Source organism: Nyctereutes procyonoides, unplaced genomic scaffold, assembly GCF_905146905.1.
Source record: "Nyctereutes procyonoides isolate TBG_1078 unplaced genomic scaffold, NYPRO_anot_genome, whole genome shotgun sequence".
NCBI lineage: Eukaryota > Metazoa > Chordata > Mammalia > Carnivora > Canidae > Nyctereutes > Nyctereutes procyonoides.
The window spans coordinates 50,436,284-50,539,227 of NW_026575049.1; the positions used below are offsets into that span (position 1 = coordinate 50,436,284).

At 41.3% G+C, this 102,944-nt stretch overlaps 1 protein-coding gene across 1 annotated transcript; it reads left to right on the forward strand.

The window, feature by feature from the left end:
* The first annotated feature begins 227 nt into the window (after positions 1–227).
* MSH2 (mutS homolog 2) lies at positions 228–75,934 on the forward strand. The gene is made up of 16 exons (XM_055329180.1): positions 228–498; positions 10,707–10,861; positions 15,365–15,643; positions 16,695–16,841; positions 18,258–18,407; positions 19,418–19,551; positions 32,366–32,565; positions 47,065–47,174; positions 57,830–57,953; positions 60,408–60,558; positions 64,835–64,932; positions 68,251–68,496; positions 69,544–69,748; positions 71,156–71,403; positions 73,544–73,719; positions 75,489–75,934. The coding sequence occupies exons 1-16, from the start codon at positions 288–290 to the stop codon at positions 75,657–75,659; spliced, it is 2,805 nt and encodes a 934-aa protein (XP_055185155.1). The 5' UTR covers positions 228–287; the 3' UTR covers positions 75,660–75,934.
* Positions 75,935–102,944: the final 27,010 nt, after the last annotated feature.

The following is a 102,944-nucleotide window of genomic DNA, read 5'->3' on the forward strand; positions in this document are numbered from 1 at the left end:
AATCCTCAGGAGGCTGGCAGGCGGCCAGGGTCGGCGCGCGACCTAGGCTCACGCGTGCGCAGTAGCCAGGGCTGCCGGCGTGCGCGGGAAGCTGGGCCGCGTCCGCTTCTGATTGGCTGCCGCGGCGGGCTCCCGCCCACCTCCGCGCAGCACTGGGTGCTGATTGGGCGTCCCCGCAAAGGCCGACGCCGCACGGGAGGGAGGGAGGGAGGGAAGGGAGGCGGGAAACAGCCTAGCGGGTGCGGGGTCGCGCGGCTCCTTCTGGCGGGCGGCGCGGACGCTCCGAAATGGCGGTGCAGCCGAAGGAGACGCTGCAGCTGGAGAGCGCGGCCGAGGTCGGCTTCGTGCGCTTCTTCCAGGCCATGCCGGAGAAGCCGACCACCACGGTGCGCCTCTTCGACCGGGGCGACTTCTACACGGCGCACCACGAGGACGCGCTGCTGGCCGCCCGAGAAGTGTTCAAGACGCAGGGGGTGATCAAGTACCTCGGGCCGGCAGGTGAGGGCGGGGACGGCGCGGGCTCCCCGGGCGGCGGGCGGCGGGCGGGCGGGCGGGCGGCGGGGCCCGGGGGCGGGGACGGGGACGGCGCTCGCCCCGGCCGCTGCCCCGCCAGGTGGGGCGCCGCCCGGCCCTGCCCGCGCCCTGCCCCTGCCCCTGCCCCAGCCCCTTTGCAGCGGCCCCCGTGCCGGGCGCTTTATTTAATGCATCGCTCTTTTTAATTGTCCAGCGGTCGCCTGCGTGTCTGCCAGCGGCCCGCCTGGCCCGTCCATCTCCTCGCAAGCCGCCCGCAGTGAGATTTAAAATAGCAGGGGGTTGGGGAGACCTTGTCACATCACCGCACTCCACTTGGGGCTCTGGTTCAGAATCTGGAACGGGTTACTGTTGGTGGGCAGCATCGCCCAGTGGTCAGGACCTCGGACTTGGAGCCAGGTTACTTGGAATCCACTTGCTAGCTGTGTGACTTCGGGCCAGTCACGAATGCCTTGGCCTCGGCTCGGCCTTGCGCGCCCTCCGTGATCCGGCCCCACCCCTCCCGCATCAGCTCTCCCTGTAAGGCCACACGCTTCTCACCCAATGTGAGCTACGTGCTGTTGTTTTTAATTTTATTTACTTATTGATGAGAGACACAGGCAGAGGGAGAAGCAGGCCCCATGCAGGGAGCCCGACGCGGGACTCGATCCCAGGTCTCCAGGATCACGCCCTGGGCCGAAGGCAGGCGCTAAACCGCTGGGCCACCCGAGGTGCCCGAGCTAGGTGTTTTAGATGTTTTATGGTGATGGTTTTACTGCCTGGCTCCGTTGTGATGATGGAAAGAGCATTCTGGGGAGTCGTGGGTTCTGGTCCTACCTTTGCCACATGCAGATGGGATGTTACTGAGGAAAGAATGTTTCATTCATCAAGACAAAATTGAGTGTTGCTGTGTCTGGCAGAGTTATGGACACTAGGACAGACATTTAGTATTCCTCCCTTCACAGAGCTCACTCTAGTGGAGAGCAAGGCAGAAGTAAATAATTGAAGGTGAAGAACTGTGTAGATGTGCTCCATAGCAAGTTGTTGAAGAGGCATAAAAGCAGGGATGGCAAAGATTGAAGACCTCAGAAGAAGCATTGCATGAGAAGCTAAATTTCATTTGAGTCTTGAAGGACTAGGCATTGGCTGGGTTGAGGCCTGAAAGGCAGATTGGTGTCGCTGGGGCAGGAATCCGGGGGGAGGGTGGTCCGGGTGGATGGAGTCAGAGGATGGAAGGCTTTTTTTTTTTTTTTTTTTTGGACCGAGTTGTTGAAAATTTTTTTTTGTAAGCCCGGAGACTGGGTGGCTTTTTTTTTTTAATTTTATTTATTTGTTTTAAATTTTTTAAAATTTTTTATTTATTCAGAGGCAGAGAGAGAGGCAGGCAGAGACATAGGCAGAGGAAGAAGCAGGCTCCATACAGAGAGCCCGATGCGGGACTTGATCCCAGGTCTCCAGAATTACACCCCAGGCTGCAGGCGGCGCTAAACCACTGCGCCACCGGGGCTGCCCTGGGTGGCTTAAGTAAAGGTGAAGTGGTATGTTGGATCTTTGGCTGTAGGATGGGGAATGGGTTAGAAGGGGCAAGAGGAGAGGTATTACAATTAATGGAGACCAGCCAGAGATGGATAGGGATGGCTTCATAGTTAATGATGGTCTAGATTGCTTTCCAGTTTTAAAGTTATTCAAGGCTAGTGCACTTAGCTCTCTGAGGCTTGTATTACACAGTTTAGAATAGCTTAAGCATTTAAAATGATGTAAAAAGTTCTAAATGTACTTGTATGTGTAAATTGAATCACTGGTTTTTCGAAACACCTGTTAATGATTCTAATACTTTCATTTTTCTTTTTCTTTAAGATCTTATTTATTTATGAGAGATAGAGAGAAGCAGAGACACAGGCAGAGGGAGAAGCAGGCTCCATGCAGGGAGCTCGACGTGGTACTCAATCCCGGGACTCCAGGATCACCCCCTGGGCCGAAGGCAGATGCTAGATGCTAAACCGCTGAGCCACCCAGGGATCCCCATCATTTTTCTAATATAGATTAATAATATGAAAGGAATAATGGATGCTAACATCACACCCATTTATTGGGAAGGAAATTTAGTATGAATATGCAGGAATCTTATGTACTGAAGTGTAGACTTTAATAAAAAATATATATATATTTTTTATTACTCTTGAAGGTTAAAGTGTGTTTAGTGGGCACATTTCTAAGAATAGAGTAACCTAGACAGTCGCCTTCTATTCTATTGAGAATGACGTTAAAAGTGAATTTAACTTTTCAGAGATCAGCAAATAAGTGAATTATTCCTAAGGATCTAGTTCTAAGACTAGAGATGTCAAATGCACATTTTAGGTAAAAGATTGTCCTATATATGCTTAGGTAGGATAATAACAGTTACAAAAAGATTGATCATTTGTTACTAGAAATTGGGTGAAATAACTCCAAAGAGGGAGGGACTCAAAAACAAAAATGTCCCAGACATCACCAAAGCAAGTATCTTGCAGTTTTCACTGTGCAGGTTGCATTGTAACTGAGCATCTTTTTAAATAATACATGTTACTGTAAGGCTGCCAAAACTTGTTTCTTGGGAGGAGTTTTCCTTTGTTTTAATATTATGCCATATAGGTAAAGGTTTAACAAAATCCTTTCCTTTGCTTCTCTGTCCCACCCGGAAACCTTGATCAGGTTAAGAAGGTTAGTTATGTCTCTAGGCAGCATTGGTTATTGCAGAAATGACCCTAGATTGGTAAATTATATCTGGACTGTAATGCCAGATGAACTATGAAGATTTCATGCATTTGCACTTAAGGCAAATCTTGGAGCCTGTGACCTTTTCCCACATTCTTTAGCAGTTGAACTTGTCTCTGACTATAGAAAAGAGAAATGGTTAGAAAACTTCCTCAATTTCCTGCCCTCAGATCTATATTATTATTATTATTATTATTATTTTATTTATTTATTTTAAAGATTTATTTATTCATGAGAGACACAGATTGAGACAGAGACACAGGCAGAGGGAGGAGCAGGCTCCACACAGGGATCCCAAAGAGGGACTCAATCCCGGGGCCCTAGGATCACACCCCAGGCCAAAGGCAGGTGCTAATCCGCTGAGGGATCCCCTGTACTTTTTTTAATATAACAGATTTGTTGAGATTATTCACATATAGTATGATTCACACATTTATTTTTTGATTGACACATGTATACTATTCAGTGTTTTGTTTTATAATTCTGTAGCTTTTAGTATATTCACAAAGTTAAGCAACATCGTAGTACATCATTTTTTTTTTTTTTTTTTTGGAAGTAGGCTCCATGCCCAGCTTGGAGCCCAACAGCCCAACATGGGGCTTGAACTCATGACCCTGAGATCAAGACCTGAGCTAAGATCAAGAGTTGGATACTCAACCTGCTGAGTCGCCCAGGAGCCCACCACAGTGCATTTTATTTATTTTTATTTATTTTTTTAAGTAATCTCTTCACCCAAAATGGGGCTCGACCTCAAGACCCTGAGATCAAGAGTCAGATAATCTACTGAGCCAGGCAGGCCCCACAGTAAATTTTTTTTTAAATTTTTATTTATTTATGATAAGTCACACAGAGAGAGAGGCAGGCTCCATGCACTGGGAGCCCGACGTGGGATTCGATCCCGGGTCTCCAGGATCGTGCCCTGGGCCAAAGGCAGGCGCCAAACCGCTGCGCCACCCAGGGATCCCCCCACAGTAAATTTTTAAAACATTTTTGTCAGTCCCCAAAAGAAACCCTGTACCCATTAGCAGTCGTCCTCCTGCCCCACCCCCAGTTCTCCCAACCCTAGGCAACTGCTAACGTGCCTTTTCTTTTGCTTATTCTGGACATTTCATCATAAGAGTAGAATCACAAAATGTGATCTTTCATGACTTTTTTTTCACTTAATATTTTCAGGATTCATCTCTGCTATTAGTACTTCCTTTTTTTTTTTTTTTTTTAAAGATTTTATTTATTCATAAGAGACACAGAGAGGTAGAGACACAAGCAGAGGGAGAAGCAGGCTCCATGCAGGGAGCCTGATGTGGGACTCCATTCTGGGATCATGACCTGAGGCAAAGGCAGTCATTCAACTGCTGAGCCACCCAGGCATACCGAGAGAGTTTCAAGAGGACTCCATGCAGAACCCACGGTGGGGCTCCATTTCACAACCCTGAGATCATGTCCTCAGCCAAAGCCAACAGATGCTTAATCAGCTGAGCCACCTACGTGTCATTTAACCCATCTCTCATCTACCTCCTCTCCAGCAACCCCCAGTTTGTTCTTTTTTTTTTTTTTAAGAGTTAATTTATTTATTCATGAGAGAGAGAGAGAGAGGCAGAGACAGACACAGGCTCCCTGCATGGAGCCTGCTGTGAGACTCAATCCCGACTCTCCAGGATCACGCCCCGGGCTGAAGGCGGCGCTAAACCGTGGAGCCACCCAGGCTGTCCCCCCCCCCCTGCTTTTTTTTAAGATTTTATTTACTTATTCATGGGGGACACAGAGAGAGGAAGACAGGAGAAGCAGGCTCCATGCAAGGAGCCCGATATGGGACTTGATCCTGGGACTCTAGGATCACACCCTGAGTCAAAGGGGCAGACGCCCAACTGCTGAACCACCCAACCGCTGAGCCACCCAGGCATCCCTCAGAGGTAACTTTCTATTTCCTCTCTGTCTGGTTCCTTTTATTGGCATTTAGACTTATTCACATCTTTTTAGCTACTTTTACCCTTCAACATCTAGTGCCCACATTATTATAAATAAAGACCTGTGAGATAGTAGCTATATCCAATTTATAGATAAGGAATTTGAGTCACTGAAAAAAAAAGTTACTTTTTCCCCGCTTTTGCTGTCAGAACTCAGCTTAGAAAATATCTCCTTTTGGAAGCCTTTCTTGATTCCCACGTTAAGACTGTCTGGGGGACGCCTGGGTGGCTCTGGCTGAGTGCCTGCCTTCAGCTCAGTGCGTTATCCTAGGGTCCCGGGATTGAGTCCCACATATGGCTCCCTGCGTGGAGCCTACTTCTTCTTCCTCTCTCTGTGTCTCTCATGAATAAATAAATAAAATCTTAAAAAAAAAAAAAAAAGACTGGTTAGCTGTCTCTCTTAGGCATTCCCTGCCCTTGTTCTCCTTACCCTAGACACAGCTTTGAGTCTACCTATTGCCTGTCTATCCCAATAGCCTGAAAGCTCCCAGAGAGCAGGAACTGTGTTTTAACCAATGTCTACCTCTGAACCCTAGCACCTGGCCCAGTGCCTTCATGTAGCAGACACATGGTAATTGTCAGCTGAATGAGGTTGGGGGGGCTCCAAAGTATTACTATTTTTTTAAAGATTTATATATTCATGAAAGACACGGAAAGAGAGACAGGGGCAGGCTCCCTGTGGGAAGCCTGATACCGGACTCAATCCCTGGGATCAAACCCTGAGCTAGAGGCAGATGCCTGACCACAGAGCCACCCAGGTGCCCTGGCTCCAGATTATTCTTGAAGAGAAAAATCTTGTACAAAACCAAGGCTATTCCTTCTGCTGTACCCCAGGTGGAGTCTGGGTAGGTTTCTGTTCCTCTTTCCCACATTTCACACCAGGAGGTCAGTTTTGCTCCCCAGCTGGTTAAAGCATACAATGCCAGCTGCACTTATAAGACTTAAAATGCACTCCCACCCAGTATGTCACAAAACCTCCTCTGCGAGAAATAGTACCTTTGGAGGATAACCTTGGCAGTTGGGCAGCCTGGCAGTATGTTAGCAATGGAGATAGAGGAGGCCATGGGGGGGGGGGTGGGAATCACCTCATTTGCCTCTTCACCCCACCCACTTTTAAGAAATTACTGTTGTGAACCTGTGTTCCTGTTGAATGTAATGTGTCAGTAGAAAGATTTGACCAGATTGCTCTGGATCCTTCTATCCAGAGCGAAGTAGATAACATTGATATGCAAAGTAGTTAGGTGTAATAGAGAGTGGTGGAGCTTGTGGATCTGAGAGCGCTTATTCATCCTGTGATAGCATTTAATTTTAGATACTTTAAAAACCCTGTGCTGGCCAGACAATTCTACTGGCACATCCTAGTGGTTTGATGATTTAAGAGCTGTTTTAGAATTTTTCGTATTTTTTTTTTCCCCATCTCAGGATTTATTTTTGCTGACTTTTCATTTTGCCTTTTAATTTAAAGGATGATATGAAAAACAGTGTTTTGGAAACTCGTATTTACTGGAAGTTGCTGGTAATACTCAGTGGTGTTTATCAGTGCCTTTGAGAAATTCTTTTTTTTAAATATTTATTCATGAGAGACAGAGGCAGAGACACAGGCAGAGGGAGAAGCAGGCTCCATGCAGGGAGCCTGATGCAGGACTGGGATTCCGGAATCACGCCCTGAGCCAAAGGCAGACGCCCAACTGCTGAGCCACCCAGGCATCCCTTTTTTTTTTTTTCCTTTGAGAAACTCTTATCTGCTTTTGTATTAAGTCTAATTTGCTTCTTAAGAAAAAAAGATTTAGGGGATCCCTGGGTGGCGCAGCGGTTTAGCGCCTGCCTTTGGCCCAGGGCACGATCCTGGAGACCCGGGATCGAATCCCACGTCGGGCTCCTGGTGCATGGAGCCTGCTTCTCCCTCTGCCTGTGTCTCTGCCTCTCTCTCTCTCTCACTGTGTGCCTATCATAAATAAATAAAAATTAAAAAAAAAAAAAGATTTAGAGAGCCTGCACTAACGGGGAGGGGCAGAAGGAGAGAGAATTTTTTTTCTTTTTTTTTAAGATTTTATGTATTTATTTATGAGAGAGACACAGAGGGAGAGGCAGAGACACAAACAGAGGGAGAAGCAGGCTCCATGCAGGGAGCCTGATGTGGGACTGGATCCTGGGACCCTGGGATCATGACCTGAGGCAAAGGCAGATGTTCAACTGCTCAACTGCTGAGCCACCCAGGCGTCCCAAGAGAGAATTTCAAGTGGACTCCATGCAGAACCCACCGTGGGGGCTCCATTTCACAACCATGAGATCATGTCCTCAGCCAAAGCCAACAGTCAGACGCTTAATCAGCTGAGCCACCTAAGTGTCTCTGCTGCTTTTCTTGAGCAAGTTTTTTTTTTTCTCCTTATTTTTATGATGTTTCATCATAGGAATAACATTCTTATGTGGAATTCAACTGGATAGGTTGATAAGGTGACCAGTCTTTCTGATTTGCTTGTGACTGAGGGGGCTCCTGGAACATCGGACTTCCAGTATTAAAACTGGAAGCGTCTTGAGCAAAATGGAATGAGTGCTAGGCAAAACTAGGGAATAATTTCCATAGGGTCCACAGTTGCACTCTGGTTCTGATCTTGAGTGAGTGTTAGTTGGGAGATGTGAGTCTGTTACAGACTGGAGGCCTCCCCGTCTCACACATGGCTTGTTGAATGGGATTCTAGAGTAAACATAACTTTCATGGAGCTTGCTTTGTAAATGCAAGCTACAGAAACAGCAATCTATTCAAATCTGTAAGAAAATATGACTGTTAAACTTACTGAGTTGAGGGCAGCCCCGGTGGCTTAGAGGTTTAGCACCGCCTTCAGCCCAGGGCGTGATCCCAGAGAGACCTGGGATCCAGTCCCATGTCAGGCTCCCTGCATGGAGCCTGCTTCTCCCTCTGTGTCTCTGTCTCTCTCTCTCTTTCTCTCTCTCTCTGCCCCCCTCTCTCCCCCTCTCCTCTGTGTCTCTCATGAATAAATAAATAAAATCTTAAAAAAAAAAAACAAAACTGAAGGATCTACTTGCATATTGGGACTCCTGGGTGGCTTAGTGGTTGGGCACCTGCCTTCGGCCCAGGGCGTGATCCTGGAGTCCTGGGATCGAGTCCCACGTTGGGCTCCCTGCATGGAGCCTGCTTCTCTCTCTGCCTATGTCTTTGCCTCTCTCTCTCTGTGTGTCTCTCATGAATAAATAAATAAATAAACTCTTTAAAAAAAATAAACTTACTGAGTTGAAAACTGGTGGCCTAAATAGTGTTTTGCTCTAAGTTTGAACTGATTGCCTATTTTTTAAAGATTGTAAGATTTCAGGGAAAGATTCATATTTTGAGCTGCTTTTGAAAAATCTGCACAGTTGAAAATTCTGGGTGTAAATATCCCTGCAGTTCAGCAGTGGATTTGGAGCTGAGTGGCTACTCTCTCTGACATTCCTCCTTTATCATGATGTACTTTCCTGTTTTTGTCACTGTTCCAACCCACCTTTTGAAGCCGCTTGTCATGTCAGCTCTATTGTTACTCTTCTTTGGGTTTCCTTTGCTCATTTGATACCTTCCTATACCTACCTGGTCCCTGTTTGTTTGCTAGTCCTGGATGAGGTAATGAGGAAGGAATGTTCTTGGAAAGAACCTTAGGCAAGATTTGAGCCCTTTTTCAGGGTGTCTGACAGGACTTCTTGACAGTACTTGTAACTAATGAAAGGAAAGTATCAGCTGTGCTTTGCTGTACAAGACAATTGCCTTAAGTCATTTAATTAATCTGTATCCTTGTTTATATTTCATATTTGTAATTGGCATGATCTATTATTAAATTTAGGTTAAGTCTTTAATAAGATCCAGAATTGTCAGAATAATCTACACATAATTACCTTTAAGTGAATAATTGGTATTACCTCTACTGTTTGAAAATTGAATTTTTATTCCATTTAATGATGTGGGTGATTTTATTAATTTTGTAAGAAATTGATAATTGCAAATCATAACTAGGATGAGATACTGTTTTTTATCTAATGTTAGTTCTTGATCTTGGGACTATTGACTTTTTTGGATTGAATAATTTGTTGTTTTGAGGGGCTGTCCTGTACATGTTTAACAGCATCACTGCCTTACCCATCAATTCCATTAGTACTCCCCTTTCTTCTCTCCCCCAGTTCCTGACAAGCCACATGTTCGCAGACATTAGCAAATGTCTGCTAGAGAAGCAAAACCGTCCTGGTTGAGAACCAGTGATCTAAGATAAAGACCAGAAAGCTTGAAAACTCTGTGTTGATTGGATAGGGGAAATAGATAAACTCCTACTTTATGGATGATAATGAGAATCATCTGGCAATATTTATCAAAATCCCTCAACATTCTTTGATAAAATCCAGTTTGGGGGCTTTGTGTTAACAGATGTACTAACATATTTGGTGAGTGAAGCGTGTACAAGATGGTTTATGCAGCATTGTTGTAACAGCAGAGACTGGAAAAAACCGATATGTCCCTTAATAAGAGACTAATTATAGAATATCCTCAAAGTCCTTGGAATGTTTGCATCTGTAAACAGAAAAGAAGCTGATTGTACTGATGGAACAATCTTCCAAAATATATTAAAATTAAGAAAAAGCCAAGATACAGAAGAGTGTTTGTAGTATGCACTTACTGATGTAAGAGAGGAACAAAGTACTTGTGTATGCAGCTTATTTTGGAAATATATTTTATAAACTAACAGCGATTGGCTGGGGAATTGGATGTAGGGGAGCAGTGGTGAAAGGGAAGTCTCCTTTTTTGCTATACTTTTTGAACCTTTGAATTTTTATCTGTGTTACCTAGAAGATTTTGCAATGAATAATGGCATTCATTTTTATGGAACTTTTGGGAAAAGTTTAATTCCATACAAATACTATATAGTTATATATAGCTATATATAGTTATATATAGTTGTATATAGTTATAAGACTTTTTTTTAAATTTTTTATTTATTTATGATAGTCACACACAGAGAGAGAGGCAGAGACATAGGCAGAGGGAGAAGCAGGCTCCATGCACTGGGATTCGATCCCGGGTCTCCAGGATTGCGCCCTGGGCCAAAGGCAGGCGCTAAACCGCTGCGCCACCCAGGGATCCCTAGTTATAAGACTTTTATTCAGACTTCTGAGAAACTAATTATAAGAAAGGACAAGTAACTTTAGCTTTATATATATTTACTCCTTGTTTTATCTTTGTATCTTCTTAATTTTTTATTTTGATGCATAGGTTCCACAGAAGGAGACGGGATGAGGCACTACATCTATTCACCTTTTTATACCCTTCAACTTCCAAAGTCCCTGGGATGAGTAATAGTGCTTGATAAACAGTTTTTTACTGAAGGAATGAATTAATGAGAGAAGAATGTAGGTTGGGGAATCCATTGTGTTAGGTACTTGAACACTTACTACTTTAAATCCTCAAATCTGTGTAACATGTTTTTTAATATTTTTCTTTAGGAACAAAGACCCTGGAGAGTGTTGTGCTTAGTAAAATGAATTTTGAGTCTTTTGTTAAAGATCTTCTTCTAATTCGACAGTATAGAGTTGAAGTTTACAAGAATAGAGCTGGAAGTAAGGCCTCCAAGGAGAACGATTGGTATTTGGCATATAAGGTAATTATCTTTAAATTGGTTATTATTTTTAAGAGTAGAAAGAATAAAAATGTGAGGGAATTCTATTGTGTGCTTTAATATTTTAACCAGGTTCTGATAACAAAATGCTTTGAAAAATATTCCTTAGTGTGTGGTTTTTAAGATCATGGTTTAATAGCAATTTAAAAATTCAGTAAATCTTTATTATTTACTGAATACTCTGTATAAATACTCTGAGCTGTGTCAATATCCCTGAAATGTAAATAATAAAATAAACTTTACATAAAATTGAATGCCAGCATGAAACAAAGATTTGATTTTACAGTTTTTAAGGTACTATCACACAGATTTACTGTATCCCAAATTATCTCATTTATACACTTTTTTTGAGATTTTAAAAATATTTTTGAAGATTTTATTTATTTGAGAGAGAGAAACAGCATGATAGAGGCAGAGGGAGAGAATCTCAAGCTGACTCTATGGTGAGCGCAGAGCCCCAAGACCAGCTCATGACCTAGAGATCATGACCTGGAAATCAAGAGTGGCATTTTATTGGATAAGCCACCCAGGCACCCCCTCCCTTTTTTTTTTTTTTTCAAATTTTTATTATTTTTTTAAAGATTGATTCATTCATTCATTCCTGAGAGAGAGAGACAGACAGGCAGAGGCAGAGGGAGAAGCAGGCTCCATGCAGGGAGCCTGATGTGGGACTTGATCCCGGGACTCCAGGATCATGCCCTGGGCCGAAGGCGGCGCTAAACCGCTGAGCCACCCAGGGATCTCTTTTTCAAATTTTTAAAAAATTTTTTTAAGCTTTATTTAAAGTAATCTCTGTATACTCAACATGTGGCTTGAATTTACAATCGGGAGATTGAGTCACATGCCAACCAGGGGCCCCTTGTTTGTACATATTTGAGTCACATGCCAACCAGGGGCCCCTTGTTTGTACATATCTTTGTATGTGTCTTTCTCTTCCATGAAGTTTATAATTTCTTGTATGTCAGGGGCTTTGTTAAATGGTGATCATATTCATTGGTGTCCCTTAGAAAGGCTTATTGACCTTCATGCTTCTATGGCTTAATGGAGATTGGAGACAATAGTACTGTTTTGTTTTATGTAATGACTGTCTTCGTTGTTAGTCTGTAAGGTCCTGTGTTTGGTTGTTCAAATGCAGTGTCTGCAGAGTAGGTTCTCAATAAATGCTGGAATAAATCAATGGTTAGAATGTTGTTGGGGAAGTGAGATTTATTCTTGAAAGGGAATACATGCATGATAAGGCTATGGGCTTATAGTTAGTGTCTATATGTAGCCTTTCTTTTCTCCTCTCTCTGGTTGTCCTTGGCAAATTTTCCAATCCCTTCTCCTGTATCTGTTTCTCCATAAACAGTAAAATTGGAAGGTTTTTTTTTTTTTAATGTTCTCCAACTTGAAAGTCCTGTGATTTTTTTGTTTTTGTTTTTGTTTTTTCTTCTTGTGAGATTTACTAGAATATTTAAACATTTGATCTTGGTACTACCCCAGATACAATCTTCTTTGGTCTCTGTTCCATATTGTGTCCTCCTCCCCCAGCCTGCCTTTGTAAATGTAGACATTTACTGAAGATTGTATCTGCGAGAATTTAGCATTCTACATTATGGAGTTTCCTGGGGATTTTCATTGGTGTTTTCCTGATAACGGGGTGTGGGGTGGGGGTGGGGGGGCTTTTACTTAGAGTTGTAGCCTATGTCTTGAAAGATTTTAATAGATAATTGAGGGTACCACAAAGTGATTTTTCTGTCTCATTCTTCATAGAACTCAATTAGTTAACACCACCAAAATGTGGAATCCTGTTTAAGAGATTACCATGTATATCAGCCCATCACACCTCACTCCTCTATGTCATACCAGAATCCTTCAAGATGTATTCTCTTCAAGATGAATAGACATTTAGGTCAGGGGGAAATTTTTTCAAATATGTATCTTTATCAAATTAGAAGTGGTATCTTCATCCTGACATTTTAAGTTCAAATCTAAAACTGCAAAAATTGGGCAGCCTGGGTGGCTCAGTGGTTTAGCGCCGCCTTCGGCGCAGGGCCTGATCCTGGAGACGTGGGATCAAGTCCCATGTCAGGCTCCTTTCGTTGGAGCCTGCTTCTCCCTCTGCCTGTGTCTCTGCCTCTCTATGTCTCTCATGAATAAATAAATAAAATCTTTAAAAAAAAATGCAAAAACTGATTTGTCTTTACATTTTTTAGCTTATTGATTCTACAGTAAACTATTAGTGATATTTAAGATAGTTGATCTCTCTGATTGATTTCTTTCCCATGTTCTCAGTGGTATGTTCAGAGCAGGAAAAGACTTTGGATACCATCTAATTCACAGATTACCAGTCTTATCATTTTCAAGAACCCAATTTTGTTAGCTACTGGTTCTCTTTTGAGGGTTTTTTGTATTTTTTTTATTTTTTATTTTTTTTTTGAGAGTTTTTTTTTTAAAGGTGTGCTTCATAGTCTGCAAATCCAAAGTATGGAAGTAAAAGTACTATGTTTACATTTGTGATCGAAACAGTCTTTTATTTTTTTATTTTATTTTTAAATTATTTTTTAAAAACATAAACCTCAAATGGGAATTTTGACTTTTTTTTTTTAAAGATTTATTTATTTATTCATGAGAGACGCAGAGAGGCAGAGACACAGGCAGAGGGAGAAGCAGGCTCCCTGCAGGGAGCCCGATGTGGGACTTGATCCCAGATCCTGGAATTACGCCCTGAGCCACAGGCAGACGCTCTACCGCTGAGCCACCCAGGCGTCCCATGTGTCAGTGCTTTTAAAATTTGAATGCAAGAATGCTTTTGCCAGGCAGCCCCAGTGGCCCAGCAGTTTGGCGCCGCCTTCAGCCCAGGGCCTGATTCTGGAGACCTGGGATCAAGTCCCATGTTGGGCTTCCTACATGGAACCTGCTTCTCCCTCTGCCTGTGTCTTTGCCTCTCTCTCTCTCTGTCTGTGTCTGTCATGAATAAATAAATAAAATCTTTTTTTTTTAAATGCTTTTGCCATTTCATTTTTTTAAAAATTTTTTTAAAAGAATGCCTAGCTGGTTCAGTGATAGAGCCTGTGACTCCTGATCTCAGGATCATGAATTCACATCTCATGTTGGGCATGGAGCCTACTTTAAAAAATAATATTAAATAAAATAATTTTTTTGAAGATTTTGAGTAATCTCTCCAGTGTGGGACTCAAACTCACGACCCTTATATCAAGACTGTCATGCTCTTCTAACTGAGCCAGCCTAGTGCTCCCTCCATTTTATTTTTGATTCAGATTTTTTTTTTTATAAGATTGTATTTACTTATTCATGAGAGACACAGAGAGGCAGAGACAGGAGGAGCAGGCTCCATGCCAGAAGCCCAGTATGGGACTTGATCCCGGGACTCTGGGATCATGCCCTGAACCCAAGGCAGATGCTCAACCACTGAGCCACCCAGGTGTCCCTTGATTCAGGTTTTAATCAATAATCCATAGTTATAAGTTACTTAGAATCCTATTATAAAAAAATAAATGATTATCATGATTATGATGCTTCAAGAACTATTGATGGCTATTGGTTGCTTAAATTTGGCTGTTACCATGGTCATTTGGATGATTTGTGACTGTCTCCTGTTTCATACCATGGATCATCATTTGCCCCAGAAAATGCCGCAGGCTAAAAGTTTCCTATCAGCTTTTTTTTTTTTTTTTTTTAAGATTTTATTTATTGATTCATGAGAGACACAGAGAGAGAGGCAGAGACATAGGCAGATGGAGACATAGGCTCCCCATAGGGAGCCTGATGTAGGACTCAATCCCAGGACTCTGGGATCACGCCCTGAGCCACCCAGGTGTCCCCATCCTATCAGCTTCTGATCAGTTTGAAATATAGATAGTGTTAACCTTCTGACTTGAGACAGGTCCTGCCAGAAGCAAAGAAGCTTGACCCTTTAGTTGACTTGTGTAGTCTTAAAGAGGGATTTCTGATCTTTTTGAAATATTGAAAATAGGTCTAGACCCTTTATCTGAAAATCACTAATATAGAACCATCTTTGCATTTTACTGATAAGATAGAGAATTGACTTTCCAAGGTCAGTATTTTTAGCTAATATTACTGCTCTTCTGTGTGATATAGTTAGTGAAAATACTGGTATGTGCAATTAATAAGTAGATACTTTCATAGGATATAGAAATTTAAGCATACCATTAATAGGATTATCACTTGGATACTTTAATGATTGTGTATAAATCCAGCTGCCAAATTTCAAAGTCTCTTTTGAAAATCTCTTTTGATGCGTTTATTTTTACATATGCCCAAGTGTCCTGAAAATAATTGGAAAAATAGGGAGGATTCTTGATAGAAAATTAGATAATAATAATTGGAATATATTGTTATAAGCAATTTTTTGTAAGAGAACACTTTGTTAATAAAATTCATCAATAGGTTGAGTAATGCTTGTTTGCTAATAAAATTTTAAAGTACATTCAACAGTTCTTAAAATTTTTTATTTTTGTTAAGGCTTCTCCAGGTAATCTTTCTCAGTTTGAAGACATTCTCTTTGGTAACAATGATATGTCAACCTCCATTGGTGTCGTGGGTGTTAAAATGTCTACAGTTGATGGCCAAAGACAGGTCGGAGTTGGGTATGTTGACTCCATACAGAGGAAGCTAGGACTTTGTGAGTTCCCCGATAATGATCAGTTCTCCAATTTGGAGGCTCTCCTGATTCAGATTGGACCAAAGGAATGTGTTTTACCAGGAGGAGAGACTGGTGGAGACATGGGAAAACTGAGGCAGGTAAGGGAATCAAGGTAGGGATGAAGGAGAATCTAAGCCTAGGAAAGACTAACATGATAGATACTGTTTTACTTAAAAAGCATAATTCAAAAGTCAATTTTTTGTATCTAATTACAGTCTTGTTATATTTCAAGGGTAATCTTGTTTGTCAGAAACTTTATGAGGACTTTAGAACAAGCTATTTCTTGTTAAGGCTTGTTAGATCAGATCATTTCCCTTTTTCCTGCCTTCCTCCTTCCTTCCTTCCTAAAAGAGTAACAGAATATCATAAAGGGATCACAACTGATAAAGAAGAATGCCTTCAGAGTTATGGGGGGGGGGATGATTTAGGTTCATTAAAAAAAAACAATATTACTGTATTTAGCATGGATTTATCAAATAAATACAGATCTTTAAAAAAAATTTATTTATCTGAGACATACACAGCATGAACAAGGGGAAGGGCAGAGGGAGAGGGAGAAGCAGGCTCCCCACTGAGCAGCTAGCCCAGCCCAGGGCTCATCCCATGACCCAGGGATCATGACTTGAGCCCAAAGCATAAGATGCCAGTCTTCAGGGTTATTATTTTGATAGTTCAGATGGGACTTTTAGCCTTTTATTTCACTGAGTCTTTTATAAAATTCTGATTATACTATTTGTGTGCTTTATTTAGGTATTTAAGGGATGTTGTATCCCCTGAAGATTGTTTTCTTTTTGTGGGCCTCAAATACCATAATAATTGCTCGGGAAAGAGTAAATCTGTGATGGCCATTGTTAGCATAGATAATATCTAAGCAACTTTCCACAAGTATTATTCTGTTAAGAGTTTTTACTACTGGGACTAATCTTTGAAAGCTTTATGTGAACATAATTTTAAATTTCCATGAAAACTTACTTAGATATTTAAAATACCTGTCATTATGTATATGTTACCAGTGTCTTGCAGATTCTATAAAAATTTAATGTGGGTTGGTTTGTTACGCTGTTGTTACCATACTTGTTAGTGGTATAGTTTTTTTGTCATTTATTTTTTCATTCCTTTTCTTGAAGTCCTTTATTTTTTACAAAATAGGTTATTCAGAGAGGAGGAATTCTGATCACAGAAAGAAAAAGAGCTGATTTTTTTACAAAAGATATTTATCAGGACCTGAATCGGTTATTGAAAGGCAAAAAGGGAGAACAGGTGAATAGTGCTGTCTTGCCAGAAATGGAGAATCAGGTATGTGGATTACAATATAAATTTATTCTTAAATTATAATCTTGACTTTTAAAAGACTACTTGTTTCACCTCAAAATCTAAACTGTGGATCACTGATACAAGTTAATTCTTACTGTGATGAAGCTTGTGAAAAAAGGAAATGACTAGAAAAGTTTAAATATAACCTTAAAGGGCAGCCCAGGTGGCTCAGTGGCACTGCCTTCAGCCCAGGGCGTGATCCTGGAGACCCGGGATCGAGTCCCACGTCGGGCTCCCTGCATGGAGCCTGCTTCTCTCTCTGCCTATGTCTCTGCCTCTCTCTCCCTGTGTCTCTCATGAATAAATAAATAAAATGTTTAAAATATATAACCTTAAATATAATTACATTATATTTATATAATAAATTATATATTATACATAATATATATAATAAACATATATGTAATATATATATAAACATTATAATTATATAAAGAATATATCAACATATATTCTTGAGGTAAGAAGGAGTTTTGAATTTCACAGGAAAGAGATTAAGTGGATGAGATAGCATAGTGATTGTAGGGGAAAAGAAAACCCATCACCACATTATAATGTATAGGTTGTGGAGTCTTTAATAAATTACCTCACTTTTTTGAGAGGCACTTTCTTTTTTTAAGCTGCTTTTTGGGATGCCTGCATGGCTTAGGGTTCGAGCGTCTGCCTATGGCTCATGGCATGATCCAGGATCTGGGATTGAGTCCGACATTGGGCTCCCTGCGAGGAACCTGCTTCTCCCTCTGCCTGTGTCTCTGCCTGTCTCTCTCTCTGTCTGTCATGAATAAATAAATTTACTGTAATAGAAGCACTATTTATAATAGTCAAAAGTGGAAATGACTCAAATGCCTACCAAGTTTGGTGTGTTCGGCCCTATAGAATACTGCACAGTGCACACACAAAAAATATTAGCACCAACAATCCAGTGCCACACAACAATGTGAATGAATCTCACAAACCTAATACTGAACAAAAGAAACCAGGCACAAAAGACTATAAACTATATGATTGCATTAATATAAACTACATACAAAAAGAGGCCAAATTAATCTATGCTGTCAGAGCTAAGAACAAGGGTTACACCTGGTGGAGTAATGACTGGAAGAGAGCATTAAAAAAACGTCTTTAGGAAAGTACATAATACATCATAAGGTATAACTGAGTTTTCATAAATTGCAAATACCCAAATAATCAGCATCCATGAAATAAGATGGTACCAGCATCTCAAAGACAGGGATCCTGCTTCTCCCTCAGCCTATGTCTCTGCCTCTCTTTCTGTATCTCTCATGAATAAATAAATAAAATCTCAAAAAAAAATTTTATTGCCATTTTGCTATTTGTTTTGTTAAAATCTCTAGGATTCTAGTGATAGAATCTTTTCTTTTAAATTCCTAATCTTAGGTTGCAGCTTCAGCACTGTCTGCAGTAATCAAGTTTTTAGAACTTTTATCAGATGATTCAAACTTTGGACAGTTTGAACTCACTACTTTTGACTTCAGCCAGTATATGAAGTTGGATATTGCAGCGGTCCGAGCCCTTAACCTTTTCCAGGTAAAAAAAAAAAAAAATACATGGGTTAAAAATATTGAATGATGACAAAATGTTTCCTTTGTTATATACTGAAGAATACAATTAAGAAGCGTAAATATTTTGAAATGTTATTATACTTAGAATAGATAAGCAGTTTTAAATTACTGTATTTTTCTGGTTGCAGGCTATATAAATAGTATTTGTCATGGCTTAATGAATATTTTATTATTAACAGCAGTTTTTAAGAAATTATGTTTTAAGAAGTTTTATGCCTAAAACTTTAGTAATTAATTATAAAGTGATTTTGGTTTGGTGAAAAATGCACTGCAGATTAATAGGTTGAAAGTTTGATTTTAGGAAGAGGAGGGGTTTTTTTAAGGAAAAAATTTTATTTCTTTATACACAGTTTGCTTTAATAGTCACCAGAAAGACTGTATCATTTCCTCTAGTGGACACTAACAGTTCTGTTGGCCTTCAACATATGGCCATAGCAGCACATATAAATATCTATCGCACATTAACATACACATAGACACATTCTAAATCCCCGTGAGCCATAGGCTAGGCTTTCATGGAACTGGGGACCTCTCACATGCCATGTACAAATGATCACTAGTTAGCTTTACCCAAGACTTTCAATGAGCTTGGTTTGGCCATTAGTCCTAATTCCCCAGAGAGGAGTTAGGATGATATAATGGGACAGTATTCAGAGTGGGGTCATCACACTTTGAGGATCATAAAAGAATGGAAATAGGAGATGCCATGCTAAACATGAGATAACATTTAGGAAGCCACAACTTTCACTGTGTGGATTCAAAATACTGAAGTGTGCTGCAGTGTAGACTGACACTCAGCCTGACAGTAAAACCCACCCCCCCCCAACTGAGGAAAAGAAACTTTGGTGCAAATTTCTCATTTTATTTGAAGAATATTAAGTATTGTTTCTAAAATTATTTAATTATTTTTCATGGCACAATAAGGTTTTCACTAATGAGCATGCCATTCTTCCTATTTTGTTTTTTGTTTGGTAGGGTTCTGTTGAAGATACTACTGGCTCTCAGTCTCTGGCTGCATTGCTGAATAAATGCAAAACCCCTCAAGGACAAAGACTGGTTAACCAGTGGATTAAGCAGCCTCTCATGGATAAGAACAGAATAGAAGAGAGGTATATTTCTAATGTATAATTTCTATAAGCTTTGAGTAACTTCTGATTACTCTAGGATTATGCCACTTGATCAAATATGCAAGTTTTCTCCTATATTTTGGCATTTGACTGTACAGAGAGTTACCTACATAGTAATAGTAATAAAGTAGTAATGACTTAGTTTATAGCAGAGTAACTTAGTTTATTATTGTTTTTTTCACCTTAAAAATCTAAGATTTTATTATGAAAATGGATGGATAACCCAGACTATGAACCTGAATACCTTGGTTCAAATTATGGCTCTGCCACTTAGTAGCTGTATTATCTTGGGCGAGTTACGTAACCTCAATGTTGTAGTTTCTTTTTAAAATGACAATAATAACCTACTTTGTAAAGTTGTTATGAAGGCTAGATGATTTAATATATATAAACTACTTTAAAGAAGGTCTGGTACATAGGAAACACTCTTAATTATTTTAGAAAGGATTTAAGGGCAGCCTAAACATATAGTTCAGAAAAATCTCTAAAATTGAGGAAATGAAAGAAAAAGTTTTATAATCCTGCTACCCGAATATGATTAGCATTTGGGTCTATTTTATTTTAATTTTTCTGCTTTATATATGAGTTTTAAGGCTTTTCAATGAAGTATAACATCCATAAGAGCACAAATCCTAAGTGTGCAGGTTGGTGGATTTTTCACAAAGTGAGCATATTGGTGTTAAAAAGTCAAATCAAGAAACAACATGACTAGTATTCCTAGTAACTACCCTGATTTTCCTGCTGGTTATTACCCCCTTTCACTTCAAAAGTAATCACTGTTCTTCTAACACGATAGAGTAATTAGTTTTGCTTGTTTTTGAACTTTATTTTTAAGATTTTATTTATTTTTAGAAAGCGAGAGAGAGAGCGCCAGAGAGAGTGAGAGAGACAGCCAGCCTGTGGGTGTAGGGAAGGGCAGAGGGGGAAGGGAAAAAGTATCCCAAGCTGACTGCACTCAGCAGCTGGACACTGGGCTCCATCTCATGACCTTAGCCAACACTAAGAGTTGGATGCTTAACCAGCTGAGCCACCCAGGTGCCCCATGAATTTTATATAAATGGAGTCATTTTACATGGTGCACTTATATTAGTCCTGTTTTAAAACTCCTAGTTATAAAAAAAAAAAAAAAATCAGGGCAGCCTCAGTGGCCCAGGCGTTTAGCGCTGCCTTCAGCCCGGGGTGTGATCCTGGAGACCTGGGATCGAGTCCCGCATCGGGCTCCCTGCATGGGGCCTGCTTCTCCCTCTGCCTGTATCTCTGCCTCTCTCTCTCTGTGTCTGTCATGAATAAATAAATAAAATCTTTTTAAAAAATCATAATCGTAGACTCTTGATTTTGGCTCAGGTCATGATCTCATGGGTTGTGGGAATAAGCCCTCTTTGGGGTTTGGCGCTGGCTCCCCACTCAGTAGGGAATCTGCTTTAGGATTCTCTCCCTCTACTCCTACCTCCACTTGGGTGTAAAATGAATACATCTTTAAAAAAAACAAAAACGTTGTAAATCCTAGTATAGTTCTGTGCCCCAGTTTTTTCACCACTTACACTTATTATCATAAACATTTTTTTCGCATTGCTGTTTTTTTTTTTTTTTTGCATTGCTGTTTTATCTTCACATTCAACGTTTTAAATTTCTAATAAGTGCATACTATTTTATTCCCTAGATGTACTTTATTTTACCTTCCTCAATAATTAGGCTATTTCTCACGGCCTTATTTTGTACCCAATGTTTTCCATTTGGCAAAATAAGTTACCTTGCCTGAATTGGTAAAAGATTCAGTATTTTATGGCTATGATGTCAAATCATTCAATAATTTATTGAATACCTACTGAATACTGATGATACAGAAAAGCATAATCTCTTCAGTATTGGAATGTTGCCAGGCAAACATAAAGTAGTTGGTCAGTATTGTAAGACACCGTGCACATAATTACTAAGCTGAGTGTTAATTCTGTGGATTCTTAAGAGCCTTACAATAAAATAACCCAGGAGGTTAGTGATTTATGGGCATACTGGTATTTTATTGAAAATGCAGAAGTTGAGATGCTAAGGTGACTTTGTGAAATCAGGTTTGCTGGAGAAAAGTGGGATTTAGTAATTTAAAATAGAAAGGATTAGATATTTGCAAGTAAAACAGTTTATAATTTTTAATTTTAAGTGTGTATAGGTAATAACATTTTATGTGTCAAAATTCAAAGAACAGGGACACCTGGGTGGCTCAGTGGTTGAGCATCTGCCTTTGGCCCAGGGTGTGATCCCGGGGTCCTGGGATCGAGTCCCTTGTTGGGCTCCCTGCATGGACCCTGCTTCTCCCTCTACCTGTGTCTCTGCCTCTCTCTCTCTCTCTCTCTCTCTCTCTCTCTGTCTCATGAATAAATAAATAAAATCTTTAAAAAAAAATTCACACAACAGAGGGACACACAGTGATAATCCTCCTATTCTTGTTCCCCAGTTTCCTGGGATCTCTTCCTTGAGGCCTCTGTTGTACAGCTCCAGGGACACCCCCCCCCTTTTTTTTAAAGATTTATTTATCTGAGAGAGCACCAATCCTAGCATGAGCAGAGGAGGGGTGGGTGGGGGGAGAGGAAGAAGCTGATTCCCTGCTGAGCAGGAAGCCCAACACAAGACTGGATCTCAGGACCCCATGACCTGAGTCAAAGTCACAGGTCAGACACCCAACCACTTGAGCCACCCATGCACCCCTCCCAGGGACACATTTCTTTCTCTACTCTTTGTGAATTGCCACCACTGCCCTAGGAGCAACCAGTCATTTTTTTTCTTTTTTTTTTTTTTAAGTAAGAAAAAATTAGGTAGTTTAACTCTCAAGGTCTAGGTCATGGTTATATTTTTATTTTAACCTTGGTCTTGTGGGAAGAGAGCAAGTGTCAGTGGTCCCCTTCTGGCTTAACAACTAGAACACATGGAGTTAGACTGTTCTGAAACCTGGGGTATCAGTTTTATATTATTTACCAGAATAACAAGTTACTTCAAAGATAAGATAGCAAAATTCTATTCTATTCTATTCTATTCTATTTGTTTATTTATTTATTTGGTAAATGGTTTTTTTCCACAGGACATAGCAATAATTTCCAAAAATCTGATCTAGTTAATTAGAAATAACACTTGGGAGGATAGCGTTATGAATCAGAATATGATCTGGTTTCCTGCACCTGTATAAGATGAGAAGATAGAGTTTCTTTCTCCTCTTGGTCAGAATTTTTTTGTCAGTAAATAGGAAGGCTAAAAAAAAAAAAAAAGAAAGTAGGAAGGCCGTTGGTTTTATTTTATTTTTCTAAAGATCCCATTTATTCATTCATGAGAGACAGAGAGACATAGGCAGAGGGGGAGAAGCAGGCTCCCTCCAGTGAGCCCAGTATGGGAAATCGATCCCAACACCCTGGGATCAGGACCTGAGCTGAAGGCAGACGCTCAACCACTGAGCACCCAGGTGTCCGAGGCCTTTGGTTTTAAAGACCAAGTGCTGAAATTCCAGAGTAGGGAAAGTTATACCCTTATACAGGTTCTTGTTTGGATAGTCTCCTTGTTTTATCTCCCTTTCTCAGTTTGCCTGCTGTGATAGTCCTGCTTTGTAGTTTACATCTTCCAGTTGCCTCAGGGGAATCTCTTCTTTCCCTCTCTGAGCATTGAGGATTGATCTTTCTTCAGGGTAACAGTCAAATCAGGTTTTCTGTTTCTTACTGTCTTAATTGTTTAGATTTCCAGAATAGTAAGTAGTGGAAATCTGTAAGTGAAGAGTTAATTTAAATTTTTAAGTACACACTACACCCAACTTGGGGCTTGAACTCATGACCTTGAGATCAAGAGTCACATACTCTACTGCCTGAGCCAGCCAGGCACCCCAAGAGTTAATTTTAAATTACGTTGCTGGGGAAAAAAATAAATAAATAAATTATGTTGCTGAAAAAATAAATTATGTTGCTGTTGGGTGAATTCTGTTACAGAAAGCAAAGATTTCTCTTTTTCTTCCTTTTTCATTAGAGCAGAGGTAGGTGCAGATGTGACTAGATCTTTTGAGTTTGGTGTTTACGTCTTATAAAAGACAATAGCCCAGTTGATAGGTTCAGGAATAATGATGAAAATGGGATTACTTAAAAAATGGGATTATTTTTAGATTATTGTCAAGCTATTAGGAGGAGGAGGGTGATAAGACTGGTATCTACTTTGTGCCTGGCACTTTGCTAAGCATCTCCCATTCATCAGCTGTAATGTGGTGGAGACTGGATTTAAAGCCAGTCTGGCCTGGCAACAGAGCCTGGTTTTTTTTGTTTGTTTTTACAGAGCCTATTGCTGTACTGTATTTATTACTTCTATCAGTGGTATTTATTTTTTTTAAGTGGTATTTAATTTGATCCAAATTGGACTTTAACACCTTAAATGGAACGTATTATTTTGGTTTTTATTTAAGTTATATCCATAGAATCACCTTATCTGTTGTCATTCTCATGTTACCATTCACTAAAACCTATTTGCACTAAGACTTCAGATAGTTTTTATTCTTAGCTAATGGCTTAAATACTTTAATCTTCATGAGAATGAGAAGTTGTTACCTTTGAGGAACTAATAATCTAAGTATTTCTTTTTTGTACTTCATCTAACAAATTAGAAATTATAATAAGAACTCTACCTTTTGCTTTGTTACATCCAAGAGAGGAAGATGGGTGACTTTCCTGGAGTCATCTAAAAGAAAATTGGCTGGGGGCCCCTGGCTGGCAACTCTAGATCTCAGGGTCATGAGTTCAAGCCCCATGTTGAAGGTAGAGTTTACTTTCAAAAAGAAAAAAAAAAAGAAAATTCAGACAGGATTTTTGTCCTTGCCTCATGGGCATAAACTGGCATGATCTGATCCAGAAATAGGGTCTCAAAACAAAAGAAATACAGCTTCAATATGTGTCGCTAGTGTTTCTGTCAGCATGTGAATGATATGGGCTCCATTAAATTGGATTAAGTGAACTTCGTTGAATGGGTCATCTAAGAGTCCTGTTTTACTGCAGATGTCCAAGATATCTACCCTAATGCTAGCTCTTTGTACATAAAGTAAATACTTGAATTTTTTTAAAGGAACTTTTTTCATATTACTGTTTTCTGGACTGTTGCTTTTAACTTCAAGGTTTTTGTTTTTTGTCTTTCCATAGATTCATATGAAGCCTTGCTAATTTTAAAGTTAGAATTCTCTAAAGAACCTTGAATATATGGTAGTATATGAAATAGTTCATTTTTATGAAGTCGCTGATGAAATAATTTATGTATGCTGAATTTGGTATTCTTACTACTTTCTAGTTTATTTTTTTAATTTATTTTTTTTTAAAGATTTTACCTATTTATTCATGAGAGGCAGAGACGGAGGCAGAGGGAGAAGCAGGCTCCATGCAGCAAGCCCGATGTGGGACTTGATCCCGGGTCTCCAGGATCACACCCTGGGCGGAAGGCAGATGCTCTAACTGCTGAGCCACCCAGGCATCCCTTTCTAGTTTAAAATTGAATCACTGCTGTTTGTATAGAATGTACAAGTAATGTAGCATTCTTCTTTTAAAAGATTTTATTTGAGAGAATGTGAGCAGGAGGAGGGGCAGAGGGAGAGAAAGAATATCAAGTACACTCTGCGGAGCTATGGAGCCTGACACAGGATTCCATCTCATGACCTTGAAATCATGACCTTAGCCAAAATCAAGAGTCAGGCACTTAACCTACTGAGCCACCTAGGTACGCCTAATGTACAGTCTTAAAAGAAACATGTTAAGTCTCTAAATAAAAAAGTATGGCTCCATAAATTTTTAGATAAATAGTGATGGTGCTTATGTGATAGTATACCATGGTTTTTGAGGCATTGGGGTACTCCTAGAGTCCCTAGACTTCTTTCTAGGTTATATAATCCTTTTGTGCAAGGATGTCTTTAGTAATAGTTCATATTTTGTGGAAACAGTGGTCTGGAGGTCATACAGTGAATGTAGTTTCTTTAATAACAGTGAAGCATTGCTCTAACCTCTGAGGAAGAACAGGAGGGCTTGCACTCCACTGCTTCCCACCATTTTCTCTGCTTCTAAATCAAGTTTAGTGGCAACCCTTTATTCTGATCTCTGGACTGATCTGCTCAGCCATTTGAAGTTCATTTGCCTTCCTGTCCGGCCTGCACCATAAAGGCAACTGCTTTTCCAGTGCTTTCATGGGAACCATAGAATTTCTTGTGCTCCATTAGCCCTTTGTCATACTGGCCTTTCTCCTTAGCTGTCTTTTTCAGTTAAAAGTTGCTGGCTTTCATTGCTATCTGGGTTTGTTTGTTTTTTTTCTCCTCTCCGACCAGACTTATTAAATGTAACAATATTCTGTGTACAATGTGACTTGGACCTGCTGCTTCAAAACATGATCCTTTCTCACTAATATTTTTTGTGAAAGATTCTATTTATTTGAGAGAGAGTGTGAGAGAAAGCATGAGATGTAGAGGAGGAGAGGCAAGCTCCCTGCTAAGCAGGCAGCCCAATGACTTGATCCCAGGACCCCAGGATCATGACCTGAGCCAAAAGCAAGATGCTTAACTGATGGAGCCATCCAGGCACCTGTTTTCTTACTATTATTTTGTTAAGTCCATTGAGTATCAAAAAGCAGCTTATTCTAAAATTAGTAGAAAAGTGTCCATTGCACACTAAATAAATGGCCTAATTACCGGAACTGTAATAGTTCTGCAAGATAATTAACATAGGTAGGACTGAGCCTCTATGACAGGCTACTGGAGAACTGATGATAAATGTTAGAAGACCAGGGGCACCGGGGTGGCTCAGTGGTTGAGTATTTACCTTTGGCTCGGGTCGTGGTTCCAGGGTCCTGGGATTGAGTCCTGCATCGGATCCCTGTGAGGAGCTCACTTCTCCCCCTATCTATGTCTCTGCCTCTCTCTCTGCATCTCTCATGAATAATAAAAAAAAAAAAGTTAGACCATTTTGTGCACTGTCATTGTGATGACCATTGTGGTTCTGGTTCATAATGTTCCATTATCTGATTCTAGACACACCATAGGAATGGGGTCTACAGTTAGCTTTGCTGCTTGTCGGGCTAGAACAGATAGCATGCCAGCATGTTCATCTGACAGGGCCCCACAGCAGCCCTGATTAAGCCCTTGTGAATCTGTACACAGGACTCTGATCAGTGGATCAATGGATCAGTTCTTCATTGTGTCTTCCAAGTACTGCTCCGAGGTTGTGTCCGTCCTACCTACAGTCTGCACAGCCAGGGTCCTGCAGCATCTTGCATCCTTCTCTGCCTCAGGCCTGAAACGTATCTCCTCTTATTTTTATTACATGATAGATTACAGTGACCAATCCAGATGTTTATCTATCTATCTATTCACTTTTCTTGAAAGCCTTCAGCTACCTCCTGCCTCTAAGCAGATCATCTCCTTCTTAATTCTTCTAATCTCAAAATGTATCTGTATTTTGAGTCTTTTACTCCCTGGCTCTTTCTCAGAGGAAGAAATAGTACTTTTTCCTTTCCAAAGCCAACTTTTCCATTTACCTTTGGATATAGCTTTTTCTTCTTCCTTCTCTGCATCAGCTTTCTGGTGTATCCTGTACTTTTCTCCCTTCAAGTTTCTCCTGTGGTCTCCCATCCCTAGTCCTATCCCAAGTCTCCCCCAAGTCCTATCTCTATAAATCCCAAGTGTTCAAGATACAGGCAAATAAAATACCCCAAAGTGAAGTTTTCTAGCTCCCCTAGGAATCCTTGCTCTTATCCATATCACATTTTATTGCATTTTGTGTCTCTCTTGTTACTCAGCACTATTTGTAAGATGGAACATTTCCTTCTCCACTAGATTGAATATTCCTTAAAAGCATTCTCTCTTTATATCCTTGCCATACTCTTTTTCTTTTTTAATCTGCTCAGGCCTAGCAGAATACACATCAAATGAGTAGTTCTGACTGCATTTAACCATGCGAGAACAGATAAAGAAGAGACTCAGAAATGTATGATGTAGTTCTTTAGGGACTACATTTGTTCTTAGCTGTATAAATATGCTGCCATGAAACTCTAGCCAACTGTTCTTACAGTGAGAGACCAGAAATGCTAGTTTAAAAAAAAGTTTGGTGTTTTTTTTTTTTTTTTAACTCTATTTGAGAGAGGAGGAGAGGGAGAGGGAGAGTGCCAGTGTGGGGAGGGGCAGAGGGAAAGAATCTTTCAAGCAGAGTCCATGCTGAGCACAGAGCCCCATGGGGCCTGGTCCCACAACCCATGAGATCTGACCTGAGCTGAAACCAAGAGTTGGATGCTTAACTGCCTGAGCTACCCAGGTGCCCCCAGAAATGCTAGTTTTAAAGAAAAGATAGAATGTGGATTTTATTATTTTTAAAAGATTTTATTTGTTTATTCATGAGAGAGAGAGAGGCCCGAGACATAAGGGAGAAGCAGGCTCCCTTTGGGGAGCCTGATGTGGGACTCAATCTCAGGACCCTGGGGTCATGCCCTTGAGCTGAAGGCAGATGCTCAACCACTGAGCCACCCAGGTGTCCCCAGAGTGTGGATTTTAAAACAACAAAATTTCATGATTAATTTCATGATTTTTCTGTTCAAATTTTAGAGATGAACTGACCCTAAAAAATTCTTTTATTCCAGTCAATTTGCAAATTGATGTCTCAAATTGGGTACAACTGAGTAATTTTATTGAGTAGGATTGACTTGTATACTGTGTTATGCCAGCAGTAACTTTGGAGTTTCTAAAATTGTGATTTAAGAGTGGCATTGTCATAGAAACAGTTAGCAGAGCAATCTTTTTTAAAAACTTTGTTAGCCAGTACATAAACTGACACTGTAATTATTTCTGAAATGGCATACTGAAGAGATTTGTGAAACTAGCAATTTATTGGGCTTTTAATGATACCTGGACCAAAGATTGAGGGGGTGTAGATTACCTTGTACTGTATGTTTTAGAAGCTGTTTCATTTCCCTGCTATTTTACTCTTTATACTCCTACTAGAACTTTATGCTCTTAAATAGTGTTGAGTATTTTTTAGGGACACAAAGTTTGCTTTAAATATCTCTTTGGGGACGCCTGGGTGGCTCAGTGTTTGAGTGCCTGCCTTCAGCCCAGGGCATGATCCCGGGGTCCTGGGATTGAGTTCCGCATTGGGCTCCCTGTGCGGAGCCTGCTTCTCCCTCTGCCTGTGTCTCTGCCTCTCTCTTTGTGTCTCATGAATAAATAAATAAAATCTTTAAAATAAATAAATAGCTCACTCACTCACTCTTTGGATGAGGGGACACCATATTTCTCAACTAAGAAACATTTTTACATTCCAGAGTTTTTTGTTTTTTTGTTTTTTTTTTAAATGTCTGTCATGCCATAAATCCTTAGGGAATGGATTCCAGCTGCTCAGGCTCTTTTCCATTAGTTACTACAAAGTGTGTTTCTCTGCATGGACCATGCTGGTGCTTCACTTGGACCCAGGCACCTTTCTCTTGGCTTCCTTTTCTCTGATCATTTTCCTTCAAGGTTCGGGTAGCTAACTGCTTAATATTAAGGCTTAGTACATACACTAATTCTCTTGGCAAGATTCTTGCCTGTAACTTGTTTACAGCAATGCTAACAGCATGCTGGATAACATTTGTAGGGTGTGACTATTTAAATAGTGCTAATCCCTCGATTTCTATATAGTATTGTCATCGTCTTTCAGGTAGATATGCTTGTATGTGGCCAAAGGACCAACTGTATTCTCTAAAAGGCCTGGAGAACAGAGTGGGTGCCCCTCTTTCCTTTTGTGTTGGTCATTTTGGCAGATGATAGGGCCAAAAGATGGTGTTGATGACTTAGGACCTATTCCCTGGTCAATTTGAGAGGAAACAGTGATAAAATAGATGGAGTAGGGAAGAAGCCTGAGAAGATTCTTTTTTTTTTTTTTTTTTTTTAGATTATTATTTATTAGAGTATGTGTGGGTGGGGGAGGGGCAGAGGGAGAGAGACAATCTCAGGCAGACTCCTCACTGAGCATGGAGCCCCACACAGGGCTTCATATACTACCTGAGATCATGACCTGAGCTGAAACCAAGAGTTAAACAGTTAACCACTTGAGCCACCTGGGCACCCCTGGAATATTCTTGATTGGAAATATCTTCTTTGCGGATTATTTACCTGAGAGTGGCCTAAGGATACAAGAGTCAAACTGTTGGTGCCTGAGAAGCTTATAGAAATTTCACAGCTGAGCCTCACTGCCCAGGAATACTGTACTGTCCACCTCCAAGTCACTTCCATACTGGTGATCTTGGAGCAAACTTGGAGATGCCTGTTAGAGCAAGAGGCTTAGGTACGAAGGCCCAGATTTGTCTTACTGGTTTATGGGACTTGACTGCATCTGTCTGCTCAAAGTCTGTCTTGTCTTTTAAATCTAGAGTACAAGCCATAGAAGTCTTTTCTGGAGCGATAAATGCCTGAAGTATTCTGGAAGTTTGTTTATAGCCTTAGGGACTGGTACACAGTACAATACCAGCTTGGTAGCAGATCCCCCCCCCCCATTTGACATTTGCCACAATGCGTATATCTGCTGCCAGCTGCCTACCTATTATCTTGATATTCCGTAGCACTTTATTTTTCTTTTAATTTTCATCTTAAAGGTGAATTTTTTTTTAAAGATTTTATTTATTTGCAAGAGAGAGAGTGAGAGCACGAGAGTATAAGCAGGAGGAGAGGGAGTAGACTACCCACGTTGTGGGGCTCCATCTCAGGGTCCTGGGATGTGACCTGAACTGAAGGCAGACGCTTTACCGACTAAGCCACCCAGACATCCCTAAAAAGTTTTATTCAAGTTTCTTTAAACTGATGGTTCTCACCCTGGGGCAAGAGGACATGTGTTAGTGTCTGCAGACATTTTGGGTCTGTAAACAGAAACTATGCTTACATACTGTTAAAGAGCTCAAGAAGAGCCCCAAACAAGGACTTGTCTAGCCTAAATGTCAATAATTGTCGGTTCAGAAATCTTGCTTATGTGTTTACTCTGGAAGCAGTATAATTTTCCCCTCATATAATAAATATGCTGGATGAACATTTTGATGGTGGAGGAATTGTAAATGCTGATGGAGAGATCAGTAATTAGTTAAGAAACTTAGAAAACTGTTTCTTTTCTCTGTCCTTGTGTAATTTGAGGGTTAATTTACAACTCTTCTAATTTACAAATGTAAGGAAATGGTTGCTCATTTGTAGCCTTCTGAACCTAGGACCATTTGCTCTGCCCATAGCAATTTTCCTTCCTTCTTTATTTATTTATTTAAATGTGGCTCATGTGATTCAAATTCAGGAGCCCAAGATCAAGAGTTGTGTGCTTTACCAACTGAGGCAGTCAGGTGCCCCATCCCTATCTTTGATTTTAAAAATTTACCTTTCAGCAATATATATAAATGGTACTGCAGTAATATCTACAATGTAGCTTTTCACACTGCAAGTTGTGACCCAGGAGTGAGTTAATGAAATATAGTGTAGTGGGTGAAAACTAGCATTTTTGACAAGCTAAATATGAGAGAAAAATAACAGTATATTACATATAGTAAGAATAGTAAATATTGTTTGTGAAACCTATTTTAATTATATATTGCAGGGAAGAAAATTTTCTTTTTTCCTATTACCCTCCTAGATTCTCTGGCTTGGGGCCCTATAAATTATATTGACAGAAGATAGATCAGCTAGAGAAAAACAAACTGAAGTTTATGCTTATACATGGGAGCACTCAGAAATGAGTAACTCCAGGGTTGATGAGAACTTGGGCATATATAGCATCTTAGCAAAGGAACAATACATTTTCAGAGAAGAGATAAGACAAAGGGGAAGGGTTTTGAGTTCCTAAGGGATGTAAATTATGGGAAGCTAATGGTAGATAAAGGCTAAAATTTGTTATCTAAGTTCCTCCAGTACCATTTCCAGGCTGATAAGGGTCTAAACTTGTGGTTAACTTTTGTCTTCTGGTAAGGAGAGAAGGGAGAGGACATCTGTAAGTTTATGTCCTGCTTTTGGGCACATAGGGAGAAGGCAGCTTTCCTTTTTTGCTTCTTAATTGTCAGCTCAAAATAGTCCTTAGGGACTCTAAAGTGGTATGTTCTGACGTGGCATATTATGCCTCCTACGATATCTATGCATGCTTGTGCTGGGTCATGATGTAAAATCATTTTTTCCATTCCCTCCCACCCCAAACATTTCTTATTGTTAGTTACAAGGAAGAAAACAGAAAGCTGTGGATTCCAATAAATTGCAAAAGCAATATGAGCTGCGTGTTTTCTAATTCTTAGAACAGGCCAAGATTTTATTTATTGATTTCGGGGAAGGAGTAAACTTATCTCAGTTTTTTAATTAGAAATTTTTGGCTTTGTCATAAGATAATTTTAGAATGCATTCTGAAAATTTAGAAGACCTTCTGATAGAATAAGTATTGGATTTGGCAACATTCTTGAATTGTTATTGTTTTATTGAAGATCATTGTTTACATGTGCACTAATGTATCAGTAACAGTAATGTCCCAATAATGAAATTCTGTTTAAGAAATGGCAATTTGATGAAAGGCAAACGAAATTGGGTATGTATTAGTATTTTCTGATACTACTTACTAAACGTTAATTTGGTTGTTAAGTAATCAGAAAGTGCTTACGTGACAAGATTATGGAGCTTTCCATCATCTCCAAGAAGCTTATGTTTCAGGATAGATTCAAGCTTCCTTCATGGAATTTTTGTGTTCATTTAGTTGATTCTTAGGTACCTAGTAGGCAGATTTTAATTTTACACCAGAATATTTAAGATTAATCCCAGTGCAATTTATTTCAGACTGAATTTAGTGGAAGCTTTTGTAGAAGATGCAGAATTGAGGCAGAGTTTACAAGAAGATTTACTTCGTCGATTCCCAGATCTTAACCGACTTGCCAAGAAATTTCAGAGACAAGCAGCAAACTTACAAGATTGTTACCGACTCTATCAGGGTATAAATCAACTCCCTAATGTTATTCGGGCTCTGGAGAAATATGAAGGTAACAGTGATTTTTGTTTCTCTTTTCCTTCACTCTCAATATACTTAGCAAATGTGCTGTCCTTATAAAGTTGGGTCTGGTAACTCATGCTTATAATAGGTTTGTTTTGACTTATATTTACATTGCAGAAGTTAAGAATCATGAGACAACTTAGAATTTTTGCTTTTAGAAGCAAATGTTAGGGTAACTGGGTTTATTGCCTTAGTGGTGGCAGTTGAACAGGATTCAGTTGCCAAAACCTCACAGGACCCAAAATGATACTGCTTTCAAATCTATAGTTTATTAAAGGAAAGGGATACAGCCTAGTTAGCAGCACCAAAGGAAGGGTAAGGGATCGCCACGAAAGTTTCACAGCAGGGAGCCAGGGAGGTCAGGTGCAGACTCCTATTGTCCTTCCTTTTGAAAGGTCCTTGGTGAGGTGCACTTGCTCTCACTTCAGGGACCACCAGTGTGTGCAGAACACCTTGGAACTAGGGAGCTTAAAATGGAGTCTTGCTGGACTTTTTAAAATTTTGCTTGTCCTGTGGGCATATTCCTGTTCTGTAACCAGCCTTTAGGAGAACCCTCTGGCACTAGGAGGCCTCACTAAGACCAGGTGCAAATCATCAGTCACAAACAATGCTGACAAGCTGAGCAAACCACCCTGAATATCCTCAGATCCATGATTACAAAACAGTGTGCCTTGAATTGCCATAAAGGAACTTTAAGAAGACAGTTCAGGTTAATTCTGGGCCTGCTGGAGTGAACCTTTCTAGCACACCTATAAATGAAACTTTAAAGCAAAGGGTCTTGATGGTCTCTAACAGTTGATGTCCAGAGTGAAGTTAACAGAATGAAGTGTGCCAAGTCACATTATTTAATCAGTATAGTATTGGTGGATAAAATCAACTTGCTCTTACAAGCATAGTTTTTATTTTTTAAATAATAATTAATTAATTTTTTACAAGCATAGTTTTTTTTTAATAAATTAATTTTTATTGGTGTTCAATTTACCACATACAGAATAACACCCAGTGCTCATCCCGTCAAGTGTCCCCCTCAGTGCCCGTCACCCATTCACCCCCACCCCCCGCCCTCCTCCCCTTCCACCACCCCTAGTTCATTTCCCAGAGTTAGGAGTCTTTATGTTCTGTCTCCCTTTCTGATATTTCCCACACATTTCTTCTCCCTTCCCTTATATTCCCTTTCACTATTATTTATATTCCCCAAATGAATGAGAACATATAATGTTTGTCCTTCTCCGATTGACTTACTTCACTCAGCACAATACCCTCCAGTTCCGTCCACGTTGAAGCAAATGGTGGGTATTTGTCGTTTCTAATGGCTGAGGAATATTCCATTGTATACATAAACCACATCTTCTTTATCCATTCATCTTTCGATGGACACCGAGGCTCCTTCCACAGTTTGGCTATTGTGGACATGGCTGCTAGAAACATCGGGGGTGCAGGTGTCCTGGCGTTTCATTGCATCTGAATCTTTGGGGTAAATCCCTAACAGTGCAGTTGCTGGGTCGTAGGGCAGGTCTATTTTTAACTCTTTGAGGAACCTCCACACAGTTTTCCAGAGTGGCTGCACCAGTTCACATTCCCACCAACAGTGTAAGAGGGTTCCCCTTTTTCCACATCCTCTCCAGCATTTGTTGTTTCCTGCCTTGTTAATTTTCCCCATTCTCACTGGGGTGAGGTGGTATCTCATTGTGGTTTTGATTTGTATTTCCCTGATGGCAAGTGATGCAGAGCATTTTCTCATATGCATGTTGGCCATGTCTATGTCTTCCTCTGTGAGATTTCTCTTCATGTCCTTTGCCCAGTTCATGATTGGATTGTTTGTTTCTTTGCTGTTGAGTTTAATAAGTTCTTTATAGATTTTGGAAACTAGCCCTTTATCTGATATGTTATTTGCAAATATCTTCTTCCATTCTGTAGGTTGTCTTTTAGTTTTGTTGACTGTATCCTTTGCTGTGCAAAAGCTTCTTATCTTGATGAAGTCCCAATAGTTTATTTACAAGCATAGTTTTTAAGTGAATATAATTACTTAACTGTTGCAGAAACTTAGGAAGTTATAGATCCAATATGTAAAACATTTTAAGTTTCAAGTTAAAAGTCACCATCCCTTAGAACTGTTAAACCTTTCAGTATTATGAGAAAGCTTTTTCTGTAGACAGACTTTAAAAAACTCACCTCTCTGATGACAGGATATAAAATAAGCATAGGTTTAATTTTAATTTTATGGTAGCCTCTTCCCTTAATTATCTAGCAAAGTGTGAAAGACATCTTTAGCGCTTATCTTAAAGAACCACTCTGTATAAAGAGTATTCCCCTTCTAACCAAGGCTCTTCTTGAGGCTGATGACACTTAAAAGCCCTTGCATTTGTTCTACTAAAGTGGTATTAAAGAAAATGGGTCTTAAATCTTTCCTGTGCCCATATTTCTTTAGTGTGGCTTAGGCAGCCATTTACCCTCCCTGTGCTTCCATTTCCTTATCCAATAAAAGAAGATCTTTCACTGCTGCACTTTTCTGATTCCATATATCCTCTGGCCCTATTCTAGTAGGATCAACTGGGAGCACAAGGTGATTGACCAGTATTAGGAGTATAATAATCAGATTATCATGGAAGTAGGCTTTCAAAACAATTAATTCACTCTTATCCACTTACATCAGCTGTTTTAAACTTTTTCTCTCCTACATCTCTTCCTTCCCATAGTGAAAAAAAAGAAAGAAAAGCATCCTTGGCCCTGTGTCCTCTTGTACCTGCACCTCTTTTTCACTATCCGTTCCCAGCCAAATTTCTGAAAGCCTACATTTCCATCTCCTGTTTGCTCAGCTGCCTTCCAGCCCTGACCACAACACTGAAATGGCATTTGCTGAGTTACTTATTGTTGCTAAATCCAACAAGCACATTCTAGTCATTATATTCTCAGCTTTCACTGCTGAGTTAGATTTTTTTTTTTTTTAAGATTTTATTTATTTATTCATGAGAGACAGAGAGAGGCAGAGAGAGAGGCAGAGACACAGGCAGAGGGAGAAGCAGGCTCCATGCAGGGAGCCCGACGTGGCACTTGATCCTGGGTCTCCAAGGATCACGCCCTGGGCCGAAGGCGGTGCTAAACCGCTGAGCCACCTGGGCTTGCCCTTCCTTCCAGTTTTATGGAGCTATAACTAACATATAACATTGTATAGCTCTAGGTGTGCAACATTGTGATTTGAAAGATGTATGTATTGGAAGTAATTACAGTTGACTCAGTTAACACCTGTCAACTCACATATTTTTTTTTCTTATGTTGAGAACTTTTAAGATCTAATCTCTTAAGAGCTTTCAAATATACAATACAGTAATTTTAACTATAGGTCACCCTGCTGTACATTACATCCTCAGAACTTAAATCTTAGAACTGAGAGTTTTTACCTTTTGACCACCTTCCCCATTTGCCAACTCCCAGCTGCTGACAACCACCATTTTTTTTCTATTTTGTTGAGATTAGTTTTATTAGACTCTACATATAAGGAGACCATAAGTGACTTTCTCTGCCTGACTTCTTTTACTTAGCATAATGCCTTCATGGTCTAACAGGTTGTCACAAATGGCAGGATTTCCTTTTTTATGACTAATATTCCTCTGTGTGTGTCTGTGTGTGTGTGTGTGTTTGTATCACATTTTCTTTATTCATTTATTAGCCAGGGGACACTTAGGTTGTTTCCATGTCTTGGCAATTACAAGTATAGGCAGTGAATAAGGGAGTACAGATCTCTTTGAGATAATGATTTTGTTTCTTTTAGATATATACCCAGAAGTAGAATTGCTGAATCTTTCTATATTTTGCTTTCACATTAAGAGTCTTCCACCCCAGTTCTGTTTTGGCCCTTTTTTCATTCAGTACCAGTAACTTTAAAGCTGGGAATTTTTTTTTTTTTTTTAAAGCTGGGATTTTTTATACAAGATTTTGTGTGTTTGTATTTTTACTGGGAGAAGATCTGTAACTTTCATCAGATATTCAACAGCATATGTAAACCCTCCTCCCCCCACGAGAAAGGGTAAAAAATACTGATGTGCATATTCTTTGGAGACTCTTTCTTATTCTCTGGAATAAACACAGAAGTTAGGAATTGGGCTTAAGAGTAGCTTGGCTTTCTTCCTTCTGCATATGTGTGTGGCTCAGTGTACTTGAGAATTTTACAATAAATCAATAATTTCCTACTTTTTTGGGGTTATAGTTAATATATACCCGTGAGAGAACATAACATTATCTAAATCAAAAGCTTCACATTATCATTTTGGCAACTGATGTTTGCTTTATGGAATTTGTAGTCACCCAGCCTAGAGAATATTAGAGGAGGAAGACTGTTCCCAGACGTTATGGTGCTAAGAGCTAGGTTATTTTCTTTCTACAAGAAATGTTGAAGGGGGCACCTGGGTGGGAGGCTCAATCGGTTGTCTGCCTTCAGCTCAGGGTCATGGTCCTACAGTTCAGGGATGGAGCCCAAAAGAAAAAAAACATTGGAGACTCCAAGTGTGCCGTAGTCATTAGGAACCTAACCTGAATTTTTTCTTAAAAATGAACAAAATGGAGTCTCCTGGCTGGCTCAGTGGAGCATGCAACTCTTGATTTTGGGGTTGTGAGTTTGTGCCCCAGATTGGGTGTAGAGATTGCTTAAAAATAAAAATTTTTAAAGATGTATTTATTTGTTGAAAATTTTTATTTATTTGAGAAAGAACGAGAGAGACCATGAGCAAGGGAAGGGCAGAGGAGAGGGAGAAGCAGAAGCAGAAGATCATGACCTGAGCCGAAGGTACACAAACTGAGCTACCCGGGCAGCCCTAAAAATAAAATCTTTAAAAAGGGGGGAGGGGCATTTGGCTGAGTTCAGCATAGCTCTTTAGCCTACTGATTCCATGGACAAAGCTAAAACCGAGGCTAAATTCTGAGGGAAATAAACCAAATATACTGTTCTTAAAAGCAGAATCATGATTTTAAAAAATTCTTTTTAGGGGAGACTGGGTGATTCAGTTGGTTAAACATCAAACTCTTGGTTTTCGGCGCAGGTCATCATGATCTCAGGGTTGTGAGATTAAGCTCCAAGCCAGCTATGTGCTGGGTGTGGAGCCTGTTTGAGAGTTTCCTCTCCCTCTCCACCTCTCCCCTCCCCATGCCCACATACACTGTCTCTCAAAAATTCTTAAATTTTAGCGTATTAGTATATTGCTAGAAATTGAGTATATTCTTACTGTGTTTTGGGGTTTTGATTAAGTCTAGGTTTGAAGTTATATTAACATTATTCCTGAAAAAAATTAAAATAAGTTCAGAGACAGCAGAGGGCAGCAACAGTCTAGAAAGCAGATTTGCATTGAGTACTAGAAGCTCTACTCTAAATCATTTCTTATAAGAAATATTATTTTTTAAAGATTTTATTTATTTTTCATGAGAGACACAGAGAGAGGCAGAGACACAGGCAGAGGAAGAAGCAGGCTCCATGTAGGGAGCCCGACGCAGGACTTGATCCTGGGTCCCCAGGATCACACCCTGGACCGAAGGTGGCGCTAAACTGCTGAGCCACCCAGGCGTCCCAAGAAATAGTTACTTGAAAAATATATTTGGCTTCCCTTATTCCTTGTAGCTTTTAAAATTAAAAAGTTGAGGCAAAACCTCAAATAATGGTATTTTTTTTTAATTTTATTTATTTATTCATGAGAGACACACACAGAGAGAGAGGCAGAGACACAGGCAGAGGGAGAAGCAGGCTCCATGCAAGGAGCCCGATGTGGGACTCGATCCCGGGTCTCCAGGATCACACCCTGGGCTGCAGGCAGCGCTAAACCGCTGCGCAACCCGGGCTGCCCCAAATAATGGTATTATATTATATGCATTTAGGGCAAATTTCTGATAGTTCTTGAAACAACTCCTCTATATTTTATTTTATTTTATTGATAAATTTTATTTTAATGGCCATCATTCTGAGGCACATAACTTTTCCCTCTTCCCATATCCAATTAACCAGGTTTCTGTTTAATTATTTCTTAAAAGCCTCACATTTGCTAGTTTCCTCTTATGATTTATACCTCCTCCTCAGGGAACCCATAGTAATGTTTCCTAGCTCATCTGATCATATCATTTCTTCCCCTTCGGTTCAGAACGCATTAATTGCTTCCACTGACCTGTAGAATCAGAGTGGTCTGCTCTGCATTTTAATAGCAAATGATTGTTTATTGACAAGTTATTTTCCAAGAAGGTTGTACTTGTTTTTAGTTCCAGTCACAAGATTTATAAGAAAATTTCTTTCTATCCTCACCAACACAATTTGCTTTTTATTATGGTGATTAGTTGGTATGTTTTAGTGGTTGGTATATCTTGTTGGGAATATTTAGTGGGATCTGGGTGTGAGATTATTTGGATGGAAGGACAGAGATGTAGATTATTGGCCCAAGAATGTATACCAAAAGATAAAATGAGGAAATTGCTATAATAACTGATGGGTGAGAGAAAGGAAAAATAATCGTACGAAGTTGGGACAGTAAAGGAAAACTCAGTTTTATTCCTGTCTTTTCCTCCTGTGAATTTTTTTCCTGTGTTTCCGGTTTGCTCTCACACAGAACGCTATACTTCTATCACCACATGTGTAGAGCTTTTCCCTTTGCTTCAATTTTCTGAGACATCAGCTGGGTATCCTACAATGTAACTAACTCAGCTCTGACATTATCTATCTGGAAATTGTAGCAGATTCCACAGGTTAAGGGCTAGTCTCACAAGAAGCCTTTTGCGAGCAGGGGTTATCACCTGTGCTTCTGACCACTTGCCTATGGATTGAAGGTTCCTGTGATACCCACTCCTTGGATTTGATTGATTTGCTAGAGCAGCTCACAGAACTCAGGCAAACACATTTATTACCAGTTTCATCAAAGGTGACAGATGAATAGCCAGATGCAGAGACACATAGGACCAGGTCTGGGAGGGTCAGGAGTCTGTCTTTGATTTGGGTTGCATTTACTCAACTTGGAACCTCTGTGAACTCCCTGTTATTAGAATTTTATGAAGGCTTCTTCATGTAGGCATGATTAGCTACATTTCTAGCCCTCTCCTATCTCTGGAGGATGAAGGGATGGACCTAAAAATTCCAAGCTTACAGTCATGGTTTGGTCTTTCTGGTGACCATCCCTCATCCAAGGAGCCCACTTAGAAGTCACTCTTTTTTTTTTATTTTAGGTAAACTCTACCCCAACTTCGGGCCCAAATTCACAACCCCGCGATTAAGAGTTGTATGCTTTACCTACTGAGCCAGTCAGGCACCTCTAGCGTCAAACGAGTTGCTCCTAATACTCTTCACATTGAAGAAATTACAAGGGTTATAGAAACTCTGTGCCAGGAACTGGGGGCAGAGACCAGTGTGTTTTCTTTTCTTTTTTCTTTTTCTACCAGTGTGTTTTCTATTATCTCATAGGGACTGCTAGCACAATTGTAAAATGATACTCATAAATAATCAGTGGAATCAGGAGAAAAAGTCATTATAGGGGAAAAAATGTAGAATTTTGTCAAAATGACAGTAGTAATAAAGGAAAATGAGAGGTGGCATCAAAGAAGGTATTGCTTGCAAAAATGGGGGGGCTGAGACAAGTGACTGTCCCCAGTAAAAGGAATGATGTGGCTGGAGAAACAGACGAGAGGATGAGTGAAGGATGAGAGGCCCATGCTCCAGAGTGGCTGACAGTAGTGAAGGAAGAGCAGAGATGGCCTTGTGCCCAAGGTCATCATTCGCAGCCTTTTAATCATTTAGACATTTTACCATGATTTACCTGCACTTCTACTTCTGTTGGCTTCTTTGTTTAATTTTGGAATTTTTTGGCTCCGGTCTCATATTTTGTGAATACTTAAACTTTCATTAGCAGTATCTTGCCGTCATTGTTTCCACTTACGTGGACTTTTATGTTTTTACTTTATTTTTTTATTACGTGGACTTTATTTTTTTTTATTTATGATAGTCAGAGAGAGAGAGAGAGAGAGAGAGAGGGAGGGAGGCAGAGACACAGGCAGAGGGAGAAGCAGGCTCCATGTACTGGGAGCCCGATGTGGGATTCAATCCCGGGTCTCCAGGATTGCGCCCTGGTCCAAAGGCAGGTGCCAAACCGCTGCGCCACCCAGGGATCCCTTACGTGGACGTTTAAATCCATTTCATAAATTCATTAAAGAAGTCAGGTAAAGTTTAATGATGCTTAATAAAACTTTGAGATTGAAATTAATACAAAGAATTTATGTAAAATTAGTCAAGGGAATGGAGATATAGAATAAATTGTTTAAATCTTTGTTAATTGAAACTCATGTCTTTGGATTACTGTTTACCGTTTATCTATTAATACTTAATAGAATAAAATGTTAATGTCAACTTTATAATTAAATTTTTTTTTAAAATTTTTATTTATTTATGATAGTCACACAGAATGAGAGAGAGAGGCAGAGACACAGGCAGAGGGAGAAGCAGGCTCCATGCACTGGGAGCCCGACGTGGGATTCGATCCCAGGTCTCCAGGATCGTGCCCTGGGCCAAAGGCAGGCGCTAAACCGCTGCGCCACCCAAGGATCCCTCAACTTTATAATTAATTTAGACTTCAGGTTGATTTTCTCAGTCATGGTCTATTTGAATAGCCTGATTTAGCAGACTTGTGAGTAGTGCCAGACTTTGGATCTAAGGTCAGTGTCAGGAGGGCATGTAGAAGGAGGCCCCTCATATCTCTTGTCCAGAACTGTCCTGTAGTTTATTTTGACTTTAGTGTTACTTGCTCATTGAACTTAGTCTCATAGTTGTTTTCTTTTAATTTAAAAATGTTTTATTTGAGTACGGTTGACATACAGTGATCCAGGAGTTTCAGGTGTACGGATAGTAATTCAGCACTCTGTTATGCTGTGCTCACCACAAGTGTAGCTCCCATCTGTCACCATAAACACTATTAAACAGTAACATTGACTGTAATTCCCTGTGCTGTATATTTCATTCCACAGCTGGACACCTCTGTATCCTACTCCCTTTAACCCATTTTACCCATCACCCCACTCCCTACCCCTCTGGCAACCATCAGTTCTCTGTATTTGTGAGTCTGTTTCTGCTTTTTGCTTGTTTATTCATTTGTTTTTTTTTAGATTCCACATATAAGTGAAGTTGTATGGTATTTGTTTTTCTCAGTCTGACTTATTTCACTTAGCATAATACTCTCTAGGTCCATCCATGTTGTTACAAATAGCACGATATTATCCCTTTTTTTTTTTATGACTGAGTGATAATGCTGTGTGTGTACCACATCTTTATTCATTCACCTGTCAATGGACACTTGGGTTGCATCCATATCTTGGCTATTGTGAATGATGCAGTAAACATAGAGGTGCATGTATCTTTTCACATTAGTGTTTTTGTTTTCTTTGGGTAAAAAAAATACCCAGTAGTGGAATTACTGGATCAAAGAATATTTTTATTTTTAATTTTTTGAGGAGCCTCCATACTGTTTTCCACAGTGGCTGCACTAGTTTACATTCCCACCAACAGTGTGTAATGGTTCCTTTTTCTCCACATCCTCACTAACATTATTGCTTGTCTTATTTATTCTAGCCATTCAGCAGGTATAAGATGATATTGTGCTTTTGGTTTGTGTGATGATTAATGATATTAAGCATCTTTTCATGTGTCTGTTGGCCATTTGTATGTCGTCGTTTGGGAAAATGTCTATTTGGGTCCTCTGCCCATTTTTCAATTAATTAATTAATTAATTATACCACAGTGTTTTTATTGTTAGGCAAAGTCCTTCTCTTTCCAGGTCTTGGGTGTCTATACTTTTCAGGACAAGTTCCCTTACCCAGCTCTAGCAAAGGAAACATTTCAAAGTCCCCAAGAAGCATTCTTAAAGCTCCTGAGAGAATAATAACAACTCTTCCAAATGCATCCTATGAAGTCTAGAATCCCTACCAAAAATGCTCACAGATGCAGACTGACTCCTGAACCCAGATGTGGGACCCATCTCACTTGTTGCACATCAGCAGCACTTCAAGTTCCTTGATGTTGTAGAGTAGGAACTTCTGGAAGCCACTGGGCAGTATGTGCTTTGTTTTCTTGTTGCTCCTGTAACCAATGTTGGGTATCGAGATCTGGCCCTTAAAATCTTCTGCGTACCCTATTGTCAGTGCCTTTGGGTTTCCGCCAGTTGCACTTAATTTTGACATATCAGTCTGACTGGTGCCGGATGAACTTCTTGGTCCTCTTTTTAACGATCTTGGGCCTCACCAGAGGTCTGAGGACAGCCATGATGCTCAGCAATAGATGGCTGCCACCTCTGCAGGCAGTGCCGAGGAAGAGAGGGGCCCTCTGCCCATTTTTAATTGAATTGTTTGGTTTTTTGGTCTTGAGTAGTATATGTTCTTCTTACATATTTTGGATATTAACCCCTGAATGGATATATCGTTTGCAAATATCTTTTCCCATTCAGTAGGTTGCCATTTTATTTTGCTGATGGTTTCTTCACTGCAAAAGCTTTTTATTTTGTGTAGTCCCAATGGTTGATTTTTTGCTTTTGTTTCCCTGACTTTAAGAGACCTTTCTAGAAAAATGTTGCTATAGCCAATGTCAAAGAAATTACTGCCTGTGTTTTCTTCTAGGAGTTTTATGGTTTCATGTTTTAGTTAGGTCTTTAATCCATTCCAACTTTATTTTTGTGTATGCTGTAAGCAACTTAAGTTATAATCTTTTAGTGGCTGGCAATGAATCTGAAGTTCCTACAGAAATTATTTAATTATTTGATTACTTGATATTTCACATTTTGATGCACTTAAGAAGCTAGCAATTAATTCCTTGTGTCATCTTTGGTATGCTTGCTAGATGAGTGTTGTGTGTATCAAAACTAGTGACCAGCAATTGATTGTATCACTAGTCCCTTCTTTCCTTCAACAAGTCATTCATTCTACAGATAGTTAATTTGTTCCAGGCATTGTTCTAGAAGGTACAACATAGATGTGACAGATAAATGTTCCTGTTCTTATGGAGGGTCAGTGATAGTGGAAGGATAGAGGGAGACAGACAATAAGCAAATCAATAAACAAGAATTTCAAGTAGTAATAAGTACAATAAAGAAAATATGTTGCTACGATAGAGTAACTTGGCTGGGGCCAGGGAGACACTAGATCTGTTGGTCAAGGATGGTTTCCCTGGATTGCTATCTCAGTTCCGCAACTTGAATGACAAGAAGGAACCAGCTGTTAAGATCTGAGGGGAGGCCAGTGGACCAGCTAGTGCAAGTGCCTAAGGCTTGATTTGCTGATGGAGTGAGGGAAAGCTAGAGTGGTCAAGCATGAGATAGAGAATAAGGGCCATGTTAGGAGTAGAGGCCAGAGAGGTGAGGCCTGTTTGAAGTTTTTAACTTTGTTCTGTGGACCCTAAATAAAGCCTATGAACCCCAATCCAAAATAGTGGTTTTAAATGCATAAAACAGAGTTGCAGAAAAACCAATTATATTGAAACACACATCAAAATATAAAACAAACTCTTGATAAAGAAATAAATCCCGGGCAGCTCCGGTGGCTCAGCGGTTTAGCGCTGCCTTCAGCCTAGAGCATGATCCTGGAGACCCGGGATCGAGTCCCACGTCAGGCTCCCTGCATGGAGCCTGCTTCTCTCTCTGCCTGTGTCTCCACCTCTCTCTCTCATGAATAAATAAAATTAAAAAATCCTTTTATTAGTGCATTAAATAACATGAGTGAAGTTCTAAGGTCTTAAGTTTTGAACTTAATAAGTTTAAATGATACTTAAAATTATCTCAAAACTATAATATGATATGAAAATAGATCTGGGATTTTGATGAGAAAGACCTAGGTACTGGGAGTCCTACTGTGGTTTATTGTGCACATTAATAATGGAAGGAAATGTCAGATTCCAGTTAGAGGTGGAGAAGGTAGAGAAAAGAAGGTGGAATTTATTTCTTTTCCGTGTTTATGTAGTACTTTGAACTTAAACCTCTGTAGTCCTTGCGTTAAGACCCTGGAATAGATTGTGTAGGGCTTTCTAGGCAGTGATAGTGAAATATGGAGTTTACAAAAGAAAAAAATTGATGTTCATCACTTGATGAATGGATAAATAGAATGTATCTATATCTAAATAATGCAACGTATTTGTCAATAAAAAGGAATGAAGTACTGATGCATGGTGCCACATGGATGAACCTTGAAAACATTATGCTATGGGACGCCTGGGTGGCTCAGTGGTTGAGCGTATGCCTTGGGCTCAGGTCATGATCCTGGGGTCCCAGGATCGAGTCCCACATGGGGCTCCCCGCGGGGAGCCTGCTTCTTCCTCTGTGTGTCTCATGAATTCATAAATAAAACCTTTAAAAAAGAAAAAAAAACATGCAAAGTGAAAAAAGCAGTGACAATATCCTATGATCCATTTATGTGAACTATAGGCAAATCTATAGATAGAGTGAGTGGATTGGAGGTTGCCTGGATTTGGAGGAGTGGGAGGAGGTTGGAGGATGGTGGTAGGTTACTGTTAATGGGTATAGGGTTCCCTTTGAGGGCAGCGATAGTGTTTGAAAATTTATTGTGGTGGTGGTCACACAAATCTGTAAATAAACTGAAAACAATTGGATTGTACATTTTTTTTAAAGATTTTATTTGTTTATTCATGAGAGACACATAGAAAGAGAGAGGCAGAGACACAGGCAGAGGGAGAAGCAGGCTTCATTATCCAGGATCATGCCCTGGGCCGAAGACAGGCGCTAACCTGCTGAGCCACCCAGGGATCCCCGGACTGTACATTTTAAAATGGAGTGTTGTTTGGTATATGAATTATATTTCAGTAAAGCTATTATTTTTAATTTAAAAAACCATAACCATTTTTGGAGAAGAAAAACCTAGTTGGAAATTGGCAGCTGGGGCTCAGTATAAGTTATAGTTACGGGAAAGAATTCAAAATGTTAAAGTTTGCAGGATAGGGAACAGGTGAGCTCAGAAGGGGCTTATTGAGTCTTGAGCTGCAGCAAGGTTGCATGCAGCTTTCAAGTCTAGGATTCTTGTTCCTCCTTTGAGATTCCCTGTGAGAGTATTTGTTTCTAACAAAGGTCATTTCATAAAAGTTAAACATTTGAACTGGGATACAGAATTTAGTTTAAAAAAAAATTCTTTTAAACACCAGCAAATGTTTTTGTACTTTTCATCTATACCCTGCTTTTCTGTTTTTCTTAGCATAGTGGTAGATAAGTACACTGGCCATTAAGCCAACTACTCTGAGGTCTTCATATAGTGCTAAGTTTACTCTTGACTATGCAAAAGTTTGCCCTTAATCACTTCAAAACATTAATGGGCTAGGAAAAAGTCATTTGTGAATCAGTGCCACCTCTGTGCTTTGCTTCCATCATTCCCCTATTTGCCAATAGCATTTGAGCTAGCTAATTCAGAATAAAGAACCAGGCGTTGAAGCACAACAGACATTATGTGGGCAAAGTGTTGTTTATAGACTGTCTAAATAATGTTTCACACATACGTACTATTTTTTAAATATGTGTAGATGCTGTTGTGATTAATAAAACATGAATTCTTACAATAATTTTGCTGACTTCATAGTAGCTTTTCATCGTTTTCTCAATTAAGAGCTAATATTATTTCTAGAAAAGATTGGGAACTATTGCTTTGGAGCAAAATGCAGTAGGGTAGAGATCACTTGCACAATTCTTATAAAAGAATAATTAGGTATCAGGAAAAGAAATCCTTGCAATGTAACCAATAACAATACATAGTAACTATAGCTGAGCTGTTAAATGTCAAGCAGTATATTAAGTGTTATGTGAGTTATCTCACTTATTCCTCTTCTGGGTAGCTGATGTCATTACTCCTGATGACATGGGAAAGGGGCTCAGAGTAACATGCTCCAGATCACAGAGCAGTAGGTAGCAGAGTTGGGGTTGGCACCCAGGTCTGTAGTCAGGCATTTCACACTATAGACTCCATTGCTTCACTTACTCCTTCTCATATAATTGCTCAGCATGTGCTCTTAAATAGCATCAAAGTAAATTGCCAGTGTAAATACTAGGCTTGATTAAACCTCTGTTAATTGGAATACTGTATTATTAATGCAAATTAGGGATATAAGGTAAGTTAGAGGCATTTTATTTTAATGACTTTGACTTTGGGGTATTAAATCCTTTTGGAGGGGTATTAAATCTATGAAGAAATACAATTCATTTAATTGTAATTAATATCATGTTTCTGCATCTCTAATGCTTTGTATGAAGGAGATTACAGACGGGGAGGGGCAGTGTTTGTTAGTACAAAGCTTTGAGTGACAGATGATCTCCTTTTCTATAAAATAAATACTAAACACATTTGAATTAAAATATGGGAATAAATAGTAACTTTGGAGACTTGCTGTGCTATTTGTGTTTTTTTGGATCAAATACTGTTATCTCAGATGAATTTTTATGATGTGTGGCCTTGTATTTTTTAAAATAGAACTATTTTATTATTTTTTGCTTTCTTTTAGGAAAACACCAAGGTTTATTGTTGGCAGTTTTTGTCACTCCTCTTATTGATCTTCGTTCTGATTTCTCCAAATTTCAGGAAATGATTGAAACAACTCTAGATATGGATCAGGTATGTAATATACTCTTGAATTCAGCAGCGAAGTATTTTTGAAATGCATGTCAGAAGACTTCTCAAATTTCTTTGTTAGTACTTAAAATGTTATTTTTGAGAGGCATCTTTGAGACCGTGGATGTAAGATTAAGTGATGGGTAAAGTTTGTTGTTTTCTTAACAATAACAGCTGGTTTAGAGGATTAACAGAGGAAATAAATGTTTGGCATAACTAGCCTGGTTAAAGGAAATCTCACAAATAAAAGATTTCACATATGAAATCTGAATTTTGTTTTAATTTCAAGAGAGAGGGAAAATTGTAATCACTGAAGAAGAGAAGATAAAGGTAAATATGGAACACAAGAGATGGCAGCTTCTTGGTTTATTTTCCATGTAGGGAAGTCTCTGGGGGAAGAGGTTAGAATATGTGTGTATCTCCTAAATAGTTGTTTATATACTAAAAAGTTAACCATACTCTAATACTGTTGAGGTCCAAATTTCTTGTTAGTTGAGAAGAGTATTTAGGGTGTAAGAGATCTATATTCTCAGGTCTTTAACAATGTTAAGCAGTAATTTGTATATAAATATAAAGTGGGAATAGTTTCTGAAATAGTTGAAAATATCCTTGTATGAAAATGAATTTGAAAGCAAAATGTATGAAATGGTAAAATTTACTCTGTTTAAAGTTTGTTTATAGAACAAATTTAATATGGGGCCATTGAATGTAGTGTTTTTCAAATATGTGACTTTAAAAATCATTATCTTTAAATTTTTTTACACTGAATTTCCTGTCAAAAATGATTATGCAGGAAATATGAGCTGTCACATTTCAGCTTAGTTCTGCTGAAATCCTGCAGTTGACTTTGCCCTTTGTGGCCAGCTTTATTCTTCTAAAAGTTGCCATGCTTTATTTAATATTGTGGGTCTCAAATGTAAGCATGTTACCAGAATTGTCTGGTGGGTTTGTTGAAACAGATTCCTGGGCTCTGTCCCAAGAATGAGATTCTTTCCATCTGGGGGAGGGCTAGAAAATTTACATTTCTCACATGTACCCAAATGATGCTGCTTGTCTGGGGACCATACTTGGAGAACTACTTGCTAATAAAGCAAATTACTTCTAATAAGTTAGGAGTGCAATCCTGTTTCACCAATTTGTAGCTTACTGCAAGTGCTGTGCTTTAGGGCAATCACTGGGTATCATCTGGCCAAAAGTTGGTGTGTATAAATTGAGAAATTTTAAGAGTTTCTTAACGTTTGTAGCCCTTCTGTCAATGTACACACATCTTTTGAAGACCCTATGCAGCTGCCTTTTTATCTGGGTCATCACATTCACAGCCTGCCCAGGAGATGTGGAGGTCCTGCCTAATAGGACCTCTCCTCTCCTTCCTCTCTTAGACAGTACAAGCTGTCTCCTGCAGTAAGCAGTTTTCATTATACACAAGGTATTAGCTATTACTATGATAATTGCAAAAAGCAGCAGGATGATAAAATGTTGGATACTTTTGCTTCATATTATGCCTTTTGATTTATTCCTTTCCCACCTTCCTGCCTTCCTTCCCTCCTGTCATGTGTTTTGACCTCATAGATCAGCCCTTTGGATACATACCTATGGACAACAATAAAGCCAAAATGATGGTATACCAAAATACCAGAATATAAATTTTCATTTTAATCTTTAAAAAAGATTTTATTTATTTATTCATGAGAAACACAGAGAGAGAGGCAGAGACACAGGCTCCATGCAGGGAGTCCAACATGGGACTCTATCCCAGGTCTCTAGGATCACACCCTGGGTTGAAGGCGGCGCTAAACCACTGAGCCGCTGGGGTGCCACAAAATACAAATTTTTAAAGTGTTTTCTTTATTTAAAGCTTTTCTATGTGTAAAGGCAACACATAGTATTAGAACAAGTGAAACAAAATGCTATGAAGAAGTATAGAAGCAAAAGTGACCATGCTTCCCTCTTGAGATAAACAATGTTGACAGCCTAGTGTGTTTCCTCCAGCTCCATTACATTGACTTTCCTTATTGTGGATTAAGATTTTTTACTTTGATTTGAAATACTTGATACGTATCTGTTAAACTAGACTATACTGTGACTGTAAAATAGTAGTCAGTGTTAATTCTCCAGTGATGCTGTAGGATTAGAGTGTTGTAAGATTTTGTGTCTGGAAAGAGTAGATTTTAGGAAGGCAAGCTGTTCAATTATGTGGATATAGACTGGAAAAGAAGTCATTTGTCCTAATTTCATTGCTGTCCCTCAAGATTATGACAAACTTTGATTTCTTAATCTGAAAGTAGAACATTAAGTAGTTAATTTTGTAGAGTAGAAAAAACTTTTCTGCTCTCTTCTGTTCATTGTTTGGAGGTATGCTAAATTAAACTGTTAGATTAGCAAGAGAACAGATAGATTTTTGAGTTCATAGAAAAGTAAGATTCAAGGAGGCTTTAGAATTTGGGGTTTATTAAAAAAAAGAATTTGGGGCTTATGCACTTGCTTGGGGAGGAGAGAGAGAAAGCGCACTTTAGGGTAAAACAAATGACTTTTAGGAATGATTTATGAGCCCTTTGGAGAATAGATGGAGGATATGATAATTTTTACTACTTGATTGTGAAACTCCCTGGAAGGGGATTTACAACAGCTGAGTTCTTTTGGGAGGCTCTGCTTTAATGGAGATGAGAGAGTTTAGAAACAAGATCTATTCTCAGATACTTCATCTTGGAATAAATTTTATGCTACTACGGCATATTCTGGACCCCCTTCATTAACATTAAGTACTGTGTTGATAAGATGTGGGTTGTGGGTTACCCTCACCCCCCCCCCCCCATAGACTGTTGAAGGCTAAGCTCAGTATCAGGGCTCTTTCTTTTGCACATAACTTTAAAACTCAGTACATTCTAGCTCATGAAATGAGAAGTCTACAGATAGAATAATAGCTTCTTTATTCTGTTACAAGCCTTTAAATTTACCTTGGGTTATAAAGTGAATTCAACCCTTCACTGTCATTGTAGATATTTGTAATGAATTTAGACATTTAAATTACATGACTCAGAACTACTTTGAGCAAACCTCAGAGGATAGCAATCATTTCGTGTATGATTTCTGAAAGCTTTACTCACGTTTTCCAGCTGTGTACTTAGGAGCTCAAGTAATGAAGGGGAACAGTCATTTACATGAATGGTTGGATTAATTTGGGTTTTTTTCCCCCCCTAGGCTTAGCTTTGTATATAATGCTTCAGGTGTTTTTGTGTCTGCTTTCCATAAATCTTATGGAAAGATTTTCTATATCTGAAGTATATGTAAATGTAGATCAATACTGCCCCCAGGACAAGGTTCATAAAGGCAATGCATTTTCACCAAAAAATAAACAATTTCAGTTAGATTGGGTGATTGAGATATATTAAAATTTAAAATCTTTCTATACTGTATTTGAGCATTTTATCTTTGAATATGGATTTTTACATACACTCCTTAATGGCATTTCCTCTATTACTGGAAAAGTAGTGACTGGGATAGAAAAAATTGAAATAAAAAAATAAAATTGAAATAGTTTTTTAAAAAGACAATAGTCGCATGATCCTAATACAACTGTATCATTGTATATGTAAGCTGTAAAGATACTGTAGTTTATAAATGCTTTAATATTTTTGTTCTTGGAAATGAATTTAAAAAATCAAAAGGAAAAAATATTCATGTCCTCCCACTTAGAATTAATTCTAAATACATGTTAACATTTTTGCTTATAATTATCCTTGTTTTCTATTTTTTATTTTTATGTTTTGGTTGAAGTATAATTGACACACTATGTTAACATTAGTTTTAGGTGTACAACACGGACAACTCTGTGTAATGCTATGCTTACCATGCAGTGCTATTACGGTACCATTGACTATATTCCTTAAGCTGTACCTTTCATGCCTGCGATTTATTCATTCCATAACTGAAAGCCTGTACCTCCCATCCCCCTCCCTTCTGACAGTTATCAGTTCTTTGTATTTATGGGTCTATTTCTGCCTTTTTTTTTTTTTTTTTTTTTGGTGGACCATTAGATTGTTTCTAACTCTTGGCTATTAGGATTAGGGCTTTTATGAACAGTCATATACAAGTATTTGAGTACCTGTTTCTGGTGTTCTTTTAAGTATTTATTTAGGAATAGAATTGCTGGGTCATATGGTAATTTTATGTTTAACTTTTTGAGGAATCACTAAATTGTTTTTTAAAGTATCTGCACCATTTAACATTCCTGCCAGCAATATAGGAGGATTTCAGTTTCTTCACATTGTTGCTAATAATTATTCTTTCCTGTTGTGGTTTTTTGTTGTTTTGTTTTTGTTTGTTTCAAGACTTATTTTAGATCTTGTGAGCCCGGTTGGGGGGAGGCAGGTGTCCAGAGGGAGAGAAGTCCTCAAGCAGATCCCCTGCTGAATACGCAGACACCCCCACCCCCATTCCCACCCAACAAGGATCTCAGGTCATAACTGAGACGAAATCAAGATTTGGCCATTTAACTGATTGATGAGCCACCCAGGTGACTCTATTTGTTTTTTGGGTATTTGTCTTAATAGCCAATCTAGTTGGGTGTGACGTGGTATTTCATTATTGTTTGATTTATGTTACCCTGGTGGCTAATGTTGGGCATTTTTTCATATGTTTGATGGCCATTCATTTGTATATCTTTGGAGAAATTTCTGTTCAGATCCTTTGCTCACCTTAAAATTGGGTTGTCTTTTTGTTGTTGAGTTGTAAGAGTTCTATATGTATTCTGATACTAGACCCTTTTTATAGGGTATATATACTTCTTAGTTTTCCACTTGCCTCAAGTTATTCATAGTGATTGCTTATTATTTTTTTACAATACTGCTGTATTTGCAGATACATCCCTTTCTTATTTTTAATTTAATTTGTGCCTCCCCCAGCAATTCTTCCTTTCCATAGTTTGTTTTTTTAGGGAGTCAATTTGTGACTTTTTTTTTTAAGATTTTATTTACTTATTCGAGAGAGAGAGAGGCAGAGACACAGGCAGAGGGAGAAGCAGGCTTCATGCAGGGAGCCTGACATGGGACTCGATTCCGGGTCTCCAGGATCACATCCCGGGCTGATGGCGGCGCTAAACTGCTGGGCCACTGTGGCTGCCCAATTTGCGACTTTTTAAGTCCTCTTTTGTATCTTTGCTTTTTATTTAATTAATTTCAGTTCTTATGTATTATTTCCCACCAATTTTTGGTTGTTTCTTTTTTTAACCTCTTTAGTTGAATGCTCACTATTTTTGCAGTCTTTTCTTTTTCAGTAAGCATTTAAGATTACACTCTTCTTTATATGTATTGCTTAATATTGTTCACAATGTCTGTAGGCTTGCTCATTTTTGATCTACTGAGTTATGGAGAGATGTGTGGACTTCTTTATATAGTTCAGTCCATTATGCATTTATATATTTTCAACACACAGAGCTATAGTTTGTGTTGAACTGAACCTTCATCATTCTCTATGGACAGTATCCTTTGTAATGCTTTTTGCCTTAGTTTTTTCTGTGTTTTGTTTTGTTTTTTGTCTGATAGTAAGAGGGCTATCCCAGAGTTGTTCTTTAGTTTTTTACATGATGTATATTTTACCTTCCTTTGTGAGTCTTTTGTGGTAACGAAACTTATAGCTGGATTTTATTTATTTTGATAATCTTTTAAGTGGCAATTTGAATTTATTTCTGCTGTATTACTTTGTGATTCCTGTTCTTCCTGGTTCCCCTCATTATTCATTTTGTCTTTATTTTGTGTACATTGATTGGGTTTTTAAAATTCCATTTTGCCTTGCCTTATCCTTCCCCATCCTATTGCATCCACACTGGTTTGGAAGTTTTTCACAAATTTTTACAAAATGTGTATATATAACTCATCAAAATCAAAAGTCTCTCAATATCTTCTCATTTATCCCCCAAAATACTAGGACCTTAGGATATCTGTGATCAGATGACATCTCTTCATTATTGGCTGATATTTTAGTTCTTTTTTACCCCTTTACATTTCCATTCTATACAGAGTTAAGTTTAGATTTGCCCATATGCCTACCAATTTCTTTGGTATTCATTCCTTCTTCCTGAATATTCGTTAGGAGTTCTGTTATTGGCAGTCTGTTTAGTCAGGTTTTGTTTATTTGAAAATGTCTATTTCACCCTTGTTCTTAAAGGAATTTTTTGTGGGTGTACGATTCCAGATCGGTAGTAATTTTTCCTCAGTATCTATGAGATTGTATTGTATGCCATCCTTTGACTTGTGTTATTCCTGTTTAGAAGTCCTGGCTCCAGATGCTGATTCCTTTTACTTCTCTGAGTCCAAAAGTGGATTTCTTTTTCCTATTTGGATTTGCTGTGTTTTCTTAATCAGAGGAGTCGTGTCTTTTATCAACTCTGGAAAATTATCAGTCATTATCTCTTTGAATGCTGTGTTCCTTCACTCTTCTAACTGTGGTTGGACATATGTTAGACTTTCACATTCTTTTTCTGCCATGTGTCTGTGCTGCTCTCTTTGTGATCACTTCAGATGTTCCAATTCACTGAGTGTCTCTTCAGCTCTGATGCGTTGTTTAACCAATCCATAGGGTTTTTTTTTTTTCTCCCAACGATTATATTTTTGTTGATAAAGTTATTTGGTTCATTTATAACTCTGCATAGTTTTTTTTTAAGTTGTATCTTGCTCTTTGCTCGTGTGTTCCATTCTCTATTATATCACTTCAGACATTTTAATGTACTTAATATTCCATGTCTACAATTTCTTGGTTTAAATCTACCCCTTGTTTCTGCTGAGTTTTTTTTTTTTTTTGTGACTTTTATTGTTGGTGGCTTCTTTCCTTATCTGTTACATATATTTAGATTATGAATTTGCATCTGTCTGGGTTCTGTCTGTGCAGATCATATATCCTCCTTTCCCCCAGATAAAATTTGCTTTTGCTGTGTATCTCACAATGTAAGCCAGGAACTTTTTTTTTTTCTTTAAGATTCTGTTTATTCATTTAGGGAGAGTGAAAATGTGTGAGCAGGGGGAGGGAGAGAGAGAATCTCAAGCAGACTCCGCTGAGCGCAGAGCCCCACCTGGAGCCTGAGATCATGACCTGAGCTGAAATCAAGAGCTGGATGCTCAACTGACTGAGCCACCCTGGTGCCCCATAAGCAAGGAACACTTTTTAAGTTAATTTCTCAGCCTGGAGTTTTTTTGATCTATTGGAGCAAAGATTTACCTGCTCAGAAGGAAGCAAGAAAGAAAAAGAAAGAGGAAGAGAGGGAGGGAGGGAGAAAGGGAGGGAGGAAGCAAGAGAAAGAAAGATAGATGGCTTAATCAAGAATATGGTTTTCAAAAAAAAAAAAAAGAATATGGTTTTCTTTTTTTTTTCTTTTTTCTTTTTTTTTAGAATATGGTTTTCTGTCACAGCAGTATGAGCATAGCAGCAAAGGACTGGCAGGATAACCCTGCTGTCTCTGTGACCTGCTTACTCCTTTGTTGCTCCAGATCCCTAAGGGTATTGCCTTCAAAGTCCAGGTTGGCTTACTGCCTTATCATTAATCCAGCCAGTGGGAGAAGATAAAAGGGGAAGAGGAGGATGCATTATGGAAATGGTACACCTCTTTTCTGCTCACATTCTGTTGACCAGAATTTAGTCCTATCCCTACACCTAGCTGCAAGGGAAACTGGAGATGGATTCTTTGCTCTTAGTAGTTCTGTATCCTGTGAAAAATGGTCAGTTCTAGGGATCCCTGGGTGGCGCAGCGGTTTGGCGCCTGCCTTTGGCCCAGGGCGCGATCCTGGAGACCCGGGATCGAGTCCCACGTCGGGCTCCCGGTGCATGGAGCCTGCTTCTCCCTCTGCCTGTGTCTCTGCCTCTTTCTCTCTGTGTGACTATCATAAATAAATAAAAATTTAAAAAAAAAAAAAAAAAAAAAAATGGTCAGTTCTATTACCCTAAAAGGAAGGGATAATAGAAATGGCAACAGCCTTTTTCCACTGCCAACAAAAGTGGCAGACATTTGAAATCTCAACCCCAGTGAAGTCCAGGTTTTTGTCAGGGAGGAAATTCTGCCCTTTCTCTCCCTTTTCTAATTGGAGTGTGGCCCTAAAGTATTTATTTTAGTGCATCAGGACCCAGTCATTCACTTTCCCTAGTTTCACTCCAGTCTCCTCAGCAATGCTTTTATCACAGTATTTCCCCCTCCTGAGACTGGGAAATGGAAGGATACTGGTTCTTCTTTATTCTCTAGATTGGGGATTATTAGCAAGGATTCTCAGGATTGACCGATAGGCTTCTGGAAGATGGGGGTGAGGATAGGAGCTTGACAGGGCTCACTTCTCTTAAGTTCACTAGAAGAGGCAAATGCTTTAGCAGTGTCAGCCTACTGCTGTAGCATTATTTTCCCTGGAATTATAAGTCTTGGCTCTTGTTTCTAGATCATCTTCACTCTCTGTTAGAATAAACAGTATAATATTATTGATGTACCATCATGCAGATATTGTGATGTTTATCATTTTTGGGTTTTGCTAGAACAGATAAATCTGCAGAGATCTTATTTATTCCTGTGTTGTTTTGCATCTGTTGCATTATTCCTTAGGTTGAATTCCTGGGAGTAGAATTGCTGTGTCAAAGAGCGTAACAAATATCTCTGAACCTTCTTGCATACTGCCTTTTTTTTTTTTTTTAAGGTTATACCAACTTAGATTCTCACCAGAAATGAATGAGTATACTAATTTCATTGTAGCCTCATTAGTATTTGGTGGTAGGATTTCTTTTCCTTTGAAAAAATAGCTGTAGAATAGTATCTTAAGGTTGCTTAAATATTCATATCTTTTATTGTTGAGCTTTAGCATTTTCCTGTGTGTTAGTTTACTACTTAATTTCTCTGTGAGTTATGTTTTTATGTTTGCCTATTTAATGATGTTGATATTTTTCTCATACATGCAAACCAAGTTCCTTTACAAAAGAAAATGTTAACCTTTCCATTTTTAAATTTTTGTAAAGCTACATTTACAGATCTTTTTGTTTTTTAAAAATTAGGTTTGTTCAAAAATTTAAATTTTAATATAATGAAATCTCATTAGTTTAAATTAAACAAGTTAATTGATAAATATTTTAGTCTCTTTTTTTGCTAACTTTTTGTAATTTTAGTCCTTATTCTTGTGTGTTCATCTGTGGTATGTAAAGAAGGTGTGCCCTGATTAAATGGAGAGTAATTAGAGATTAATTATATTAATCCCATTTATTATGTTTTTATTTTTTTATTTTTTTTTTCATTTATTATGTTTTTAAAAATCTCCTTGTCTAAGAAAATTGACTATCCTCTATTGTGTGTTTCTACATAATTCTTTTTTAGTAGGGTTTTGTGTTTTTGTTTTTGTTTTGTTTTGTTTTTAATAGGCTCCACACCAAACGTGGGGCTTGAACTTTTATCCCTGAGATCGAGTTGCATGCTCTGCTGACAGAGCCAGTCAGGCTTCCTTCCTCTAATTCTTTTTTTTTATTTTTTTAAAGATTTTATTTATTTATTCATGAGAGACAGAGAGAGGCAGAGACGCAGGCAGAGGGAGAAGCAGGCTCCATGCAGGGAGCCCAACATGGGACTCCATCCTGGGCCTCTCACCCCGGACTGAAGGCGGCACTAAACCGCTAAGCCACCGGGGCTGCCCCCCCTCTAATTCTTTTTAATAATTCTTAGTATCTGTAAGGATATACTTCATTCTTTTTTAAAAGGTATTCTTTTCTAATTTTGTCTAGGTATTAATTGTTTTGTTTCAAAAAGGGATTCCTATTGGACAGTCTCTTAGGAATGAGTAGATGTTCATGTTCAGTTTGGTTTTCTTTTTTTCATGGTTTACCTTTTTGTTTACCAGTTGTTTTAAATATTCCAATAAGCAGTAATTTTTTTATCAAAGTCCTAAATAGTTAAGACTTTGTTTCTAAATATTTTCTGTACACGTTTGTCATTGTAAGTGAGAACTATCTTTCATTATGATTTTTTGCTGACTATTACTGGTAAGAATTTAGGGAAACAAAGTAAGAGATTTTTTTTTTAAAGGATTTTATTTATTTATTTATTTATTTTAGAATGAGTTAGAGAGCAGGAGTAGGGCAAGGGGCAAAAAGAGGGGGAGAGAAAGAATCCCAAGCAGACTGCTGAGCTTGGAGCCCAACCCTGAGATCATGACCTGAGCCAAAATCAGGAGTCCGACATTCAACCAGCTGAGCCACTAGGCATCCCCTTGAGAGATTTTGATCAGCTTTCAGTGTGCAGAAATATGAAATTCTGTAGCTTTTTAAAAAAATTCTGAGGTTCTGAAGATGAATTCGTGGTTTGAGTAAAAACAATGCATTCTGTTAAAGGCTATGAACATTGAACATTCTTTAGTAATGTTCAGGAAGAACATGTTGAACATTGTTTAGGGGGAAGTATAAATAAAAATAGCTACTACTAGTAGTGACATAAGTACTGCAGCCTTTTCATCTAATTTTTGGACATCTAGAGCTCTAAGCTCCTTATAAACAGAATATTACATCTAATAAATGGAAACTCCTTATAGTCTTGGCTTAAAACATAAGTTTAACTCAAAATACAAGTGAAATTCAAATGAAGGAAATGAAAGTACATTTTCCATCTTTACCCATCATTTATAGAATTCAGCTATTCTTTGTTCTGTCTTTAGGTGGAAAACCATGAATTCCTTGTAAAACCTTCATTTGATCCCAATCTGAGTGAATTAAGGGAAATAATGGATGACTTAGAAAAGAAGATGCAGTCAACATTGATAAGTGCAGCAAGAGATCTAGGTAAGAAGGCCTCATTGGTGGTTTGAGTAATTCTTTTGTCTCTATATCCTCCACACCGGTGCCAGAATTACTTTCCTAGAAGACCCAGTAGATCATGCCACTTCCTTGTGCAAAGTGCCAGGCCTTTCCTCCACAGAGTAAAATTACAAATACTTCCAAGTTGAAGTATAAGATTCTTTGCATGTGGACCCTCACCCTTTTCCAGATTCATCTCTTACTAACTCTATAACCCTAGGATGATCTCACATTCCTGACAGACAAGTCAATTAAGAGGCCCTTGCATCATTTCCTTCAAATAGGATCTGTATTAAATGTCACCTCCTCTGTAAGCTTCATTCTACTAGGAATGGTTCATTTATTTGGTGTTTGGGTTCCCAAGCACTTCATTAACATCAGCATTTTTTAAACATCTGCCTTCCATACTAGATTTTTTTTTCTTTTTGAGAGCGAGAGTGCATGCATGAGTGTGAGTGGGGAGAGAGGGAGAGGAAGAGAGAAAAATCTTTTTTTTTTTGTAAGATTTTATTTATTTATTTACGAGAGAGAGAGACGGAAACATAGGCAGGTGGAGAAGCAGGCTCCCTACGGGGTGCCTGATGTGGGACTTGATTCCAGGACCCCTGGATCATGACCTGAGCCAAAGGCAGATGCTCAACCACTGGGCATCCAGGTGCCCCAGAGGGAAAATCTTAAGCAGGGTCATCCTCACCCACTATAGAGCCCAGTGTGGGGCTTGATCTCACAGCCCTGAGATCATGACCTGAGATGAAATCAAGAGTCTGTTGCTTAACTGACCCAGCCACCCAAGCACCACCATACTAGATTATTAATTCCCCAGTTAGTCTTAATTATTCACCCTGATTTGTTTTGAATTTATGAACCTTATCTCTCTTGTATATGTTGAATGAATAAATAAATCTTAGCACATTAGAAGACCCCTCAAGTAGTAATTCTTATTAAACTTTTGGAGAATTTTTTTTTTAAGATTTTATTTATTTATTCATGAGAGACAGAGAGAGGGGCAGAGACCTAGGCAGAGGGAGAAGCAGGCTCCCCACTGGGAGCCCGATGTGGAACTCCCATCCTGGAAGTCTGGGATCACCCTCTGAGCTGAAACCAGAGGCTCAACCGGCTGAGCCACCCAGGCATCCTACCTTTTTTTTTTTTTTTTTTTTTTTTGTCAAGACTTTATTTAATCATGACAGAGAGAGGCAGGAGCAGGCTCTATGCAGGGAGCCTGACATGGGACTCGATCCCAGGTCTCCAGGATCACACCCTGGGCCGAAGGCGGCGCTAAACCACTGGGCCACCGGGGCTGTCTGGCATCCTACTTTTTGAGAAATGTATGAAAGTTATGAATCCTCTTCCCAAAAATATGTCCATACCTACATATACAAAAAAAAATTTGCAAATAGTTTCCATGAAAAATCCATATATGGGCTAGACCCTAGGTAAAGAATCTTTGTCTTTCTTTACCCTTCTCATTTCATAGCTCTTTTTACATTCTTTTTTCTTTTTCTTTTTTTTTTTTAAATTATTTATTTATTTATGATAGTCACAGAGAGAGAGAGAGAGGCAGAGACACAGGCAGAGGGAGAAGCAGGCTCCATGCACCGGGAGCGTGACATGGGATTTGATCCCGGGTCTCCAGGATCGCGCCCTGGGCCAAAGGCAGGCACTAAACTGCTGCGCCACCCAGGGATCCCTACATTCTTTTTTCTTTTTTTCTACATTCTTTCCACAATCTCTTTCCTCCCCAGCCCAGTGAAGTCTGTCGTTAGTTGTTTGCTGGTACTAATATTTGATAGCCATCCCTTAGCAATTAAATTTGTAGATATGATCTCTCTCTTCTGGTTTACACTCTAAAGATGACATTGATGAATGAGGTGATGAGGACAGATTTATAAAAACTCAAAAATCTTAGGTAAAGTCTAGCTGATTGATCGTTGCTTATTTTGGGAAGTTTCCTATACTTAACAGACAATATATGTCCTAGTTGTATAGAGTTTGATTGTGAGCATTTTAAGTTTTTGTATGGAAAGTATATTTGTGCACTTTAATCATACTCTTTATTAGTTCCAGAGAAATTCTTTAGTGAAGTAAAGAACCCTGATGCAGAACTCCACAAGGGCAGGGCCCATATCGGATCCATCCTTGTGCCCATAGCCCACTGTTGTGCTCTGCAGACTTGGATGGGTACACCCAGAAAGCATTTCTGCATCAGAAGCTAACATTAATAAAAAAGTTTAAGGTTTTTATAGATAGCCTTCATTCATATAGTTTTTGAGAGAAGTAGTTCGAATATTTCCCAGCTAACCTTAATAATTTCCAATGTGCTGTCTTATAATGAAGGTATGTTTTTCACCATTTAGAATTAATTGTTTTAGATATTTACATTGAAAAACAACTGTAGACATCTATGACATACTTTTTCTTTATTTCCATTTCATGAAGGTTTGGATCCTGGCAAACAGATTAAACTGGATTCCAGTGCACAGTTTGGTTATTATTTTCGAGTAACCTGTAAGGAAGAAAAAGTCCTTCGTAACAATAAAAACTTCAGTACAGTAGATATCCAGAAGAATGGCGTTAAATTTACCAACAGGTTTGTATTACCTATATTATTTTGTTAAGCCTTCAGTAGCTCCAAGGAACTAAATTATTCTTGGATGAAATGTGAATGTTCCATAAGGAAGTTTTACCTTATTAATTGATATGAGGTATCAGGTAAGAAAGAAGCTTTATATTCTTTTTATTATTTTTTTTTACATGTGGATGAATTTGTTCAGCCCACCGAAAATGTGTTCTCACTGTGCCATGCTCTTTATTAGTTGCTGGGGCCATGTTGGCTCTATGGAAGCTTTATATTCTTATAAGAGCCTCATCAGGTGTTTCAACACTACTTGTTAAATAACTCCTCTCTTCCTCATTGACTGAAGTGACACTATGGGTCTGTTTTTAAGATTCTTTCATGGGGCACCTGGGTGGCTCAGTGGAGTGAGCGTCTGGCTTTTGTTTTTGGCTCAGGTCTTGATCCCAGGGTCATGGGATCAAGCCCTGCATCCGGCTCCCTGCTCAGCGGGGAGTCTGCTTGAGATTTTCTCTTCTTCCTCTTTCTAAAAGAAATAAATCTTTAAAAATAGAAAAAAGATTGTTCGGAACACCTGGGTGGCTCAGTGGTTAAGGGTCTGCCTTTTGCTCACGGCGTGATCCCAGAGTCCCGGGATCAAGTCCCACATCGGGCTTCCTGTATGGAGCCTACTTATTCCTCTGCCTGTGTCTCTCATGAATAAATAAATAAAATCTTTAAAAAAAATAGAGAGAGAGACCCCTAACTCTGGGAAATGAACAAGGGGTAGTGGAAAGGGAGATGGGCAGGGGGTTGGGATGACTGGGTGACGGGCACTGAGGGGTGCACTTGACAGGATGAGCACTGAATATTATGCTATAGTTTGGCAAATTGAACTCCAATTTAAAAAAAAAAGATTGTTCTTTCACATATCTCTCACCATTCTTTTTTTTTTTTTTTTTAAGATTTTATTTATTCATGAGACACACACACACAGAGGCAGAGACACAGGTAGAGGGAGAAGCAGGCTCCATGCAGGGCACTGGACATGGGACTCGATCCCTGGTCCCCAGGATGAGGCCCTGGACTGAAGTGGCGCTAAACTGCTGAGCCACCCGGGCTGCCCTCTCTCATCATTCTTTTGGTCAATATGAAATAGATCTTATCATGGTTAGTTTCAATTATGCCTCCATATCTGTCAGTTTCCTATCATCTCTCTCACTACTTTAGAATTATTTTCATGTTTGTTTTTTCTAAGAAAGCTTTGCTATCATTAATCAGTTAAAAAAAATTCTGGTATATCACAGGGCGCCTGGGTGGCCCAATCAGTTGGGCCTCTGCCTTCGGCTCAGGTCATGATCCCAGGATCCTGCGATCCAGCCCTGAGTTGCACTCCCTGCTTGGTGGGGAGTCTGCTTCTCCCTCTCCCTCTGCCTGCCTCTCCCTAGCCCTGCTTGTACGCACTCTTGCTCTGTCAGATAAAATCTTTTAAAAAATTCTGATATGAGGTACCTGGCTGGCTCAGGTGGTTGAGCATCTGTCTTTAGCTCTGGGCATGATCCTGGGGTCCTAGGATCGAGTCCTGCATCAAGCTCCTTGCAGGGAGGCTACTTCTCCCTCTGTCTCTGTCTCTGTGTTTCTCATGAATAAATAAAATCTTTTTTAAAAATCTGTTGTATCAATTGGATATATAAATTAGTTTAGGGAAATGCCTACCAGCTTTAGTGAGGCCACTCATTAGGTTATTGCTTTTTAAAAATCCTGTTTCAGGGACGCCTGGGTGGCTCAGCGGTTTAGAGCCTGCCTTCGGCCCAGCCCAGGGCGTGATCCTGGAGTCCTGGGGTCGAGTCCCACATTGGGCTCCATGCATGGGGCCTGCTTCTCCCTCTGCTGGTGTCTCTGCCTCTCTCTGTGTGTCCCTCATGAATAAATAAATTAATAAATCTTTAAAAAAAAATCCTGTTTCATGCTAAAAAAGATTTTACAAGTTTTCTTTTTCCTTCACTGATGTAAGGAAGTTTCTGAACAAATTATAGGTGAAAAAAATAATTATTTTGAAATAATCTTCTGTGACTTGAGATGAGGACATTTATCTTTTTCCTTCTTGTACTCTATTAAAATCTATGTCAGGCCTTACACCCACCCCTCCTGAATATCCCCCATATTTCACAGGGTAGTTTTGTGTATGTGATCCCCTTTTATCCATTTACTGAGCAAGTATTTTGAGTGTCTGTTACATGCAGTTGTTATTCTAGGTGTTCAGACACCACAGGAATGAAAACAACCTGTTCAGTTTATTTCTTGTAACAATTCTGAAATAAATAGGTTTATTTCTCTATTTATTCATTTATTTATTAAAGATTTTCTAATTTATTTACTCATGAGAGACACACAGAGAGAGAGAGAGGCAGAGACACAGGCAGAGGGAGAAGCAGGCTCCATGCAGGGAACCCGATGTGGGACTCGATCCCGGGGGTCCAGGATCAGGCCCTGGGCTGAAGGCGGCACTAAACCACTGAGCCACCAGGCTGCCCTATTTCTCTCGTTATTTAGATAAAAAAACCAAAACTCCCAATTCCCCAGGATTAGACAGGTAGTAACAGTAGATACTCACAGCTACATCTCCTATTGCCCAATTTAGTAATAGTTTTTCCAGCAAACTATATCCCTAATTCAAACTATATGCAATAATGGCTTAGGTAAGACAGAACTTTTGGGGTATTATAACCATCTTCAAATCGTCATTGGTTAGTTTTTAATAAAAGAGATTGAGCTGAATAACCACATTTAGTCCAAAAGTTGTGGCAGATTCATTTATTTATTTTTGTCAACAAATTGAATGCTTGCTTTATATCTGACTCTGATCAGTTAATTTTCCTTCTTAAAAACCTCCTGTGTCTGTCATCCAGAAAAATCTAGAACCTTTATTGTAACCTGCAGAATTTGGTCCTCATCTACTTTCATTTGTTCTTCTTTTACATAGTGGTTTCACTTTTATAATGTCTTTGTCTTTTGTTTGTCTTCCTTTAATTCTTCCTATTTGCCTGTTTCCTAGTAGCCTTTGCGTCTGCTGTTTGTGCACTATTCCTGAGCCGTATATATGTATCATGCCATCAGTTAATCAAGTTCACAGTCACTGCCTTGGTCATTGCCTTCCTCCATCTTGTGAATGCTTCCCTCTCTTACTCTTCTCCATGTCCCCATCTTGTCTTTTCATTTTTGGTTTAATTCCCTTCCTTTGACATCCATGAATATTTTTCTGTATTCTCCTCCTCCTTCCTTTTTTATTTCAACCTATACTTTGTGTTTTTTCTTTTCCTCAGCAAGATTTGGTTTTCTTTTTTAAAAAAATGAATTTGTTTGTTTGTTTGTTTATTTATGAGAGACACAGAGAGGAGGAGCAGAGACATAGGCAGAAAGAGAAGTAGGTTCCCTGTAAGGAGCCTAATATATGGGACTCGATCCCAGGACCCTGGCATCACGCCCTGAGCCAAAGGCAGCCGCTCAACAGCTGAGCCACCCAGACATCCCAAGATTTGGTTTTCAAAACATTTTCCTTCCTTTTTGACAACCTTCACTATCAAAAGATAGCTATACTACAGTAATGAGAGAAAGTGTGTGTGTGTGTGTGTGTGTGTGTGTGTGTGTGTGTGTGTATTTGAAAAAGGGAATTTGACCACTATCTGAAGTGAGGATGAAGATTAACTCTATTTATATTTTATAAAAGGTCACAGATCAGAATTTTACTCAAGGGAATAAATGTTACAGCAAGAATTGTGCCAGTGGGCTCTTGCAAACAGAGTAAATATTAATAACAGTGGATTTCATCCACATCTGCCCCTAATGATTTGCCCATTTTCTACTCACATTTTCATTTTAATTATTGTTCTGGTGCTTTATAGGACAGATGCTCTGGACATATTTTATGTAGTAATATTTACTTCCAGTAGATTTTTTTTTTAAAGATTTTATTTATTTATTCATGAGAGAGAGAGAGAGGAGAAGCAGGCTCCCCACAGAGAGCCCAATATATGGGACTCGATCCCTGCACCCAGGATCACGCCCTGAGTTGAAAGCAGGTGCTCAACCACAGACCTACCCAGGTGTCCCAGATTTTGTTTTTAATTAAAGATTTTATTCATAAGAGACATAAGCAGAGAGAGAGGCAAACTTCCTGCAGGGAGCCTGATGTGGGACTTGATCCCTGGACCCTGGAATCATGACCTGAGCCAAAGGCAGATGCTCAACCACTGAGCCACCTAGGTGCCCCTGATTTGGTAATTTTTAATAATATCATTATCTTGATTTGCAGCAAACTGACTTCTCTCAATGAAGAGTATACCAAAAACAAAACCGAGTACGAGGAAGCCCAGGATGCCATTGTTAAAGAAATTGTCAATATTTCTTCAGGTAAATTTAATAGAACCAATATGTTAAATGTTCTGAATATAACCTGGTTTCTAGTAATAGAAAAAATATTGGGTTGTTTGAAGCGTTTTTTTTAAAAAGCTGTTACATACTGTGACTATTATGTTAGGCAACCTATGAAATAATGCATGCTGTATTGTGGTAGGAAAAGTCATTGAAAATAACTCTTGTAAATTCAAAGATAAGCTAGTACAGGCTCAGGAATGAGAATACCCTGAAAAACACATGCATAGAAGCACAAAATTTAGTGTAGTTGTAACAAGGAAAAGAAACACTCAAGAGCTACAAGACACTAATAATCTTAGATTATCTGTGGCTCATGCTCTAATTTCTGGAAATATCACTGAGAAACAAATAGAAAATCACACATGAAGCAAGCCTTTTGAATTCTGTGTGCCGCTTTTATTTTTATTTTTTTTTAAATTTATTTATTTATTCATGAGAGACACAGAGAGAAAGAGGTGGAGACACAGGCAGAGGGAGAAGCAGGCTCCATGCAGGGAGCCCAATGTGAAACTTGATGCCGAGTCTCCAGGATCACACCCTGGGCGGAAGGCGGCGCTAAACCGCTGAGCCACCCGGGCTGCCCCTGCGTGCCATTATGTGGATTTTCAGATTTCCTTATGGAGGGCACTGTTGAGAAAGTTGCATGCCTTGACACTACGATATTGCCCTTAGCACAGAATGAATGTATATTTCACACAGGGCTAGGGCCAATATGTCAAACTGGAAGGCTTGCCTGTCGTCATGGGTGTATTGACTATAGCTTTTATTGTGCATTTCAAAAATATACCAAAGAACTATTTCAACCAGGTGATCAAAGGTATCACCAGTACTGGGACAGAGGATATATATATATATATATACATATATATATATATATATATTATATATATATGTAATTTCCTGATGTGATGTGGAGGGAAGAGCACAGTATTGCCCATGTGGTATTCTTGACAAAAATGTTTAACCTGATTGTTAACAAGAAGGGAAAGCTTAGGTAAATTTAGATTGTGGGACAGTCTTTTTAAGTCCTGTACTCTTTAAAACTATCTGTGTCATGGTAGCAAAAAAAAAAAAAAAAAAAGAATGGGCAGGATCTATTCTAGGTTATAGGAGACTTAATGGAGACATGACAAGCAAATGCAGTAGATGGTCCTTTATTGGATCTAGGACTAGGAGTTGGAGGTAGGGAAAAGCTACCAAGGACATTTGGGACAAATACGTGAAATTTAATAAGAGATAATATGGTATCGGAGTCATATTTTTTGGGTGTGTATTTTAAGTAGGAGGATGTCCTCATTTCTAGGATATTCATGCTAAATTAGCGGTAAAAGGTTATTTAAAAGCTATGCGCAAATAAAGCTATGTGGTTGTATAATTCTGTAAATTATTTTACTATTACGAATTTTATAGTAAGTTAAACTTAAAAGATTTTAATATACTTTATATATTGATTTGAGGTGAATGAGATTTGTAAAGATTACGTTTTTGTTTGGCGGTAACAGATAACTCTAGTTGAATTATGTTCCTGAGCCTACTATGCATTTTTTTATTGGCCCTCTAAATACTGTATATTCAAACTAGAAGTCTTCCCCGCCCCCCCCCCCCAAAAAAAACCTCTGATTCATCAAGCACTTATTAAAGCTGCTAGCTTTAAACATTTAAATTAAGGAGAGTGTTTTGTATTTAGAGTTACCTTAAACTTAAATGAAACTTTTCTTGGGGGATCCCTGGGTGGCTCAGCGGTTTAGCGCCTGCCTTCAGCCCAGGGCGTGATCCTGGAGTCCCGGGTTCGGGTCCCACATCGGGCTCCCTGCATGGAGCCTGCTTCTCCCTCTGTGTGTGTCTCTGCCTCTCTCTGTGTGTCTCTCATGAATAAATAAATAAAATCTTTAAAAAGGGAAAAAAAAAAAAGAAACGTTTTCTTGGCCTAATATACACATTATCTTTATTTAAAAATGTAATGGATTATTTTTGTAGTTTTCTATCTTGCTGTTAAACCAGAAAAGGTGATGCTATTGAGCCAGGTAATGTGAGATACCAAGTGTAGACTTAAGAGGCTTCGGTTTTCCTTTTTTAAAGGAGTTATATAGTAAATACTCCATTATTGTTCAGGTGATTCTTGTAGGGTTCCTACATGAAAGAGTAGTGTGAATCATTCCTTTTTTTTTTTTCTTTTAAGATTTTATTTATTTATTCATGAGAGACACAGAGAGAGAGAGAGAGAGAGAGAGAGAGAGAGAGGCAGAGACACAAGCAGAAGGAGAAGCAGGCTCCATGCAGGGAGCCCGATGTGGGACTCGATCCCAGGTCTCCAGGATCACACTCTGGGCTGCAGACAGCTCTAAACTGCTGGGCCATCAGGGCTGCTCCCCCCTTTTAAAAAAAGAATACATGTTAGGTAAGACAGGAGTGAATTTTAAAGTGGTGTAACAGTAAGAGAATTACTTGGATTCAGCCATTCATAAGTTAATTTTTATTTTTAAAATATTTTATCTTTTTTTTATTTTATCATTTTTATGGGGAATAAGAAAGTCAAAGAGGAATCCTATTTCCTGCCACTTGATTAAACTCATAACTTTGTGTTTTTCTAAAACCCTATTCTTGTGAATTTCCTTTGAAGCTCTCGACACATTGGTGCCCATGTGATAGTTCTACATAAGTGTGGGTATGTCACACCAACCCCTCAGAGCTATTGAAATTTTAGGATCTATTCTACAAAATTTGACCATTTTTATCGCTTAAACATGCATTGCCTGGCATGTGTCAGAGACTTTAGTGTACATAATAGCTTTTAGTTTAATTGCCTAGCAGAGTAGAATCTCGTTGAAAGTATTTTAAGTGACAATTATGGATCTAAATTATGCTATAATTCAACCGCATGTGATACTGATGGAAAAAAAAATGCTTAAGAAACTCTCCTGGTCAGGTTTATATAGACACAGGCCTTGATGGTCACATTATTATATCTTACAATCTGGTGTTTTCATGTTTCTTATGATAAGCAGCTGTGTGTTTTTTAGTTTAATGGATTTTGGTAAGGGAGGGCATCACACTTTTTTGAAATCTGTCCATAGTAGGGGAAGATGTAGTAATACATTTTAATCTTGTGAGGTTTTAAGGTTTTAAGTATTCTTTCAAGTTTAATTATGGCAATCTTCTGTTAATTTTTTAAAGTATATAAATAAGAAAATGGATTTTAAATTCCCAAATAGGGGAGTTAAATTTATTCCCATAACTGCTTATATATATTTTCTTTATTCAGTATTCCTGTGCACATTTTCTATTTTTATATAGGCTATGTCGAACCAATGCAGACACTCAATGATGTGTTAGCTCAGCTAGACGCTGTTGTCAGCTTCGCTCATGTGTCAAATGGAGCACCTGTTCCATATGTACGACCGGTCATTTTGGAAAAAGGACAAGGAAAAATTACATTGAAAGCATCCAGACATGCTTGTGTTGAAGTTCAAGATGAAGTTGCATTTATTCCTAATGATGTTCACTTTGAAAAAGATAAACAGATGTTCCACATCATTACTGGTAAAACACAAAAACAAAACAAAACCCCACCTAAATTATGGGCTTTCTTTGGGAGGAGGTAATTGTTATGGTGGAGTGGAAATATTTTAAAGTGATGAAGAAAATCCTGGTCTTTGATGTTCGAAAAAGAACGTGTTACTCATCCTAGTTAGTAATATGCTCACATTTGGGTTAGAGGGGAGATTTGGAAGGAGGTGGAGGCCTTAAAGAGCGAATGTCATCTTTATAAGAAATTGTTCCACGGGTTTAGTGCATTTAGATAGGAATATTCCTTTAACCTCAAAGCCTCCCTTGGAGCCAGAACATTCGATAGTGAGGTCATTGAAGGTCAAACAAAACTGACTGCTGCAGTGCCCTCAGCTTGAGGTAGCAATTCTTTTAAAGACATGGGACTGTATTCCTGTGAAAAGTGAAAAAAGTTTGTTTCTAGACTAATGTAGCATGTCTCATACTAAAGTGTTTTTAGATCTTAACCAGATTTTAAAAAACAAAAGTGAAGGGCAAGGCAGATAGTCTTTGGGCAAATGTATTTGGGAAACAGTGACTGTGTCCTAGTTCCCCAAATAGATCTTTAAGTTGTCCATATGATCTAACCTAGACAGATCAATTATGCTTTAGTGAAAAGAAGAGCTATGTCTCTTTGGGCTTTAATGTGGAGTTTAAGTGATTTGAAGGATTAGACCATACCACCCATTCCCTAATAGCCTCATTTATTAATGAATAAATATGTTCAGTTAGTTAATTAGGTATGTACTTTGCTGGATGACATAAAATTATTGTGCAGGTAACTGTATGAGCTGTGAGAAAATCTTGGTTCTTCTAAAGGCAAATTACAGGTAAGGTGTATTTTTTGGGTCCTCTTGATGAAGGATGCCATGTAGGTTTGTCTGAAGAGAAAATAACATTACTTTGGCAGTTAATGGTTCTGCTTATATGCCATATTATATAATCAGGTGATTAGTCACAAATGTATGATTTAGGACTAGCAATTTATTAGTGGCAGAAATAACTTAATAATCTTGCTTTTTGATGTAATTTATTTTAAAGGCCCCAATATGGGAGGTAAATCAACATATATTCGCCAAACTGGGGTGATAGTTCTCATGGCTCAGATTGGGTGTTTTGTGCCGTGTGAGTCAGCGGAAGTGTCCATTGTGGACTGCATCTTGGCCCGTGTAGGGGCTGGTGACAGTCAGTTGAAAGGAGTCTCCACATTTATGGCTGAAATGCTAGAGACTGCTTCTATTCTCAGGTGAGTGAATTTCCCAGTCCCCTCAGACTGGAAATGAATATCTCTTTCCTGTGATAAGTATATTTGCAGATTAATCTATAAAACATCGGAGAATCTTTATCTAGTTCAGTAGTTGTCTTGTGAACTTTATGCACTTCATATTGTCTTAAAAGGATAATTGGTAATCACTGAGGAAAGCTGCTTTGATTTTTAAATTTGTCTTATGGTTTCTGGTAGTTGTTCACCTTGTAACTCTCAATACTGCCATGCTTTTGCTTGAACTATTCACAGTACCTGGAATGTTTACCCCTTTCCTTTCTAATCTTTGAAGGCCTTAATGACAGAAATTCTGTTTTTCTGATGATTTTCCTTGTCACGTAAGCCTCAGGTCATGGGTGTTTCTTCTCTGAACTCTTTGACATGCCTGTAATTTATTAGGTTTTTTTTATTTTAGAGGTTACTGAAATCTCTTTATTTCACTTTTTAGGTGCCTCTTTAAAGATAGAGAAGCTATGCCTTCCATTTCTTGGTGTCTTCTAAAGCACATCACATATAATAGATCCTTAGTAAATTACTGTTGATTGTTTGTGGGGAATTATAGAAGCAGTACAACAAGCTAATATTCATAACTTAAAAACTAAAGAAATAAGCAAAATATGTCAGTGGTGATTCACAGAAAAATGAATGACCAGTAAGCACACGAAGAATTGTTGAATTCTTAGGGCGCCTGGGTGGCTCAGTTGGTTAAACACACAACTGTTGATCTCAAGGTTGTAAACTCAAGCCCCACATGGGCTCCACACTGGGCATGGAGCCTACTTTAAAAAAAAAAAAAAGTACTGTTGCATTCTCTAATTGAGAAAACAAACAAACAAAATCCCCTCCTTATGTTTGTATTTGTTATTAGTATTATTGATATAAAATACAGATACTTTTACAGGCGCCTGGGTGGATCAGTGGTTGAGAATAACCTTATATTTGGTTAAAGAAGAGAATGCTAATATCTGATTGGTAGGGCTGTGGCTGGCATGCCAATTTACATGACTACCAGTTGTGTGTCCATAACATGACACCCTTGTCCCATTTCTAAAATATTGGCTGGTTTGATTGGCAAAAAATAAATGATAGCCGATTTGGAAATTCTTTGATTATTGTTAGTGAGATTGGTAATTCAAAAAAATACTTATTCACTATTTGTTTCCTTTTCCATCAGTTGTTTATGATCATGCCCATTTTCTTTTTATTGACTACTGAATTTTTTTATATATTAAGATAATCCCTTGTTTTTTTATATATTAAGATTAATTTTTTTATATATTAAGATAATCCCTTATGTCCCTTAACACATCTTTCCCATTATATTGCCTTAATTTTGTTTTTTGTATTATCATATATCATGGGGGATTTTCATGTAATTATGTGTTTCAGGTCTGCAACCAAAGATTCTTTAATAATCATAGATGAATTGGGAAGAGGAACCTCTACCTATGATGGATTTGGATTAGCGTGGGCTATATCCGAGTACATTGCAACAAAGATTGGTGCTTTTTGCATGTTTGCAACACATTTTCATGAACTTACTGCCTTGGCCAATCAAATACCAGCTGTTAATAATCTACATGTCACAGCACTAACTACTGAAGAGACCTTAACTATGCTTTATCAGGTGAAGAAAGGTGAGTGTATACCACTTATGTACCGTAAATTCGGGCGTGACTGGGAAATTTACTACCCTTGACGTCATCAGTCATTGTCTTATTCTGAGTGTGAATTAATTGATGTTTGTACAGAACACATTTACTCTCAATTCATAATCTGGGTATAAGGACAGGATACATTGTCTATATTTCGGTGTCGCATAGTAGGACTGCTCATTATAAGACGATTGCGGGAAGAATAACCCATTGTCTACAACATTATTACTGAGAGCTTTGTACTACTTCCCATGACAATCTGATTTCTTGTCAGAGTATCTTCTAGATGCTAACAATTATAGGCTTTGAAGTTCCAAGGCTCTGTTAATCTTAAATAAACCACTTGTTATGATTATCTAATTGTATTTTTAAGGATGTGTTACATAAACAGGTTCATTTAAAGATAGGATTTTCAAAAATCCTGAAATTGTGGTTTGTTGGTATTTCCTCCTTTCAGAAAAGTTTGTCATTTGTGGGTCTGGCAGCTAATGAGATCACCAAATTGATGAGATTAAACATTTCACCAGTCATTGGAATACCTTTTTCAGATAACTTTCTGATTTCCCAAGAACACATTTTCCTGCATCAGTAGGTTGCATATAAATGAGATACTGTTTTTGGTTCTTTTATCCTTTGTTGCTTATGCTTCAATGGGAATCCTTTTGAGTTTCTGTGTTTACATTAGTATTATTGGTATAAAATACAGATACTTTTAGGGGCACCTGGGTGGATCAGTGGTTGAGCATCTATCTTTGGCTTGGGTCATCTGATCCCCTTGGTCCGAGGATCAAGTCCTGCATGAGGCTCCCAGCGAGGAGCCTGCTTCTCCTTCTGCCTGTGTCTCTGCCTCTCTCTGTCTCTCATGAATAAATAAAATAAAATCCTTAAAACAGATAGATACTTCTGGTTGGACCTGACATTTAGCATGAAGTTTTGTTTTTTGTTTTATGTTTTATATAATAAAGAAATGGTTTCAGAATTTAATTTTATTTTTAAAAGATTTGAGAGAAAAAAAAAAGATAGAGAGTGTGAGCATGTGAGAGGGTGGGGAAGGGCAGAGGAGAGAATTTTCTAGTATACTCCCTGCTGAGTGTGGAGCCTGCTGTTGGGCTCAGTCTCAAAACCCCAAAATCTTGACCTGAGCCAAAACCGAGAGATAGACACTTAACCATCTAAGCCACCCATGTGCCCCAGTAAATGGCTTCAGAATTTTAAAAGACCAGATGACATGAGAAGATAGAAATACATCCTCTATCACTGTGGATGTTGATCAAACATTTGCTTCTATTTTATTTTTGTTTCTCTTAGTTGTGCAGGGTGTCCAGGCCCAGAATGCATGTGATACATAACTAGGCCAAAAATTTTGCAGTTGATACATAGTTGAGGCAAAAATGGAAGCTCCTTGATAACTCTGTGAGCATCATTTGTATTAAATACATGGAAGGAATACCTTAAGTCACTATATTTTTTGCAAATGGGAGTAAAGATAAGCTACCCAGTCTATAAAATGTACTAGTAATTTGGGTCAAAGATTCCATTGTCATGTGTTTCCAGTAGGTCAGAATCAGAATAAGATTATGTAAGAATGGTAACTTTCCGAGGCCAGTATTGTAAATATTTACATTTATCCAGCCAAATTCCTGAAGTCACTGTCTCTAGGAAATGTAGGCACATCTAGAGGATAGACTGTTTGGTAATATTTTGAATTAAATGCTCTTAATTAGTGACACACATTTATCTTGTTTTTTTCTTAGTACTTCATTTAGTTTCTCCCCTATGAAATGAGAACCTCAGAGGGATAATTGAGTTAATTAATTTTTCTTCAGATTCCGATACTTGTCTAGACCTCTAAGGATTCATTATCAAACTTTTTTGGGGATATTTTTATTCTTCCTACTACATTTGTCAAGGAGAAAATAAAACACTGTGTGCCAAGTCATAATTACTTTCCATTGAAGGCTTAATTAAAAGTCCTTCCTCTAAGATTCTCTGAAACATTTGGCAAATATATTTGAAATACAGAATTAAGTTTCCTAATGACAAGGTGATATGAACACGTTCTATTTACATCAATTGCTGTCTCTTTCTGCCCTGCTCCTCACAACCCTCAAATTTCTTATAGGTGTCTGTGATCAAAGTTTCGGGATTCATGTTGCAGAGCTTGCAAATTTCCCTAGGCATGTAATAGAGTGTGCTAAACAAAAAGCCCTGGAACTAGAGGAGTTTCAGAATATTGGAGGATCACAAGGATATGATGAAATGGAACCAGCAGCAAAGAGGTGCTATCTGGAAAGAGAGGTCTGTCAGATTGTTTCTATAGTTATCTAACCCTGTATTATTGTATCTTATCAGGTCACCAAGATGAGTTATTTGTTCCCCGTGTGATTCTAATACTTACTTGATAAGTGTTGGCTTTCACTTAGATTTCTTTGCATGGCAAAGATGTCATCTGTATTGTTTTTATTTCTGCACTATGTACATAACCAAAAGAGAGATTTTCAGTACCAGCTGTAAAATGTAGGAGGATGGAAATATTAGTCTAGGTGTAAAGTAAGTAATTCAAAGGAGTTACAGGCACCCAGGCAGTTTTTTGATTACTTCATAAACAGATCAAATCTAGTTAATTTTATATTTACTCAGTGCTTAATTAAGAGGATAGCAAAGAAATAAACATAGTTCCTGCCTTCCAGTTATCTAGAGTCTAGTTGGGGAGATAATAAGCATGTCATAGAGAATAACGCGTATGACACATGTTTGCTCTGGGAAGCTTTGTGGGCAGGATGTTTTCAATGCTCATGGAAGAAGAGCATCTTAAGTTAGGCCTTCTCTGAGTGATGGATGAAATTCAGGTGTTCACACAGAAAGGTACAGCATATGCCCAATGTATTTTTTAAATAAAATAATTAAAAATTTTAAAAAATTAAAATTAATAATTCTCTGCATTAAGGAAAATAAAAGAATCTTAATTCTCTGCTGGGTCCTGGCAACGTTTACTGTTATGCATTGTGAGAACTTCTTGTCATGTAGCTTTTACCCAGTGAGTTTTTTGATACTGTTTTTACCTGAAGGGTAGATACTTCTTAGAATAATAGATGATTGTGTATGATTTTTAAGCTTAAAAGGTATAGTTTTATCTGTTGTACCAGTACAGGCAGGAGGAATGTATTATATCTTGTTCCTGGTTTGTTTGGAAGGTTGCTGTGGAATAGTCTTGGTATCAGCACCACAGCTATTGGTGATCTGTGGTTAGGTAGGCTCTTTTATGTAATCCCTGGTTTCCAGTTAGAACAGAAACCATGTACTTTTAATAATATTAATTACGTTGTATTTTGAAAAGACTTTAAGCTAAGGGAGATGCATGCATCAATGCATCGTTGGATGCTGCGTCTAGATTCTATCTTTATTTGAAAAAGAGTGTACTTGTTTAATAAAGAAATACATCTTCTTTACCTTCCCTTTGGATAGCTACCTTTCAACCCTTAAGCTATTTATTACTAACTCCCTGTATGAAAGGCAGATTTTTTGGTTCTGCTTCATATGTGATGATAAATATTTATGTAGTACTTAGCCTTCGCCAGGCACTGTTCTAAGCACACATATTCACTCTCTAGTTCTCCCAACAGCCCTGTGAGGTTGGTAATAGTATCATCCCCATCTTATGAATGAGGAATGTGGGATTTCCCCATGGATCACTTGGCAAGTAATGGCCATATTCTTTAGAATGGCAATAACTGGCCAGTAAAATACTTTAAAAATTCTGTGTGTATAGGAGCACCAAATTTTCAGGGACTGTTTATGCCTTTTACAGTATTTATAAAGCTTGGTTTCTTTTTCTTCCAGAAGATTAAGACTATTTATATTGATTATAAAAGGTGAGGGATTTCGGAACTACTAAAATATTGAGCCCCTTTTCATTAGCAGCTGAAAACATAAATATACTTTAATAGTTTGCTATGAAGAAATATGGTCAACTTAGGACTTTCTGTAAGGAAAGAATTCATTACAATTTAATGTGACTTTTTGAAAAGCCATTTTAAAGACTAATGGAACATTCGTATGTCTTTCAGCAAGGTGAAAAAATTATTCAGGAGTTTTTATCCAAGGTGAAGCAAGTGCCTTTTACTGAAATGTCAGAAGAAAACATCACAATGAAGTTAAAACAGCTGAAAGCTGAAGTAATAGCAAAGAATAATAGTTTTGTAAATGAAATCATTTCACGAATCAAAGTTACTACATGAGAAAATCCCACCAAAGGAGTGAAGAAAATACTGATAAGCTATTGTCTGTAATACTTTTGTATTGTTTTATATTAACCCTGTTTTCATAGTGTTGGCAATTTGAGGCTCACGGGATATCAACTTAATAAAATATTTAGTAATACTTTGAGTACATTTTCAAAGATCTTTATTTTGGAAGAATGAGAGCTGTAGCTGAGGAATACTTAAATGGACATGGGCAATAGTAGGCAATGTGTTGAATTTTATAAATAAAATGTAGCTTGTGGAATTTGAAATGCGTCATATTTCTTTGTAATAGAACTTCTATACATGTGTATTCCCAAATGGTATGGAAAAAACAAGTCGCAGCCAAGGACTTTGTAAAAGTAAAGGCTCTTTAAGCTAGAAGGAACTGTGGGAATCATTTCCATTGATCCCCACAGTATCCATTTGTTGGCAGGAGCCAGGTTGGCCAGATATGCATCAGCCAAGGAATTTATTATAAACCCAGAGTTCTGGTGTGAGCTCCATCCACCCTGTCTGCCATTCTCCTGTCTTTGTCTGTGGGGAGACTTAGAAATCCAGATTTTAATAAAACTTTTCACATTTGGAGCCCTGATTTAGTCCACTTCTCTTCTTTTACAGGAAGGAGATGGAATGGTTAAGGGTTAGTGACTAGCCCTGCTGAATATGGGTGGGGAGGACCATGTTTTCAATAGTGATGGGGTGATGGGGTGTCCATATAAGGACAAAAAGGAATTGAATCCCTACTCCATATACAAAGTGAACTCCAGTGAATTTTTGACGTAAATGTACAAACAAAACTACAAAGCTTTTAGTGTTCAGTTTTGTGGATCTACAGAAAACAATACAAGGAAATAAATTCCTTATTTATTCTCTCATATTCTCTCCTAAAGAGAATTTATCTTTCCCAAAGATCTTGACTTTGGGAAAAATCTCTTAAGTCCAACACCATCTACTCAGCTATATTGAAACTGAGCACCTCTTTTCGTTAAAAGTCCTCACAATATGTTAAGACTAGATCCATGTTGGGAGAATATACTAATACTACATAAGATACCAAAGATTTATTGCCAGAATATATAAAGAACTACTATACAGTTACTGAGAAAACGGGCGTTTAAGAGTCTTGATACGTCTCAATAACAAAAAGACAATCCAGTTAAAAGCCAAAGGATCTGAGGAGGTATTTTTCCAAGGAAGATACGCACATGGCCAGTAAGCACTTGACAAGGTACAGAAGGATACGGTCAGGGAGATGCAAATCAAAACCACAGTAAGCTACCACTTAACACCCTTGAACAGCTAAAATCAAAAGTCCAATAACAAAGGTTTATTTTTTTAAGATTTTATTTATACATAAGAGACACACAGAGAGAGGCAGAAGACAGGCAGAAGGAGAAGCAGGCTCCCTGCAAGGAACCTGATGCAGGACTCAATCCCAGGACTCTGAGATCACCTGAGCCAGAGGCAGACATTCAATCACTGAGCCACCCAGGCATCCCAAGATAACAAGTATTGATGAGGATGTAGAAGAATTGGAATTCTCACACACCGAGAAATGTAAGTGGTACAGTCACTATGGGAAACAGCCTTGGATTTTCTCAAACATATGATGCAGCATTTCCATCCCTAGGTATATATCCAAGTGAAATATCCACACAAAAACTTGTACACAAAAGTCATAGCAAGATTATTCATAGGACCCAAAAAGTGAAAGCACCTCAATTGGCCAAGGCCAATTGATGAATTAATGAACATATAAAGTGTGGGATAACTATACAGTGGGATATTATTTTGCCATAAAAAGAATGAAAGACTGATAAATGTTACAACTTGGATGAGCTGGGCAGCCCTGGTGGCGCAGCGGTTTAGTGCTGCTTGCAGCCTGGGGTGATTCTGGAGACCTGGGGATCGAGTCCCGCGTCAGGCTCCCTGCATGGAGCTTGCTTCTCGCTCTGCCTGTGTCTCTGTCTCTGTCTCTGTCTCTCCTCTCTCTGTCTGTGTGTGTCTCTCCTGAATTAATAAATAGATAAGATCTTTAAAAAAACAAACAAAAAAACAACTTGGATGAGCTGTGGATGGACATGAGTGATGGAGCCAGGCACAAGAGTTTATGTATTATATGACTCTGTTCATATGGGAATACAAAATACTACAGAAAGAATAGTTTAGTAGCACAGGGCTGGTGGCCAGAAAATGGGTGGCTAGGGAGGTGATACGATGGCTAAAGTTTGGTTTTGAAATGAAAGTGGTTTTTGGGTTTTTTTGTTTGTTTTTTTGAAGATTTTATTTATTCATGAGTGACACAGAGGCAAAGACAGGCATAGGGAGAAGCACAGGGAAGTCCCACAGGGAGCCTGATGTGGGACTCAATCCCAGGACTTGGGGATCACGCCCTGAGCCGAAGGCAGATATCTGCTCAACCCCTGAGCCACCCAGGTGCCCTGAAATGAAAGTGTTCTAAAATTGGTGATGGTTGCACATGTCTGAGTATACCAAAAGGCATTGAATTGTACACTTAAAGTGCATCGTATGGTGTCTGAATTATATCTCCATAAAACTTGGCTTTAAAAAGAGTTCAGGGACTTTATCCAAGAGAAATCTAAATGGTTCATACACATGTAAAGGTCATCAGTCACCATTGAGAAAAATGAAAATGAAAACTCTACTGTGTTACCCCTCCCTCCCCACCAGATTGACAGTCATTTAAAGTGTTGACAGTGCCAACTCTTGGTGAGGATGCCTGACAACACTGCTGGGTGGGAATAATTTTCTACTATGGCTGAAAATACGCATAGGACTCAGCAATCCTCCTAGGTGCATGCTCTAGAAATGCTTGTACGTGTTGTACTACGATGAGTAGATAAGAATGTTTGTGATAGACCCTAGCTGGAAACAACCCAGCTGTGGAAATGAATTCCAGCTTTGCAAAATAATCATGGATGGAATCTTAACAACAATATGCAAAAGAAATGAGAGATAAGGCATGATAGTTTTTTCCTGCTCATTTGAAGTTGAAGAATCGGTAAAATACTGCTTGGTGGTGTATTAACAAGGGCTGAGACTAAAGAACACTGAATATGTAAGTGGAGAGAATGAGGATTCCGGGGTGCTGATGGGGAGGCAGCCCCTAGCAGGCTTCCAGGATGCTAGAGCCTGCTGTCTTCTACCAGGTGTGGTTGTGCAGGTGCTTTATAGTTACTTTCCAACTGCCATTATGTTTGTTACAAGAACAAATGAAAATTTAAGACTGATGGGCCCTTTAAAATGCTCATTTTAGGGGCACTTGGGTGGCCCAGTCAGTTAAGCATCTGCCATCTCGGGTCATGATCCCAGGGTCATGGGATTGAACCAGCCACCGTGCTTCTCCCTCTCCCTGTCACTTCCCCTGCTTGTGCCCGCTGGCCTTCTCTGTCAAATAAAATATTAAAATGCTCATTTTACTTTACCATGCTCTTTTTCATCATCGACAGTTTAGGATGAGTTATATCAGTTTGTCTTTTCTGGATACCAAAAGCTTAGGAAGAAGGTAAATTTACAGAGGAAAAATTTAAATGTGGAAATTTTTATTGGTGACAAAATCAGTCACTTCCAAGTGGAAGACTTTCATATAATTTCAAAAGCGATTTTAACATTCCAGTGAAATGTTTCATCCCCTAGTTAGCCGTGAGAGTGTTTTTAGATTGCTACACAAAAGCATGCATAAAACGGAAATCAGCCCATGGTTTTAGTTGTTAGCCCTACAAGAGATGGGGGGAGGGGGTGTTGATGCTAAGAAAACATACGCAGTCTATCAAGCTCTGATAAATCAGGCAGCTTTCATTTCTCTAAAAGAGATTTAGTATTTAGTTGTAAGATGTTTTTGAAATTGAAAAACACGTAATAGAGCCCTTTAAGATATTTCAGACCTAAGCTGTGCTTGTTATATGAATATGCTAATGAAGCAACAAGGCCTTTAATTCCAGTCTCCTTCCATTTGGAATGGTGGATGTAAAGCAAAAGACCGTCGCATTTAAAATTTTAAATTTGAGTGTGGTTTGGTTTTTCTTCACTCAGACATGAACTTGGATATTACCAAGTAAAGTCGAATATATATTTTCCAAGATTTAGAACTTAACCATACTGTTACCATGAAATCTGTTGGCCACATAACCACGTTTCTGAGAAAATACATGATTTTTGCATTTTTAAAAGTTAGCACTAAGAATCCATCCAAGATCCAATTGTTTTTGTAATTAATTTGATTTCTTTCCTTAAAATACTGTTTTGAGGGTAAAAATTGTAACAGAACAGAAGAAAAATGTTTTAGGATAGATATATTTAAAGAATAACTTTTTCCCCTCAAAATCTCAATGTTCCACATACTAAGCACATCCTGTTAGACTTCTTAAGTATTAAATGCATCTTCTATCCTTGGTCTTTCTGCATTTAGCTTTTTTGGGAAGTATGTTTTTACCCACAGCATATGGTATGAGCTGCTGATTCAGTATTGAGTGGCTCTTTAAGCTTGTTAGTTACATTCTGTTGATCAAAATGGTGTGCTGAACAGGAGAAAAACCAGTTCCTGGTCTGAGATAAATTAAACACTGTTAATCAGCTTATGAAGAAGAACAAATGAGTAAAGGATTTTGTAAGGAAATCTGACCCTGCCTTCCTGGACGCAGCAGCGTGTATGGGTTAGGGGGATTGGGTGTGGCTGGGGGCGGTGATGCAAATGCCAAGTGATACCTGCAGTTTCAGGCTAACCCTGGAAGTGGAGCCCAAATTAAAATAATAGTTTTTTTGCGTGATGTTCTCTTCATTCCACTTCCCTTGACAGAGCTGCCGCTTTCTGTTAATCCTGCTTCGGAATGTATCCATTTGGCCTTCAGATGTCTGTGAATCTTCTGCTGCGGTGCTTGAGTGTCACAGAGAAAGTAGTCCCTTGTAGAAAACGTCTCCGTGCTGGCTAGTAGCGACGCCTCCCTCACTCTGCAGAGGGAAATGCAGAGCCCTCGCCTTGCCTTTGACACAGCAGCTTCCCCACCTCCCTGGAAGCAGTGTTTCGTGGTGTCAGACAACATTCAGAACATGGTCCAAATTCAATGTATGTTAGCATATTTTTGCTTTGGCTTGTGGTTTGTCCAACAGAAGTGCCCACACACATCCTTCATCCAGCTCTGTGGGAAATTTCAGCGGTGGCATGAACAATATGGGATGTTGGGCAGCCTTCACTGGACCATCCTGATCTTATTTCTAGAGTTTGGTGAATCGAGAACCACATTGCTGTTGCCTTTGGTTCATCTCAAAAAGGTAAAGAGAAATTACAAACTCCCTTAAACGGTTAAATTCAGAAGGAAAGGAAAATTCTGTCATAAACCTGTATCATCACACTATTACTATTGTGTTTATTTCCTAGAATCTTATAACTAGCAGTCAGTTTAATTCTACAAATAATCTTGAATGGAAATAGCTTAAAACCAAATTAAACGTAGTTAAATCTAGGACAGTGGAACTATTTTCAGCCACTGATCTGAAGTTTTAATTTGCCTTGTCCATCTAGCAAGATGTATTTTATCCATCTTTTCCTCACATAATGATCAAGACTTCCAATTTAGTATCAATTTTAATGTGATATTTTATTGTTAAGCATTGTGTGACTCAGCCAAGTCCATCATGAAAATGACTTTACAACATGGATGAACAATTTGGCAACATTAAATACTCGATGAGTAACTGAAAGGATAAGGTCTTGTGCTGGTTCCTCCAAAAGCTCTTAGAGGTGGGCACCTCTGTCTGTGCTCCACAGATGAAGACACTTAGGCCCAGAGGCTCAGGGACTTGCCTGGGTCACACAGCCAATAAATGGCAGAGCTGGGATTTGCACCCCAGGAGTGTGTCTCCAAAATCTGTACTTTTTTTCCCCCTTTCCATTTAGAGCCTTAAAATATCGTTAGGAATCTGAAAGGCACACTTGTGATAAATTTAATCTTTCTAAATATTATTTAGTGTCAAAATGAGTGGTGTAGGCAAAGGAACAGGAGTTAAGGAAAATAGAGGGAGGTGTGGTGCAGATGTTAGGTGTTTCTAATTCTGTTGAGGAAGCTGGCACTCCTGTGGAAGGCTTCTCTCGGGAGCTGCAGGCACAGCAAGAGGTGTCCATCCACGAGGGCCCTGCTGCCTGCCTGGTTCACGGCTGCTACGGGGCCGCTGTCTAGGGCTTGTTAACCAAAGGACACTGAGTAAGAAGCTACAAGAGTTCTTTCAGATGTTTAAAAATCACCAAATAGCTGATACCAAGTGATTGCATTGTACTCTGGACAAAGGATTATGTTTAAACGAAAAGAGATGGTTGGCCAGAAGCCTGCAAGATGCGGGGATGAAATGGAAAGTCAGCAGTGTTTATAGCAGGACACCGAAGCGGGTGCGCTCAGATGTTCTGATCGCTTGACTTGGAGGTTATGGATGTTCTCTGGTGGCCAGGAATGTTTTACCCGGCCCGTGGGGAATAGCCCTGGCGCTTCTCTCAATCTCTGCGCTCTAAATCTGTTCCTGGTGAGTAAACTGATGACTCAGCCTGCACAGGCCAGGACAAGCGGCTGAGTTAGAGAGCGGCAATGTGGCAATGTGGCGTCTCCGGAAGGCTGTTGGAGTTGCTTAGTCCTTGCTTGGCCGCCACCTAGCTGCGTGACTTGAACCATCCCCCCTCGAATATTTTTCCCTCCATCTTCTGTACCTTAAAGAGACTGGGTTATTAGAGTTCTCCGCCACACTTTTGGGGGTGGGGTATGGAGGGAAGTGGGGTGAAAGGGAATGCCAACCTAAAAAGCATTCAAGGGGCACCTGAGCATCCGCCTTCAGCTCAGGGCATTATCCCCGGGTCCTGGGATCGAGTCCCACATTGGGTTCCCTTCAGGAGCCTGCCTCTCACTCTGTGTCTCCCATGAATAAATAAATAATTTTTTTAAAGCATTCAAAAGTTTAGGAACACTGCTGACTGAGACTATGTAGGTCTGATTTTTTCCAAAGGCCACCGGTTTGTGTCCGTTGGGGTAGTCTAACATTTCCTGATTATATGAAATGAATGTTGGACACCTGCTAAAAAAAAAAAAAAAAAAAAGGACTCGAGCCCCTGTTGCGGCTAAGTCTATGCTGGCACCCAGTTGGTACCCCGAAGTGGTCCCGTCCTCGTCTCTCCCTCTCCAAGTACCATGTTTCTGATCCAGCTGGTAATTCGCTCATCAGGAACGGCACACTTGGCTGCTTTATTTCCTATTATTAGCTGTGATCTTAGCATCCAAGTATGTCGAGGTTTAGAATACTCACTGTTAATGCTTTTCCCTGAAACTTGGTGGCTCCTTTGCTAGAACTGGACATGGAGAAAAACAACCCGGTGAATTCCAAGCAGACGGAATGGAGGAGGACCACTGGTCGCCTGAGAGAGGAAAGGCTAGGTGATTGAATCAAAGCAGCACTCCCAACCTCCATAAGCTTAAGTCCAGGTTTGGGGGAGAGTGGGGTGAGGAGATAAAGCAGGCTGTGATGGTCGGAATTTGCTCTGATTTAAGTCAAGATTGAAAAATAGTAGCTTCAGGACGACTGGGTGGCTCAGCAGTTGAGCATCTGCCTTCCGCTCACAGGATCCAGGATCCGCTCACGTGAGATCCAGGATCGAGTCCTGCATTGGGCTCCCTGCAGGGAGCCTGCTTCTCTCCCTCTGCCTGTGTCTCTGCCTGTCTCTCTCTGTGTGTGTCTCTCATGAATAAATAAATGAATCTTTAAAAAAAGAAAAGAAAAGAAAAATAGCTTGAAGCAAATCCAGCAGCAACCAGGTGGAGGGCAGGAATCCCTAGGAGGGTAAACCTGCTGGGTTTTCGCATAATGGAGGAGTTTGGGGTTCAATTAATAATAGCTACAAGGAAAAAGCAGGAAGAAAGGTGAGTGGGATTATTAACTCCGGGGGTATCAAAATTTCATTCAAAAAAAAAGTATCATGATAGTATACTGTCCACTTCAACTGTCAGTCTTCTTCATTTAGTCATAATAATTTGTTTTTTTAATTCCAGTATAGCTAGCAAACAGTGTTCTGTTAGTTTCAGGTGTACAATAGAGTGATTCAGCAAATCTACGCAGTACTCCGTGCCTCTTGTATCAATTTAACTTTTAAAAGAACCAGCTTTTGGTTTCATTGATTTTCTTTATCATTTGTCCATTTCCATTTCACTGATTTCCACTCTGTTTTATTAAGTTAGTCATAATAATTTAAACACCAACAAGTAATGCAAGAAAAATAGTAAAAAAAAAAAAAAAAAAACCCACATATTTGGGATAAGGAAGGGCATAAGAGAGGAAATCTGCCAGTCTTTCTGTAAGATAATGTCTAAAATTGCAAAATAAGGAAATGGCAGCATAAGCAAGTTATAAAAAGCAGGGAGACAAATGCCACAGTATTCTAAGAGCTGAAAGCAGCTACCTCTGGACAGTGAGCAGGGCAGCGGTGAGAGGAGGACCACTGTTTTTCTCTTACGAATATCACGATAATATGATTTCATTTTTGAAAACTATATTTTCTATCATGTAAAAGAAATCTGGAGGTAGGAAGTCTCAGTAACGTGGTTCCCTGAACATCAGGGACCCTGGATTCTTTGAGCTTGTTTTTCCACCGTGTGTGGTGTCTCTTCTCAAGGTCCCCTCATGGTCCACGAGGACCACTGGGGCCCCAGCTACTGCATCCGCGTTTCAAGCAGCAAGGATGTTCTTCCTAGCTTTAAGGAAACAAGTTGTACACGTTACTTCCTTTTTTTTTTTTAAGATAGTTTATTTATTCATGATAGGCACAGAGAGAGAGAGAAGCAGGCTCCATGCAGGGAGCCCGATGGCGGGACTCGATCCGGAGTCTCCAGGACCACGCCCTGGGTGGAAGGCGGCGCTAAACCGCTGAGCCCCCCAGGGATCCCCTATACATGTTACTTCCACTTGCATCTTCCTAGCTAGAATTGAGTCGCATGCCCACACTGACGGGGCTGGGAAATGCTGTCTTCAGCTGCTCTCCCTACCTCCTTGGGGCATGAGCGAAATTCATTTTAGGAATGGCAAGGGGTTTTTATTTTATTAAGATTTTATTTATTTATTCATGAGAGAGAGGCAGAGACACAGGCAGAGGGAGAAACAGGCTCCATACTGGGAACCTGACGTGGGACTCGATCCCGGGTCCCCAGGATCACGCCCTGGGCTGAAGGCAGCACTAAACCACTGAGCCACCTGGCTGTCCACAGCAAGGGGTTTTTAATTTGGCACTTTAGTAAGTGCTGTGAGATGATGATCCCTTCTGCCTGTTGGTCCTCTTCTGCCCACCATCTCGAAGCCTCCTCTCCCTTTTCTTTAATATTTGTTTCCTCTCAAAGCATCTTTTGGTTTCTGTTCTCTTCCCCGTGTAATAACTTCATCAGACTCCACTCTGTTCTGTAATCCTGTTTCCACTGAATCTGACTAAGCTACAAACTCAGGACCTTGTCTGTCGTGCCCACAGTTCTGAGCACGGTAGGCCTGGAGTAGGTCCTCAGGGACACATCTGTGTAAGCTCCGGGGGGCCTGGCTTATTGGCACCTTGGAGCATGGACTCTGCGCCCCTGGGTATATACCTCCCCCTCTGGGCGGTCAAGAAGGGTTGTGGAGCACTTGGACATGTGCATGGCTGGAATAAAATGCCCCTCCACAGGACAGACTGAGTGTTGAAGCCAGCATGCAGAGGTGGCCCCAGGTCTCAGAGCTGGGTGGTGGGCCTCCTGACCCTCAGGCACCTCCTCCGACCGCTCAGCCCAATCACACACTGACTCCAAAGCAAAGCTTCATCCCACACATTCTCTAATGACATTCTCTGTCATTAAGAGAACAGCAACGGATAATAAATTTTATGTATTCAGAAACTGTTCCTCTCCTCTCCTCTTGGGATTGATTAACTTCACTAGAGATAAACCTGAACTGATTATTTGAGCACCAGGTCTAAATGGTAATTACTGTTCTTGTGTCTTGCTTATAGACTTCCAGAAGACCATAATACTTATTAAGATGATCCTTTTCTCTCCCCCACTTCCCACCAGTTTTTTTCTTTTTTTTTTTTTCCCCTTAGTGTTGAGAACTGAGGAGACAGAAAATAAATGAGCTGGAAGAAAGAACAGTTTCTTTTTTCTAGGAGTTGTGTCATATTTCTAAAGGGCAGCGCTGTAAATACCGTACTCCCCTTGGGGAAGAATCGTGCTTCAAGGACACCTCACTGGAGAATAAACTCCAGGGGAAGAATGGCCAGTTCGGGACTGACACAGTCATTGGCCAAATTCCTGCCTTCCCAGAATCTTGCTGACAGAGGCCCAGGGTCACCTCATAGAGGTTTTTTGGTTTTGGTTTGAGGCCATTTCTGCTTCCTTCTGACTTTTATCATATTTGTGGTGTGTTTTTTTTTTTTTTTAAGATTTAGTCATTTATTCATGAGAGACACACAGAGGCAGAGACATAGGCAGAGGGAGAAAGAGGGTGCCTTTGGGGAGCCCGATGTGGGACTCGATCCCAGACCCCGAGATCACACCCTGAGCAGAAGGCAGACACTCAAACACTGAGCCACCCAAATGCCCCTTTTTGTGGCTCTCTTAATGACATTATCATTCCGACTGCTTGAGATCACTCCATGCCTGTCTCTTGGTCCCTTCTTACATGAAGTAGTCTCCTATTTGTCCTCAGCTGGCCTCATGGTATCAAAGGCCGCCCTTTTCTCTGAGTCCCTCGGGTTAGTGACCAATTCCATCTACATGGCTGAGAGCACCTGGTGAGCTTATGGAGGCAGCACAGCACCCCCCCCCCACACACACACACACAACACACACCCCTGCGGTTAGTCCCATGGTGACTCCTGCCCAGATTCTGTGGTCACGCCAGCGAGGTCCCAGGTGATAGCTCAAAGATCAATTCCAACACCGCCTCCTGGGCACTCTGGGGGTTCTGCTTCCTACCAGCTTTAAGACATTCTCTTGTATATCCTGCCTGGGCCCTGGCAACCCAATGGCCAACTAAGAAAAGTCTCGAAGCTGAGTAGCTTCCACTCCACATGTAGCTTTTACCCCCTCTGGTCCCTTTCCTAGAGCTTCCAGATCTCTGCTGTTCTGGCTCCAAATGCTCCCTACCAGTCCAGGCAGCCGAAGGACCGAGCACTCTCCCCACTTAGACTGTCTGAGTCCTGTGCCCCTTACCACAAGCAATTTGATCTTCCCATTGTGCCCAGGCCCAGCTACTTCCTGCTCTCAGCTCTGCTTGGGCTGGCTCCTGCTGTCCTACTTCACCGCTTCCCCCTGCCTGGGGGAGGACAGGTTCCCTAGAGGAAACCTAGGGAGCACCGTGACCCAAAGGAATGAAGAACGGGTACTGGGCTGAGAACAGCATGTCTGTGCACTTCCTTCCAGGAGGCCAAGATTCGAAGAGGTACAGCAGGGGAAAGAGCTGAGCAGCATGTGCTGCTCTGAAGCCCTCAATAACAGCTGCTACTAAGGTGGTGGTGGTGGCTGGAGGAGGAGGGGGAGGAGAGGGAAATGGAAGGAACAGGAGTAGGGCTGTACCATGCTCTGGACCTTGCATGAGGGTGGCCAGCTGGTGGCCGAGTGGGCTGTGTGCCAGCCCTGGTTCCACTGTGTGGCCTGGCCTAGGCTTTGTCTGCTCAGAGGGCCACCTCCTTCTCATTCCCACAAAAGCCCTGTATGAGCAGCCACAGCCTCTAGGAAGAAAAAGATGTTTTTCTGCTGAAACACAAAGAGCTAAAATCCCTGCACTGACAAAGGCTGGAGCTGGAAAAATGATTCTAAAGTCTTTGTAAAGGAATGCCGAACGGGAGCACGAACTGGCGGCTGGTGGTGTAGTGACACGAGAAAGGGTTTTGGACAATCACTTTCTATTTTTTTTTTTTAAGATTTTATTTATTCATGGGAAACACACAGACAGAGAATGGCAGAGACACAGGCAGAGAGAGAAGCAGGCTCCATGCAGGGAGCCAGATGTGGGACTCGATCCCAGGACTCCAGGATCATATCCTGGGCCGAAGGCAGGTGCTTAACCCCTGAGCCACCCAGGGATCCCCTGGACAATCACTTTCTAGAAGCCAAGAGCTACGGAGCCCGCGTAGCTTTCCAACTGGAAATCAGCCAAAGGCATTAGTCGAGGCCTTAGCTTGGGGTTCCGGGGAGACCCTGACCCGGGCGGAGGTAAACAGCGTGGACAGCTCAGGTCCAGGGGAAGGAAACTGAAGCCAACGAGCACCCGGTGTGCCCCATGCACTCTGCACGCATCCTTTCATTTAATCCACGCACAACCTGCCAGCTCTGCAGACATGGAGATGGAGGCTGGGAAAGGGAGTCCCCTGCCCCAGGTCATGGAGCTGAGCGATGGAAGGACGAGCTGCCCCTCGTGCCTCCCACCCCCGCGCCGTGCTCACCAAGAGCCCCCCCCACCCGTGCACCACGGACGCGGAGCTTAGACTCCCTGGGCGCCTTGCCCAAACTCACCGGGGGGCAGCGGCTGCACTGTCTCCCCGAGTCCTCGCGGGAATCTTGCAGCCAAATTCCACCTGCGGGGTGAGCCGTGTCTGTGGAGATTTCCAAACATTTCATTTCTCGTGTTGATGGGCCCTTTCTCACGGTGCCAACAAAATTTGTCAGATTTTCCTCTTTCGTGTTGGAGAGATGCCTCTCCCCGCTGTTTACCAGGCACTTTTGTAGCGAGACACGAACCCCCCCTCCCCCGGGGCTGGCTGAAGTATGGGCCCGACCCACCTGGTGGGAGAGGTGTGTGAGGGGTGGAGGTCGGCTGCTGCCCCCCCTCCCAGCCTCCCTTCCCGGACTCACCTGAGCGCTGCCGTGCAGGACCGTCTGGCCCCAAGCAGCTGCCTTCAATGCATCCATCATCTTCTCATTTAGCTCATTTTGCTGCTTTCACAAGCCCTCATGGAGGGTCCAATTAAAATCTTGGAAGGAATCTGGGCTCTGTACATTGTCCTCAGTGGAGCCGCTAAGAGCTGAAAAGAGTAAAATGAAAAGTGAGACAAAGCCATTGCTCAGGTTAGGATAATTAGAATGTGAGGCTTCTTCCTTGTATAAAAGGGAAAAAAAAGAAAACCATCCTGGTGGTCTCCATTAAAGAAAGAAATGTTTTAGTAAATCATATGTAATCCTGGCAATTGCTTTCTGTTGGAGCTTGGAGAGAGGCCTGGGAATGTTTCACCACCCAGCACTTTCTCTGTACCTCCCTTAGGAGACTCTACTTTCTGCCAAGTTATTTGGGTCTGGTCTTAATGTTTAATTTCTTCTTCCAGAGGGTATGTCCCTATATCTATTTCTGTGGACAACTTGCAGTGGTTTGTACATGGAAGGTGCTCCATAAATAATGTAATATAAATACATGATGGATGGATGGATGGATGGATGGATGGACAGCTGGTTGGATAGATGGCCCCTGATAGGCAGGTTGGCAGAGGAAGTATAGAACTTGTGGATTTAAGAGAGGAGGGGAGAAGGGGAACTGATATCCATTGAACATCTGTCCTTGCAAGACACTGTTTTTGACACTTTATAACAGTTTCAATAATTGTTACACCAACACAGCCAGGTGGGTTTGTTTTCTCATTTCAAGCCGTTTAATGCTCAGAGGGTATGGGATTTGCTTAACGGGAACCTCATCTAAACCAGTCTGAATGAAAAACCCACCATACTCTAGAAGTCACATATCAAGTGAGCACCAAAAGTTGACTTTTATGATGTTGTTTACCCAGTACACTGACCCCAAAAGTATATGGATGTAGATTGGTGTGGAGCAGCTTTGGGCATGATTGAGGGTCTGCTGTGGGAGTAAGGGAGAAGGTGGCTTCCCCAACACCTGGGCAACAGGAGTGTCAGCTCAGGAAGACTGCTTCCCCTCTTTGGTTCCAGAGGAGTCAGGGCAGGTATGGCCATGCGCTCAGCACACCTGGCCTAGAATGCTGTGTCCTGGAGGGTCACCGATGTGGCTCAGTTGGTTAAGCAACCAACTTTTGGTTTAGGCTCAGGTCCTGATCTCATAGTCATAGGATCCAGCCCTGTGCCAGACTCTGTGCTCTGTGTAGATTCTGTTGAACATAGATTCTCTCCTCCCTCCTGCTCAGGCACACTCGCTCTCTTTCTCAAATGAATAAATAAATAAAAATATTTTTTTAAAAAAGAATGCTGTATGCCCAGACAGGTGGCCCTCCCTCCCACCCCCCACCCCCCCGACAGCAGACTGTACCCTTCTCCCTTCTCAGTGCCTACCGCAGAGTGTAAAAGCTGAGAGCAAGTGTAACCTTGAGTGGCAGGCCTCAGAGGAGGAGAGAGAGGAAGCCTCATTCTGGAAGCTGGGGGCTGTCTGGGAACAGCATTTGTCAGGCCTGGCCTTCGGCTGATGTCACTATCAAAGCAGACAGGGCTGGGAGCCAGCAGGCAGCAGGATTTTGAGAGCCCAGACTGGGGATTTGGTTCTGGAGATTGAATCCTTTGTGTGACTCCCCCACATGATGGCCGTCTGCCCTGTAGGAGCATCCTGGTTCCAGAGTCTATCCCTAGCAGACCTGATGGGCCTGCCCCTCACAGATGCTCTGTCTTGTGCGGTGAGGGGAAGGGCTCCTGTCAGTAGGCCCACCCCAATGAGCAAGCTGCCCCCATGTCTTCTTTGAGATGGGGCTCCTGAGCTGCTTCTTCTTCTTCTTCTTCTTTTAAGATTTTATTCATTTATTCCTGAGAGGCACAGAGAGAGAGGCAAAGACGTAGGCAGAGGGAGAAGCAGGCTCCCTGTGGGGCCCTGGGATCGCAGGACCCTGGGATCGCAACCTGAGCCAAAGGCAGACGCTCAACCACTGAGTCACCCGGTGCCCCTGGTTATTTACTCTTCAAGTCATATGATGGAGGAAAAAGTTTATCAGTCAATGAATACTAATTCTCATCTCTATTCATATGGCCAATAGTAGACATTATTTTTTCACCTATGTCATCTTTTGGGATTAGTATAACCTTGTTTTATTTGCATCTCTGTGGGGGACTCATTTGCTTACCTGGCAGCTCTGACAGGCCCTGGCTTTCTGGGTGTATGTTTGTATGGGAACCCTCAGGAGTCCTTGTGGCCTTTGGAGGGGTGCTAGGTTCCTGGAGCACATCCCCGAAACGGTTGGAGAGATTGCCCCCTCCTATCCACCAGGGAGTCGACCGGGTAGAGAAGAAAGTTCCCACAAGGTTTCGAAGACTAAGGCACTTGTGCTAGATGTTGCAATTCTGTGGGGAGAGGCCCTTTGGGGTAGGACTCAGGGTAGTGCCCTAAGAGTGCCCTTTGACCCGACGTTATCCCTGGCCCCTTGAGCAAGAGGGCTATAAGAAAAGAACCAGGCCCCTTTTGGAGATGCTCTTAGAAACCGTAACATTGGGAGAGAACACCTAACCCTGCAAAGAGTAGAAAACGAGATGTGGGGCAGCTGGGGTGGCTCAGTGGTTTAGCACCACCTTCCACCCAAGGCATGATCCTGGAGACCCGGGATTGAGTCCCTCGTTGGGCTCCCTACATGGAGCCTGCTTCTCCCTCTGCCTGTGTCTCTGCCTCTCTCTGTCTCTCATGAATAAATAGATAAAATCTTAAAAAAAAAAAAAAAAAGAAAACGAGATGTGTGTGAAAGTGAAAAAGTGAAGGATGTCAACATTGGCCGTGGGAGAGAAGTGTGTTGGCCTCTCACGCACTGCAAGGCATCGAGAAGTAGAAGGGACAAGGCACAGTGAGGCTCCCACAGGGCAATAAGTCGCCACAGATGGCCAGAGCGGGACAGTCTAATAGCCATCAGGAGGACACATCAGCCCCTCAGGTCCCTGTTCAAGGAGGGGGCAGCCTTTGGGACTAGGGGCAGGGCTGGTTCTGCTGGGAGGGTTGTGGTGCCAAGGGTGGCTGTGGCTTCCACTGTTCCTCCCACTTTGGCCCCTGGCCTCTGTGGCATGACCCGCGGAGGCAGAGGCTGCTGTCAGTGAAGAGCTGTGCCCAACTGCAGGTGTGTGTGGTAGAGGGTCAGTTCTGCGGGCCTGGGGTGCTCGCACCCAGCACATACCGAGGGAGTGGCCCTTGACCTGCTCCTGGGAAATAACCTCTGAGCTCTTGGAAGATCTTGCCTTAGAGAAGTATCCTTTTTTTTTTAAAGATTTTAGAGCAGCCCTGGTGGCATAGGGGTTTAGCACTGCCTGCAGCCCAGGGTGTGATCCTGGAGACCTGGGATCGAGTCCGACGTCGGGCTCCCTGCATGGAGCCTACTTCTCTTCCTGCCTGTGTCTCTGCCTCTCTCTGTGTGTGTGTATCTCTCCGGAATAAATAAAAAAAATCTTAAAAAAAACAAAATAAAGATTTTATTCATTTATTCCGGAGAGACACACAGAGAGGCAGAGACATAAGCAGAGGGAGAAGCAGGCTCCCTGTAGGGAGCCCGATGGTGGGACTGGATCCTGGGCCCTGGGATCACACCCTGAGCCAAAGGCAGGTGCTCAACCGCTGAGCCACCCAGGTGTCCCTATAGAAGTGTCCTTGTACAACCCAGCGCTGGCAGTCTGCCAGGTAGTTTATGCTAATGTGATGCATGGTGAACACCTGTCTGTTCACCTGGGCCCTGGCTGATGCTGTATCAGTTGGATCTCTGGAGGGGCTGCTGCATGAGTAGCTAAGCTCAGTCATGCGGGTACTCCGTGCCTGTGTGACTGACTGCACCCCCCCACGCCCCCCAGTAAAAATCCTAGACATCACAACTCAGGGGAGCTTCCCTTGCTGGTGAGACTTTGCACATGTCACACATCTTTACTCTCCCGCCAGGAGAGGACCACCGGTGCTTGCAGCTGGTTTCTCCATGATTCTGCTCTCTGTGCTTTTCTCCGTTGCTGATTTTAATCTATGCCCTTCCTCTGTGGGTATCATGGCTTGTCTGAGTTCTGTGAGTCCTTCACTGGACCTGAGGGTGATCTTGAGGACCCCCGACAGAAGGTGCCTGGACCTGAGCCCTGCGTCTGTTTCACAGGCCCTCCAGCAGGTGGTCTTCCTGATGCCGGGCATCCAGAAGCTGCTGGGGGGTGTCAGTTATTTTTCTCTAAGGGGTGCTGCTGGTGAAAAGGGGAAGAGGTACCCTGAAATCTCATCGCAGAGGCAGATCTGCTTCTGTTGTAGGCTTTTCCCACATATAATCGGGAGGGCAGGGCACTTCCCTTCTCCAGCCAGGCTCCTCATCTGTAACACGGGAGGGCAGGCTGAACCGTGGCTCAGGGTGGCCAGTGTAGGCTCTGGAGTTTGGGGTGGGGGGTGGCGGGAGTTCTTGCAGCTCCCTTCCTTGTGTCACCGACACCCCTGGTGTGCGGTGGGGGAGCTGGAGCGGGGAACGAGAGGCCAGAGATGCTCAGCTTGCTCTTTCTGTGACCAGATGTCTTATGTTACCACTGCCTTGAAGGGGGCCCTGGGATCTGATGGCAGATCGGTCCAGAGTTTCTCTCTCTCTCTCTTTTTAAAAATTTGTTTTATTTTTTTTATTTGAGAAAGACCAAGAGAGAGAGAACACAGCCAGGGAGGGAAGAGGCAGAGGAAGAGGGAGAAGCAGACTCCCCGCTGAGCAGGGAGCCTGATGTGGGGCTTGATCCCAAGACCCCGGGATCATGACCTGAGCCAGGCAGACACTTAACCAGCCGAGCCCCCGAGGCGCCCCTGTCTGGAGTTTCTGCTGCAGGAGTGAAGCTCCTGAGTCACGCTGGTAGTGGAGCAGCTGGTGTGAGCCCAGCCTGGAGTCTGCACGCAGGCCCCGCAGACGACGGCAGTGCTCACTGCGCTGAGGCTGTCGGTGGAGGGGGGCTCTGATGCCATCAAGGAAAGAAGGTGAGGGGCTGTAACCCCCAGGGAAAGGCTGTGCCCTAAGATGTCTCCCAGCCAGAAAGCTTGATTCCATGCCCAGTGCTTCTGCGTTATTCCTATTAACTTGTTTAGGATGAATAAAATTGCCATAATAACAATTTCCCCCACTTGTATTATTTTGATTTTTAACCAGTGGAAAGGGAAATCCCTTACTGTTGAGGGTGAGGTGAGGATAAGTGGGCTGTGGAGGGACAAATGTTCCCAGTTTCTAGAACAGAGAAGCTCTCTAGCCAGTAGAAACCTCCCTCCAGTCCTCTTGCCCCAAGATCTGGCTACTCAGAAGAGAATCCAGGGAAGTTGGAACATGAAAGAAGGAGACAGATTGAAATACTTTTGTGAATCTTGGGGTGTTTGGTTAATAGTATCAGAAGCTATGCTGGCAAAGACCCTGTCACATAAATATGAAGTCATTGCTAGAGATAGCACTTGTTAGAAATGTAAGGAGCGGTGGCTGGAAATTTCTCGCTCTCTCTTTTTTTTTTTTTAAGAGAGAGAGCACAAGAAAGGGGAGAGGCAAAGGGAGAGGGTGAGAGAGAGAGTCTTAAGCAGGCTCCATGCTGGGCATGGAGGGCTCGATCTCACCACCTTCAAATCATGGCTCAACACAGGGCTCGATCTCACCACCTTCAAATCATGATCTGAGCCCAAATCAAGAGTTGGATGCTTAACCAACTGAGCCACCCAGGCACCCTGGAAATTTGTCTTTTAAAGGAAGGACTGTTAGGGCTTGCATTTAGCTTCAGTCCTCTGAAGCTTGGGGTCAGGAAGGTGGATCAATGATGCCCTAGACTGGCCTTTTCTGTGCCTTTATCTGATTAGTAGGGTTCTCATCTCCATCTGCTGGGGGCCAAGGCTTCCACCTCCTTCTGCTCCATTAGAACCTGGTCTTGGAAGAGGCTCCACTGACAGTCATTTACACTTTAGTGAGAATATGTCATTGTACTCTCTCTCCCACAGACGTCGGCATTCCAAGGCTGAACTTTCCCATGAAAGTTGCTGTTGCTATAAAAGATACTCTGGCTCTCCAAGAGCAGGGAAGGAAAGGAGTTATCCTGGGTAAAGGACAATGTTGGTTCACATTTTTTCAGTTGCAGGGTGATCTCACGCAGTCCATAGATGAAGAAGGAAATTACTGGCTTGCACTGGTGGGGAAGAAGTTGAGGATCCTCTCACATTTGGAGGAAGAAATGTAGGCGGCAGCCTCAGCGAGCACAGCTGGGCTAAGGCAGGCCTGGCTCTCCTTCCTTTTCCGTAGTGGTTTCCTTCTCTCTTCCTGCAGGCTGACGCTCCCTGAGGCAGAGGATGGAGGACAAGAACTGCCCAACAGCCTTTGCGGGCAGGATGTGGTAGCCGGGCACTCAGCATCCATTCCACCCTCCTTCTAGAGAGCTGTCCTGTATTGCAGAGACTAGAGGCTGAAAATTACATTTCCCGGACTCTTGCAGCTACCAATCTGGATGAGATTCAGATTCTGCATGTTACATGCACTTGCATGAGATTTGAAAGGCAGATTGGATCTAGAGCTGTGCTTCTGCTGTTTGCTGCTGGCAAGTGGGTGCGACTCATTTTTCTGGAGTGACTTCTTCATCATGGCGCCTTTATGCAAACGGCTGCTTCCTGATTGTGGGAGAGGTAGCAGCCCTCTTAGTAACCTGGCTCTCTGGGTGTGTTTCTCCGGAGAGTCAGTCCTGAGAGCCTTCCCTAGAGGCTTTCCCAGTGATGTACAGGCCATTTGATAGCCCAGCAAAGTAAAGCCCATTAAACCAAAAATAGAGTGAAAACATTTTATGGCCAAGCAGGAAACCTGATCCAGGGCAGGGTCTGGGAAGATGAGGTTTAGGGAGGAGAAATGGGCAATGTCTTTTAAAATCAAAAGACTGGGGATCCTTGGGTGGCGCAGTGGTTTGGTGCCTGCCTTTGGCCCAGGGCGCGATCCTGGAGACCCGGATCGAATCCCACATCGGGCTCCCAGTGCATGGAGCCTGCTTCTCCCTCTGCCTGTGTCTCTGCCTCTCTCTCCCTCTCTGTGTGACTATCATAAATAAATAAATATCAAAAAAAATTAAAATGAAATAAAATAAAATAAAATCAAAAGACTGCAAATTCTCTCTGTCCCATAGCAGAAAAGCAAAGTCTCCTAGTGATGCTGACTGGATCTGTCAGTTGTATACGCACGGGGTACTGGAAGGGGCCTGCTGGGTGCTTGTGGTGCCCGTCTCAGGATTATGGTGTCCAGGTGTCTCTCCTAAGCACATAAGACCCTGCTAGGGGACTTTGGCACCAGTGCCCTGAAACATGCCTGAGTTAGGGATGTCACACAGTCAGGCTGTCAGTGTCAGGGACCTAGGTGGCCAGGTCAGAGTTTATCACCTATAATAAATCTTTTCTTCTTAAGCCAGCTGAACTGGATTCTATTGCATTAACTTTGCCCTGACTGGTGCACCAGACCTAGTTTGTAATCTAAGAAAAGAGAAGGCCACTCAATCAACTACCATCCTTGTAAGGCAAAGGAGGTGCTCCCCTGGCCTTCCCTTAGACCAATGGCCATGTCTGAGGATGTGGAACCATGGGTGATCCAGCCTACAGGGAGGGTGCCAGGTACTGTACATAGGTGGCCTCGCCCCTTACATCCTCTCGTAGAGAGGATTGTTGCAGGTGATGGTGACCGTGTGACACTCTTCTGGTCCATGAGATGTCAGCAGAATGTCTTCAGGGAGGCCTGGGAAAGCCACTGTTTCCCTCCCTACTGTTTGCTGCTGGTAGCATAGACGTGAGACTTGGAGGTATGGCTGCCTTGGCACCTGAGTTGATCAGCTTGAGGACCAAAGCCAACATGTTAAAAATGGCGAGCAGGAAGAGAAGAGGAGCTGGCCTTCCTGCCTTACTGCAGCACCTGCCACCAGACTTCTGCTTATTTGAATCAAATAATCCCTTTCTCCTGCTTCTTTAAGCTCTCTTGGATTTTCTGTTAATTGCAGCTGAACACATTCCTAACACAGGAGGCACCCTGAGATTGACAGGTCCACTAGACCACGGGGAGATGGGATGAACAGGGATATTGTTCCCAGAAGATGACAGGAGAGTGTCCTGGGCAGGAAAGGCAAAGGCTCCATCGTGTACTCTGATAGGCCTTTTCAACCCCCTTAAACCCTCACCTGCAGGGGGTACCACGCCAATCACTATGACCGACTATCATAGTTTGTGCCTACTGAGTGAAACCCAGCAGGACTGTGACCTGATTAGGAAGAGATGGGCTTTAAGAATCCAATCTTGAGCCATCTAAGGGGGGAGGATCTGAGCATGGAGGGTGAGTAGAAGAGGCCTATAAACTCCCCTGTTCATTGGCTGCTGAGATTTTGATAAATACCATTCCCAGCCCCAGGATGGCCCTGGAGTTCAAGCTTCCTGACCCCAGAGCTCTCTAGAACAGCCCTATGTAATAGGCCTTGCTGTCATGACAACAATGTGTTTTATCTGTGCTGTCTAATATGGCAGCCATTGGCCACACTTGGGTATTGAACACTTGAAATGTGGTTCCTGCAACCGAAGAGCTGAATTGATAATTTAATTTTAATTTAATTTTAAATTCATTTAAATTTAAAACAATTAAATTTAAAATGTGGCTGGTGAATACTGCACTGGACAGCACAACTCTAGAGAATGATCCTTCATGTGTCCTGGGGGAGCAGAGACACATGGAAACAAAGACCTGGAGCTCACAGAGGCTCTCACAGGGTTGGGAATGTGTGTGGAAGCTGCAGCTTTCAGAGGAAGCTGGCCAGCCTTCAGCGGGCACACTTCTTTCCATCCTGCATCCAGATGGCTGGTCCCGCTCAGCGTAGTCCACGGAGCAAGAACTGGCCCACGTTGTCCATGTTGGGTTAGGCACTTGCTACTCCACTGGGGGGACATGTTCACAGAAGGGAGGCTACAGAGATGTTTGCTAAGTGTGGTTCCTGGAGGAATCCCCGTGGACTCTTTCATTCCTCACCCCCCTCCATCCTTTCTCCTGAGCCTCAGAGTGACAGAGCCCCAAGGCCAGCCCTCACTTTGCTGACGTGGAAAGGGGGCCCCGGTGAGAGGAGGCCCGCTGGCAGCAGCGAGAGGGGCCACCACACGGCAGATGCGCTGGGCACGTTCCCCTGAGAGACGAAAAGACTACTCAGAGGCCAATGTCTTGGAACAAAGAGAGGCCCAAAGGGGCTACCAAGGCCCCACCAAGAGGTGCAGGTGCCAAGGTGAAGCCTCGAGTCCGGGTTGGCTCCCGGTTTTCCTATCATCTCAGAACGTAAAGTATGTGGAAACGAGGGAGGAAAAATAAGTCAAGAAACCAGTCACGTGAGGGGCAGCAGGGAGCTGGTCGGTGACCGGGTCTCAGGGAAGCATGATCCGGGGGCTGTCCCGCCACCGGCACTGCTCGTGTCAGCAGGTGCGCTTTTCAGTACAGAGCGACGGCAGAATAATAGGCTTTTGCCACATGCATGAAGCTGTTGCCATTTATGTGTGTCCCTGTTCCTTTTTTTTTTTTTTCAGATTTTGTTTATTTATTCATGAGAGACACAGAGACACAGGCAGAGGGAGGAGCCCCACGCGGGACTCGATCCCAGGACCCCAGGATCACCGCCCTAGCTGAAGGCAGATGCTCAACCCCTGAGCCACCCAGGCGTCCCACCGTGTCCCTGTTCTTACTGTTTCTTTTACCGGCCGAGGTCTTCTCTCCCACAGGCAGAAGGGAGCGCTAAGGTCTCTGGGTAAGCCTTTCTTTAGTCATTCCGCCAGCCTCCCTTCTGTGAACATTTCCCCCCAGTGGAGAAGCAAGAGGCCGGGGATGTAATTTGCTTTGCCCAGACTCCAGTCCTACAGCGAAGGTAGCTCGCGGCGCACTTCTGCTCTCTGGTCCTCTCACTTGCCGCCCCCCGCAGCACGCTCAGCTGATGGGCTGGCGGGCTGGCCGCCTCCTCCTGGAAGCCCCCCAGAGCCCAGGCTGCCCCGGGGACCCGCGGCACCTGCCGTACTGGGCGGCCCGGTCTCAGGGGCCTGGAGTTCAGGGACGGTGGGGGCTGTGCTGCCTTCTCACCCTGGTCTCTCTAGCCCCTGACAAGAGGGGGCGTGGCTGGCCCTAAACTAGACGAGTTGCTTACGCCTCTGACCCAGGATGAAATGGGGGAAGGTGCCAAATCCCTAGAGCAGGTAGGGGACAGTGAGACAAACAGGCAAACCCTCGTCCAAGGGCCTGGCTTGGTCAAGGTAAGGTCCCTCTCCGTGGCTTCTCCTCAGGAAAACAGAACGGTGACCGGCCCCAGGAGGAGACGGTTGGCAGCCCCCGGGCCTGGCGGGCTGCAGCTCCGAAACGTCAGAGGAATCACAGGCCTTGAGAAGGTAAGGACCACTTGGTGCAGGTAAATGGCCCGCCTGGGCTGATTATGCAGGGGGGTCCCGGGGCCCAGAGGGACAGGAGGGCGGCTGGGCCCCAGAAGCCCCCCTCCGACTCCACAGCTAGCTAATGGATCTTAGCTGGAAGCAGGGTAATAGGAAGGCTTCATTCCAGAACGCTGTAGGCCAGTGTTTTTCAAACTGCTGGATGTGATTCATCAGGAAATCTATTTAACAGCTTCGACCAGCATTAAAACACAACAAAACAGAATGGAAAATAGTACACTGCACGTCCTACAGTCCTCTGAAACCTCTGGGCTTGGGGGAGGGAGAGAGGGTGGTTTTGTAGACTGAGGTGGGCAGGGCCATACTTGAGTGACCTGGAAACTACTTCTCAGCTCCAGGGAGGGCACCCTGGGCATGGGCTGTGGAGTTTGCACTACTACTACTTTTTTAAAAATTTCTATTTATTTATTTATTTATTTATTTATTTATTTATTTATTTATTTAATTATTTATTGACTCATGAGAGATACACAGAGAGAGGTAGAGACACAGGCAGAGGGAGAAGCAGGTTCCTCGCAGGGAGCCTGATCCTAGGACCAGGATCATGCCCTGAGCCAAAGGCAGACACTCTATCGCTGAGCCACCCAGGTGTCCCAAGTTTGCACTATTATGACAAGGATTAAGGTGGTGCCAAAAAGGTTTGCAATGGCACCGTGGGCAGAAGCGATCATCTAGATGGAACCTTCTTCCCCAGCTGGCACTGCAGAAGCAATAGGGACTACCTGGTCCCTCTCAGGGTGACACTTTTGAAGTTGTGGACAGCTTACAGTATTCAGTTCTTAGGCTTTCATTTACTTTTCATAAGACTCCAGGGTGGTATGGGGATGGAGGGTGGGGGGCACATGATATCATTATCCCATTTTAGAGGTGGGGAAACTGAGGATCTGATCCAGCAAAGTGACTGCCAGATGCAGAACTAGATTGCAGACTACTTCCTACTGCTTCTTCTTCTTCTTCTTCTTCTTCTTCTTCTCTTCTTCTTTTTTTTTAAGATTTTATTTATTTCTTCATGAGAGACACAGAGAGAGGAAGAGACAGAAGCAGGCTCCCTCCAGGAGCCTGATGTGGGACTCAATCCCAGGACCCCAGGACGTCGGCATCACAACCTGAGCCAAAGGCAGACGCTCAACCACTGAACCACCCAGGTGCCCCTGGACTTCCTAGCTTCTAAGTGAGTGTGCTTTCCACACCATGACCAGAGTGCTCTGTGTTTAGAGTGTGAGTTCAAGACACTGGCTGCCCATGAGAGGCACCTGGGCAGCTTCCACAAAATTCCAGTGCCTGCCTGACCTCTTTCTGGGGTGGCTGAAATCAGAATCTCAGAGGTGGGGTGGGATGGGGGGGCCTGGGCATCAGGATCTTCTCAGGTTGCCTTTGGAGAAACTTGTGCACCCCCAGGGTTGGTCTTCCCTCCAGGCCCGGCTCTTAGAAACAGGCCCTGGCCCAATCTCTTCTGCCAAGCCAAGCTGCCTGCGAGGTCCGTTGGTGCCTCCCCAGCTCAGAAGGATGTTCAGTTGTTTTGCTGAGTAACTTCCCCAGGGAGCTGCTGCTGGGGCCCAATCCAAGAAGCTGAGGTCTCCTGGGGCCTCCTGAGAGGAGGTGTGATCAGGAGGGCGGGAGGCAGGAGGCCCTGACAAACAGACAGCAAACAGCTCAAAGGGGTGGCAGGCTGCATTTTATTCATCGTTAATTTAAACACCCTTCGACTCCTCTCTTGGAGTACTGCTCAGAAAAATAAATGTATTGTTTAAGAAACCCTGCAGGCTTGCCCCGCATGCTCTAACCCCCCTCCTGAGAGAACACAGTAGCATAGAAAATGATTTGTGAAGCGAAAGGGAGCTTCCCTTGGGAGGGGGGAGAGGAAGAAGAGGCTGAAGGAAAGAGGAAAGAGGGGGTCTCGGGCCAGGTTAGTACAGAAACCTCATCGCTTCTCAGCACTTAATGAGGTGCCTGAAGGTGCCAGAGCTGCTGGGTGCGGGGCGGGGGTTGGGGGGGCACGGGTCCAGGCCCCCCGAGTCTGTCCTGGCTCAGGGATGGTTTCAGCAGCCCTTCCCCTACCCCAGCCCGCAGTGTGCAGCCTCCAGCGCCGCCGCGATGAGCTCGCCGTACAACAGCCCTGCGACATCGAGAAGCCCCGGCGCCTCTTCTGGACTCAGAAGGGCCCTAAGCAGTCTGCCTGGCTGTGCTTTCCAGACAGTGTGCATGTGGAATTGTGCTTTTCATTTGTTAAGAATGTAAAAAGTTACAGTAAGACGGAACCGCCTGGCCCACAGCTCCCGTGGTCGCCACCCCTGTGGGCTCCCATCTGTCTTGATTCCCCAGAAGCCTCTCCTGTGGCTGGGAGGGCGCAGCCACCCTTACCGCCAAGCACACGGGAGGGCGTCTGCTAGGAGGCCTGTCTGAGGGATGGATGAGCCTGCGTAAATTTAGCAGCTATCTTCCACGGTTTGGCTTGGGTTTGGACGCTGGCTTCTATGTAAAACACAAATTCAAATTCATGCAAAGTGTACGTGAAACTCCCCCAAGGCGGAGAAGAATTTTCCAGGCCTTAGTAAATCTCCAGGGAGTTAAAAATGGGAAAGCTTTCTTTTCAACGTGATCCAGACTGGGATTTTTCCTTGGGGAAAGGGGGCTAGTAGCTCTTTGTAAGGCTGGTGTGTGTGTGTGTGTGTGTGTGTGTGTGTGTGTGTGTGTGTGTATGCGCTCACACGTGCCCGTGAAAGTACATATGATGCTATGATGTGTGAAGCTCCTGGGCAAATGCCCAGGGCTTTCTGGCTGAGGGCCTGACGCAGTCTGAGCCTTCTGACTCTTCCTTCAGGCCTCGGGGGGCTCTGGCTTTCAATCAGAGGACAGAGGAGCCTGACCACCTGGCCTCATTAGCAAGCAAGGCCATAAGGATGGCTTCTTTACCTGTCTGCTCATCTTGGAGAAGTCTCAGCTGCTCACTAAGACCTCTGTGTGGCCACAGCGAGTGGCAAGGGCTGCTTAGAGCCCTACAGACCCAGCCGGAGAGGGGTGAATATGGGCCTAAGGTGAGACAGTAACCCCAGGAGCTGGGGGTAGTTGCAGACGATAAGGAGCTACCAGCTGTGGGTCAGACTGGAGATCCCCACATGGTGGGGGAGGCCACAGCATCTAGGAGAATGGAACCTTTTCTTAGCCTGAGGTTCAGTAAAACCTGCACCAAAGAAAGGGGTCCCTATCAACATCATTATTCCCGAAATGACTACGGACCCCAGTTCTAGTTTTCAATGCTCAGCAGGATGCCAAATAAGCCTTTAGGCAGGGGTCTAGGTTCCAGCTATCCCCCTAACTTTGGAAGCCCAGCTTTTCCCCCCTGAGAAGCAGGCCCTGGCATTTGGGGCACTGAGCCTTTTTTTGCCTGAGGTGAAGGACAGTGATGTACTGAATTTGGGGTTTGGGGGGAGTTAGGGGGACAAGGGCAAAAATACAAGCACTCCTCTGGATCCTGAGCATACAACATTGTATGTTGGAGGGCTGGTGTTTCTCTGGAAGGTTGATGAGAGGGAAGGGTCCCCTCCCTGTCCTCATAAGCCAGGCTTATGGCTCCTTCAGAATCTTGCTCAAGCTGCTCACAATTGTCTCCTTCCAAAGGCAAAGCATAGAAGTGAAAACAGCTAAGGCTGCAGCATGAGCAATTTAGGATAGACTTTAGGAAGCACTGCTGACAGAGAAGACTGCCAAGGAAGGTTGTGAGTTTTTCTTCTCTGTAGGCAGGTCCTACTCCCTCCTGTCTGAGACGTGGTTCTGTGCGGTCCTGTGTGCTGGTCAGTGGGATCACTTGGACACCTCTTTGGCCTGTCCAGCTCAAAGAACCTATTTAACTAGGTCTTGAGCTTCCTGTGCTGGGGGCTCACTTCCTCTGGGTTGGCTGCTTGTTTTGCC

What these genes read in the sequence shown, in the direction of transcription:
- MSH2 (XM_055329180.1), top strand. Translation starts at nt 288, where the DNA reads ATGGCGGTGCAGCCGAAGGAGACGCTGCAGCTGGAGAGCGCGGCCGAG. An exon ending in ATTGGTATTTGGCATATAAG is followed by an intron (nt 10,862 to 15,364) that starts GTAATTATCTTT and finishes ATTTTTGTTAAG; the next exon opens with GCTTCTCCAGGTAATCTTTC. An exon ending in GGCTCTGGAGAAATATGAAG is followed by an intron (nt 32,566 to 47,064) that starts GTAACAGTGATT and finishes GCTTTCTTTTAG; the next exon opens with GAAAACACCAAGGTTTATTG.